General features: G+C 45.8%; 2 protein-coding genes and 1 non-coding gene across 5 annotated transcripts; 1 reads left to right on the top strand and 2 right to left on the bottom strand.

Moving 5' to 3' along the window:
• Positions 1-8,597: 8,597 nt before the first annotated feature.
• Positions 8,598-91,215, bottom strand: ASCC1 (activating signal cointegrator 1 complex subunit 1). 3 transcript variants are annotated; one of them, XM_038744011.1, is made up of 10 exons: positions 91,197-91,215; positions 79,610-79,756; positions 74,502-74,601; positions 71,726-71,823; positions 66,755-66,933; positions 53,377-53,513; positions 50,016-50,135; positions 42,126-42,250; positions 38,677-38,756; positions 9,966-10,082 (listed from the first exon to the last, which is right to left on the bottom strand). In XM_038744011.1, the coding sequence occupies exons 2-10, from the start codon at positions 79,719-79,721 to the stop codon at positions 9,966-9,968; spliced, it is 1,068 nt and encodes a 355-aa protein (XP_038599939.1). In that variant the 5' UTR covers positions 79,722-79,756; positions 91,197-91,215. The 3 variants fall into 3 exon arrangements, with proteins under 3 accessions (XP_038599940.1, XP_038599939.1, XP_038599938.1); XM_038744010.1 differs by lacking the exon at positions 91,197-91,215 and adding an exon at positions 85,740-85,844; XM_038744012.1 differs by lacking the exon at positions 91,197-91,215 and having other exon boundaries at positions 8,598-10,082; positions 79,610-79,721.
• On the bottom strand, positions 48,903-49,040 carry LOC119926292. The gene has a single exon (XR_005450180.1). It is a non-coding gene; the product is annotated as a small nucleolar RNA SNORA7 (small nucleolar RNA).
• On the top strand, positions 85,601-114,078 carry ANAPC16 (anaphase promoting complex subunit 16). The gene is made up of 4 exons (XM_038744013.1): positions 85,601-85,682; positions 97,303-97,461; positions 111,983-112,057; positions 113,285-114,078. The coding sequence occupies exons 2-4, from the start codon at positions 97,320-97,322 to the stop codon at positions 113,398-113,400; spliced, it is 333 nt and encodes a 110-aa protein (XP_038599941.1). The 5' UTR covers positions 85,601-85,682; positions 97,303-97,319; the 3' UTR covers positions 113,401-114,078.
• The last annotated feature ends 30,101 nt before the right edge of the window (positions 114,079-144,179 follow it).

Below are 144,179 nucleotides of genomic sequence, written 5' to 3' on the forward strand. Positions count from 1 at the left end.
ACAGGTTCTTCTGCCCTTCCTTTTCAGTTCCCCTATCTCCATTCACTTCAAACTCAGGAATCAAGAAGGGACCTAAAATAGGTTGGGGGTGGAGGGGCAGAACCCCACAGCTCTGACCTTTGGGGGACAGCTAGGCTCCCAGAGGATGTGTTGGAGGGCAGTGAATGAATCTAGCCAGGTAATTCCACTTGGATTCTAGACTGTGAGCCCATTGTTGGGTAGGGACTGTCTCCATATGTTGCGAACTTGTAATAATAATAATAATAATGATGGTGGTATTTGTTCAACGCTTACTATGTGTGAAGCACTGTTCTAAGCGCTGGGGAGGGGCTATAAAGTGATCAGATTGTCCCACTTGGGGCTCACAGTCTTAATCCCCATTTTACAGAGGAGGGAACTGAGGCACAGAGAAGTTAAGTGGCTTGCGCAAGTTCACACAGCTGACAACTGGCGGAGCTGGGATTCAAACCCATGACCTCTGACTCCCTAGCCCTCACTTTTTCCACTGAGCCATGCTGCTTCCAAGCGCTTAGTACAGTGCTCTGCACACAGTAAGCACTCAATAAATATGATTGAATGAATGAATGAATGAATGTGAGCTCCAGCCCCTGCTCTGCCCGTTCCAAGTACCAGGTGGAGATGGAAATGGAATTTGGTAAATTCTCAGCCCTGATTTAGAGGGCTGCCAGTCCTCTGGTTGGCTTTCACCCTGAGAATCCTTAAAGGAAAAGATCTCAGCTGGCCAGCACCTGCAAAGTTATCCTTTGCAGTTTGGAGAGGACAGCTTCCTCTGGTCTTGCACTAGGCCTTGAGTCCCTCCGCTGAGTCAATTTACTGTCCCGCTGATTTGCTTTGTTAGTCTTTTTCGAAAGAAAAATCACCCGGATTGGGAACAAAACAAAACAAAATAAACAAACAAGAAACTCCCACCACAACCCCCACCCCCACCCCCCATTTTTTTTTTACCCTCCTGCCGCTTTGGAAAGCTTACATCCAAGCTGGTGGAAAGCTACAGCCCAGTGTTATCCCATAATCAGAAGAGAATACAGACAGTGTTTACATTAAAAATCATCTGGAGAGGAAGCAGATAATCTGGCATATTGAACTCTCAGAACCTGAGCCCTCCATTACACATTGTGTGATCTTTAGAAAAAAAATTAAAAAAAAAAACAAATAATATGATCACGATCTTTGGAAAGAGGAAAAAATGCAGGTAGGGGGTTCCCACTGGTCCTGGAAGGAAGGGAGGGGAGCAACGGCAGGGAGGGAATTCAGGATGCTCACATCTCCTTTAAACCGAGAGAAAGCACTAGATCATTTCCAATCTTTCTTTCCTTTCCTTTATCCCTTTCTATTTCTAGGCCTGGACTGAGCGGTATTGCTGTATGGAGGGTCTTGGGCATGGCTGTTTTTAAAGTACAGCCTTCCTACCCCCGCTAAAACTGGCGGGGGAGCAAGCTGCTACCTCATTCCTTCCTGATAAGAGTGACTTTTCCACATGGATCTGGGCCACAGCAGTTATCCTATTTCCCAGAGGCTGTCCACTGCCCTCAATTCTGCGGGCTGAGCGTGCGGTAGATCCCCAAGGCTCGGCTCGGCCTGCCGTGTCGCATTGGCCCGGCCATTTCTAAGACGGGGAAAGGAGCTGCTGACAGGGGAGGGCATCCTGGCTTCTCTTCCCGCTGAACTGTGAGTGAAACCTCCAGAAATCCTGCCACCTTCCCCAGCATACAGAAGCAGGGGGCATTTAACCAGCGACAGACTTGCAAATTTTATAATATCATGGAGGCACTGGTCGTGACCGGATTCGGAAAGACCTGGGCGGCTGCTGCGGCCTTTTGTACTCTGAACTTTGCCTGTTAGGCTGCTTTTGTATTAGTCATTCAATCAGATTTAGTGAGCGTTTGCTGTGTGCAGAGCACTGTACTAAGCGCTTGGGAGAGTGCAATAGAACAATAAGCAGACACATTCCCTACCCACAATGAGCTTACAGTCTAGAGGGAGCTTACAGTCTACAGGACTGTAAAAGATGAAATTTATATCATTTCATCTAATGTTCATATCTTTAAATTATATGTTATAAATTATTTATTCCCCCCTCTAGACTGCAAGCTCATTTGGACAGGGAATGAGTCTGTATAATAATAATAATAATAATAATAATAATAATAATAATAGCATTTATTAATCGCTTACTATGTGCAATGCACTGTTCTAAGCACTGGGGGGGCCACAAGGTGATCAGGATGTCCCCTGGGGGGCTTATAGTCTTAATCCCCATTTTACAGATGAGGTAACTGAGGCAAAGAGAAGTTAAGTGACTTGCCCAAAGTCACACAGCTGACAATTGGTAGAGCAGGGATTTGAACCCATGACCACTGACTCCAAAGCCTGGGCTCTTTCCACTGAGCAACACTGCTTCTCTATTGCTATATATTATTGCTATATTATACTCTCCCAAGCACTTAGTACAGTGCTCTACACAAAGTAAGCACTCAATAAATACGATTGAATGCATGAATGAATAAATACAACTGACTGGCTGACTAAGGTCTGTCTCTCCCTCTGGACTGCAAGTTTGTTGTGGGCAGGGAATATGTCTGTTAATTATTATTATTATTATGGCATTTGTTAAGTGCTATGTGTTAATTCTGTTCTGTTGTACTCTCCCAACTGCTTAGTACAGTGCTCAGCACGTAGTAAGCACTCAATAAATACCACTGACTGATTGACTGACCGATCTATCCTGCTGTCTGCTGCCCAACCCCTCCCAGCCTTATTCTTAGATGGCGAACCCCCCAGAGAGACAGGAAGAGTGTCTCATTCTCTTTCCCTGCACTCAGGACAGTGCTTTGCAAATAGTAGGCTCTTAATAAATGATATTACTACTATGACTACTGTTCAGGTGAGGTTCAAGAGTAGGGGAGGCTAAAGAGGCAGCTCCCTGGGAAAGATGGCACAGGCTGGATACAGGCCTCAAAAGTCACAGCCTATAAGACATTGCCCACCTCCCTATCCATCTGCTTGAACAAGGCTCTTCCTTTGCAGTCTACTAACAGTGGTAGTCAGAAATAACAGGCAGGACCGCTATGGCAGTACTCAATCAATCAATTAATGGTATTCATTCATTCAATCGTATCTATTGAGCGCTTACTGTGTGCAGGCCATTGACTAAGCACTTGGGAGAGTACAAGAGTTGGAAGAAACATTCCCGGCCTACAGCGAGCTTACAGTCTAGAGAAAGCCGTATGGGAATGAAGCTCTCTTTCCCGGGCCAAATGGCACCTACTTCACCAACTGGTCACAAGCTCAGAGATAGTATTTTTAGAAAGAAAGCAAAAATGGAACTTGTTCCACCCACTCACTGGTAGACCCAAATCTTCAGGTCTGAGAATCAGGCTCTCTTGGGTGACGAGTGCTGGTTAGTGAGGGGCTTTTCCACGGCATAATAATGATAATAATAATGATGGTTGCACAGTTTCCTTTAAAAGTAAAAGTCAGCTTAACCAGATCATCCAAAACTGATTCTATTGCCTCAACCGCAAAGCAGTGCCCTGAGCGATTTCTCCAGGCAGGGTTCAGAGGTCAAGAGGTGTTGGCTACAGGGACTTTCAGGCGTCCCTTAGGGTGCTGGGAAACAGGATCGGTTTGCTGTCACTTGATATCCATGTAATCCTAAATCTGTTACACCCTGAAGCTGGTTTTCAAAATATTTATCAACATCAAAAAAGCATTTACTAAAATCCTTTGCTATCTGGCACGGTAACAAGTTCATTCACGGAGATCGCACCTGGCCCACTGGAAAACTTTCTGTCTCATCGGTTTTCCTCACTAGGGCGCTTAATCAGTCAAACGTGGTATTTATGGAGTGCCTACTAACTGCAAAGTTCTCGGGAGCTTTAAAGAAAAATAGAAAGCCCATTCCATGCCCTCAAGGAGTTCACCTCCCTACTTCAAGGAGACAAATAGTGTTTACAAATAGTGGGAGCCGAGGAAGAGCAGGGATTTAGCATGTAGTTACTAGTGTGAATATAGTAGTAGTATGAGCAGGTCATGATGAAAGAGGAATATTCAGTTATTTATTCAGCTCTTTACATAAATTCTGAGGATGGGAATAAAATACATGCTAAATGTGGCAGGTGCATTGAGGTCATCTTGGGGGTTTGCTAGTTCATCGGGGAAAGGAAGTAGAATTTTATAGGAGACAGTGTGGCTCAGTGAAAAGAGCTTATGCATCCAGGAGTTAGGAGTCCCAGCTCCGCTACTGATCGGTGATGACCTTGGGCAAGTCATATAACCTCTTTATGCCTCAGTTTCCTCAGCTGTGAAATGGGGATAAAATACCTGCTCTCCCTACTTTTAGATTATGAGACCCCATCAGCCAGGGATGTGCCTAATCTGATTATCTTGAAATTACCCAACTGCATGGCACATGGTGAGCACTTAAATACCATCATTTTGTTTTAGGAGCACTTTGAAGATGAGATCTGTGGGGTCTGTCAGATTTGGCTGGGAAGGAAGTTCCAGGCCAGGGAACAGCATAATAATGATAATAATAATGATGGTATTTGTTAAGCGCTTACTAGGTGTCAAGCACCATTCTAAGTGCTGGGTAGATGCAAGGTAATCAGGCTGTCTCATTTGGGGCTCACAGTTTTAATCCCCATTTTACAGATGAGGTAACTGAGGCACAGAGAAGTGAAGTGACTTGCCCGAGGTCACACAGCAAAGTGGCAGAGTCAGGATTGGAACCCACGACCTCTGAAGTGGGAGAATTGAGATCAAGACACAGAGATGATTTGGGAAGGAGTGAAGAGTGTGTGCTAGGGAGTAGTCAGTGAGGAAAACCAAAAGAAGCAGCTTGGCTCAGTGGAAAGAGCACGGGCTTTGGAGTCAGAGGTCATGGGTTCAAACCCTGGCTCTGCCAATTGTCAGCTGACTTCGGGCAAGTCACTTAACTTCTCTGTGCCTCAGTTACCTCATCTGTAAAATGGGGATTAAGACTGAGCCCCCTGTGGGACAACCTGATCACCTTGTAACCTCCCCAGCACTTAGAACAGTGCTTTGCACATAGTAAGTGCTTAATAAATGCCATTAAAAAAAATATGTAAGGGCTGGTGGAGAGACCTGAGGCTAATTGTGAGGAGTTTTTCCTCTAGACTAAAAACTCATTGTGGGCAGGCAATCTGTTGTATTGTTATATTGTACTCTCCCAAGTGCTTAGTACAGTGTTCTACACACAGTAAGCGCTCAGTAAATATGACTGATTGACACAGAGGGCAATGTGGCTTACTGGAAAGAGCCCGGGCTTGGGAGTCAGAGGTCATGGGTTCTAATCCCGGCTCTGCCACTTGTCAGCTGTGTGACTTTGGGCAAGTCACTTAACTTCTCTGTGCCTCAGTTACCTCATCTGTAAAATGGGGATTAAGGCTATGAGCCCCCCCATGGGACAATCTGATTACCTTGTAACCTCCCCAGTGCTTATAACAGTGCTTTGCACATAGTAAGCGCTTAATAAATGCCATTATTATTATTATTATTATTACTCTCTGGGCCTCAGTTACCTCATCTGTAAAATAGGGATTAAGTCTGTGAGCCCCACGTGGGACAACCTGATTACCTTGTATCTACCCCAGTGCTTAGAACAGTGCTTGGCACATAATAAGCGCTTAACAAATACCAACATTATTATTATTATCTTTCAGAGTGGAGAGAGGTGAGCCGAGTGACATTCCAGGGAAAGGGTCTGGGTCACAGGAGGGAAGCAGGGAAGAGCAGTGAAGAAGATGATTCAGATGGAATGCCCTCCCTCTGCCCATCCGCCAAGCTAGCTCTCTTCCTCCCTTCAAGGCCCTGCTGAGAGCTCACCTCCTCCAGGAGGCCTTCCCAGACTGAGCCCCTTCCTTCCTCGCCCCCTCGTCCCCCTCTCCATCCCCCCATCTTACCTCCTTCCCTTCCCCACAGCACCTGTATATATGTATATATGTTTGTACATATTTATTACTCTATTTATTTTATTTGTACCTATCTATTCTTTTTATTTTGTTAGTATGTTTGGTTTTGTTCTCTGTCTCCCCCTTTTAGACTGTGAGCCCACTGTTGGGTAGGGACTGTCTCTATGTGTTGCCAATTTGTACTTCCCAAGCGCTTAGTACAGTGCTCTGCACATAGTAAGCGCTCAATAAATACGATTGATGATGATGATGATTCAGTAACGTAACCATGATATAACAAGAGCTTGGACTTACATGGTAGCTGAGTCATCATGTATCCAGGGGGCACTCAATAAATAGCAACTGATGAGGAATTTCCCCCCCAAAACCCTTTGGCCAGTTGTCAATTTGGTCCTGCACAACTTTCCTCCTCTCCGGTGACAATCTGAACCCATCAGTGTGGTCACAAAAAACAGAGGAACAGCATAGCCTAACGGACCGAGCACTGGCATGGCAGTCACAATCAATCGATCAATCAATTGTATTTGAGCGCCACTGGCATGGCAGTCACAATCAATTGATCAATCAATTGTATTCGAGCGCTTACTGTGTGCAGAGCACTGTACTAAGCGCTTGGGAAGCACAAGTTGGCAACATATAGAGACAGTCCTTACTCAACAGTGGGCTCACAGTCTAAAAAGGACCTGGATTCTAATCTCAGCTCCACCACTTGTTGGCTGTTTGTCCTTGGGCAAGACATAACCTCTCCGTGCCTCAGTTACCTCATCTGTAAAATGGGGATTAAGACTGTGAGCCCCATGAGGGACATGAACTAGGTCTGACCTGATTAACTGGCACATAATAAATGCATAAATATCATAAAAAAAGTTGCAGGTTTGTTCAATAAATGGTATTTATTGAGCACTTACTATGTGCAGAGCACTGAACTAAGCACATGGGAGAGTACTAATAGGCACATTCCCTGGCCCCAGTGAGCTTATAGTCTAGAGATGAGCTTACTACATCCTAAAGACTAGCTTACAGTCTATATTTATTAAAGCTCCAAGACGATCCGAAGACAGCAAAATCAGTTTTCAGCTCTGGGGTTTCATTCACCCACATGGTGGCCGACAGTGAGCCCGAGTCCGAGGTGTTTGAGATCGTGGACTTCACCACCGCCTCCGAGTGGGAATGGTTTATTTCAAAAGTTGAAGACGTTTTGAATGACTGGAAACTAATTGGAAACTCACTGGGCATACCACTTGAGAAGGCCGTCAAGGAAAGGAGCCGGAGTTGGTGTTTGCATTGGTCCTTTATGTTTGTTTGAAGAATCCAAAGTAGAGGACGAACTTCCCATCTCTCACCATTTTGATGTTAGTGATGCCTGTCTACTTGTTTCATTTTGTTGTCTGTCTCCCCCTTCTAGACTGTGAGCCCGTTGTTGGGTAGGGATTGTCTCTATCTGTTGCCGAATTGTACTTTCCAAGCAATTAGTACAGTGCTCTGCACACAGTAAGCGCTCAATAAATACGATTGAATGAATGAATTCACCCATGTGTTTTCCCGAACTCATCGCTTGAATAAGTTACGCCCGAAAACAACGTTGCACTCTTCCCTTCTGCCGCTGCAGTTAAATTTCCTGAGCCAGGAAAGCTTCTTAAAGATTCTTGTGTACAAAGGGAAAATTTGTTTTCATGCTTCTACGAGGGAATTGCACACAATGACAAAAATTGCGTTTGGTAGTGCTCTGTTGGGATTTCAGCATTTAGGATCAAGTGCATTTTTCAAAGGACATAGGCAGGTTTTGATCGGTTGGTTTTAAGGCAGCAAGGTACTTATAGTTGCAGTCACTGTGGTTTTCCCTTCCTTGGGCCCTAATTTTTTATTTTTATTGTATTTGCTAAGCACATACTTTGTGCCGGGCACTATACTAAGCACGAGCTAATCAGGTTGGACACAGTTCATGTCTCACATGGGGATCACAGACTTAATCCCCATTGTACAGATTAGGTAACTGAGGCCCAGAGAATTTAAGTGACTTGCCCAAGGTCACACAGCCAGGATTAGAACCTAGGTCCTTCTCACTTCCAAGGCTGTGCTCATTCATCCATTCAATCATATTTATTGAGTACTTACTGTGTGCAAATTACTGTATTAAGTGCTTGGGAGAGTACAATAAAACAACAAACAGCACATTTCCGCCCATGTCAGGTCTAGCGGGGGAGGCCTAGTGCTCTAGCCAGTAGGCCACACTGCTTCCGTAATAGTGTGGCTCCTCTGAAATCTTAGAAGAATGAGGCTTTACTGGCTGTTCAGAAAGGGGTGTTAAGGGGACATGGGGAAATCAGCAGGAATAGTGGCAATTTACAATAGGAAACAGACTCAATTAAGGTGGACTCTCATCGCTACTGCTTCCTGTCATCTTGCTATCCAAGAGAATAAAGCCTAACTCTAAAGAAAAGGAGAAAGGCCACTGGAAGGTCCTTTATCTTTATCCTTTATCTGGTTTGGAAAAGCCAGCCCTCAGAAATATTCAATTTATGCAGGCTTTCTGCTAAGCCACTGCCACTGGGAGAGGACTGTTCCTAACAAAAGCACCCAGAAACAAAGCTAGCTATGACAAGGGTGTTTAGCATTGCAAAGGGAAATTCACACAGAAATACATTTCAGTTTTGGAAATGAATTTATTTGATCGAGATCTGAAGAACCACATCAGTAAACACATCTCTCAATGGTAAACACATTCTTCACATTGCAGGGGCCTTGTCAAACCAGGGGCAAAACTGAACTCACTGGAAGAGAGGCGAGGGAGGAAGGGAGAGAAGGAAGGAGAAAGAAAAAGAAAACACAGAAATACATGTGGTGTAACAAAACCCCAGTCACAAGTAGGCTTCTCTCTGCAGGGCTGAGGCAAGAAGGAAAACAAGTTGCAGAGCTGATTACCTCCCAGGAAATGGGACCTAATTTTGCTGATATCATCAACGCCTCCACTGCTGCCGCTGCCCAGAGAAGTAAATTCAAAGCGGCTCCATTAGTGGCATGGGTTTGGGCACACAGGGGAAGATGAAGATGTGACAAATGTATACTGAGGAAAGAAATGTAATCATTGAAGTTAACATATTCTAGTGGGAACAGTTATAAAAAACAAAACCTTTGACTTCAGAGAGTAACAGGAGGTCACAGATTAAAGTGGGAAGGATAGAATGAAAGAGAAAACCAGAGAGATGAAAATAACAGAACAGATAAGAAAAGCTAGGAGCACTAGAACAAAGCGGCTCTTATTCTGCAAAATGTAACTGGAAATGAGAAAGTGGGGTAGTAGCCAAGTTTTTAAACACATGGGCCCCTGAACCTCCAACATGTACTGCACTCTCCCAAGCATTTAGTACAGTGCTCTGCACACAGTAAATGCTCAATAAATACCACTGATGATGCTTTTTACCCCCAACATCTATTCAGAGACTATGAAGGTCAGCAACCTAAAGGAAGAGAACCACTGAGACATTTTGAAGGGAAAAGCAGGGTCTCCAATGGGAGCAAGTGTTTATTCTGGATAGGGAGGTGCAGCTACCTGAACTAGCCTCGCCGAACAGCAGAAAGGCATAATGGGTGGGTGGGGTTGGAGTGAAAAATGAATCCAAGTCTTGTCAAAGATGGGGTTTTGAAAAAGAGGTTCTCAATGCCGGGGTGAAAGGAGCCTTGTGGGGAAGGGTCAAAACACAGCAAAGAGGATTTCATGAGAGGGTTAGGAACATCAATTCAGATTAGGAAATTTGGGGAATTGGAAATCCTTGAGGGAAGTGTTAGATATATTGCTATCACAGGGCTTTAGAACTGAAGGCAGCATTTACGAGTGTTTGAGAAGCTAGGGCTAGAAGCACGAGTAGGATTAAGCCCTGGGAAGCACTCCAAAGTCCCAATATCCCAGCACTCCTGAAGGCCTTGGGTAAAGAAAGTGAGACAGTCCCCTCCCCAATCAGGCAATAGCGTCTTGGAAAACCAGGCACCATTCACAGGGTTTGGCAGGCCGCCTCAGGAGAAGTCAATTTGTCCAGAAGAAGCGTAGTAACCAGAGCTGTCTGTGGAGAACCTCTGAGAGATGTCAATTGAATTCAGCTGCAAGTCTGCAAAGGGGAAGTTCTCGAAGAGCTGAAAAGAGAGGAATCAGAGCCCTAAGTGAACTTGTTGGTGAACACTCAGAACAATTCTCAGGTGAAAGATTATACTGCAGAGCCCCTGGGGAAAACATCAAACAATCCCTAACAGTCTCTGCTGAACCCTCCCCTCTGATATTCTGTTCCCTGTCATTATTTACAGTTCATTCACTTTCTCCTGATAAATAAACACCCCACTCCCTAATCCTGACCTGATTCTACAAGCCCAGGATTGAAAAAAAGAGACCACGTTAACAGACCAAAAAAGCCAAGTCCTCTTCAAATTTCTAGTGCTTTTCCTCTTCCAGCTATCACCTGGGTGGCCCTAATTCTGACCCAGAAGGATGAGAAACTCAGTTCATTCTCGTTGACCCACTGACCTTGGTCCCATCTTAGGTTGGAAAGTTGGAAAAGATCCACTCACTTCACATCATTCACCAATCCAACCAATAGCTAGAAATGATTCTTGTTTCACTTCCATTTAATGTGGACTCAAGCTGGGTTCTAGTGGGTAAAAGACTCTATTGCCTTCCCTCCTTCATAAATGGTTTCAAATGATGGGGGTGGAAAAGAGGAAATGGAAGCCAGTCAATCAAGGAGGGTCACAGACGCTCGCTTCGCAGACCTCCCTCACTCCCAATGACATCAGAATTCATCACAGGAAAAGTCAAGCTCTCATCACAGGAAGAGTCAAGCTACGATGCTTGGAAAAGTAGCGTGTCAAAGTGTAAGTGCTCTTCTCGTTCCATTAAGTCACTGGAAATTGCTCTCCCTTAAATACCGGCCAGGCCTCCTGATAACTCTATTGCATTTTCCAATTGAGTTTACTCTTCCCACCCTTTTGTTAGATCAGGAACTGGAGCGGTGAAGGGTCTCCAACTCTGCAGAGTGGAGCTTCCCATTCTTATCTGTCAGCCCCTTATTGAATTTTCTACCTCTCTCTAGACATGGGCTCTAGCTACAGTCACTTTCCTTCTTCCTGCCTTTAATGGCCAAGAAAAGTGCCTGGGGTTCATTATAGGCTGACTTCATCAAACCCAGTAAATATTGATCCTTCCACATGACATCAACTTAACCCCAAAGATCTATTTAGAGGCTGGACTGCTGCATTGTCTTTACTTCCAAAAAGGTGTCCAGCTCTTGCCTGCATTGATTTAGCCAATTAACTTCTCCTGCTGGCTTTGGCAGCTTGTTTGAATCACATCAAACCCTTTGTGTAAAGAAATTCAGTCCGAAATGATTGTCCGCTAGAGCCCCGAAAAGCGTTTTAATTTGAAATGAAGGCCATGTCAAGTGACTCTGGGACTTGACGCCTTCCAGTTGCAGAAGCATAACCGGGCTTGGACGGATGACAAACGCACCCATTTACTTGCCAACATCAGACTAAGAGCCCTTGCTTTTTGGTTCATTGGCTTTGTGACAGTACAGTCGGCTCCCCTATAAGGCGGGGGTATAACTCGCATTAGAGGGCTCCCTCCTTGACCGACGCTCCTAGATGGTACACACCCGGTTTCCCCTGACAGCACGTCAGACCAAAAGCACTGTCATAGCTAGCGGGGACAAGTTACTGCTGCATCTTAGCCCTACCTTAGGAGGGGGCGGATTGCCAGAGGAATGAGGCTCTGCAGGATCTTTCAATACTCACCTCTTAAACCAGCACTGTTCCCACTGAATCTGTCTATACACATCATGTCTCTGCTCCATCATCAGCTTTCTACCTCCCAGTCCTTACTGAATCCGAATTTCGCCTCCAGCCATAATCTACCCACGAGGCACCTCGACAGACCACTCTTCAGTCTAACAACCTCACCCTGCAGATGCCTAAGTACAATGTATGCTGAAATTTTATTCCCCTGTCCTAATGAATAATTCCTCGCCATCCTTTGGGTAGAGGCCCCGTCAATCGCCGGTCAAGGGTTGCAATCTTTTGCTTAGTCATGCCCTACAGGTTGCATCTTTCAGTCTTTCTTCATCGGTTATTCCTTTTGCCGTCCCTCTTTTCTGAAGGCTCTCCTCTGCACGCTCTCTCCACGTTATTTTCACCTTACTGAGGCCGGTGTAGCTTCATTGGTGTCACCTATCAGACATTAATGAAACCGCAAGGCAGGTCCACCCAAAGAAAGGATACAGCTAGTCTAGCACCACAGAAATGATGCTTGGTAAGTAACACAGCTCCATGGGGTGGACACATAAGAAGGATGGATGATGAGATGCACAAACGGCTGCTAAGTAGTGAGCTAAACTGGGGAGAACCTAGGCGGGGGGGCTGGAAGGGAAGAGAAGGGCATAGGAATTGGAATTTCAAGTTATGTTGCAAATCTGAAGTTCTGAGGAACAAAAGAAACAAGTAAAGGTTGAGCAAAGATAACAGAGAGGCAGACATGTAAAGTCACAAACAGTGAAAGGTCCCAGGAGTCTCCTCTGGCCAAGAGTTTTGGACTTCCTGAGAGGATAAGGAGAAGGTACTAGGGTTTTCTCAAATTTTTCAAACCTCAGTTTCCTTCCCAACCTCCAGCTCCTGCTTTAAGTGATCTGTCTGTGTTCTTACTGCCAACATACTTGGCCTGAATTCTCATTCTCTGAAGCCTTCATGGTGGGCTTTTCTTTGGCCAGTAGTCACAGGCTACCTAATGACAATGGCCAACTACAATCGTGGAGTGGTTCTGGGATCCACCACATAGTGATTCCATTATAATAAGGCCCAGTATTATGGATGTAACCTTCTTAAAGAGCCGTGCCACCAAGGGAGAACACGTTTCCCATCCTCTTTAGCCACAGTGACAACTACCCTATATTAACTGAATTAATCATAATGCAAATGATAATATTCAGAGACGATGGATAACAAATGATAATCATAATGACAGTGGTACTTGTCAAGCACTGACTATGTGCCAAGCACTGTGCAAAGTGATGGGGGAAGATACAGTGCAAGTAGATCATATATAGTCCCCATTCCCCCTGAGGCTCAAAGTCTAAGAGAGGGAGAACAGGAATTAAATCCCCATTTTACAGATGAGGTATCTGAGGCCCACACAAGCTAAATGACTTGCCCCAAGTCACAAAGCAGACAGCCTGGGAGTCTGATAGAGGAACAGAAACAAATATAGAGATTGAAATAACAAAAGCCATTTATCCCAGTGACTGGGTTGGTTTTCCCGAGAAAAACATTTCAAGGACCTGGTGGTATATGTTGTTGGCCCCAAATCCAAAAGGTGGTACTTCTGGATTCCTGACCTAAAACCGGAGATTTATTTTTGAATTTCTCCTATTATAATTTACTTGGCCAATATATAAGTATTAATCTGATAAATAAAAATGGGCAATAATAACGGGCCCAGCTGCTGTAAAACCTTGCCCTTTTAAACCTTATCCTATCACCCCTACGACAAATGAGGGAAATAACCTATTGTCCACACTCATTATTTTTGCTTTCACCAGTATCCCTTGGATAAGGCTTGAGAAGTGGGTAGCTCTTGCTCCCTTGGCAGAAATTTAACTGGATTCTAGTAGGAAAATGAGTGCTTGTATTAAATGGAACCATTTGAATATGGCCTTTGATTGGGAGGAGAAAGAGGAAGAGTAGCAGCCCAAATTTCAGTGTTTAAAAAATGGTAAACCTTCTTCCTTTAACCTAGATTTAAGCTTTCAATCTGCAGTTTTAAACATGATGGGCAAAGCAGTCTGTTATTCCAAAAATAATAAATCAATCAAAAAAATGTACATGAAAAAGAATCCTGCCAAGATATTTAATTCACGGGGCTCTCCCCTCACTTTAATTGTTGTTTTCGAACAATCCCCTTGAGTGCACTGAAACCCAAAACCATTTTCTCTTTGAAAACATCCTTACTTCACCCACAAGGCTCTGCTGTTCTGGGAGCCCGAATTTTAACAAGCCAAACTGAAAAGGAAGACAACAAAGAAGAACTACACAAAACCTTGGAAATATCTGGCTGAGAATTTTTCTTTTAAAGTCAGATTGAATATTTCCAACCTGCCCAGAACGTCTATCAGCATGAAATGGGAAGATACGGAGCCAATTTAACAGCCAAATTAAACAGTTTGAGCAGTCAGCATCCACCCTTCTTTCCTAAGGCTAAATATCACGAGAGGCTTAAAAGTATTTAAGAAAATCAACTTTTTGCATCGGTGAGTAGGGCAGTACGAGAATGGAATAGCCAGGATGAACTGGGCTTCCTGAAAAGCGTCTAGTGGTCAGGACCAAGGAAGGTTTCCCCAGACAGAGGAAAACAGGGCAAAATCCGCTCTTTGCTGCTGCCTTTTTTTCTCCTTGACTTTTGCTTTTTGTTAATCTGCTGTCTACCGTGCCTAGTAGACGCAGGTTGTTTCCTGCTGGAGCTATTGATTTCTGGTAATGTAGCTGTACTCTCCGAGAGCAAACATGCTGCAAGATTTAAAGGACAGCTGCGGCCATTTCTTTTCCTACTGCCTTCATTTCAGATCCGCTCTCCTGACTGGCAGTTCCCTCCCTCCCCGGGCAGGCTGAGAGAGAAGCCATCAGAAGCCACAAGACTCAGCTCGTGACTAGGGTGTTGAAGAGGAAGCTCCGAAAGTCGGTCGAGGCGGGGCAGAAGAGTTTTTGGCCCGTGACCTACAAAACCTTAACTGCCAGCTCTCGGCAGCAGCGTGATCACACAAATTCCGTGGAGATTCCTGCTTGATTTTCACAGGAGGAGGGAGGGAGGGGAGAACCCATTCTCCTTTCCCCATCACAGTCACTGCCAAAGCAGTGGCACTTAGTCTTTCCCCAAAGACCACCCCCACGCAAGGAAATATACTTTTTAAGCTGCGGGTCTTCAGAGGAACTGCTGGCTCTCACTGGGGCCTTCAGGAAAAGAAATCCTCAGCTCTAGTGCCAGGAAAGTTTAGAGAATGGACTGAGATTCTCAACTGGAATCAATTGTAGGCCTAAAATACATTCCCGCCCCTTGCAATGTGCCAGGTGATTATGAAGAGTGAAGCTGCTAAGTTCGGAGAGAATAAGGAGACTCAACCTCCCTCTCTTCCCCCCACTAAAAAAAACATCCGTGGCAATTTGATTAATCCAAGCACCACACAGTAAAATCTTTTTAATGAGCCCCAAGAGATCCTGAATTTGCATCTTTTTAATCTGAATATTTGTAACACTTAAAAGGACTCCTCATGCTTAGGAACTTACACAAACTTTCTCTTTAAAGTCTTCTTCAAAACAAAGATTTTTTTTCGGGGGGGGGGTGGTTATGGTACTTGTTGAGCGTTGACTATGTGTCAGGCACTGTACTAAGCACTGGGGTTGACACCATCCATGTCCCACATGGGGCTCACAATCTTAATCCCCATTTTACAGATGAGATAACTGAGGCACAGAGAAGTGATTTCCCCGAGGTCACGTATCAGGCAACACGACAGACAAGTGGCAGAGCCGGGATTAGAATCCAAATCCTTCTGACACCCAGGCCTATGTTCTATCCACTAGGCAACCCTACTTAACTTCTCTTGATCTGGCTTGTTGGATGAGATCGGTGGTGTCAATTTTATAGGGCTCTGCCCCTCTCAATCAATGGTATTTATTGAGTGCCTACTGTGTGCAGAGCACTGTACTAAGCATGTGAGAGAGTACAATATAAAAGAGTTGGTAGATACGTTCCCCAACCCCAAGGAATTTACAGCACTTACGTATATATCCATAATTTATTTTAATGTCTGCTTCCCCCAACTCTAGACTGTAAGCTCCTGTGGGCAAGGAACATGTCTCCCAAGCGCTTGGTACAGTGCTCTGCATCCAGCAAGTGCTCAATAAATTCCACCAATTCATTTGCAATTGAGCTGGCCAAGATGGTTCATTCTCCAATAGGTCTGCCCCATACAGAACTGGGGAAAAGATGGAATCTTCTCCCCAAAAATACCTCTTGAAAAAAACACATCTTCCCCAGGCAAGTGCACCCATTAATGATCCACTTCCCCCAATCAAAATTGATTCCCTTTATTTTAAAACATGTAAGTGGACCTTTTGAGAACCAAAACCAAAAAAATGGGGATAAAGACTGTGAGGACAAGATGGGACATGGATTGTGTCCAACCTGATTAGCTTGCATCTACCTCAACACTTAGTACAGTATCTGGCACATAGTAAGCACGTAAATACTATTTAAAAAAGAAAAAAAACCCAGCCCCAAAATGTTTAATATTTGTTTTCCTCCAGCTTTTTAAATCTATGTATCCCAATTTTTTTCTGAAACATTAAATTCCCACAAAAACCACTCTGAGGGAGGTCAGTACTATTACCCCACTTTAAGGACAACAATGAAGATAATAGCACCACTTTGTACTTAATAATAATACTAACCACCTGCCTACCTCCCAGGGATGGTGAGGATGAGTGAGATAATGTCTGAAAAGTGCTTTGAGCTCTTCGGGAAGAGAGTTCTAGTACAAAGCCTTATTATGGTTAAATGACACCTTTCATCAAAGGATCTAAAAGTGCTTTACAAACCTCAGCTCATTAACCCCAGCAAAGACTCCCTGTAATATAAACAAGGGCTGAGTGTTATTATTCCAATTTAAAAGACCGGAAAACTGAGACACAGAGAGAGGGTAGGTCAACCTAACCTGATTCAGGATTCAGCCTCTAGCATTCCTGATTGTGTTCCTAGCCTTGGACCTGTTGTTCACATTGCTTTCTACATGCATGCATGTGTGAGTGTGTATGTCTGTATATATATATATATATACACACACATATATATATGTTGCCAATTTGTACTTCCCAAGCCCTTAGTACAGTGTTCTGCACATAGTAAGTGCTCAATAAATACGATTGATGATGAGATATATATATATATATATATATATATATATATATATATGTGTTTAGGGAAGCAGAATGGCCTAGTGCCTGGGAGTCAAAAGGACCTGGGTTCTAATCCCAGCTCTTTCCTTTGCCTGCTGAGTGACCTTGGGCAAGTCACTTCATTTCTCTGTGCCTCAGTTACCTCATCTGTCAAACGGTGATAAGAATGTGAGCCCCATGTGGGACAAAGACTGTGTCCAAACTGATTAACTTGCATCTACCCCAGCGCTTATAACAATGCTTGACACATAAAAAGTGCTTAACAAATACCATCATTATTATTATTATTACAGAGTTAAGTGAAAATGCATATGCATGCTAAACTATGAACACCGCCGTCCATAGCCCATAGCAACCAAACCTCCTTTGCCCATAGAATCAGAATGGCTAACCACTTTCCTAGTTGGGATGCAAAAATCAAGGACTCCAGGAGCTTCTCCAGATTCAAGCATATAGTTTTAATTCTATTTGTTCTGATTATTTTGACACCTGTCTACATGTTTTGTTTTGTTGTCTGTCTCCCCCTTCTAGACTGTGAGCCCGTTGTTGGATAGGGACCATCTCTATATGCTACTGCCTTATATCATCATCATCATCAATCATATTTATTGAGCTCTTACTATGTGCAGAGCACTGTACTAAGCGCTTGGGAAGTACAAATTGGCAACATATAGAGACAGTCCCTACCCAACAGTGGGCTCACAGTCTAAAACCAAACATACTAACAAAATAAAATAGAATAGATATGTATTTATACTTCCCAAGCGCTTAGTACAATGCTCTGCACACAGTAAGTGCTCAATAAATATGATTGAATGAATGAATGAATTCAAGCCCTCAAAATTCATAATGTAAAAAAAAACCCCCAGGGCCCACAGAGTGGGGTGGGATTTGGCCCTTGAATCCTATAATCTTAAATGTAGCAGGGAGAGTCCTGGGCTCTTGGAGTGAATTGGAAATCACCTTTCACATTGGAATCATGAATAACCTTGTACTTTAGGAGTACCCACATGGAGTCCCGAAACTCCAGATCATGGGAAGGAAAGGGTATGTGCCAAGCTACAATGCGGCTCCAAATCTCACCCCTCTAAATACCCTGTAGCTCTCTCTCTCGTCTTCATTCCTAGATCCCTTTGATGCCAACTTGTTTTGGGCTTAGAGGAAACTGGTAGAGGCTGTGAGGAATAATATTATAATTGTGGTATTTGTTAAGTGCTTACGAAGTGCCAGGCACCTTACTAAGTGCTGGGGTGGATACAAGCAAATCGGGTTGGACACAGTCCATATCCCACATGGGGCTCACAGTCTTAATCCCCCGTTTTTTAACAGGTGAGGTAACAGGCACAGAGAAGTGAAGTGACTTGCCCAAGGTCACACAGCAGACGGGAAGCAGGACCGGGATTAGAACTCAAGCCTGTGCTCTATCAATTGGCCACACTGCTTCTCTTGACCACTTGACCAGTGTGAACTAAGAATTCATCTATAAAATCCCTTGCTAGGGGTAGCCAGAGCGTTTAAATCATCCAGAGGACACCCATCGCTGTTTTGTTATCAGCCCACCAGTTTGGTTCTGTTAAGTGATAAAAAGTAGCAAGAAAAATGTCCGTTGGAAAGAACGCTATGAATTTGAAGGGCAAGACAAAGGTCTGATCTCAAAGGGAAAAAAAAAAACTAAACCACATAAAGTGGAAAAAACCAAAAAACTGTATCAGAGGAAAGGGGAAGAGATGAAAGGGATCTCCAAGGCTGGGTGGATTCACTGCTCTGGAGACTCTATCTGGGGACCAACAGTGAGGAGACCTTTTGTTTCCAAACCCTGGACAATCATCATCAACAATCGTATTTATTGAGTGCTTACTGTGTGCAGAGCACTGTACTAAGCGCTTGGGAAGTACAAGTTTGCAACATATAGAGACAGTCCCTACTCAACAGTGGGGGACAATAGCCAGTGACTGTGCCACAGAGGCTTTTGGCACACAGTTTGGCACAAAGCACCTGGCTGCCCAAAAGCAGGGAGAGGGAAAGGGAAAAGAGCCAGCTTGCTCCTCTCCCTGTCCCCAGCATGCTCAATGTTCTTGAAGCGTTCCATATTTTTTCTATTTATTCATTTATTTTACTTGTACCCATCTATTCTATTTATTTTATTTTGTTAGTAAGTTTGGTTTTGTTCTCTGTCTCCCCCTTCTAGACTGTGAGCCCACTGTTGGGTAGGGACCGTCTCTATATGTTGCCAGTCTGTACTTCCCAAGCGCTTAGTACAGTGCTCTGCACACAGTAAGTGCTCAATAAATATGATTGATTGATTGATTGATTGATTGAAAGGAAAGCAGTCTCAGAAGTCTGAGGGCAGCAGCAATTTCTCATCCAATCGGCCTGCTCCAAGCCTCCCCCCATCCCTCGGGGGAGAGTGGCTGCAGAATCTCTGCCTTCAAATAATCACCACTTTTTCAGGCAGAGGGGAAGAAGTGTTCTTCTCCCCTGACACCTGCCAGACAGGCACCAGGCAGGAGAACATTAACTGCTCAGGCTGGACAGAGAAAACAGCCGAAGAAGGAGGAATGGAAGGGGAGCAGAACCTCCTCCGTGTAATCGCTCAGGTTTGCATGCTCAGCTCTTTAACCCTGCTGATGTCAGGGTTATCAGGTTCAAAAACTTTGCTGCTGTGCCTACAGCGGAATGGCCCAGTGACCTTTTCTGCGGGAATTAAAGCTGTCAAACACAAATAGGAGGGCTGGCAGTTTTGCTGAGCCTCTCGATACTAAGAATGCCAAAGTGACTCCTGTCCCGGCAACGCCTTTTGATTTAAAAAACAGCAGCAAAGAGGACCGCGCGATCACCGGGTGAAAAACACATCCACAGTCCAGGCACAAGCAGCCATTCACACTGCTGTTTCCCTAACAGCATGTGGAATTAACATCTGAGCCAGTCTGCAGGGAGTTGGGTTTTCTGCAAAAATCCCCTCCCCAGAAAGCCCTGCCTGAGGGCATGTGTACTAGAGATCTGCCAGTACAAAACGGCCCCTTGTGAATCAGCCTCGCTGCTAGAAGAGACATAACAATATCATCAGCAACGACCAAGGAACCCAAAGGCCGATAACCCCTTTTGAAACCAGGGTTTCTGCCTGTAGCTGAAGTCCTACTGAAGAATAATGGTGGATAAAATCCGTGACCATTCATCTCTCTGCCCCACCTACTGCCTCTGCCTCAATTTTTTAATGGTATGTGTTAAATCCTTATTATGAGATAGGCATTGTGCTAAGAGCTGGGATATATACAAACAACAAAAGACTCTGTCCCACATGGGGCTCACGGTCATAATTCCCATTTTACAGATGAAGTAACTGAGGCAGAGAAATTGACTCACCCAAAGTCACACAGCAGGCAGGTGGTGGAGCCAACATTAGAACTCAGGTGTTTCTAACACCTATGCCTGGGCTCTATCCCCTAAGCCATGCCGCTTTCTAATTCAATTCCTCAGTTTCTCCCCCTTCCTACCTAATGCCTGTTTATTCATGCTAATGCCTGAGAGGAAGCCAGGAAAAAAAAAAAATGAACTGCTGCTCTTCGGCTGGATCATCCTTTGGATTTCTCTCTAAATAGCCGAACCACAGTGTGTGCAGGTGGCAAAGTTGCATTTTAGGAGGCTGGAGTTCACCCGGAAGGACTCCGTGACGAGACCGCCTGTGGTGACAGTGTAAATTCTAAATGGGAGCGAGGTGAACAACGGGGGTGGAAAGAGGAGGCTGGCAGCTCCTGCCATCTCCTCTCCAATTTTTCCTACCCAGGAGCAGCCACAAGAATAGAAACGGAAAAGCAGGCACAAGCTCAGGCCTGGTGTTGGCAACAGCACAACTCACAAGCTCTTGGAAGATGAGTTGCTTAATTGCCTACCAATTCCAACTGCCTACATCACTCTTTCCTTCTCCTTACCATATTAATTGAGTGCTTACTATGTGCACAGCACTGTACTAAGCGCTTGGAAAGTACAATTCAGCAACAAGTAGAGACAATCCCAGCCCACACCGGGCTCACGGTCTAGAAGGGGGAGACACACATCAAAACAAGTAAACAGGCATCAATAGCATCAATATAAATGAAAAAAATTATAGATATATTCACATCATTAATATAAATAGATTTCTAAATATGTACCTATATACACACGTGCTGTGGGGTGGAGAGGGGATAGGGGAGAAGAAGGTGATAGGGAGGGGAGGAGGAGCAGAGGAAAAGAGGTGTTCAGTCTGGGAAGGCCTCCTGGAGGAGGTGAGCGCTAAGTAGGGCTTTGAGAAGCAGCGTGGCTCAGTGGAAAAGAGCCTGGGCTTTGGAGTCAGAGGTCGTGGGTTCAAATCCCGGCTCCGCCACTTGTCAGCTGGGTGACTTTGGGCAAGTCACTTCACTTCTCTGTGCCTCAGTTACCTCATCTGGAAAATGGGGATTAAAACTGTGAGCCCCCCGTGGGACAACCTGGTCACCTTGTAACCTCCCCAGCGCTTAGAACAGTGCTTTGCACATAGTAAGCGCTTATCAAAATACCATCAAAAAAAAGGGGGAAAGTGAGCTAGTTTGGTGGATGTGAAGAAGGAGGGCATTCCGGGACAGAGGAAAGAGGTGGGCCAGGGGTCGACGGTGGAACAGGCGAGAACGAGTGTTGGGTAGGGACTGTCTCTATGTGTTGCCAACTTGTACTTCCCAAGCGCTTAGTACAGTGCTTTGCACACAGTAAGTGCTCAATAAATACGATTGATTGATTGATTGATGAAGTTACCAGAGGAGCAGATTGTGTGGGCTGGGCTGCAGAAAGAGAAAAGGGAGGTGAAGTAGGAGGGGGCGAGGTGATGGAAAGCTTTGAAGCCAATAGTGAGGAGCATTTATTTGATAAGGAGGTTGATTGGCAACCACTGGAGATTTTTAAGGAGAGGGGTAACATGCCCAGAACATTTCTGTAGAAAGATAATCTGGGCAGCAGAGTGAAGTATAGACTGAACTGGGGAGAGACAGGAGGTTGGGAGATCAGAAAGGAGATCACTTGCTGGGGATACTCCCTTAGAGCACTGGAGATAGGTTGCTCCCCACTGCCTCAGTCAATCATATTTATTGAGTACTTACTATGTGCACAGCACTGTACTAAGTTCTTGGGAGAGTCCAATATAACAATTAACATACACATTCTCTGCCTACAATGATCTTACAATCTAGAGGAGGAGACAGACATTAAAATAAATAAATTACAGCCCAGTCCCCTGATTTTGACAGCTATGATGAAGGCTCTGAAGGCTAAGCTGGTCTTGCAGTTCCAGATTTCACTCCTCAGGAGCCTCAGGACAAGATCATGGTATGAAGTTTTTTCAGCAACCGCCCCCTTCCAGTCCAGCCAAGTTCCTCTACACAGGCCACATGAATAATAACGTGAAGCTAATTCAGAAAGGAAAGAATAAGGGCTGTTTATCTTTAAATATGGAAAGCCTGCTTTAAAAGCAACATACACTGCTCCCCCAGCCTGGCTCCTACACAGGAGATAAATCACACCCACTTTTCCCTTTGTGATTCTCCTTCCCCGGACCCTAACGTTCTGATTTCCAGAGAGGGGCCAGCTGGGTGGGATGGAGGCAAACGGAGGGAGGAATGCCAGAAAAAATGGACAGCCTTTAAGTCTTGAAAAATTATGGGTGCAATGGCCTATTTCAATTCCACTTTGCAATTCTCCAGGGATTGGGGGAGGGCTATTCCAATTTAAAGGCCTGGTGTTGGGGGGAAGGGAGAGTGTCTACTACAGTCACTTATTCTAGACCACACTGCTTCATTACAAGCTTTGGAGAGGATCTAATAACGAATTAGGAAATGTCCTTCCCACAACACATGCAGTCTAGATAGAATGAAATGCGGTCTTGGAAAATGGTTTGGTGCACATGCATGGGTTTTCCAAAATGCAAAGTTTTTCAAGAATGGAACCCTCATGATAGACAAGAACTGTATTTGAAAAAAAAAACTGCTGGAATGGAGGGCTTACATCACAGACCTGAGACAACTTTTGAATCGAAATCTTGGTTCTGACAAACTTAATCTCACTTTGACATTGGGATAGTACTACTGACCACCTAGGTCAACCCCGGGTTCCTTTCAGCCTTAGGATAACACAGAAGAGAGGAGGGGTCTAGTTCTGAAAATCTCAATTTATTCCTTTACTGAGCACCACAGGGCACTGTACTGGACTCTTAGGAGAGTACAACAGAAATAAAAAGGCAGAGTTCCTGCTCTTAAGGATCTAACAGATAAGACCAGTAGAAAAACCGTATATACATACAGTAGTAGCAGGAGGGGAAAAAAAAAACCAGCTGGCAACAGCAAGAATATTGAAAAAACAAATAAATGGAGTAAATAAATCAAGATATTCATGAGTGGAGAGGGCATTATGGTAGAGACTGGCTTGAAAAACTTCCTTTTCCCTTCCCTTCCTAGGGAAGAGTACAAGACTGAACCAGAAACATTTAGGAACGTGATCTGATAACGGCTACCCAAATCCCAGCCCAAAAAGAGGCTGTTTCCCAAGGCTCCAACCGAGTCCCTGCCAATTCACCTGGGTACCAACCGATACCCACTTGTGGGTCAGTTCTGTGGAGAAGAGGTAGCTGACTCTGATATCAATAAGGAAGAGCACATTGAGGCCTAACTGGAGATGTTGAGGCTCCAATCTAAATTAATTTGTGATCTGGGTCAAAAATAGGTGCTGAGCTCTAAGGGATAGATGACAAAATGGTAAATAACTACTTCAATAAAGAAATAAAACAGAATCATCCGGGAGAGTTTTGGGGTTTTTTTGGTGGTATTTGTTAAACACTTACTTTGTGCCAAGCACTGTTTTAAGTGCTGGGGTAGATACAAGGTAATCAGGTCATCCCACATGGAGCTCACAGTTTTAATTCCCATTTTACAAATGAAGTAGCACTGGGCGTGGCTCAGTGGAAAGAGCCCGGACTTTGGAGTCAGAGGTCATGGGTTCAAATCCCAGCTCCACCAATTGTCAGCTGTGTCATATTGGTCAAGTCACTGAACTTCTCTGTGCCTCAGTTACCTCAACTGTAAAATGGGGATTAAGACCGTGAGTCCCACGTGGGACAACCTGATCACCTTGTAAGCTCCCCAGCGCTTAGAACAGTGCTTTGCACATAGTAAGCGCTTAATAAATGCCATTAAAAAAAAAGTGAGGCACAGAGAAGTTAACTGACTTACCCAAAGTCACACAGCTGATAAGTGGCAGAGTAAGGATTAGAGCCCACGACCTCTGACTTCCAAGCCCGGGCTCTTTCCACTAAGCCACGCTGCTTCTCATATAGTTCACTAAGGCCAAGTGGTGACAGGAACAACCAGAGGCTGGCACCGCTTAGTCGGGCAGATCCTGGCAGGAGCCGGGCAGATTCTGGGAGATTTATTCATCCAGCAGGTAGAAAGCATAATAGAATGTGAACCCAGAAATAGGTGTGCAATTCCAAAGGGGATGACAGAGCCATAATGGATTACTAGGGGAGGGTTAGGATCAGAGAAGGGAAAAGTGAGGAGTTTTGGAAGGTCTGTGAAGGCTGTCCAGGAGGTCAACCATTACACAGTCCTGAGGCCGCTGCTGGAAACAGAATCCTGTGGGCCGCACTAGATTTGTATTAATAGTAAAATTATTATAATTATGGTCCCGAGAAAGGCACTCCCAGGACCTGAAAGGGACTTCGTTCTCTTGCCAAGGCTGCCCCTCTGAAGGGCAGTGGGTTCTAATCCCGGCTGTGTGATCTTGGGCAGGTCACTTCACTTCTCTGTGCCTCGATTACCTCATCTGTAAAATGGGGATTGAGACTGTGAGCCCCACATGGGACAGGGACTGTGTCCTACCCAATTTGCTTGTATCCACCCCAGTGCTTGGAACAGTGCCTGGCACATAGTAAGTGCTTAACAAATACCATAATTATTATTATTACTATTATCATCTTACTATGTGCCAAGCATATTCACTCATTCAATTGCATTTATTGAGCGCTTACCGTGTGCAGAGCACTGTACTACACGTTTAGGAAGTACAAATTGGCAACATATAGAGACGGTTCCTACCCAACAACGGGCTCACAGTCTAGGGATTATTCTCCCAAATAAGCATAAATTAAGCAGTGGGGTAGACACAAGTTAATCAGGTCCGACACAGTCCCTATCCCACATGAGGCTCATTGTCTAACTAGGAGGGAGAACAGGGGTTGAATCCCAGTGGCAAAAGAACGGACTTGGAAGTCAGAGGACGTGGGTTCTAATCCCAGTTCTGCCACTTGTCTGCTGTGTGACCTTGGCAAGCCACTTAACTTCTCTGTGCCTCAATTACCTCATCCGTAAAAAGGGGATTAAGACTGTGAGTCCTACGTAGAACAACCTGATTACCTTGTATCTACCCCAGCGCTTAAAACAGTACTCGGCACACAGTCAGTGCTTAACAAATATTATTATTATTTTACAGATGAGGCAACTGAGGCCCAGAGAAGTCTAGTGACTTGCCCAAGGTCACTCAGCTGACAAGTGGCAGAGCCGGGATTACAACCCAGGTCATCTGAACTCCCAGGCTCATGCTCTTTCCATCAAACCACAGTGTTTCCCGGTAATGTGAGCCCACTGTTGGGTAGGGACTGTCTCTATATGTTGCCAACTTGTACTTCCCAAGCGCTCAGTACAGTGCTCTGCACACAGTAAGCGCTCAATAAATACGATTGATGATGATGATGACGTTCTCCCAGTAAATTCCCCCACACACAACCCGACCAAGGGAGGTTAGATTAGGTTTGGGTAGAGCAACCACATAACGAGAGTCTGAATGGACTGAGCTTAGTCCGTCCATTCATTCATTCAATCATATTGAGTGCTTACTGTGTGCAAAGCACTGTACTAAGCACTTGGGAAGTACAAGTTGGCAACATATAGTGACGGTCCCTACCCAACAGTGGGCTCACAGTCTAGAAGAGTGGGCTCACAGTCTAGAAGTGCGAGCCTGTTGTTGGGTAGGGACTGTCTCTATCTGTTGCCAAACTGTACCTTCCAAGCGCTTAGTACAGTGCTCTGCACACAGTAAGCGCTCAATCAATAAGACTGAATGAATGAATGAATTCTCCTTTCCCGATTAATGATCATGGGGACTGCCCTCTAGACTATAAGCTTGTTGTGGATGGGGAACGTGTCCACCAACTCCGTTATAATGTACACTCCCAAGTACTCAGAGTGCTCTGTGCACACTAAGTGCTCAGTAAACACAATTGGCTGATTGCCCAGCTCAGATTGTTCATCCTTTCTCTCCCCCTCAATCCACCGTACATTCTCTTTATTCCTGAGAAAACAAACAGCTTCTAACAGTTTATTTCCTGCAGTCTCTCAGTGGTTCTTAAAGGGCTCAGCATGGTGACCCTCATACATATTTTATCTCTGATGCAACAAAGCATTCCGGGCCTTTGGCAAAAAGTCCAGCATCCCAGGACCTCATGAGGGACTGCAATTTTTCCTGATCACCATGTCCCCTTTTCTGTGCTAATTGTAGCATTAGCCCCAGTTACCTACAAGTTCAGTGGACTTTATTTTTAGGTCAATCATTTTTATTAAGACGCTTTGTAATAAGGCACAAATGAAATTAGTAAAAATCACTGTTTGTGTCTCAAGTTAATTAGTGCAAACCACAGTGGAGTACAAAATTAGATGTAAATGTTTTCTGAAATAAAAGCAAATTAAATGTAAATTCCACCTCATTATTATCCAAATCAGTTTTGTCTTGCGTTGCGAAGTAATAAACCTGCAATCAGTTTTAATTGAAAAATGAACTTCACTTATTAAAAGCAGATTGTGAGTGGGAGCTTCAGGTAAATTTTTAGGGACTCTAAATAAGCCCTGACAAAATTCAATGAAATAAACATTTGCCAGGTTTTGTTTTTTTTTTGAAAAAAGGCAGGAAACAAGTACCTGTCACAAATTACATGAGTTCTGCTGTTTCTTCTAACCGAATACTTACTCCATGGATAAGGGCAGCTTTTATTAAATACCACCCTCAGTGCTAAATGCTTTACGAGTATCTACACATTAAATGGCATATTAGATGCTGCATAAATTGAGGAAAACAGCCCCCCATCCCTGTCCTTTAGGAGCTGTCACTCTAAAATAATGAACAAAAACATAAACCCTCAAAATAACAACTGCTAAAAGATCTGGAAATATGAGTGCATGAGTCAGGCCATTACTAGGTCAGACTCACATTGCACCCAGCCTGGGGCTCTGACGATGATGCTGTTAAGTGCTAATTATGTGCCAAGCACGGTACTAAATGATGGGGTAGATACAAGATCATCAGGTCAGACACAGCCCCCGCCCCTCAGAGGGCTCACAGTCTAAGGGGAAGGGAAAGCAGGTACTGAACCCCCATTTTACAGATGAGAAAATGGAGGCACGGAGAAGTTAAATGACTTGCCCGAGGTCACTCAGCAGGCACGTGTCAAAGCTGAAATTAGAACCCAGGTCCTCTAATTCCCAGGTCCTTGATCTCTCCGCAGTGACAACTGCACTCTTGGAGGAGTAGACAACCTCCTGGACGTCATCTTCCTGTGAAGAGTGGCCCATCTTACACCCCAAACTTGTCTTCCAGTAACTAATCATGGACTTCTTATCCATGAGGCATCACCACTAAAGAAAATGATAGGATTTTCAGACAGCATCTGGTTTAGTCTTTTCTCCATGCATAATGAACATCACTTTAGGCCAGCCTGGATACAGATGAATCCCAGTCCCGTTGATCTTCAGGGAAGGGAATATATCTTCTAGTGCTTAACACCTCAGGAAGTTCTTCCTTATGTCTGAGAGTTAGCCACACTTTTCCCAACCAAGAAACAATTCAGAATGTGTGGAGGTCAGGAGGAAAAAGCCCTCACTGGAGTAGATTGGATGGACAAAAACGCCATTGGACTCCTAGGTACTATCAAGATGCTGTGAACCCGCTGTTGGGTAGGGACCATCTCTATATGTTGCCAACATGTACTTCCCAAGTGCTTAGTACCGTGCTCTGCACACAGAAAGCGCTCAATAAATATGATTGAATGGATAGAAAACTAAACAAAAGGTGTCATTTTTTCCCTACGCAGCCAGTGGAAACATGCCCCTGAAACAGTGAATGCAATTTAGGTTGCTGTACCTTAGGCAGGGACAAAATAAAGTGTTTCAATTTGGAAAGGCAAAGGCTAAGAGTAAATATAGCTGAAGTGCATAAAATTATGATGGGAAGGGGTAGAGGAAACAATTAAAATTCCACAACCCCAAAATATAAGGGGTAGGAGTGAAAGGGGGTAAGGAAGTGGATGGGGAGAGAAGCTCAGAACAAACCAGTGGGAACAATTCTTTACCTAGCGGGCAACGATAATGTGGAATTCATTCCTACAGGAAGTTGTTCAACAGAAAATACCAACAATTTCAAAAGGAATTTAGATAAATTAATGGATAAGTAGTCCAAAATAAGCACACAAAAGTTAGGGGTGAAGGAAAAAGCTAGAGACGTTGAGTGGTTAGAGAAGTAGCGTGGCTCAGTGGAAAGAGTGCGGGCTTGGGAGTCAGAGGTCATGGGTTCGAATCCCACCTCCCCCACGTCTGCTACGTGACCTTGGGCAAGTCACTTCACTTCTCTGTGCCTCAGTTCCCTCATCTGTAAAATGGGGATTAAGACTGTGAGCCCCACATGGGACAACCTCATCTCCTTGTGTTCCCCCCAGCGCTTAGAACAGTGCTTTGCACATAGTAAGCGCTTAACAAATACCAACATTATTATTATTATTAAACAGTCAAATGAATATCGAGAAGGGCAACCCACTCAAGAGTTTCTCCGAGCATTCTGTTAACCCGTCGGAGACAGAATTCTGGGTTAGATTGATCACTGGTCTGACCAAGTAGTGGCCCCGCTTGTAGCCTCATGTTTGTTTTTTTCCACATATGGTGAAAATGAACACCTCAAAGAACTGCCAACACTTAAGCCCCTGTTGTCTTTTCACGGTCGGCTTCCTCTTTTTCTTTTTCCTAAATGTCATTTGTTAAGCACTTACCATGAGTCAAGAACTGTTCTCAGAACTGGGGTAGATACAATCAATCAGGATGAACACCACCCTGGTTGCACATGAAGCTCACAATCAAAGTGAGCCCCAGTAAGGGCACTTAAGTGGTGAGAGCCTATTCTTCTCGCAAGCCTGCACAATTTCTCTCCTTTCAATCCTGGATGAATGACTTATTAAAAATAAAATCACCCCATAAAAGAAGATGGAAACTGGCTGCTGCTCACCACAATTAACTTAGCTATGCAAAAGCAAAAAAAGATGCACAGTATCCTCTTGGCTTCTGATCAACTCTCTGATAAGGACGGCCCACATTGTTATAAAATAAACCCAGCAAGGTCACATAAGACCTAACCAGAAATTAATCCTTCATCTTACTCCGGTGAATCAAATTTCTCCAGTGTGATGTCTTAACAATCGACCTCTTTTTTACTTAAAAATAAAAGTGTTTCGCCAAGGAAAGAAGCACACTTGTCCAAAGCCGTGATAGTCAGAAGTCGGGGGCTTAATGTCCGGTTCTGCCAACGACTCTGTGGGTAACCATTGAGCTAGTCATAACCTGGCTCTACTTCGTGTTTTTCCCCTCTTTAACATAAGAATAATAGCCTTCCTACCTCATAAGGTGTTGTGAACAATAATGAGAGCATTGCTATGACATATTTTGAAAGTGTAGATAAGACCTACCCCCACAGCACATAGGTATATAATTTATCTATTTATGTTAATGTCTGTCTTCCCCTCTAGACTGTGAGCTTGTTGTGGGCAGGGAATGTGTCTGACATTATACTGTAATAATAATGATGGCGTTTGTTAAGTGAGTGCTTAGTACAGTGCTTTGTACACAGCAAGTGCTCAATAAATATGATTTTTACTATTATTAATAATAAAGTATCACTATGCCTAATTCAAATAACATTATATCATTATTTTTACTACTAATATAGGGTTAACAGAGTCAAGACACTGTAGGGGATTCCTCCTAGGTGAGGTTACAATTTACCGTTAAAAAAAAGTCTCAGAGTGGGAAAATGGAGCACCACTCACGTTGGTGAGAACGTGACTTCTTTCTGAGCTCAATTTCTTCTGATTTATTTTAAGTATTTTTAATGTAAGCAGGAACCCTCAATGGTTGACACGCAATAAGAGGCTTCAGATAGAGGTGCTTTTTGAGATGCGAATGGAAAGAACAGTTACAGCTCATTTAACTATGTTTTCAATTTTGAAAACATGAAAGATTCCTAAAATTGCTTCTGATGAGGGCATTCCTTTGTGTTAAAGCCCCTTTCTTTGGCTGCTCTCATTTCCTCGTTATTACAAATCCCTTAATCTAAAGGTAGCAAGAGATAGTGCAGGGGGTCAAATGTGCCCCCTGACAACTGGTTCTACCTGGCCCCCCAAAAGTAAAAATCTACAGACTAATCATCATTGCACATGAAAATGGTTGGATCAGGTTTGGCAGCTTGTCTATAAGTATAAATTTGTGAGGGTGACATGGAAAATTGTTTATGCAATAGATAGCATGTTGAATAGGTACTATGACCACGGAAGATTTTATGTGGGTAGTCCTCTAAAGTTTCCTGTAGTTGCACTTGCAGCAGCAATAAAGGCATCTATAGAGCAGGCTCGGAGTGAATCACACCTTAAGTGCTTGAGAAAAACAAGCAAGCGATGCATTCCCTGCCCATAGGGAACTTACATTCCCTATATAAGTGAATGGGGGTAGGGCAGACAGATATATTTACGAATGGAGAAAACCAAATAAACACCAAAGTGGCCCAAATGATCACCCACCCCATCTTATTTCCAATGTTCTTGCTTCCTAGCAGAAATTAAATTCAAATTAACTAGTCACAGCTGCTGACTGTGCATTGTCCCTGATTCAGCAGGTCCCCTTAAAACCACTCTGAACAAAACCAATGAAATGGAAATGGTTTTAAAGAGGACACTCTCTAGTTATCTTTCTTTGATCTTGTAGGGGCTGAGGGGGCTAAAAATGAACACAAAATTGCAACTAGTTCCATGGAAGCACTCTTCGCATGAAAACGTTTCATACACTGTAAAAAAGAAGAGACCGTTCGGGGTGTGCATCCATGTCCTCAAACACCAGCGAGCAGCGCAATCTGCGGAATATTACCGGCCTTCATTTTGGGCAGGGAACGTGTCTTCTAATTCTTTTGTATTGTACCCTCCCAAATGCTTAATACAGTGCTCTGCACATAGTAAGGTCTCAAAATATGGTTGACTGATTCCTTCTAAATCTCATTCTGAATACCACAATTGCACCATTCAAAGAATGATCAAAATGAAGGTGGAAGAAAGACCTCCGGTACGCCACCCTACCAAGGAGAGAGTTATTTCTAACCCTTAGCATGTATTTTCCAGAACTCTTTTAAATGCCTCAAGCAGTGGGGTTTCTACCACTATCTCTGATTGCCGCATCTATTCTACTTGATGTTCCTTCCCAAATATATCACTTTACATTTATTTATGCAAAATCACCTCACCCAGGGAGTGCGATCCAGGTCTCTAATTTCCCTCTGTCACCCTGCAGTTGGAGCTGGGCTCCTGTGCATTGATGTTATCCTTCTGTTCAATTTGCTCCAAGTGCCAAGCCAGAATACAGATCCTTTTGCCCTCTGAAGCATTAGAAAGGCCCCCGAACTGATTGTCGTTAAAAATACTTTCCTCCCCAGAAGCTGCTCATTAGCGATCAGTCTGCTACTATCTGATGAAGCAACAACTGCTTTACAGTCCCCTTTATCTCAGCAGGATATTCCCAACTGCAAGTTTATCACAGTCTAAGGGAAATACAAACATGCCCAGTTCACTGCCTTGTCCTTGCTAGTCTGTGCGGAAAGTCTCTTAAAGGTGACAATCTCATTCATTTGGCAATGCCTAAACCAACTAATTTGCCTTTCTACTGCTTGCCATCAAAGGCCTCTAACTATTTATGATGTTATTTTTAATTAGCTGCTAGAGAGAAAGTTAGGGGTGGAGAGGGAATGGTTAGGAATGTTAGATGATTGCCCTCCTGGATAGCCATCCTCAGAGTTAGGGACAGAATCCCTCCATGCTCTTCCAAACATCCTGGTACAACTAACAGAGGTGGAATATTGCACTGGAGAAGCCTTGGTTTTAATTCGAGAAAGGCATTTTTCAGGCTTGAAAATAAAGGATGAATAATAAAAAGGAATAAACATGGCCTTTATTAAGCACTTACTCTGTGCTGTGCACTGGGCTCAGCTCTGGGATACATACATGATAAGATCATGCTACGTTCCTGTTGGAAATGGGGTTCAAAGCCTGATAGGGAGAGCATGTATCTTATCCCCCTTTTAAAGGTGAGGAAACTGAGTCCGATAGCACTGAAGTGACTTGCTCAAGGTCACCCAGCAGGCCAGTGGCCGAGCTATTGTTAGGACCCATGTCTCCATGTCGTACCCCTCTCCATCCCCCCCCATCTTAACTCCTTCCCTTCCACACAGCACCTGTATATATGTATATATGTTTGTACATATTTATTACTCTATTTATTTATTTATTTTACTTGTACCTATCTATTCTATTTATTTTATTTTGTTAGTATGTTTGGTTTTGTTCTCTGTCTCCCCCTTTTAGACTGTGAGCCCACTGTTGGGTAGGGACTGTCTCTATACGTTGCCAACTTGTACTTCCCAAGCGCTTAGTACAGTGCTCTGCACACAGTAAGTGCTCAATAAATACGATTGATGATGATGATGTCTCCTAACTCCCAATCCCATACTCTTCCCACTAAGCCAACCTGCCTCCCTAAGCAATGTTACCTTGGTTTCTGTTTTTTCCTAATTCTTCTTTCCAAAAACAGGTTCTTTCCCTAGTGGCTGCTTTATAGGGAAGCAGCATGGCCAAGTGGACCAAAGGACCTGTGTTCTAAACCAGCTCTAGTGCTTGCTTGCTATGTGACCTTGGGCAAATCACTTAGGTCCTCTGTGCTTCAGTCCCCCCCACCTGCACAACGGAGATTCAACACCTGTTCTCCTTCCTACTTAGACTGTGAGCCCTACATGGGACCTGATTATTTTATACCTACCCTGGTACTTAGTACAGCACTTGACACATAGTAAGTGCTTAAATACCACAATTATTAATATTATATCCCAGTACTTAGTACAGTGCTTCAAACGTAGTAAGTGCTTAACAAATATCACAATTATTATTATTAACATTATTTTAAAGCTCTCCCCTGATTTCCCAATAGAGTCCCTATTTATTTTACTTGTGCATATTTATTCTATTTATTTTATTTTGTTAATATGTTTTGTTTTGTTCTCTGTCTCCCCCTTCTAGACTGTGAGCCCGCTGTTGGGTAGGACCTGTCTCTATATGTTGCCAACTTGTACTTCCCAAGCGCTTAGTACAGTGCTCTGCACACAGTAAGTGCTCAATACGATTGATGATGATGATGATATTTTAAATGCTCTCTTCCCTGAGAGAAGTTACAAGAGTTATTCCAGGCTCAAAACTCATGCTTAGAATGGACTCAGGCCTGAGTGGGATACACCCCTTCTTTCCTGTTTTGGGCTTCCTCAAACCAACTCCTGGAACTTCCTAAAGACTCAGGCCTGGTCAGTGATTACCTGGGGCAGAATTTGTCTCATCTTTGTGGACTACAATCCCCAGGGGTGCCTGAACTCCGGCTGGACTGCGGAGCCTGCACAAGATTGCTCTTGTGTACTCAATCATATTTATTGAGCACTAACTGTTTGCAGAGCACTGTACTAAGAGCTTGGGAGAATACGACAATAAAGAGACACATTTCCTGTCCACAATGAGCTTACAATCCAGAGGGGGAGACAGACATTAATATAAATAAATTACAGATATGTACTTAAGTGCCGCAGAGGGGAGTGGGAGAAGAGGAAAGGAGGGCTTGTACATATCTATTCTATTTACTTTATTTTGTTAGTATGTTTGGTTTTGTTCTCTGTCTCCCCCTTTTAGGCTGTGAGCCCACTGCTGGGTAGGAACTGTCTCTATATGTTGCCAACTTGTACTTCCCAAGCGCTTAGTACAGTGCTCTGCACACAGTAAGCGCTCAATAAATATGACTGATTGATTGATCGAGGGCTTAGTCAGGGAAGGCTTCTTGGAGGAGATATGCCTTATTCCAGTGCACTACTTTAGTCCCACATTCTATATCTTTTTCCCGCCTTCCCCAGTGAGAAGACAAATTGGACTTTGTCTGTCCCAACCAATACACGGACATCAGTTTCAACTCCAACTCGGCTCGGCTTTGAAATTTCAGCCCAAACAGGGTCCTAAGCATGTGATACATGCCACCGAAGTGAACCTAGAGAGACTGATCTAGAACCAGCCAAGTCTCTACTGGAGGCAAGGAAGCTCTGGTTTCTTTCTAGTCATTATATTTCCTCCAAGGACAGAATAATGAATTTCTTCCATGTTGACTACATAAGATTGTTAATACTGTACCTCTTTGCCTTCCAAAACCTGTTCCCCAGATTGTTGTCCTGAAAGGACATTTATAGGGTGAGTACACTTAGGCAGAGGATTGTTGTTCTCTTTACTCTGCGGATGGTTCTCCAGAAAGCAAACACGTCTCTGGTGCAAATTCTATTTTTGCACTAAATCTGCAGAGGAAAGAACTCCTACTAGGTACATGCCTATATTACTGAAGACACTGCTAGCTAGGCAAGACCAGAGGTTTTTAGAGTCATATCCTCCCACTATTTCCTCCCTCAGATGTCAATCTGATAAGATTCCCATGCAACACCCCACAGGAAACTTATCTAGTCTTTATGACCCAAATTCAAAGCTTTTCAGCTCTTCTCTGCTCAAATGGGACAAAAACTTACTGACCATAAACACCATGGTGAAAGCATGGGCCTGGAAATCAGAAGGACCTCGGTTCTAATCCTGCCTCTGCAACTTGTCTGCTGTGTGACCATGGGCAAGTTACTTAACTTCTCTGTGCCTCAGTTACCTCATCTGTAAAACGGGATTAAGACCGTGAGCCCCATGTGGGACAGGGATTGTGTCCAACTGCTTACTTTGTATCTACCCCAGTGCATAAGACAGTGTCTGGCACATATAGCAAGTGCTTAACAAAAATTATATTTCAAAAAATAATCTCAGAATCCACCTGTTTGTTTTTTAACAGCATTATCAGTTTGGCCTGGGCAGACACATGGTTAGTTCTGAGACTGTCAGAGGGACAAAAAGTGCTCTTTATTCTGAAATGAGTGACCATATCTGGCTCCACACCGTGACCTGGAAGGTTTGCAGTGTCATCCCTTTATTTCAAAGGCTGGAGGGGTGTAAGGCTGGAACAGTGCCATGCTAATTTCCTAGGGTCTCCCTAGAGAAGCAGCATGGCTCAGTGGAGAAGAGCACGGGCTTTGGAGTCAGAGGTCATGGGTTCAAACCCCGGCTCTGCCAATTGTCAGTTGTGTGACTTTGGGCACGTCACTTAACTTCTCTGTGCCTCAGTTGCCTCATCTGTAAAATGGGGATTGAGACTGTGAGCCCCATGTGGGACAACCTGATCACCTTGTGACCTCCCCAGCGCTTAGAACAGTGCTTTGCACATAGTAAGCCCTTAATAAATGCCATCATTATTATTACCCGCTCAGGTAGCCTCCTGACTAAGGCAGCTTCCCCAACTTGCTTTGGCTTCTTCCTCTCCCTGGAACTCAGCTCTCTCCCATTTCTGGACCCACTCAGGTATGGCAGGGAGAAGAATTCTGCTTAAACAGAATTCAGATCTTCAAGGGCGGGGGGCCAGCTTGCTCAAGCCAGGGAAGTGCGGGGCTTGATTCCTCCTGGCACCTCGGGCATAAATGCTAAATGCCCCCACACCCTCTCATTTCACCTCTATGGTGCCTACGGCCCCTCTAATTATTATTAATGATAATAATGGTATTTGTTAAGCAGTTACTATGTGCCAGGCACTGTACTAAGCTCTGGGACAGATACAAGCAAATGGGGTTGGACACAGTCCCTGTCCCACATAGGTTTCACAGTCTTATTCCCCATTTTACAGTAACTGAGGCACAGAGAAGTGAAGTGACTTGCCTAAGGTCGTACAGCAGACAAGTGGCGGAGCTGGGATTAGAACCCACTACCTTCTGACTCCCAAGCCTGTATCCACTAAGCCAGGCTGCTTCTCTAGTTCTAGTTCTCCATGACTTCCCACCATATCCACATATTCCCTCCTCTTCATGGCACACAGGCAAAGGCAGATTGATAAATCAGCACCAGAAAGGAGGTGGTGCATGCAGAGTCCCAGGGCACCCACCTGCAGCAGACATGGGGCACGGGTAGTCCCCTGGCTTACCTCTTCCCGCCTCTCCTGCTGCCATTACAGTAAGCGCTCAATAAATACGATTGATGATTACGCCAATTTGTCCACTTCCAATGGGGTGGTTGCGATCTTGAAATGCTTTCTTCAGAAGGAAAGACCTGTGCGCCCTAGGCCTTAGCAAAAACTTTAGAGACCCCCCAATCTTAAGGGGGATCTTTCATATCCAAGCTTTCTTCAGCAGGGTAATTCAGCTCCCTCGTTGACTTTATGACATTTTGACCTGGAACCCAAATTCCCAACAGAGACCTGGAAACGCAGCCCAGCCTAGTGGATAGAGACCGGATCTGGGAGTCAGAAGGACCTGGGATCTGAACCCAGCTCCGCCACGTCTGTGTGACCTTGGGCGAGTCACTCCACTTCTCTGCGCCTCAGTTACCTCATCTGTAAAATGGGGATTAAGACTGTGAGCCCCATGTGGGACAGGGACTGGGTCCAACCTGATAAGCTTATATCTACCCCAGGGATAAGAACAGTGCTTGATACATGGTAAGCACTTAAATACTGCCATCATTATTATTATTAAAGCCGAATCACAGAAGACTAAGGGTATTAATGCAGGCCTCCCATACCAACACTTTAGGGAGCTACGCTCGTTTCCCCAACTCCTGTGAACCAACAGACCACACATTAATTGAGAAACTGATTTTCCAGAGACAGGGCAAAGAAAAGGCTGGCACTTTCCCACTCACCACTGTCATATCACCTCACAACACCTTGCAAGATGGCTCACCTCCCTTACCGGGCCCAACCTTTGAGCTGAATTTCCTGCCACTCCCTTCTGCAGTCTGATTTCCCTACTTGCCCCTGTCTTCCTTAATCCAAACAGTAACAAAAGCTAATTAGTGAGAATTTGCCATAAATGTCAAGGAGGGGAGGAAGACAAGAGGAAGAGGAAGGTTAGGAGAAAGGGGAGGAAGAAAAACACGCAATGATCCCTTCCAGCTGGGACGGATGAGTCTGGACAAAACAGCATCAAGGCCTTCAGCTACGTGAACGGGATAGCCAGCACAAAGCCACTTTGCAAGAGGAGAAATTCCTCAGAGAGCAAAGGACAGCTACTTCTTAGAAAAAAGGGGAAGGCACCACAGGGGACCAGAACACATGCCTGGGTGGATGGCTGGCACTGCCAGGCTGGGCTCTCTGGTAGGAATGCCTGCAGCTGCTGAGCATTGTGTCATTAATTAGCATCAGTGGTATTGCTCTGGGCACAAGAAAACTGCCAAGTGACTTGGTTACAGAATAGAGGGGATGGAGAAAGAGAGGATCTGGTAGTTGTCCACAGATTCTCTACCTCCCAAAGGGCGAGTGGCTCTTTGGCTACAAAAGCAGAATTAAAGGATGTTTAAAAGTGCCGATATTTGAGGACTGCAAACTGAAGAATGAGAGATGTTTGGGCTAATTTTGAATAATAATAACAGTATTTGTTGAACGCTTACTATGTGCCAAGCGCTAGGGTGCATACAAGCAAATCGGGTTGGACACAGTCCCCGTCCCACGGGGGGGCTCACGGTCTCAATCCCCATTACTGAGGCCCAGAGAAGTGAAGTGACTTGCCCAAGGTAAGAGCAGACATTAGAACCCATGAACTTCTGACGCCCAGGCCCGTGCTCTCTCCATTATGCCATGTTGCTGCCCTAGGATTTCCAAGGTGGAAGATGGAGATCTGATAATCCATGTGACCAAGAGAGGGAACAGCTCCTCCCTTGACCAGCCTGCAGGGTATGGACTGCAATTCGGAAGAGCTTCTTCTCCTGGAATTGTGCCGGAGATTTTAGTGCACTGAAAAAGCAAAGGCTCCAGAATAGCAGCTGCTTGGCACTCTAATCCAGGACTGTTCTGGAGCAGAAATGCAACAACACTCAATTAGGAAGCTTGGCTTTATGCATATGGAGATAATACACTGGGGAAACTACACTCGTAAAACTCAAACACAATCCTTTAAATAAGAGGCTAGGAAAAAAAATAAATTATTTATAAATATTATAAATAATAATAAATAATAAATAAATAATAATAATAAGTAAAAATCACCTTGCTCTAAAGGAGCCACATGGAGGGAACTATCATTACCGATCCATCCATCACCCACTTTGGATACATGGGAGGTCCCACAGCATTTAACACAGCCCAATTCATCCACCTTGAAGTTAAAAGGTTTTTCCATCATTAATGCCCTGATTAGGTGACAGGTAAGACACCCAACCTTGAGTCAGGGGGCAGCTACCCCTTCACCAGCAATTTGGGGTCCTGCCCAGGGAGGTTCAGAGTCAACCCTCTGCCATACTGACCTTTAGTATGTTTCTGCCGTCAAACGATTCTCTCTCCTTCAGGCCAGGTTTAGTTGCAAGGAAGGGGCTCTTCTCTTCAGCTGGAAATAATACATTGGGAACATCAGATGAGGCCCGTGTTATCTGATTGTCCCCACCTGGTTTTACATCCAATCTGTGAGAATATCTCCACCCACCCTTAAAGAGGCCTTCTCGGTAGCCTCATACTTTATCTTAAACACTACCACTAAGATTACTTGGGATTTATTGGGGACTGGATAAAATATATCCTCAGAGGGTTTTCAACAGAAAGGGAGAACTTGATAAGAAAGGGAAGCTAAGTCAAATTCCAGGGCCTGTCAGGGCAAGAACTCCCTGCAGGAGGGGCCTGCCAAGATCTTCCTAAACCTCAGCCCTTGTTTAAATTATTTTATTAGGTCACTTAGGAAAGTGCAAGAAACTTGACGCCAGCTATAAAACCAAGCTCTTCTGCAAACTCCGGCTAAATTGGGGAGCCTGAGTTTCCCCAGCTGTAAAGTAAAATCCCACTTAACAATAACAATTATAATAATAATGATTGTGGTATTTGTTAAGTGCTTACTATAGGCCAGGCACTGTACTGAGCACTGGGGTAGATATAAGCAAATGGGAGGAAAACTTGGCTTCAGATCCACAACGTGGGGTGGGGGTAAGAATTCACGGGACTCTATTAGTGACATTTGTATAGTGCTTACTATATGCCAGCCTCTGTACTAAGCACTGGGGTAGATACAAAGTAATTGGGATGAGTACAATCCCTATCACACATAGGGCTCACAGCTTTCAACCCCATTTTACAGATAATAACAACGATGGTATTTGTTAAGCGCTTACTATGTGCAAAGCACTGTTCTAAGCACTGGGGAGGTTACAAGGTGATCAGGTTGTCCCATGGGGGCTCACAGTCTTAATCCCCATTTTACAGATGAGGGAACTGAGGCACAGAGAAGTGAAGTGACTTGCCTGAGGTCACGGAGCAGACGGGTGCCGAATCTGGGATTAGAACCCACGTCCTCTGACTCTCAAGCCCATGCCTTTTCCACTAGGTCATGCTGCTTCTCTAACTCAAGGTCCAAACCTTCCTGGTTCACAGATTTTTCCTTCCCAATCTACTCTTCACCCAGGATGTGCACAGGGAGGAAAATCAAAGCCAATAAGGGCAGCTACTAATATACCTGATTATGAGGAGCAGTATGACTTAGAGAAAAGAGAAGTTTCTGGGAGTCAGAGGACCTAGGTTTCAACCCCAGCTAGGCTATGTACCTGATGTGTGACCTTGGGTAAGTCAATTAATCAATCAATTAATGGTATTTATTGAGTGCTTACTATGTTCAGAACACTCTACTAACTGCTTGGGAGAATACAACACCATCCTTCCTCTTTCACAAGCCCATAACATTGACTTTATCCTTGATTCTTCTCTGTCATTCAACCCACCACTAAATCCTGTCAGTCCCACCTTCAAAATTCAGCTAAAATCTACCCTTTCCTCTCCATCCAAACTGCTACCATGTTAATACAATCATTCCTTCATTCAGTTGTACTTATTAAGCGTTTACTGTGTGCAAAGCACTGTATTACGCACCTGGGAGAGCACAATATAACTACGGACACTTTCCCTGCCCAGAATGAGGGCCTGGAATGCCCTCCCTCCACACACCCGCCAAGCTCTCTCTCTTCCTCCCTTCAAAGCCCTACTGAGAGCTCACCTCCTCCAGGAGGCCTTCCCAGGCTGAGCCCCCTTTTCCCCCTCCTCCTCCCCATCCCCCCCACCTCCTTCCCCTCCCCACAGCCCCTGTATATATGTTTGTACAGATTTATTACTCTATTTTACTTGTACATATTCACTATTCTATGTATTTTGTTACTGATGTGCCTCTAGCTTTATTTCTATTTGTTCTGACGACTTGACACCTGTCCACATGTTTTGTTCCGTTGTCTGTCTCCCCCTTCTAGACTGTGAGCCCGCTGTTGGGTAGGGACCGTCTCTATATGTTGCCAACTTGTCCTTCCCAAGCGCTTAATACAGTGCTCTGCACACAGTAAGCACTCAATAAATATGATTGAATGAATGAATGAACGAGCTTCAACCTGGATCACTGCATCAGCCTCCTTGCTGACCTCCCAGCCTCCTGTCTCTCCCCACTCCAGTCCGTACTTCACTCTGCTGCCCAGATCATTTTTCTACGAAAATGTTCAGGACATATCACCCCACTCCTCAAAAAACTCCAATGGTTGCCCATCCACCCCTGCATCAAACAAAAACTCCTCAAACCATTGGAAAGCAACTCTACCACCTTGTCCCCTCCTACCTCACTTCATTTCTCTCCTTCTACAACTCAGCCCGCACACTTCACTCCTCTAGTACTAACCTTCTCACTTTGCCTCGATCTCACCTAGCTCACTGCAGACCCCTAGCCCACGTCCTGCCTCTGGCCTGAAATGCCCTTCCTCCTCAAATCTGATAGACAATTACTGTCCCTTCCTTCAAAGCCTTACTGAAGGCCCATCTCCTCCAAGAGGCCTTCCCAGTCTAAGCTTCCTTCTTCCTTCTGCGTCACTCTGACTTGCTCCCTTTGCTCTTCCCCCCTCCCAACCCCAGAGCACTTATGTACGTATCTGTCATTTATTTATTTGTAGTGATGCCTGTCTCCCCCCATCTAGGCCGTAAGCTCATTGTGGGCAGGGACTGTGTCGGTTTATTGTTGTATTGTACTCTCCCAAGCACTTAGTACATTACTCCGAACACAGTAAGCACTCAATAATTATGACAATGAATGAAGGTATGAACGAATGAACAGAATTAGCAGACACAAGAACAAAGGCTTTTGACCTAGGACGCTGCCATGGAGACTGGCTTCCTATGCCTCAGCTACCTCAACTCTATAATGAGGTTTCAATACCTGTTCTCCTTCCTACTTAGATTGTAAGCCCTGTGTAGAACAGGGGCTGTGACTGACTCAATTATCTAGTATCTTCTCCAGTGCTTAGAACAATGCTTGACACAGAGTAAGTGCTCAGCAAATACTACAATTATTATCGTATAAGTGTTTATACCTCGTCTTGTCTTATGTCGTCGAGTCGTTTCCAACCCATAGCAACACCACAGACACAACGTCCCGCTCTCCATTTGCAATCGTTCTGGTAGTGTATCCACACAGTTTTATTGGTAAAAATACACACAATATAAACTAATCTGGAAAATTGACTACTTGCACGTATGGTAGAAAAAGTGGAACCAGAATTCCACTCCTCCCTGACACCTCTCCATCCATTTCCTGGGCCCATTCAGTGAGATATTAGGCCTAAGAAAAAAAAATCCACAAGCACCAACAAAACCTGAGATGCTAGGTTTTCCTGGTACCACAGTGACTTCAACACGACCACTCCTGCTGACCTAAAGTTGCATCATGATTCTTAGGGGAACGTACCACTGGGGTCTTTCCTGAAGAGCGTGTTCATGATAGTAGCGTGGAGTTTCACCTTATCCCATTCCTTCAGCATCAGCCCTGAGGCCACAAACCGTTCCACCAGTTGGTCAGCTATCAGCTGCAGCCTGGAAAAGTCAAGAAACAGAAAATGTGTGGGAGAAATCACCACGGAGAGAAAATTCAGGCGGTCCCAAATCACAGGGAAAACTTCGACTTTGCTGGCTCCTAAACACTCTAAGAATCTGTGCTGGTGGGAATTAGACATTGGCTCTGGCCCTTCAAGGGGCTAATCAATCTACGAATAAAGTGGGGAGAGGGGACTGGTGACAGACACATAAGGAGAAATGACACAATAATGTGGCCTAGTGGAAAGAGTACAGGCCTGGGGAGTCAGAGGACCTGGATTCTAATACCGGCTCTGCCACCAGCCTGCTGTGTGACCTAGGACAAGTCCCTTAACTTCTCTGGATCTTGATTTTTCTCATCTGTGAAATGGGGAATAAATACCTCTCCTCCCTTCTACTTAGACTCTGAGCTCTAGGTGGGCCCACTGTTCTTTTAGACTGTGAGCCCTCTGTTGGGTAGGGACTGTCTCTATATGTTGCCAATTTGTACTTCCCAAGCGCTTAGTACAGTGCTCTGCACATAGTAAAAGCTCAATAAATACGATTGATGATGATGATGATGATGATGACAGGGACTGTGTCTGACCTAATTAACTTGTATCTGGCCCAGTGCTTGGCACCTAGTAAGTGCTTAACAAAAGGGGAAGCAGTGTGGTCCAGTGGATAGAGCACAGGGTTGGGAGTCAGAAGGACCCGAGTTCTAATCCTGGCAGTGCCACTTGTCTGTTGTGTGATCTTGGGTAAGTCTCTTAACTTCTCTGTTACCTCAGCTGTAAAACAGGGATTGTGAGCCCCATGTGGGCCATGGACAGTGTCCAAATTGATTAGCTTGTATCTACCCCAGTGCTTAGAGCAGTGCCTGGTACATAGTAAGTGCTTAACAAATACCACTAAAAAAAAGAAAGTGCCTGGCAATCGTAAACACTTTACAAATACCATTAAAAAACCCAAATACTACAATGATTATTATTTTTATTAAAACAACCTAAGACTAGGACAAATACATGAAGAAAAAACAAAAAAGCAGTAGGGGCACTGTCACTAGAACAGGAGAGGTTCACCCGTTTCTAGACTGTGAGCCCGTTGTTGGGTAGGGATTGTCTCTATTGGTTGCTAAAATGTACTTTCCAAGCGCTTAGTACAGCACTCTGCAAGTAGTTAAGCGCTCAATAAATACGACTGAATGAATGAATTATATTTATTGAGCACTTACTACGTGCAGAGCATTGTACTAAGCACTTGAAAGTACAACAGAATTAGCAGAGCCGTTCCCTGCCCATAATGAGCTCACGGTCTAGAGGGGGAGACAGACATTAACAGCTCAGAGCCCCAAAGTGACCGCCTCCACTGCGGCTGGCACCGTGACCTCGCTATCATTCACTATTTTGTGGAGGCCTCGTGCTGCCTCTCCTTCTGTCCTTCCCGCCCCACTGTTGCAAATCAGAATGGGATCAAACTCCCAGGACAACACAGAGGGGCCCAATCCAGGTTACGGATGAGGTGGTGAGGCAGCCTGGGGGCTGGGGACCTGAGGGGGCTTCTGACTTTCCTACCACAATTGTGTAGTGTTGCCAGGAAATCTAACATTAATACTCAATTCATCCACTTCAAACAAAGCTACTGTGAAACCAACACTCACTGCTAAAGCTCTAGAATGTACGCTTGTTGTGGGCAGGAAATGCATCTGTTTATTGCTATACTTTACCCTCCCAAGTGCTTATTCCGTGCTCTGCACACAGTAAGCGCTCAATAAAAATGAATGAATGAATGAATGAGCATCCAGACAAACATTCCGATCTCCAAGCAAAGGTATACATTTAAAACAAATGATTGGGTATTGGATCAGGAAGTTGGAAACTTAATTGGACTGCTTCTCCTTTAATGAAACTTCAAAACATTCTACGGCATCAGAACTACCAATCATCATCATCATCATCATCAATCGTATTTATTGAGCGCTTACTATGTGCAGAGCACTGTACTAAGCGCTTGGGAAGTACAAATTGGTAACATATAGAGACAGTCCCTACCCAACAGTGGGCTCACAGTCTAAAAGGGGGAGACAGAGAACAAAACCAAACATACTAACAAAATAAAATAAATAGAATAGATATGTACAAGTAAAATAAATAAATAGCGTAATAAATATGGACATACATATATACAGGTGTTGTGGGGAAGGGAAGGAGGTAAGATGGGGGGGGATGGAGAGGGGGGCGAGGGGGAGAGGAAGGAAGGGGCTCAGTCTGGGAAGGCCTCCTGGAGGAGGTGAGCTCAATGACTTCTAAAGATTTGGGCCTTTTCCAAATTCCGAATGACAAAATGATTTACGCCTAAATTCAACTATATGCCTGTCGGCTCTCATTACTATCACAGCAGGGCACTTGTTTGGTTAAATAAAGCTGTCCATTTTGTCTGTTTTGCCCACTTTGCTCTGGGCTCCAGAGAAGAGGTGATCAGGAGACTTACAGAGAAGGGGATGAGAAGCTACTGAAGAGGTGAGGAGCCAAGTGGATTCTCCCTCAGCAAGTGTGTCTTTGTTTTCCATTTTTATTCTATTCCTTCTCAAAAACCCAGTATTTAAAGAGTTTCTTTTTTCTTTCTTTGGGATAGAGTCAGTGATGAGGACAGAAGGGAAAGGGAAATAGCATTGCTAGGAGAGATGCAAGTCAGTTAAGCTGTTTATTAGTTTCCCTGGATGATGAACCCCAGCCTCCTACCGCGACTGTCACAAAATCTCTGTCATTTACAAATCTTTAAACAGGAAGGCTAAAGGGTTTATGGAGGCCGGTAGTGGGAAATTAAAGGGCGTAGTCACCCTTAAAGCTCATGCCCTTTCATTAATGCCAAGCACTGAGAGCGAAGCAGGCAACCAGCCTTTATAGAGAAGCGGCGTGGCTCAGCGGAAAGAGCCCAGGCTTGGGAGTCAGAGATCGTTGGTTCTAATCCCGGCTCTGCCACTTGTCTGCTGTGTGACCTTAGGCAAGCCACTTAGCTTCTCTGTGCCTCAGTTCCCTCATCTGTAAAATGGGGATTAAGACTGTGTGCCCCACGTGGGACAATCTGATTACCTTGCATCCCCCCGCCCCCAGCACTTAGAACAGTGCTTGGCACATAGTAAGCGCTTAACAAATGCCATCGTTATTATTGTAGGTCTTTGCTTTCTTTACCTGAAAACTCCTGCCAGCTCCACAACATCGCCGTCGACCCCCGGCCCACGTCACCCCCCTGGCCTGGAATGCCCTCCCTCTGCCCATCCACCAAACTAGCTCTCTTCCTCCCTTCAAGGCCCTACTGAGAGCTCACCTCCTCCAGGAGGCCTTCCCAGACTGAGCCCCCTCCTTCTTCTCCCACCTTACCTCCTTCCCTACCCCACAGCACCTGTATATATGTATATATGTTTGTACATATTTATTACTCTATTTATTTATTTTACTTGTACATATCTATTCTATTTATTTTTTTTGTTAATATGTTTTGTTCTCTGTCTCCCTCTTCTAGACTGTGAGCCCACTGTTGGGTAGGGACCGTCTCTAGATGTTGCCAACTTGTAATTCCCAAGCGCTTGGTACAGTGCTCTGCACGTAGTAAGCGCTCAATAAATACGATTGATTGATTGAATGACTGATCCAGAGGCCCCTCGCCCCAAGGGTTCTAGCCATAAAGCCATTCACCCATAAACCCAAACAGTTTGGGGGATCCAATCTGAAGGAGAAGCAGCGTGGCTCAGTGGAAAGAGCCCGGGCTTTGGAGTCAGAGGTCAGGGGTTCAAATCCCAGCTCCGCCAGTTGTCAGCTGTGTGACTTTGGGCAAGTTGCTTTACTTCTCTGTGCCTCAGTTACCCCATCTGTAAAATGGGGATTAAGACTGTGAGCCCCCCGTGGGACAACCTGATCACCTTGTAACCTCCCCAGCGCTTAGAACAGTGCTTTGCACATAGTAAGCGCTTAATAAATGCCATCATCATCATCATTATTATTATTATCCCCTCCCTGAGACCTCTCCCAGCGGGGTTTCCCCTTTCATCCATGCTCCAGGAGGGGGCGCCATCAACCACCCCTTCTCATTCAGGGCCAGGCAGATGGAGAAATCCCAAATCAATCAATCAATCATATTTATTGAGCGCTTACTGTGTGCAGAGCACTGTACTAAGCGCTTGGGAAGTACAAGTTGGCAACATCTAGAGACAGTTCCTACCCAACAGTGGGCTCACAGTCTAAAAGGGGGAGACAGAGAACAAAACCAAACATACTAACAAAATAAAATAAATAGAATAGATATGTACAAGTAAAATAAATAAATAAATAGAGTAATAAATATGTACAAACATACATACTTATATACAGGTGCTGTGGGGAAGGGAAGGAGGTAAGATGAGGGACCATCTTTTAGGGACCATCCTTTAGGGACCACCTAAAGGACCATCCATTCATTCATTCATTCATTCATTCAATCGTATTTATTGAGCACTTACTGTGTGCAGAGCACTGTACTAAGCGCTTGAGTCTTATAGAGACCCAACATAGAGAGACGGTCCCTACCCAACAATGGGACCAGAGAAGGGTTGGACCGTCGATGCTCAGCGGATCGATTAAAAGCTGCTACGGGCATACCGCCTGCACACGGCTTTTTCCCGGACCACACGGTAAGTACGGTAATAGAGCCAGAGCCTGGGAGTAAGAAGGGTTCTAATCCCTGCTCCAGCACTTGTCTGCTGCATGACCTTGGGCAAGTCACTTCACTGGGCCTCAGTTACCTCATCTGTAAAATGGGAACTGAGATTGTGAGCCCCATGTGGGACAGGGACTGTGTCCAACCCGCTATCCTTGTATCCACCCCGGTGCTTAGTACAGTTCCCGGCACATAGTCAGCGCTTAACGAACACCATAATAATTGTTGTTATTATTACAGTCTGCAGGGCAACTGCCATGGGGTTTTTGGCGCTTAATTTTCTAGCTTTCCATCACATGAGTCTTAAAATGAGTGATAAAAATGAAAGGAATATTACAGTTGACATAGAACAAATGAATGGAAAATAGCCCAAGTGAAAAGGATGCTTAATTACACTATGGAGATAATGAAGTCAATGGCTTTATTAATTATAACAATAAGATGAAGCTTATTTTGGCTTCATGAAGCAGGGCCAGAGGAGCAGAGAGAATGGCTCACGCTCCTTGTTTACAAAACGGGCACATTTCAGGGCTTTCATTTTAATTTTAAGTTTCCACCAAGTTTAATAAGTGCCCACTGAGTCAGTTACCCGGAACTAGACTCTAGGGGCCAATGAAGGAGAAAACAAGCATTTTCCCTAATCCCTTTCCCTTCTTTCACCCTTGTTCTTGGATTAGTACACCTTATTCTCCCCACCCTCAGCTCCACAGCACTCATGTGCATATCCAAAATGTATTTATTTATATTAATGTCTGCCTCCCCCTCTAGACTGGGAGCTCTTTCTGGGCAGGGAACAAGCCTACCAACTCTATTATATTGTACTCTCCAAAGCGCTTGGTGCAGTGCTCAGCACCTAGTAAGCACTCAACAGATATGATTGGTTGATATGCCCCCAAAGAGATTAAAGTCTAAAAGGCATTAATGAAAATATGGATCAAACTAAGACACAATCATTAGCAATACAGGCACAGAACGTATAAGCTCAATAGTATCATGTACAAAATATACAAAGATAACAAAGGAGAAGCCAGGCAATCAGGAATTAATAGAGCACAGTGTCATGTCAAGCAAGAGAGTTGGGGAGATGGGCCAGAATGTAGTTTGTATTTAGTGATGTGTTTCCGAGAAACCTTGGGAGCCATGCTATTCAATATTTTTGTTGATGACTTACTAACCCTGGTGACAATAAATTACGGCCACTGCACATGTGTTGCCCTAGAAATGCTAGATTCCCTTGCAGACCGACTGAGGGTCAGTGGCCACTCACTAACCCGAAAGTCAAGATTGAGCCACAACCATCCTGATCTATCTATAATGCTCATCAATCAATCACTCAATCAATGGTATTTACTAAGCACTTGGGACAGTACATTACTCAAGGGAATTACACCTAATGGATAAAACCACAGGCCTGAAAGTCATAGGACCTGGGTTCTTATCCCAGCTCCACCACATGCCTGCTGTGTGACCTTGGGCAAGTCACAATTTCATTGGGCCTCAGTTTCTTCAATTGTAAAATGGGGATTCAACACCCATTCTTCCTCCTACCTGGATTGTGAGCCCCATGTGAGACAGGGACTATATCTATCCAGCCTTATTAGTTTGGATCTACCCCAGCTCTGCAAAGTACTTGGCACATAGTAAGCGCTTAACAAATACCATAAAAAAATAGAGTTGATAGACACTGTCCAGCCCACAAGGAGCTTACAGACGAGAGGGGCTGTCTCACTATCATCCCCTACCTAAAACCATTCTGATGATGTCTTGCCTTATGCTGTCGAATCATCCCCGATCCATAGCACACCATGGGCACACCTCTCGCAGAACGCCCCACCTCCAACTGCGTATGGTTGTGCATCCATAGAGTTCTCTTGGTAAAAATACAAAAGTGGTTTACCATTACCCCCTTCCGCGCAGTAAAGTTGAGTTTCTGCCCTCGACTCTCTCCCATGCCGCTGCTGCCCAGCACAGGGGAGATTTGACTTGTGACAGATTGTCTTCCACTTGCTAGCCAGTGGCCAAGCTAGGAATGGAATGGGTAAGCCTCTGCTCAACTCTCCCTCCCGTAGTCGAGACTGGTAGAGTACTGGAAACTCTCCAGGTGAGACCCTGAGATCTTACCTCTCAATGCTAGTACTTGTTTCATTCCTTTGTCTCTGGCATTTTTATTGCTTTCCAGCCCACTGTTGGGTAGGGACTGTCTCTATATGTTGCGAATCTGTACCTCCCAAGCGCTTAGTACAGTGCTCTGCACATAGTAAGCGCTCAATAAATACGATTGATGATGATGATGATGATTGGGAAGTAATAATGATAATAATGTTGGTTATATTTGTTAAGCACTTACTACGTGCCAGGCACAGTTCTAAGGGCTGGGGGAGATACAAGGTAATCAAGTTGTCCCACGTGGGGCTCACAGTCTTCATCCCCATTTTACAGATGAGGTAACTGTATATATGTATATATGTTTGTACATATTTATTACTCAATTTATTTATTTATTTTACTTGCACATATCTATTCCATTTATTTTGTTAGTATGTTTGGTTTTGTTCTCTGTCTCCCCCTCTTAGACTGTGAGCCCACTGTTGGGTAGGGACTGTCTCTATATGTTGCCAACTTGCACTTCCCAAGCGCTTAGTACAGTGCTCTGCACACAGTAAGCGCTCAATAAATATGATTGATTGATTGAGGCCCGGAGAAGTGAGGTGGTGTGCCCAAGGTCACACGGCAGACAAGTGGCAGAGTCCGGATTAGAACCCGCGTCCTCTGGCTCCCAAGCCCGGGCTCTTTCCACCAAGTCACGCTGCTTCTCAGTGCTTGGGAAAGTAACAGAAGCCCAAGACACATTCTCTTCCCACAGAGAGGGGGATAAAAACATAACAATACTTCACTATTAGACCGTAAACCTCTCAAGGCGGGGATTGTACTTTGCCCTTGTCTAACTTTAGTCTTCCCCACAGGGCCTTCAATAAATTTAGTTCATTGATTGGTTAAAAATGGACTTCAGGAAGTGGGGGTCAGTTTGTGCTGGGTTCAACTTGCATTTGGAGAAGGGTAATGTACCAATAGAGGGGACATTCTGGTCACTCACCTGTTCGAGCCATCCGTCATGTGTACTTTGGCGTAAAGGATATCGACCATGCTGGGGTCGTCATTCATATATTCTACCCCTGCCATCTTTACCGGGAGAGCTTTGCCTCCAGCAATCTGGCTTCAAAGAGAAAAGAGAGGGAATCATTAGGCTAAGAGGGTTGTCCTTTCTCCAAGCAGGGGTCAGTGCTCCCCATAACAGAAGTGGCTGCATAAAAGGCCTATCAAGTCTGCAATCTTCTCTGCATACAGGAGAAGCCGAGCACTGACTTGCATTATTAATTGTAGGCCGGATGCTAATCCACTCATGCAGAGATCATGTTGTCTCCTCCCTCCGGTCTTTTTCCTCTTTATGCAGAGGAGTAGAAAATCCTCTTCCAAAAAATGGGCCAAGCTGCCTTCTGACCAGGATTACCAAAACTAGCTGCTATTTCTCCCAGCAAGGTCCCTCCAGCTTCCTCCAGCTCCCTGCATTAGCAGTCTGCATTGAGCCCATTCCTCATGCCCCCCTCTAGACTGAAAGCTCACTGCGGGCAGGGAATGTGTCTGTTCACTGTTGTATTGTACTCTTCCAAGCGCTTAGTACAGTGCTCTGCACACAGTAAGTACTCAATAAATACGACAATGAATGAACAATGGAACTGCCAGACAGCAGTGCTCTGGGGACCCAAGCCCCTCTCAAGACTATCATCATCATCATCAATCGTATTTATTGAGCGCTTACTATGTGCAGAGCACTGTACTAAGCGCTTGGGAAGTACAAATTGGCAATATATAGAGACAGTCCCTACTCAACAGTGGGCTCACAGTCTAAAAGGGGGAGGGAAAAGACTACCCTCCAACCCCAGCCATGCTGGGATGGAGAGGCAGCTCAGAGGCCGATACAGCAAGAGATGGAAGGGTCTTGAAGAAAGTAAAGAGTAGAGGGAGACCCCGGGGCCCTCCTCCGATTCAGTGATGCTAGGAGGTAAAGATGGCTATGGGTAGGCGATGACTGCTTTCTTTGTTTCAGGTCATCGCATCCTCCTGATTTACTTCTCCCAGGAAAAGGTGAGCCAACAGGGGCCTATTTTGAACATTGGAGTTCACCACCCAGCATGAATTATTCATCCTGAACCAGGAACTACACAGCCTTCAGCCCATGCTCTGAAACACAAGGTCACGGTACAAACTGGCCTCAATCTTTAAATGCATAAACTATTTCCATATCCAAACCCTCTCCCCCAAACCCCTTCCTTCAGAACACCCAACTTTTTCAGTGTTTTGCTTTTGAAAAATCAAAACAGCCATATTTTCCAAAAGCCTCTCCCACCCCCCAAAAAAGAAAAATCCCAAGAAAGTTAAGTCAAATTAGAAAGATACAATGAAGATTTTGATTTTTAATTTCTGGTGCTTTCCAGGCTAAGTGTCAATTTGGGAACTTGATATTATTTCCTGTGGCTTTGTCTAGGAAACTCCCCAGTTCACCGACCACAGTACCCTGAATTCAAAAGATGAGGGGCCGAAGTTTCAGAAGCAAGACGGAGGAAAGGGGAGAAATATACCCTTCAATTGGGCAGAGATCATTAGGAGATTAGAAAATGATTTGATCTCAACACTAAATTCCCCCATTGGTGCAAAACAGCTGATACAGGAAATCAATCCTTATGCCTAATTTGTTCCTCAAATTTATGTCCAGATGCAAATATTGCAGACTTAAATAGCTGTAATTAATTGTACTCATTGCAATATTAATTTCAAATCACAGATGACATTTAAAACCAATCAAAAGCAAAAAGAACGCTGGAGATCCTTTTGAATTGAATGCAACTGCAGGCTGTTTGGAGGGCAACTATTTGCCATTTCAAAAATCACTGCTGAGCTGAAACAGCAACAGCAGCTGTTTTCAATGTGTCACATCAGAGGGTCTTAGAAACAATTAACTCTGATCATGACTCTCCAAGTGCCCCAACCCTGGCATTTTTAAAGCCCTGGCCTTTGGTCACGCAGACTGAGCTGGCATGGCTAGAGTCTTTCTTGCCACTCTGAAAACTGCAGAAAGAGTCTTTGGCAATTGAAAAGGGCCTCACTGATCTGGAAAATAGAAAAACTTATTTTTCCAAATAAAATATCCGATCAGCCTATATATCTTTCAGAGCTGGATTTTTCCCGATAGCAGAAACAGAGCAAGCCTTAAAAGGAAATGGCTCTGCTTTTTAAATGGAAACCTAAGAAATGTACATACCCGCACTGTAGTCGGTATATAGTTGGTAACTACTAGAGTGAATGGGCTCAGCTGTTCTGAACAAAGTTTGCAGAAAACAATTTTCCCCATTAAAAGAACCGCTCTAAAAGAAAGTCCTCATGCTGAAGGCCCCAAAGAGAATGAAGGCATGGAGGGGAAAAAAAAATCTGAAGGATCTTACTAAGGAAGCCATTATTCAAGTACAAGCAAAAACTGACATCACGTTACAGAGCTGCACACATTACATAACCAAAGAAATTTAAACACAACCTCCACCCTGTTCAATCCAAAACAATAACCCATTTATTACGACAAGCTCCAGTCCCAGGGGTGTGGAACAAAGAAATCACAAGAGAAACAGCAAGTATTTGGGTCAGTGTTTTCAAGTCTCTCTTACTCTTTATCTGTTTACCCCCTACTAAAACTAAAGCGTGGAAGTTACTTTGGGAGGGAAAGCCACTGTACCAAGTTTACAGCTGCGTTATAAACTCCTGCACCGGGACACTTCAAGGGGAGGAATGACAGCAGTGTTTCCTGTCTTCAGAGTCAAATTGGATGGCTTGTCCTGCTCCTCTGTCTTGAACTGCCTCTCACTAGACAATTTCTGTCCCTTCAAAGGCAGAAGGAAACTCCACCTGATACAGTCACGTTGGCAAGGATTTGAAATGAGCGAGTGCTATTTGCTATTCTCTGGGATGAGTGAAGAACAGAAAAGAAAACTTTTGGTGGGAATTATTGCTGGACTGCTAAAGCCACCCACGGAAACCACTTTGGAGATTGACAGTTGCACTGTCAAAGCAAAATCTATAGATTCGGCACACTTGTGAGCTTGTTGTGGGCAAGGAATGTGTCTGTTTATTGTTACATTGTCCTCTCTCAAGAGGTTAGTACAGTGTTTTGCACACTATAAGCCCTCGCTAATTATGACCGAATGAATTGCTAAGAACATTAAATTCCACAACTTTCAAAAAGAGCACACCATTTAAAATCCATTTTGGACACCTTCATGAGGCAATTCCGAGTGCTCCGGATGAGGGGACCACTGTCGTGTTCCAGATACCGTGCTACTTGGGTCTCAAAATGGGTTTGGGGTTCTGAAAGATGACCAGCCCTCTCTCCGTGTACTGGGATTACTCACTTGATAAACTCTTCTTTGCACTGCTGTAGTAGGTCTTGTGCCCGCTGAATCTCCTGTTCATTCAAGAGCACTAGGGTCCCGATGGTCAGGTGAAGTTTCTCCGGATTCTGGAAGAGGCAACTGTTGACCCCACGATCCTATTGCAAAGAGAAGGGAAGAAGACCAGTCTTTTTTGAAAATCAACTGGCCTAAAGACAGAGTCGTGTGCACTGAGAAGTACAATGCAATGCCGAACAACTGGAGCTTCTAAAACTTCATTCCTAACCAGCTTCGGTTGACCCCATGACCCAAATTCTCGATGTGCGTTGGCCTGGCAGAAAGAGCACGGCTCCGGGAGTCAAAGGACCTGGGTTCCAATCCCAGCTCTGTCACTTATCTGCTGTGTGACTGTGGGCAAGTCATTTCACTACTCTGGGCCTCAGTTACCTCATCTGTAAAAAAAAACCGTGGGACACAAGACACATGGGACACAGACTGTGTCCAACCTGATTAGCTTATATCTACCCCAGCAGTTAGTGAAGTGTCTGGCACATAGTTAGTGCTTAACAAATACCATTTAAAAAAAAGTTCCCATATTGTTTTCAGAAAATACATCTTTTGGGGAGTGGAAGAGGAACTAAGCAGAACTACCTAGAACTTACAGACATGGACTTTCTATTGAAGACTGCCTTTCGGAAAAGTGTTTTCTGTGCAGCAACTTGGAACCTAGATTCTCTGGTACCATAAATGCTTCCTATTCATTCATCTTCATTCCGACACTCCATGGCTTTCCTCATGTTCACAGCCCTCCTAAAATCACACCTCCTCCAGCAAGCCTTCCCAGATTAATCCCCATCTCTCAAATTACATCAACCCCGCAGCCACCTCAAGCCCTCCTTCTGCACTATTGTACAAATGAACAATCAGCTGTACAGTTAATAATTTCTTCTGATTACATCCTTTAGAAGGATTTTTAGGTTTGTCTTCTGTTAGAATATAAATCTGTTGTGGGCAGGGAATTCTTCTCTAGTACTTTCCCCAATGCTCAAGTCACTATATTGCACCCAGTGGGTGTTCCAAAAATACTATTAAATTAAAATAGTAATAGTATTTGAGCATCAACTGTGTGAAGAGTTCTGCACTAGGTTTCTAGGAGAGTACACACAAAAAAAAGAAAGGCAGTCCCAGCCCTCAAAGAGCTTACTATCTCATGGGGGAAACAAGCAGACAAAAGGAGAAGCAGAAGGAAAGAACACATAAAAGTCCCGGCTCTGCCAACTGTCAGCTGTGTGACTTTGGGCAACTCACTTAACTTCTCTGTGCCTCAGTTACCTCATCTGTAAAATGGGGATTAAAACTGTGAGCCCCCCGTGGGACAACCTGATCACCCTGTAACCTCCCCAGCGCTTAGAACAGTGCTTTGCACATAGTAAGTGCTTACCAAATACATTATTATTATTATTATTATAAAACTAGTAACAGCAAAAGAAAAAAAAATAACCTCTCCCAAGTGTTCTGCACACAATAAGTGTTCAACATATACCACCGATTGATTGATGGAGCATTTTAAAACCAAAGGTTCGGGAGCTTCTGTTGATGAAAAAGAAAAATGAGTAGCCTTGGAGATTTCCAACTGAGCCAGGTAATGTGATCTGAATAAAGTTTTAGGAAGATGATCAGGGTAGCAGAGTGCACCAGAGAGGGGAGAAGATGAGACAGGTGGTAGAGTGGTTTAGGTGGGAGGAGTGATAAGACGCTGAACCCGAGCGGTGGCCATAGTGTTGAGACGAAGGGGAAGATACCGGAAATCTTGTGGTGGGGAAAATCAGCAGGATTTAGAAACCGACTGAACATGAGAAGTTAAAAATCGGAGAGGAGTCAACAATGACACCAAGATCTAGGAGCTTCTGGGAGAGGGAGAAGGACGGGGAAGCAGCGTGGCTCAGTGGAAAGAGTACGGGCTTTGGAGTCAGAGGTCAGGGGTTCAAATCCTGGCTCTGCCAATTGTCAGCTGGGTGACTTTGGGCAAGTCACTTAACTTCTCTGTGCCTCAGTTACCTCATCTGTAAAATGGGGATTAAGACTGTGAGCCCCCCGTGGGACAACCTGATCACCTTATAATAATAATGATGATGGCATTTATTAAGTGCTTACTATGTGCAAAGCACTGTTCTAAGCACTGGGGAGGTTACAAGGTGATGAGGTTGTCCCAAGGGGGGGCTCACAGTCTTAATCCCCATTTTACAGATGAGGCAACTGAGGCACAGAAAAGTTAAGTGACTTGCCCAAAGTCACACAGCTGACAATTGGCGGAGCTGGGATTTGAACCCTTGACCTCTGACTCCAAAGCCCGGGCTCTTTCCACTGGGCCACGCTGCTTCTCTAACCTCCCCAGCGCTTAGAACAGTGCTTTGCACATAGTAAGCGCTTAATAAATGCCATAAAAAAGCGCTTACTAGGACTGCTTTTCCGGTTGACAGTGCAGTTGGAATCAGGAAGGGTGACCAGCCACCAGAAAAGAAACCAGGACGTCATTACAGCTTGAGGTGTTTTTTTTTTTTTTCTTAAGGTTCTTTCATCTGGGAATTTCAGAGACTTTCACAGACAGTAATTATGAGTCACACTGCCCCCTACGTGGTAGATAGGACCTGCTTTATTGTACCCATTTTGCAGATGAGAAAATTAAGGAAAGTTTAGTCCCGTGTTGAAAGCCACATGGTGGCAAAGCTGGGAATAGATCTCTGAGTTAAGTTCTTTTCCCATGGCCTTACCCCTAGACTTGAGGCTCTAATCAGCAAATCCTAAAGATTAAAATTTGTACTCAGTCTACCACAATAGCTTTCATGATAGACTCCCTGCCTCTAACCTCTCTCCTCTCTAATCTACCTAATCTATTTTAAACACCCAGAATGGAGAATGCTTCCTAAAGGAGTGTTCTGGCCCTGTGCATCCCAATAATTAGTTGCCCACCCTTTTAAACACCTCCAAACTCACCTCCTCACCCTCCATCACCCACCTCACTCCCCTACCACTAAGACATCTATCTCACCTGTCCCCCTTCTTTACAACCCCTCCCTCCTTCAAAAACTTGCTCCTTTTGCTTTTCCTCCCTCCCAGCCCCACAGTACTTATGTACGTATCTGTAACTTTATTTATTTGTATTGATGCCTGTCTCCCCCCCTTCTTGGCTATAAACTCATTGTGGGCACGGAATGTCACTGTTTGTTGTTGTACTGCACTTTCCCAAGCACTTAGTACAGTGCCCTGCACACAATCAGCACTCAATAAATTTGATTGCTTGAACGAATGAACTACAATGTTCACTCATTTAATAGTATTTGACTGCCCATGTGCAGTGTACTGTATTAGGTACTGGAGAAAAAAAATAATACATTAATGGGATTTAGACACAGTCCCTGGCCCCTAAGGGGTTCAAATCTAGAATAAATCTTACCCCCTCTTACACGAAGGCCTCCAACTGCTCCAGTGATCTTTATCTCTGAAAATTGTTTTTATGGATAAAGCATATTTATGTTTATGCAGTTGTCCTGCCTGCGAGATAGTAAATTCCTTCTAGGCAGAGATTCCCTAAGTTCTCTCTAGCCAAGGATCATGTCACAGCATCAAACATAGTGCTAAGCAGACAGTGGGCATTCAAATATTAGTGTTGAAAACTTATAAATCTAGAGAAACAGAGTGGCCTGGTGGAAAGATCACAAGTCTGGGAGTCAGAGGGCCTGGATTCTATTACTGGCTTTGCCAATTACCTGCTGTTTGACCTGGGGCAAATCACAACTTCTCTGGGCCTCAGTTTCCCACCTATATAATGGGAATTTAATACCATTTCCCCCACCTAAGACTCTCAGCCCCATATGGAAAAGGGACTGTCCAACCTGATTATTCACTCATTCAATCGTATTTATTGAGCACTTACTGGGTGCAAAGCACTGTACTAAGCTCCTGAGAGAGTATAATACAACAGACACATGCACTGCCCACAACAAGCTCACAGTCTAGAGATTATCTTGTATCTACCTCATCAGTGAAGTAGAAGTTATAATATTTATTAAGCGCTTACTGTGTGCAGGGCTTTGCACGTGTACTGTTTATGCAAACACCTGTCTGTGTGTAGAGAGATGGATATTGTTATCTTAGATATTTTTCTCTGTGCTTTAATGAAAGTTTAGCTATTTTTACATCTGTCTGCAAGGCCCACCGACTCGTTGAAATCATTAGGACCAGGCCATTATTGAGGTGTGGCTTCATATGAAACCCTCTTTAATTGGTCACTCTGTTGGAAAGCGGTGCCAATGCAAGATTCAGCTTCGTTCTTTGAACACTTCATGCCAGTCTGAATAATTCCAGAGCCACCTGACCAGATGGACCGGCCGCAGGAAGTCAGAGATGACTCTTTCCCAGCCAAAGGATGGGTGGCAGTGATTAAAAAAAGAAAAAGAAATAAAAAGTTATCTTCCCAACTGGAAAAAAAGAAGAGTTACTTCAAAAACCAGAAGCGCAAAAGTAAATTTACAATAACAACTCCAAATACCAAGAGTTATTTTCCTAGGAGGATCCTGCCTAAATTTAATTTCAATTCAAACAGGATAGGGAGGAGAAGGAAGGTGTGGGGAGGAAAAGAGGGGGCAGGGGAAGAAGGGGGGGTTTGGGGAGGAGAGAGTCAAAGGATCACGAGGAGGGAGATGAGGAAAGGGAGTCTACAAGGACCAGAAAGGCTGAAGGCAGCTGGGAAGGGACTGGAAAGTCTGAAAACTACCGGGAACAAAGCAAGTCAACTCAAAACAAAAAATGGATCCAGATAAACGCATAGAGGAAAAAGAGGAGAAAGAAGTGAAGGCCTCTACAAATTATTTGTTGCAACTAGTACACTCTGAAACCTTGAGCTTTGGAAACTCACCAATCTAGACAAATTTGGCTCACAGCCAAGCAAAACAGAACTCAGCTATACAAAAGCACAGACGGGAGAGGAAAACGACTGAAGTTCAGAACAAGGAACAGACTGAAAACTGACAGACTGAAAACTGACAGACGAAGAGAAAGGAAGCTACACAAACTCGTGCCTTTCAGGAAATTCTTAGTCACAAAAATCAAATTTCGTCTTCAAATATAGCAGGTAATTTCAAGAACCTAGGTGATTTTAGCTACAGTAGAAGCTAAGTTTTATCTTGCTTTCCACTGCCATGCTACAGGCTGAATTTTCTGTATTTAAATATGGAGTCGCTGATCCTGGGTGATTCTTTCCTAAATAAATCTCCAGAGCAACTAGGAATACATCCTATTCACTCCCATGAGGCTGTTAGTTACAGAGAGTAAAGACCAATTTTAATTTATTTTCTCAGGGGGCTCAATCATGCTGAGCCTTTCTCCATAGCATTGGGACAGTTTGCGCCAAAACCCCTCACCCTTGCATCTTGAGGTTTGGTCAGGACTCACTCCAGAATGGGAAAGCATCAACCAGGATCACTGGACTGTTGCCATTCTGGAAAGAATCAATGTGGAGAGTCGAGAGGGATTTTCAATTCCAGGCCAATCGAGAATTTTTAACCTTTTTTTTTTTGTGTGCAGGGAGTAGGGGTAATCAACTTGGAAAGAAGAGAAAGTCAAACAAGAGCTTCTTCTAAACACCAGGTGCTAAGCCTGAAATAAGCCTGAGTTGGAGAGATGCATCCCAACTATGATAAAATACTACATCAGCCACGTCCTAACTTCCCAATCCCGATGATGCAGGCTGATGTCACCTTTCGTGTCCATCCCTCCAGCTTTTGACTGACCATTGGCACTCCTCCCATTACTAATGAACTTCACTGATTTCGTTTTTAATGAGACATTCAGGACTCTGCAGGGGCATTACCACTGCTCCCCTCCCATGCCCCCACTTCAGCACAAGCAGTTATGCTCCAAGCCAATCCATTCTTACAAGTCTCCCTTTCCTGCTGCAATTTGGGAAAGCCGGTATTTAGCTGCCTGCTCAGTGATCCATAAGGGAAAAGGACATTCCCACACTAAAACTAGATCGTATTTCCCTTCTTTCCTATGACCAAAGCCCCTGCTTCCCAAATATGCCACCTTCTCAGCTATATCAGAACTGAGCATATTATCTGTTACTGATTTTCTCCCCATGGTAATCGTTCAACAGATACGATTGAATGAATGAATGAATGATTTAGGTAGCCACTTGAATTTTTTTATATCCTTTGTGCTTTCCACATTGGGATATTCAGGGATCACCTCTCAGTGCCTCTTCTGCCCGTCACCTGACTCTGGATGAAAACAGACACTACACCCAGAAGAACCCGTGTGATTCCCTAAATCTTTCTCTGCCACCAACCCAAACATCCAAATCCTTGGGCTACTGCAGGGATCCCTAAGGGAGGTCACAGAGGGGTCCTGCTCTCGACCATTCCCTTCCCATCCAGGATGCTCCTCTTGGGGTGGTTCTAGTGGTCACTGGAAGGATGATTCTGAAATCATTCCGCAACCCCTGAGATGAGGTTCAGCCTGGACTTGATCTGAACAGTGGAATATACAGGGGAGGGGAGGAGAAAGGGCAGAAAGGAAAGTAGTATGATTAACCAAGGTTGGAGGGGTGGGTGGATAACAGGTTCATTCATTCAATTGTATTTATTGAGTGCTTACTGTCTGCGGACGCATTCCCTGCCCATAATGAGCTTACAGTCTTGAGGGATAATAGTAACTGTGATATTTTTTAAGTACTTACTATGTGCCAGGCATTGAACTAAGCGCGGGGTAGATACAAGCAAATGGGGTTGGACACAGTCCCTGTTCTGCAAGGGGCTCACAGTTTTAATCCTCATTTTACAGATCAGGCAACTGAGGCCCAGAGAACTGAAGTGACTTGCCCAAGGCCACACAGCAGACGAGTGGCAGAGTCAGGATTAGAACCCATAACCTTCTGACTCCCAGGCTCGTGCGCTATCTACTAAACCAAGTTGAGATCGAGGTGGTTAAAGGTCCTCCCTTGCTCCTGAAAAGTCCACTGTTGGCCAGTGAAAACTGGATCAGAGTCTGGCACTCCAATAATTGTGGTATTTAATAATAATAATTGTGGTATTTGTTATGTGCTCATTATGTGCCAACTGTTATATTAAGCGCTGAGGTAGATACAAGGTCATCAGGTTGGACAGAGTCCCTATCCCACATGGATATCCCAGTCTAAATAGGAAGGGGAACAGTTAATGAAACCCCTTTTTACAGATGTGGAAACTGAGGCCCAGAGAAGTAGAGTGACCTGCCCAAGGTCACACAGCTGGCAAGAGGTGGAACCCAGGTCCGGGCTCTTGGACTAGCCCCTACTGCAGGCCTTATTATATCAAGGAGTGGGAAATCTCTGTTATATTAATAATAATAATGGTACTTGTTAAGCGCTTACTATGTGCCAAGCACTGTTCTGATACAAGGTAATCAGCTTGTCCCATGTGGGGTTCACAGTCTTTATCCCCATTTTACAGATGAGGTAAGGGAGGCACAGGGAAGTTAAGTGACATGCCCAAAGTCACACAGCTGATAAGTGGTGGAGCCGGAATTAGAACCCACAACCTCTGACTCCGAAGCCTGTGCTCTTTCCACTAAGCCACGCTGTTCTATCGCCCAGAGACTACCGACAAGCCCAAACAGAGGCTGAATAGAGCATTCCTTATTTTCATCCCCTTCTTTGCCCCAACCTCATTCCTCCTGCTACTGCCTGTTCTTCCTGAATGTCATTCATACCCTAAGGCCAGGAGAGTCAAATTTCTGCAGTTGAAATACTCTTGCACAATTGCCCTCCGAGAGAACTGCCTCTACCCATTCTCCGTTGCTTGCCAAGGACGGGACTGGGGGCCAAAGAGACCCACCGCTCCTTCCCGCTTAGCTCCCCACAGGTGAGAGTTAAAGTCCTTGGAAAATGCATCTTTATCTCTTGGTGCAATGCACCAATTCTCTAACCATACCTTCCGCCACTGCTGCTTTCCAGCCCCAATTCGGGCAGCAGATGATCATAAGCTTAACTGGTCCCATCAAAGTATTTCTCCCATCCAAGGACAAATGGACGATCTTGGAGCTGACACAGCACCCCGGACAGCCAACGGGGCTCTCCCGTTCCCGGTTTTAATGCAATCGAGTCCTCCGACTCCCTTCCGAACCGGGAAAAATCTTAAGTTGCTGGTTCTTGCTTTTCCCCAACCCCCGTCCTGCAGTGCAGAAGCGGAGTTTGGTGGTCAGAGACATTAGCTGTGCCCCTGTTAGGGAGCAGCATATTGCTGCGGGGACAGAGACCCACATGGTTTCTCTAACTACAGCCTATTCAGGTTCTCTGGGCAGCATGAGAAATCCCCTGTTGCTTTAGACATATCTATAATCTTTCTGAATGCTCCACCACGCACTATTTGGAATTACTGCTTTTCATTACTGATCTGCTTTCTACCAGACCGCGCTGAGAGATAAAGTGGAATTATAGTGGCATTCTTGGCTACAGAATGACCTAGAGACATATAGGGATGCAACATACTTTTTGAACTAACTGGCGGTGTTCTAATGCTAGAGATGGAGGAGAAGAAAAATAAAGGCAGTACATCTTCAGATCACACGCAGTTGAAAAATCACCCTACAGATGTCTGAGAGTGACTAAATCCTTCATTAAACAGAGACGCTTGGGGAGGTGGAGCTCGATGATAACGATAATGGCTGTAGTCGAACTAAATTTCAAACAACACCAACAGGAGCCAAGGAGCTTGACTTCAAAAAGGGTGATACAGAAATGGAAATAAAACAAAACTTACACCCACTGAGGGGCAGACGGGGCAGAAAACGCTAACTATAAAGGTCAAGAGGCCTCGCTTTTTCAAAGAAAATGGGTGGAGGAGGGAGAACACATTTTTAAAGCTTAGCATATTTCAATTTCACCACTTGCACTTTGGTCAGCCATAGTCAAAAGAACATATGGAATTAGAGGTTCATTGTTAGATAACAGGAGACCCCAAAGTGATCACAATGAAAACCTTATGTTGCAGTAAGGCTGGTGCTCTCCATAGCTCCAAGGGCACTTGGCAGACCAACTCAGGACTACACAGAGGAGTATGAAGCGACTGAGTCATCCCTTTGCAAGCCAACGTTGGGCTAGGACAGGAAGCTGAGAACAGAACCTGGTCCAAATGAAACAGGCCAGGGTGGAGCCCTTCATTAAGAGAAAAATCCCAAACTGGAATCAAACCCATAACTTCCCTCGGGTCTTTCCTGGCCGTGACTTCTGAATGGCAACTGCCCAAAGTGTGGGAATGGGTGGGGAAGAAGGCAGGGAAGGAATACCTCTGGGCCAAATAGGCAAGAGCTAAACCCATTATTCTTTCCAGAAAGAGCTTTGGACAGGTCCTAAACCTCCTCTTTGAGAAATATGATGGCTCAATAGCTCCTTTTATCATCCCGCCCTCCACTGAAAGTGTGTGTGCTTCTCTGTGCTTGGATAATCAGATTTGCCAGAATTCAGTGGCATGTCTCCTTCCAGCGACACTGCAGCACACAAGGCAGGAGCAAACCAAAGGGGTTGTAAGTTTGTTGGCCCGGTTAGGAACTGAAATTGGTTTTGTGGAAAGGGAAGAGCCAATACTGGTAAGTGGAAAATGTCAATCTTCTGAAAGGGGAAGTCACCAGAAATAACCCAAAAAAGGGAAAAGCGGTGGCTCAGGGAGGAATATGACTTCGCCACTGAGATTTGGTTTTGCTGTCAGGCCACTGGTGACCGAGAGACAAAGCTCATTCATGTCTAGACAGGGCCACATATGAAATGAGTTATGATTTCAGAGTCATTTCATTCCCACTGGTCCAATCCTTACATTACAATCGTGGACAGGAAGAATTTTACATGCGTGATCCCTACAAACCTAGGATTTTATAACCTGGCTTGACTTGGGCATCACCCTCCTAACCGACCAGCCGGCCTCTACTCTGAACCTCTACTCTTTCCCCTCCCCAACCAAACTTCACCCCACGGCCCAGAGTATTTTCCTAAAACTTCTTTCTCCACACTTCTCCCCACTTAGAAATTTCCATTGGTTACGAGCTCCTGTCCCTATCAAGAAGAAACTCCTGACTCACTGGCTTTATGGCACTCAGTCAGCTCTCCCCCTCCTATGTACTCACCCTCTTCTCCAACTACACTCCAGATCACCTACTACATGCCTTTCAAGCCAACCTACTCACTGTGCCTCGTTCTTATCTCTCCCACCACTGACCTTTCGCTCAACTCTCCATTCCGCCTGGAATTCCCTCCCTGTTCACATCTGGCAGACCACCACTCTCCCCATCTTTAAAGTCTGTCTGGAATTACATCCCCTTCAGGAAGCCTTCCAAGATTAACTTTTCATCTCCCCCTGCTTCCAATTTAGAATTTCCTTGCCACCCCAGCACTTGAGTCTCACGGCCCAACTCCAGCCCTCCATAGCACTTTTGTACTCTATTACTTTCTCCTAATTCTAATTTATTTTACCATCTGTCTCTCCTGATTATAAGATTCTTGAAACCAGAGATCTTATCTACTTCTCTACTATACTCTCCCAAGTGCTTAGTAAAAGTGGTCTGCCCACCACAGACGCTGAATAAACATTACTGTTTGCAGCGTGACCTAGTGAACAGAGCACAGCCCCGGGAGTCAGAAGGACCTGGGTTCTAATTCCGACTCTGCCACTTGTCTGCTTTGTTCTCTTGAGCAAGTCACATAACTTCTTAGTGTCTCAGTTACCTCATCTATAAAATGGGGATTAAGACTGGGAACCCCATGTGGGACAGGGACTGAATCCAACCTGATTTGCTTGTATCCACTCCAGTGCTTAGTACAGTGCCCGGCACACAGTAAGCACTTAACAAATGCCATTTCAAGCCATTTTACAAATACTGTATTAAGAGACCATGAAAAACCCACAGGGTTGGACATGAGACCTGGACATTTCAAGGATTTTTTTTTATCCCTTACATCCTATTTTCTGTCACTCAAAACCAGTGCTAAACACCCTGCTGACGCTCTAGACATCTTCCCAGAGCTCAAGGACTGAAGGGGCCCAAATTTGCTTCCCTCTCAGGTAAAGAATATGGTGCCTTCAACTCTACATTTTCTAAAAATCTGTGAAAGTGTTAACAGAAGGCAAATGGCTCTTTATGCAGGTCCTCTTTCCCCGTGTTTCTTAAAACCTTCACACCTGATTTACAGGGAGGGAGGGAACACTGTCAGAATGGAACCAGAGGAAAGTATTTCTGAGTGATTAATGCTGGTGTGACGTTTTGGCCTGCCAACTCATTTCTGGCTGAGCTTTAAAGTCATCATTCACATTTGCTCACTATCAGTCCACTTCAGAAGTGAAAAAAGCAGAAGCACGATAATTTCAGCCCGCTTCATGCATACCAGTTACTTATAATATGCTCAACAAAATACAAGGTCAGAAGTTCTGTACTGAATGCTTACTGTAAAAAATTTTAATCTTCACTCTGTCTTTTAATCACTCAGTGTCCTCCTGAGCCCCATGGAAACAAAAACTATCAGCAGTGGGTATTTTTTTTAATTCTCCATTCTAAAAGTCTCCATTGTAACTTACAGTCCTAACAGAGCTGATTGTAATTCTTATGTGACAGATTTGAGGGATTTCTTTTTTGGGGGGTAAGCACACTCAATTGTGGATGTTGGCTTCATTAAAGTCACACTGTGACACTGGTAAATGGACAACCAGATAAAGAAACTCTTGACTTTCCATTACAGTCAGCCAATTCACATGAGACCATTTCCCACGGTGCTTTCCTTCTTGCTTATCCAGCTGATTCCCTAGTGATTACCCACCTTAAAGCCGTATTAAGGTCACATCTCCTCAAAGAGGCATTCCCCAGTTAAGCCCTCTTTTCCCTGGCTCCCTCTCCCTTCTGTGTCATCTCTTAGAACAGTGCTTTGCACAAAGTAAGAGCTTAAATACCATCATTATTATTATCTCTACGCTTGGATCTGTTATCTTTGGGCTTTAGAAATCTGCCCCACCCTCAACCCCGCAGCAGTTACGCACATATCTATAAATTACACACTATAAATTATTTATTTGGATTAATGGCCATCTCCCCCTCTAGACTGTGAGCTCATTGTGGGCAGGAATGTGTCTGTTTCTTGTTATGTAACAGCACTTAGCACTTAGGCAGCAGCATGGGGTAGTAGATAGAGCAAGAGCCTGAAATTCAGAAGGTCGTAGGTTCTAAACCTGGTACTACCACTTGCCAGCTGTGTGACCTCAGGAAAGTCACTTCACTTCTCTGTGCCTCAGTTACCTCATCTGTAAAATGGGATTGAGACTGCGAGCCCCATGTGGGACAGGGACTGTGTCCGACCCGATTTGCTTGCATCCATCCCACCACTTAGTACAGTGCCTGGCACATAGTAAGCGTTTAACAAATACCACAATAATAATAATAATAGTACAATGCTTTGCACACAGAAGGTGCTCAAAAAATACGATTGAATGAGTACTCTCCCAAGTGCTTAGTACAGTTCTATGCACATAGTAAGCACTCAATAAATATCAGTGATTGAGACTGCTGCACAGACCCACGCAACCATTTTTCACCTCTCTGTCTGGAGAGTTTCCTAACAAGGTGGTCAGGCTGGTCATAGCTACTCAAAAGCCCATCGAAACTTTCACCAGCCACAACATTTCTGATGACCCTGCCCAAGGTTAGCAACGACAATCCACACCCCAACGGCTCCTGCTGTTCTCACCAAAGCCAGGTTAGCCTGCTCTGGCACCAACCGTCAAAACTCTTCGAGAGATGTTTCAATGCACATTCCCAAGAGAACCTAACGAGATATAGAAAGGAAAAGCCGAACTCAACTCCATTTCTTTTAGCCCCTGTGACTCACACTAATATGGATGGAGGAGGAAGATTGAAGACTGATCTAACTGCTTTCAGCCACTCAGAAAGCAAGATTTCTAAATTCACCTCTGGCTGCACTTGCTACTTTCTGCTTCATTAACTTGCCCTCTACATAAATCCAGAACCTTCCCTGTAACTGTAATCCCTCAAATGTTCAGAGCAACCCGTTGTTGGGTAGGAACCGTCTCTATAAGTTGCCTACTTGTACTTCCCAAGCACTGAGTACAGTGCTCTGCACATAGTAAGTGCTCAATAAATACGACTGAATGAATGAATGAAAATCATCCCAGGACCTCTCTGTGCTGAAGCACAGAAAACTAACCTTAAATTACCTAATCTGGATCGTCCGTAACCTTTCCACTCTTCCCAGTCTGCTCTCTAGCTGTAGAGTTCTCATCCTGCCGGTATATCCCCCCATCCTTAGGGGTGGGAAAAGCCCTTCTGACGTTTCTGACCTTAACAGTTTCTCAAGAGCATTGCTGCTTACCTTGGAGCAGCTCTCCAGGACCTTTTCCTGGAACTCCAAGAACCCTTTCTGGACCACGGCTTGGTTGAGGGGGAAGGAGAGAAAGTGGGTGAAGGGCTGCTTTCTGCGGAAACTCTCCATCAGCACGTCGATCCGAGTTCGGGCTGAAATGACGCCAGCACGTTGTTGTCCTGTTATTACTGTGGGCAACAAGCAATGGGTTAAACTAGCAGCAAACAGGTTTCATTAACAACCTGAAACAGGGCTCATTCTGAAAATAGAAGCCTGGTGGCACCTTACTAAGGGGATCTCACAGCACTTATATATATATATATATATATACCTGCAATTCATTTATTTACATTAATGTCTGTCTCTCCCCCTCTAGACTGTATGCTTATTGTAGGGTAGGGAATCTGTCTGTTTATTGTTGTTTTGTATTCTCCCAAGCATTTAGTACATTTAGTACTATTAGTACATTTACATTTAAAATTAGTATTTAATTTACATTTAATTTACATTTAAAATGTAAATTTAGTACATTTACATTTAGTAAGCGCTTAGTACAGTGCTCTGCACACAGTAAGCGCTCAATAAATACGATGGATTGATAGTACAGTGCTCTGCACACAGTAAGTGCTCAATAAATATGATTGAATGAACGAATCTCAAGGGTGGAAACGAATTCATGGATTCTCTCCAAAATTACTCCCACACTTCCTAACTTGGAGAAGCAGCTTGGCTTAGTGGAAATCAATCAATCAATCAATCGTATTTATTGAGCGCTTACTGTGTGCAGAGCACTGGACTAAGGGCTTGGGAAGTGCAAGTCGGCAACACATAGAGACAGTCCCTACCTGACAGCGGGCTCGCAGTCTAGAAGGGGGGGACAGAGAACAAAACCAAACATACTAACAAAATAAAATAAATAGAATAGATATGTACAAGTAAGATAAATAGAGTAATAAATATGTACAAGCATATATACATATATACAGGTGGACAGAGCACAGGCATGGGAGTCAGAAGTCGAGGGTTCTAATCCCGGCTGTGCCACTTGTCAGCTGTGTGACCTTGGGCAAGTCACTTAATTTCTCTGTGCCTCAGTTACCTCATCTGTTAAATGGGGATGAAGCCCGTAAGCCCCATGTGGGACAACCAGCACTTAAAACAGTGCTTGGCACATAGTAAGTGCCTAACAAACACCAACATTATTATTATTGTTAACTTGGGAATTGGGGCAGCAACAGTGAAGTGGGATAACTGCACACTCATTCATTCCGGGTAGAGTGAATGTGAAAGCATCATCTCAAGAATAAACACTGTGATGGGTCCACTGAAATGTTCTGAGAGGCATTAAATCTACAGGCTTACCTCTAGACTGCTTGTCCTCTAGACTATCAGCTCATTGTGGGCAGGGAGTGTATCTACCAACTCTGTTATATTGTACTCTACCGAATGCTAAGTACAATGCTCCGCACACAATGAGCACTCAATAAATCAATCAAATACTAAGCACTTACTATGTGCAGAACACAGTACTAAGCCCTTGGGAGAATAAATACCACTGATTGAATGATTGATTCATGCTCAGGTAGAGAAGTCCCTGGCCAAGGGTTTATGGGAGAAGGAGAGACGTATTTATGCAGTGTCATAAAAGAACACTTAATAATTAAAAAGGTAAAGGCTCAAGGAAAAAAAAAGGCAGGAACAGAGCGGAAAAATGTATCTCTCTCAATTTATCTGGGTTTTTTTTCAATCTTTCATTTCTCTCTCTTCCTCATGTCTCCCATGACAACAGTGAAGAATATTCTCTTAAACTATTAAAGATAAACTGGCATATGTCACATCTGGGATTTTTAAACTGAGACTGGACCAAACTCTAATGAAAAGAGAAACCCTGATCTGGCTATGCCAAACTGGATGACTGGCCAGGTCTTTTTCAACTCGAGTTTGAATGAACCCAAATCTAGGAAAGGCAAGAGGAGGCTGAGTAAATGACAGAGGGCAACACGCAAATGAAATTGCAGTTTTTATGTCATCTCACTTCAGTTTGCTTTAACTAATTAATATGCTCTCTCTATTGCAGCCTGTTTCCTTGCAAAATGGCTTATTTTCCTACTCCTTGATTTCATTCTCTCCCTCTTTCTTTTAACAATCAGTCACAACTGGCTTTTCACTTGATCGCATTCATGTTTTCCTGACACGGAACCAGGACGGGCCACTGTACAAGCTACGAATCAATCAATCAATCAATCGTATTTATTGAGTGCTTACTGTGTGCAGAGCACTGTACTAAGCGCTTGGGAAGTACAAGTTGGCAACATATAGAGAAGGTCTCTACCCAACAGTGGGCTCACAGTCTAGAAGGGGGAGACAGACAACAAAACAAAACATATTAACAAAATAAAATAAATAGGATATGTACAAGTAAAATAAATAGAGTAATAAATATGTACAAACATATATATATATATATATATATATACAGGTGCTGTGGGGAAGGGAAGGAGGTAAAGTGGGGGTTATGGAGAGGGGGAGGAGGAGGGGAGAACGCCAATGTCTTAAAAGTGGCATTTTAGTAGTTATGGTTTTAAAAAGGCAAAAGAAAACAACAAAATAACTTCAACAGTCATCAAAATTGTCATGTGCTGGCTGTGGTGTCTGACCAGAGGAAAAAATATCAAGTTGCCTGCAACTTAACTATCAAAGTTTTGCTCTTACACTGTACCAGATGGGACAGCTCCCATAAAAACTCTACAACTAAAACGTCTGGCTCCAAGGACTTTCTCTAGCTTCACTGTGGGGATTTTTCCCTTTATTTCTAAAGCGCCCTTCACTCAGAGCTGTTTGGAAACAATACAGTCCTTTTCCTCATGATCTCCGTGATCCTCAGGGACCGACTTGCAAGCTTACCTTGCTAGGTGAACTGGCTCACCTTGTTGAAATTGTTATTATGACATTTTCCCATCTGCTCCCTAGCCTAGAGAAACTGGAAAAATGCCCGTGGAAAGAACTACACTCCATTTGCAAGCAATGGGAGTCACTGGTTCCTTCTAGTTCAACAGCTCACACCCACATCATGCTATTATCTAGGCCCATAACAAGAATCTCTACAAAAGTGCTGGGATCACTGGGGCTTGGTGAAAATGTAGCATGGGAAAAATGTACAGTCCTCTAGATGGAAAGCTTGTCCTCTAGACTGAACAAGGCCCTGCTGAGAGCTCACCTCCTCCAGGAGGCCTTCCCAGACTTCCCAGACTGAGCCCCATCCTTCCTCTCCCCCTCGTCCCCCTCTCCATCCCCCCATCTTACCTCCTTCCCTTCCCCACAGCACCTGTATATATGTGTTCTCTCTGATCTCCCATCCTCGTGTATCTCTCCACTTCAATCCATACTTCATGCTGCTGCCCGGATTATCTTTGTCCAGAAACGCTCTGGGCATATTACTCCCCTCCTCAAAAATCTCCAGTGGCTACCAATCAATCTGCGCATCAGGCAGAAACTCCTCACCCTGGGCTTCCAGGCTGTCCATCCCCTCGCCCCCTCCTACCTCACCTCCCTTCTCTCCTTCTACTGCCCAGCCCGCACCCTCCGCTCCTCCATCGCTAATCTCCTCACTGTACCTCGTTCTCACCTGTCCCGCCGTCGACCCCCGGCCCACGTCATCGCCCGGGCCTGGAATGCTCTCCCTCTGCCCCTCCTCCAAGCTAGCTCTCTTCCTCCCTTCAAGGCCCTGCTGAGAGCTCACCTCCTCCAGGAGGCCTTCCCAGATTGAGCCCCTTCCTTCCTCTCCCCCTCGTCCCCCTCTCCATCCCCCCATCTTACCTCCTTCCCTTCCCCACAGCACCTGTATATATGGATATATGGTTGTACATATTTATTACTCTATTTATTTATTTATTTATTTTACTTGTACATTTCTATCCTATTTATTTTATTTTGTTGGTATGTTTGGTTCTGTTCTCTGTCTCCCCCCTTTTAGACTGTGAGCCCACTGTTGGGTAGGGACTGTCTCTATGTGTTGCCAACTTGTACTTCCCAAGAGCTTAGTACAGTGCTCTGCACATAGTAAGCGCTCAATAAATACGATTGATTGATTGATTGATGTATATATGGTTGCACATATTTATTACTCTATTTATTTATTTATTTATTTTACTTGTACATTTCTATCCTATTTATTTTATTTTGTTGGTATGTTTGGTTTTGTTCTCTGTCTCCCCCTTTTAGACTGTGAGCCCACTGTTGGGTAGGGACTGTCTATATGTGTTGCCAATTTGTACTTCCCAAGCGCTTAGTACAGTGCTCTGCACATAGTAAGCGCTCAATAAATACGATTGATTGATTGATTGATTGACTGAACGCTCACTGTGGCCAGGGAACGTGTTTACCATCTCTGTTGTACTGTACTCTCCCGAGTGCTTAGCACAGTGCTCTGCATGCAGGAAGCATTCAATAAATACCATTGATTGACTGATGTATAGCACACAAACACGGTAAACTGCAGACCCTGAACTAGACCCTGAGAAGCAGCGTGGCTCAGTGGAAAGAGCACGGGCTTTGGAGTCAGAGGTCAGGGGTTCAAATCCCGGCTCTGCCTATTGTCAGCTGTGTGACTTTGGGCAAGTCACTTAACTTCCCTGTGCCTCAGTTATCTCATCTGTAAAATGGGGATTAAGACTGTGAGTCCCACGGGGGACAACCTGAGCACCTAAACAGTGCTTTGCACATAGTAAGCGCTTAATAAATGCCATTATTATTAGTAGTAATAGTCATTTTTTTATTATTGCGATGGTAATTTCTTGGAGATAATGAAACAGAATATTTTAAGAGCACAGCCTCTGTATCCTTCAGTTGGGTATATGTTGCTTTCACTTATATACCTCCAGCAGAGGATTCTCTATTAATGCACAGAGACAACTGACATTAAGGCTAACAGAAAGTCCCTATCCAACATCAAAGGAAATTAAACAAGACACTAAACCTCACCAATTTCTCCCTCCACTCCAGGCTTGGGAATGCTGATGGAAGTTCGGGTTTCCATTTCCAGTCTCTTCTTGGTTTCTCCTTTCTTCCCAATGATATACCTGCCAAAATATGAAATTCTCAATAGCGCCTGGCTCGAAGGTCCTTTGAAAGATCTTAAATTCAAAACTTGAAGGAATTTAAAAGACAAACTAACCACTCTGACCAGATTTTTATTTAGAAATTCAATAAACTCTCTCACTCACCCAGGATCCCAAAGAATTGGACAGGTGAGGAATGTAAAAAAAAGTCAAGGAGCCACGGTTTGAGAGAGGAAAGAACATATTTTCCAGTGAGACGTGGAGACAGGAAGCTAGAAGGGTATCCGCAAGGGGATTATTTATTAAAACCACTCAAAAAGTAGTAAATGGTATTGCCTGCGGGTCCAGTGGCATGAAAAATAGCAAATTTTAGAGGAAAGAGCACAGGCCTAGGAGTCAGGGAACCCGGAGTCTAAGCCCAGATCCAACATTTAGCTGCTCTGTGACTTTGGGCACACCACTTAACTTCTCTGTGCCTCAATTCCCTCATCTGCAAAATGGAGATGTAATACCTGTTCTTCCTCCTAGTTAGGCTGTAATCCCCATGTGGGACCTCATTATCTTGTATCTACCCCAGCGTTCAGTGCAGTGTTTGGCATGTGGTAAGCACTTAATAATAATAATTGCGGAATTTATTATTATGGCCATACCTGTTCACATAAGGTTAGCTGCAGTCTGCAAGTGAGGAGCAGGAAGACCAAAGACGAGAGCAAGACAGAGGAGGGAGGCACATCATTCATAATTTAAAATGTGACACCAACGCAACCACAGGATAAAGTAAGAGATGGCAGAGAGACAGAGATGAGAGAAGAAAGGAAGATGGAGCGAGAGAGCAAATAATGCCCAAGTTACTAACACCAGAGGCCAGTGAGAACAAACTGAGGAGAAAACTACAAAAGGTAGATTGGTATCTGCTACTGCTCCTACTGACCAAAAGAAAATTATCCTACTGTTCAGAAAAACCTCAGGGGCCTGATCTTGTCTAGCTCTATAGATTTTAATTAACACTTTGAATTGTACTTATGAGATGGACTGTAAGTTCATTGTGACCAGGGAACCTGTCTATCAAATCTGTTATATGGTGTTCTCTCAAGCACTTAGTACAGTGCCCCAGACAGAGTAAGCGTTCAAAAAATAGGGCTGATTCATCCAACATAAAGCCCCAGTGTAATGGACTGCACACTTCTGTGACAATGTCATACACAAGAAGGCTTCATAAAGGGGCCTAAGAATAATAATAATAATTGTACTTGTTAAGCGCTTACTATGTGCCGAGCACTGTTCTAAGCACTGGGGTAGATACAAGTTAATCAGAGTCCCTGTCCCCCATAGGGCTCACACTCTTAATCCCCATTTTACAGATAAGGTAACTGAGGCTCAGAGAAGTTAAGTGACTTGCCAAAGGTCACCCAGCAGACACGTGGCAGAGCCGGGATTAGAACCCAAGTCCTTCTGACTCCCAGGCGGCCCATGCTGACCCCCTGGCCCGTGCCCTATCCACTGAGCCATGCTGCTTCTCCTAGGAGGAAGCCATTTATATAAAGATCATCATCATCATCAATTGTATTTATTGAGCGCTTACTATGTGCAGAGCACTGTACTAAGTGCTTGGGAAGTACAAATTGGCAACATATAGAGACAGTCCCTACCCAACATTGGGCTCACAGTCTAAAAGGGGGAGACAGAGAACAAAACCAAACATACTAACAAAATAAAATAAATAGAATAGATATGTACAAGTTAATAAATAAATAAATAAATAAATAAATAAATAAATAAATAGAGTAATAAATATGTTCAAACATATATACATATATATAGGTGCTGTGGGGAAGGGAAGGAGGTAAGATGGGGGCGATGGAGAGGGGGACGAGGGGGAGAGGAAGGAAGGGGCTCAATCTGGGAAGGCCTCCTGGAGGAGGTGAGCTCTCAGCAGGGCCTTGAAGGGAGGACAAGAGCAAGCTTGGCGGATGGGCAGAGGGAGGGAATTCCAGGCCCGGGGGATGACGTGGGCCGGGGGTCGACGGCGGGACAGGCAAGAACGAGGTACGGTGAGGAGATTAGCGGCGAAGGAGCGGAGGGTGCGGGCTGGGCTGGAGAAGGAGAGAAGGGAGGTGAGGTAGGAGGGGGCAAGGTGATGGACAGCCTTGAAGCCCAGGGTGAGGAGTTTCTGCCTGATGCGCAGATTGATTGGTAGCCACTGGAGATTTTTGAGGAGGGGAGTGATATGCCCAGAGCGTTTCTGGACGAAGATAATCCGGGCAGCAGCATGAAGTATGGATTGAAGAGGAGAGAGACACGAGGATGGGAGATCAGAGAGAAGGCTGATGCAGTAGTCCAGACGGGATAGGATGAGAGCTTGAATGAGCAGGGTAGCAGTTGGGATGGAGAGGAAAGGGCGGATCTTGGCAATGTTACGGAGCTGAGACCAGCAGGTTTTGGTGACAGCTTGGATGTGAGGGGTGAATGAGAGAGCGGAGATCCCGAGAAAGAACCCCGAGAAAGAACTCTGGCCAACTGGGGATTTGGGATACGTTAATATTTCCGAGGGCTTCGGGATCCTTGGGCGACACTCTGACAAGCCGTTGGCATTGGTCCACTCAATGGGAGAGCTGGAAGGAACAGAGCTAAGTAACATTTCCACTCTCTGCTGGAAATCCGGCAATAGCAATTCCCCAGAAATCGGTCCGTGAACTCACTTGAAGAGAGCGCTGGGGACCTCGACGGCACACCGGAAACCTCGGTCTGTTTGTTCCACCACATAATGGTCACAAGGCTCATCTATACACTCCACGGCACCTGCGAGGAGAAAACCAAATCTCCTCTCAGAGACAGAGCCTCTCTCTGACCCACCGTCTCCTCGCTCATCAAACTCCTCTCAGTTAAAAGAAAGCACCACCTGTCTCCTCCTGATTCAGCGAACGGCTTTTAATTTTTACCTTCCGATCTGCTCTAGAAGCAGAAAAAGGGTTACTTCCTAATCATCCAGGCTTGGAGCCCACAGAAAGCAGAAGGTTCTACTCACTAAGAATTCTTTTTGTCCTGATACGGAAAGGCAAAATTTAGCCCAGTGAAATGGGGACTTGGTTGGTAAACCTCACTGTTTCTATAAAGCCATCCCAATATTGGACTGGTGGCTCAGAAAGGGGAGCCCCAGCTTTAGTTCCTTCAAGGAGTGATGGATAAATTGAAATTCTCCAACAGGAGCACTTAACCCACTCAATTAATTCTTGACTTTTCAGTCAAAGCAAGAGTTGAGCTGGGGTACTGTGAGGCTTCAGGTGGGGTGAATAAAGGGTACAAATGCAAGTGTAAGGATAATGCAGAAGGGAGCAGGAATAAGGAAATTGAGGGAATCAATCAGTGGTATTTTTATGGTGCACTCATTTTGTGAAGAGTACCGTAATAAGAACTCAGAAGAGTACAATACTGTTGGTAGGCACCATCTCTGGTCTCAAGGAGTTTACAGTCTAGCAGGTGATGCAGGCGTGGGGAAGAAGGGAACTTGGATAGCCCAAAAGCAATTCACTTGACTTGAATAGAACAACAACAATAATAATAATAAACAATTACAGTATTTATTAAGCGCTTACTATGCGCCAAGCACTGTTCTAAGCGCTGGGGTAGGTACAAAGTAATCAGGTTGTCCCACGTGGGGCTCACAGTCTTAATCCCCATTTTACGGACGAGGGAACTGAGGCACGGAGAAGCTAAGTGGCTTGCCCAAGGTCACACGGCAGACAAGTGGCAGAGCCGGAATTAGAAATTACATCCTCTGACTCCCAAGCCTGTGCTCTATTATTTCCACAGTAATTGCGGTATTTGTTAAATGCTTATGTGTCATGCATTGTGCTAAGTATTGGAGCAGTGTGGTCTAGTGGAAAGACAATAATAATAATGATAATTATGGAACTGATTAAGTGTTTACTATGTTCCAAGCACTGTTCTAAGCACTGGAGTAGATATAACAATCCGTTTGGACACAGTCCCTGTTCCACATGGGGCTCACACTCCTAATCCCCATTTTACAGATGAGGTAACAGGCCCAGAGAAGTGAAGTGACTTGCCCAAGGTCACATGACAGACAAGTGGCGGAGCTGGGACTAGAACCCAGGTCCTCCTGACTCCCAGGCATGTGCTCTATCCATTAATCCACGCTGCTGCAGGGCTGGACAGCAGAGGACCTGGGGTTTAATCCTGGCTCTGCCACTTGTCTGCTGTGTGACCTTGGAAAAGTCACCTCACTTCTCTGTGGCTCAGTTACTTCATGGGGATTAAGACTGTGAACCTTATGTGGGACAGGGACTTTGATCAATCTGATTAACTTGTATCTATCTTGTATCTAAGCGCTATTAAGTGCTTAGTACAGTGCTCTGCACACAGTAAGCGCTCAATAAATACGATTGATGATGACGATGATCTATCCCAGCGCTTAGTACAATGCCTAGCACATAGTAAACACTTAAATACTAATAATCAGTCAATCAATCAATCGTATTTATTGAGCGCTTACTGTGTGCAGAGCACTGTACTAAGCGCTTGGGAAGTACAAGCTGGCGACATATAGAGACAGTCCCTACCCAACAGTGGGCTCACAGTCTAAAAGGGGGGGGGAGACAGAGAACAAAACCAAACATACTAACAAAATAAAATAAATAGAATAGATATGTACAAGTAAAATAAATAAACAGAGTAATAAATATGTACAAACATGGCTGCTGTGTGCTTGGCTAAATCAGGTAACATCCCTGGCCTCAGTTTCCTCATCTGTTAAATGGGGACTAAATACTGTCCTCCCTCCCTCTTAGACTGTGGACCCTAGGTGGGCCTAGGGTCACACTCAATACTGATCGACTTAAGTGCTCATAGGCTCACTGTTATCCACTCTTCATCCACACTGACTACAAGCACAAAATTCACTATATGGAACAGGGCAACCCTATCTATCAGACATTTTGCACACGAGGGGCCTGTAAATGTCAAAATCCATCAATCCCAGCGTGAAGGCTTCCCCATTAGCAGTTTGTCTGCAACTGCATCACACTGACTGTGCGATGTAAGCATTCCCAACAGCTACCGGCTGACAGCGGGAGCGGACAGGGCCAGGGTTCAATAGAAAATCACCTATAAGTGCCCTAGATGGATGCTAAGTGGTTTCATCCAAACTTGTGGATTTATGACCTGGCAAATAGTCCTTTTGGAACACTGCCAATCTGATTATCTTATATCTACTTCAGGGTCTATAACGCAGGGCATGGCACATAGTAAATGCTTAAGAAGACACACCATTATTACTTCCCATACCATCCAGAGAGGCCAACTTTACATTTTGAGTGGGGGAACAAGGGGGAGCGAAGAGGAGACAGGCTTCAAAGAGCTAACGGGCCAGAAAGTCATCACGTTGCATCTTTTCAGTCCTAACTGGAAGCTTTCAGGTCTTGTCATCGATCCGGGATGAGTGAGTGCAGGAGTTAAGGTCAAAAAGCTAGCGAACGTACGCTTATGACTCAATCCTAGCATCCCAGCAGTGGCATGGTCTGGATCAGACACTTCTTAATTCTCTAATTACATTTGATTTTCCAAGGAACTATCAGATTGAGAAGTAACATGGGCTAGTGCAAAGATCTTGAACCGTGTTCCTATTATGTGACCCTGAGCAGGTCACTTAACTTCTATATGCCTCAGTTTCCTCATCTCCAGGAGGCCTTCCCAGACTGAGCCCCTTCCTTCCTCTCCCCCTCGTCCCCCTCTCCATCCCCCCACATCTTACCTCCTTCCCTTCCCCACAGCACCTGTATATATGTATATATGTTTGTACATATTTATTACTCCATTTATTTTACTTGTACATATCTATTCTATTTATTTTATTTTGTTAGTATGTTTGGTTTTGTTCTCTGTCTCCCCCTTTTAGACTGTGAGCCCACTGTTGGGTAGGGACTGTCTCTATATGTTGCCAACTTGTACTTCCCAAGCGCTTAGTACAGTGCTCTGCACACAGTAAGCGCTCAATAAATACGATTGATTGACTGATTGATTGATTGATCTGCAAAATGGAGATTCAATGCCTGTTCTCCCTCCTACATAGACTGTGAGCAACAAGTGGCACCTGATTATCTTCTATCTACCCCAGTGCTTAGTACAGTGCTTGGTACATAGTAAGCACTTCATAAATACCACAATTCTTATTACTATTATTACCTGATTTTTGATGGATAATAGAAGCTGAGCTATACTTTTCTAAAAAAAAAAAAACGACCAGGAAACTACTGCCTACAACACAGCGTTCCTTTACAAGAATAAAATTGGAAGGGTAATCTAGACTGTGTCCAACCCAATTTGCTTGTATCCATCCCAGAGATTAGTACAGTGCCTGGCAAATAGTAAGTGCTTAACAAATACCATAATTAGTCTAATCACTAGTGCATAGCACTGGGTTGCTTTACTCAGTTTCAATTACTCCCTTACTATGGATTTCCTTTATATCCAGATCTCCCTTCCCATAATTAGCATTTTCAGGTTCCACCAGCTAGAACTGGAAAACTTTCTGCCACTCCTCCCATGAAAGGCACTACTGTATTTAAATTAAAAGTTTAGTAATAAAGCTCTTTGCAAATAACCACAGCAGGACAGAGTTTGAGATTAAACAGTAAACACAAATATTTACCTAATCTTCCATTTCCAAGGCTGAGCCCCCTTTTTCCTCTCCTCCTTCCCATTCCCCCTCCACCTCCTTCCCCTCTCCACAGCAGCAGCAAACATATATGTTTGTACAGATTTATTACTGTATTTTACTTGTACATATTTACTATTCTATTTTGTTAATGATGTGCACATAGCTTTAATTCTATTTGTTCTGACGACTTGACACCTGTCCACGGGTTTTGTTTTGTTCTCTGTCTCCCCCTTCTAGACTGTGAGCCCGTTGCTGGGTAGGGACTGTCTATATTCTGCCAACTTGTATTTCCCAAACGCTTAGTACAGTGCTCTGCACACAGTAAACGCTCAATAAATACGATTGAATGAATGAATGATTTAGCATCAATTTAGCATGTACTTAATCTAACATTTCCTGGCAAGCACTGCATGGTCATTTTCAGAGTGTTAAACCTTCTGGCCTAATTGTTGACAGCTTAAAATTGGCCTCTTTTGCCCCCCAACACCTGCCACACCCACCTCAATTTCAACAGAAATATAATTTTTAACCAGAATTTGAAACCCAAGAAAAGTCATGACACTTGCACACAGAGGATCCTACCATTAGCCCTTAGAGTACATAAGGGTTGCTGTGTGCTGCGTGCTGAATTCTGAACACGATTACATTTATATTGGAGAAGCACCATGGCTTAATGGAAATAGCACGGGCTTGAGAGTCAGATGACGTGGGCCTTGGGCAAGTCACTTAACGTCTCCGTGCCTCAGTTATCTCATCTGTAAAATGGGGATTAAGCCTGTGAGGCCAACAAGGGACAACTTGATTACCCTGTATCTAACCCAATGCTTAAAACAGTGCTTGGCACATAGTAAGCACTTAACAAGTACCATCATCATCATCACCATAAGTACGATTAGACTAGACTGTAAGCTTGTTATGGGCAGGGAATATGTCTGTTTATTGTTGCATTGTACTCTCCCAAATGCTTAGTACAATGCTCTACACACAGTAAGCGCTCAGTAAATACGACTGAATGAATGAAAGTAAGCACTCAATAAATACAATTGAATGAATGAATGAAAGTACGACTGTGGTGCCCATCAACTCCAAACCATAGTGCTCCCACAAAAATATGTTCTCATACAGCATTACCTGCATAGAAATCTTCATCCTCCTCTTCCTGGTGATTGGTCTGCTCTAGGATGAGGTTTTTCCTGTAAATTCGTCCTTCAATTGTTATAAGCTGTGGGCGTAAGACTTCCATGGTACTGTTTGCCCAAAGACTCTGCTGGCAAAATCCTAAAAATATATATATGTATATTTTCAGAAAATTCATATATCCAGGCTCTGGTCTCTGCTCCTCTGGCCACTGAATAGGTCGGCCGAAGCTATTATCAATTTAAACACCTCAACTGCCTGCTGATACAAAGGGGACGCTGATAATAATGAATAAACACCAGCATTACTCTGGCAAGTTACTCTCATTCTCCCTTTCCTCCTTTTCCCAGATTCCTCGGATTTGTAGCCTGCTCTGAATGTACATACTCAAATGTGACCTAATTTCCAGCGTAGCTGAGAAATGCCAAGTTTTACTACCTACTTACTCCCTCCACGCCTATTAAACCAGAAGTGACCAGTTCTCACTACTTAGTTAATAATAAAGAGGTGAAAAAATATCAGTTCCAAGAGTCCAGCTTGGGCTGGAGCCTGTCTGCAGGACCCAACCTCATTGATTGGACAACCAAAGCAGCACAGATTCTCCTTTTTTAGCAGATGCTTGGGGTATGTATAGCTTTTTGCAAACTGAGCATAGTAAGCGCTCAATAAATACCATTGATAGATTCAGATAGCTCAGAACTGCTAAATATTTCCAAAATTTTCCATCACCCAACCATAAAAAAGCCCCAGCCTCTGGAAGAATTTGACGCAAAGTGTCAGATCTAGCAGGTCAAAATGTTATCGACAACAATTCTCTTCGGCTTCTCAAACACTCCCTACCCACACCTGGGCTGCCCTCCACAGCGCTCACTCCCTGACGATTTTCGAATCGGTTTCACAAGCTTCCAGGTCCATCGCCTTCAGGGGCCACCATATAATAATATCACTAAAATCTGCCCTTTCCTCTCCCTCTGAACTTCTACCACATTAATACAATGACTCATCCTATCCTGCCTGGATAACTGCGTCAGACTCCTTGCTGACCTCCCAGCCTCCTGTCTCACTTTTCTACAGAAACGTTCAGGACATAACACCCTGGTCCTCAAAAAACTCCAGTAGTTGCCCATCCACCTCTGCATCAAACAAAAACTCCTCACAATTGGCTTTAAAGCACTCCACCATCTTGCCCCCTCCTACCTCACTACTCTCCTACTAGCGCTTAGAAAAGTGCTCCGCACATAGTAAGCGCTTAATCAATCGATCAATCGTATTTATTGAGCATTTACTGTGTGCAGAGCACTGTACTAAGCGCTTGGGAAGTACAAGTTGGCAACATATGGAGACAGTCCCTACCCAACAGTGGTCTCACAGTCTAAAAGGGGGAACAAATGCCATCATTATTATTATTACAACCCAATCCGAGCACTTCGCTCCGCTAATGCTAACCTTCTCCCTGGGCCTCCATCTCGTCTATCTCGCCGCCGACCCCTCGCCCACGTCCTGCCTCTGGCCTGGAACACCTTCCCTCCTCAAATCTGACACTGACTCTCCCTTGCTTCAAAGCTTTATTGAAGGCACGTCTCCTCCAAGAGGCCTTCCCAGTCTAAGAGCCCCCTTTCCTCTTCTTCCACCGGCTTCTGCATTGCCCTGACTTGCTCCCTTTGTTCTTCCCCCCTCCCAGCCCCATGGCACTTCTGTATATATCTGTAATTTATTTATTTCTATTGACGTCTGTTTCTAACGCCTGTAACCCATTGTGGGCTGGGAATGTGTTTATCGTTGTACTGTACTCTCCCAAGCGCTTAGTACAGTGTTCTGCACACAGTAAGCACTCAATAAATACGACTGAATGAATGAATGTGGTTAAGAAAGAGGCTGGGAGCTGCAACAGCCAGGACAGGGCACAGTCTATGAGACAAAGGAGGGGAGGGAGAAAAGAAAGCAAGGGAAGAAGAGGACAGGGTAGAACTGGGAGTAGCGGGACCAGAGGCCATGACTGACTCCCAACGCCAATCGGCCTTTCTTTCCCCTTCCTCTCTAGGTCAAGGCGCAGCCTGTCAAATCCCAAAAGTTGGATCCCTCTCCCCACATCCTCAGACACAGATTAACACAAGTCTCATTTCCCTCCAGTTAAGAGAAATTCTATCCTAGTCTTCGCCCAGCAGCTTGTGCCCGAAGCCAAGAATTCACCAGGAATTTCATGGAAGCCAGGCAATAAGAAATGACTCTAGGAAGGCGGATTAGGTGGGTCAGCAAGAAGAGGGTAAGGAAAGGACCTCTCTGTCAATGCTCGACCAAAGCCCGAGGTCATCAGAACCCAAGCTAGGCAGCATCACCAATTTTACTAAGCACCTACTGGGTAATAGGTGCTTTTAGAATACACAGCAAGACAGGTCTAATCTTGACAAGCTGACACCGAACTGGTGACGAGGGAGAACTGCTCCCAGATGGGATGCGGGGAGCCCAATCTCACACCCCACTGGCCTCAGAATAGGCTCTACTAAAGACTAAGGGCAAAGCGGCGGGGTAGGGGTAGGGGGGCAATGGAGTCATCCTGGTCAGGAAAAAAAAAAAAAAAAGAGGATGACAGACCAGACATGGGCACCCTATTCATTCATTCAGTCGTAATAATAATTATCCCCATTTTACAGATGAGGCAACTGAGGCACAGAGAAGTTCAGTGACTTGTCCCGTGGGACAACTTGATCACCTTGTATCCCCTCCCAGCGCTCAGAACAGTGCTCTGTACATAGTAAGCGCTTAAAAATGCCATCATTATTATTATTAAAATGGGGGTGAAGACTGTGAGCCCCCCATGGGCCGACCTGATCACCTTGTAACCTCCCCAGCGCTTAGAACAGTGCTTTGCACGTAGTAAGCGCTTAATAAATGCCATCATTATTATTATTCTCTGGGCCTCAGTTACCTCATCTGTAAAATGGGGATTAAGACTGTGAGCACCACGTGGGACAACCTGATCCCGTTCCCGAGAGGCCCTCCGGCCCGCCATCGCACCGCGTGGCCCCCGCTGCTCCCGGAAGGCTCCTCTCCTCCGAGCGCCGCCATAGACGCCCCCCAACTTAAGCAACCTTCCTTCTAGTGCCCCCCAACCCCCCTTCCCGGTCCAGTCCTGACTGACTCCCCCCACCACCACCCCGGGAAAAAGGCCCTTGTTATCACCAAGTTCCATCTTACCTCCTTCCCTCCCCCACAGCACCTGCATATATGTATATATGTTTGTACATATTTATTACTCTACTTTTATTTATTTTATTGGTACATATCTATTCTATTTATTTTATTTTGTTAGTACGTTTGGTTTTGTTCTCTGTCTCCCCCTTTTAGACCGTGAGCCCACTGTTGGGTAGGGACTGTCTCTAGATGTTGCCAATTTGTACTTCCCAAGTGCTTAGTACAGGGCTCTGCACATAGTAAGCGCTCAATAAATATGATTGATGATGATGATGATGATTAACGACAACCTCATTCGCACCTGCTCGGCACTCCTGTCCCGCCATCGACCCCCGGCCCACGTCATCATCAATCGTATTTCATCAATCGTATTTATTGAGCGCTTACTATGTGCAGAGCACTGTCCTCCCCCGGGCCTGGAATGCCCTCCCTCTGCCCACCCGCCAAGCTAGCTCTCTTCCTCCCTTCAAGGCCCTGCTGAGAGCTCACCTCCTCCAGGAGGCCTTCCCAGACTGAGCCCCCTCCTTCCTCTCTCCCTCCTCCCCCTCTCCATCCCATCTTACCTCCTTCCCTTCCCCACTGCACCTGCATATATGTACATATGTTTGTACATATTACTCTATTTATTTTACTTGTACCTATCTATTCTATTTTATTTTGTTAGTATGTTTGGTTTTGTTCTCTGTATCCCCCTTCTAGACTGTGAGCCCACTGTTGGGTAGGGACTGTCTCTGTATGTTGCCAGCTTGTACTTCCCAAGCGCTTAGTACAGTGCTCTGCACACAGTGAGCGCTCAATAAATACGATTGATTGATTGATCACCTTGTATCCCCCCCAGCGCTTAGAACAGTGCTCTGCACATAGTAAGCACTTAAAAAATACCATTATTATTATTATTATTATTATTAAAATGGGGATGAAGACTGTGAGCCCCCCGTGGGACAACCTGATCACCCTGTAACCTCCCCAGTGCTTAGGACAGTGCTTTGCACATAGTAAAAGCTTAATAAATGCCTTCATTATTATTATTATTATAATTGTTATTCTCTGGGCCTGTTACCTCATCTGTAAAATGGGGATAAAGACTGTGAGCCCCACATAGGACTTGATTACCTGTATCTCCACAACACTTAGAACAGTGCTCTGCACATAGTAAGTGCTTAAAAAATGCCATCATTATTATTACCATTATTAAAATGGGGATGAAGACTGTGAGCCCCCCATGCGACAACCTGATCACCTTGTGACCTCCCCAGCGCTTGGAACAGTGCTTTGCACATAGTAAGCGCGTAATAAATGCCATCATCATTATTATTATTCTCTGGGCCTCGGTTCCCTCATCTGTAAAATGGGGATTAAGACTGTGAGCCCCACGTGGGACAACTTGATCACCTTGTATCCCCCCAGCGCTTAGAACAGTGCTCTGCACATAGTAAGCGCTTAAAAAATGCCATTATTATTATTATTAAAATGGGGAAGAAGACTGTGAGCACTTCGTAACCTCCCCAGCGCCTAGAACAGTTCTTTGCACATAGTAAACGCTTAATAAATGCCATCATTATTGTTATTATCATTATTAATTTCTGGGCCTCAGTGACCTCATCTGTAAAACGGGGATGAAGACTGTGAGCTCCCCGTGGGCCAACCTGATCACCTTGTAACCTCCCCAGCGCTTACAACAGTGCTTTGCACATAGTAAGCACTTAATAAATGCCATCATCATTATTATTATTATTCTCTGGGCCTCAGTGACCTCATCTGTAAAATGGGAAGACTGTGAGCCTCCCGTGGAACAACCTGATCACCTCGTAACCTCCCCAGCGCTTACAACGGTGCTTTGCAGATAGTAAGCGCTTAATAAATGCCATCATCATCATTATTATTATTCTCTGGGCCTCAGTGACCTCACCTGTAAAACGGGAAGACTGTGAGCCCCCCGTGGAACAACCTGATCACCTCGTAACCTCCCCAGCGCTTAGAACAGTGCTTTGCACATAGTAAGCGCTTAATAAATGCCATCATCATTATTATTATTCTCTGGGCCTCAGTGACCTCATCTGTAAAACGGGGATGAAGACTGTGAGCCCCCCGTGGGCCAACCTGATCACCGTGTAACCTCCCCAGCGCTTAGAACAGTGCTTTGCACATAGTAAGCGCTTAATAAATGCCATCGTCATTATTATTATTCTCTGGGCCTCAGTGACCTCATCTGTAAAATGGGGATGAAGACTGTGAGCCCCCCGTGGGCCAACCTGATCACCTCGTAACCTCCCCAGCGCTTAGAACAGTGCTTTGCACATAGTAAGCGCTTCATAAATGCCATCATTATTATTATTCTCTGTGCCTCAGTTCCCTCATCTGTAAAATGGGGATGAAGACTGTGAACCCCCCGTGGGACAACCTGATCACCTTGCAACCTCCCCAGCGCTTAGAACAGTGCTTTGCACATAGTAAGCGCTTAATAAATGCCATCATCATTATTATTATTATTCTCAGGGCCTCAGTGACCTCATCTGTAAAATGGGGATGAAGACTGTGAGCCCCCCGTGGGACAACCTGATCACCTCGTAACCTCCCCAGCGCTTAGAACAGTGCTTTGCACATAGTAAGCTCTTAATAAATGCCATCAAAAAAAGCGCTTAACAAATAGCCACCAAAAAGAAAAAAAAAAGCAGAGGAAGGCCGGCGCCCGAACCGCCTGAGGAAAAAACGGGATTACCCAGCAGCCCCCGCGCGTGCGCGCGCTCCCCCGGCTCTCCCGCCCCGCGCGCGCGCGCGCGCGGGTCCTCGGGGCGTGCGCATGCGCAGTCCGGCGCCGGGGAGGAGGCGCCCTAGCGAGCCCCGCCGCGGCCAGGGGACGTGCGCCGCCGTCGAGGTGAGGGACCCGGTCACGGGAGGCGAATGGCGGGGGCCGCGGGAAGGGCTCCCTTACTCGGGCCTCAGAGGCGGAGGGCCGAAGGGCCCGGCCGGAACGGGGTGGCCCCAGCAGCGGCCGGACACCGAGAGGGAGAGACGGGGCTGGGTCTCCTCAGGCCGCGCCGGCCCTCGGCGCGCATGCGCGGCGGCACTACGGCGCCTGACGGAGGCACGAGGGGTTCTCAGACCGTGCCGGCCCTCGGCGCGCATGCGCGGCGGCGAGGGGGCGGGACACACACACACACACACAGAGGGTTCTCAGGCGCCTGCGCGCGCGAGAGAGACACTCGGTCTCCTCAGGCCGTGCAGACCTTCGGCGCGCATGCGCGGCCGCGCTACGGCGCCTACGCGCGCGGGAGACACATACACACACACACACACACACGGAGTTCTCTTCAGGCGCCTGCGCGCGAGCGAGAGAGGCGTACGGGGGTCTCGGGCCGGCCCTCAGCGCGCATGCGCAGCGGCGCTACGGCGTATGCGCGTGCGGAAGACACACACACACACACACGGTTCTCCTCAGGCGCCTGCGCGCGCGCGAGAGACGTACGGGGGTCTCAGGCCGGGCCGGCCCTCAGCGCGCGTGCGCAGTGGCGCATGCGCGTGCGGGAGGCGCACACACACACACGCGCGCGCACGCGTTCTCCTCAGGCGCCTGCGCGCGCGCGAGAAAAGTGCGGGGGGGTCTCAGGCCGCGCCGACCGCGCATGCGCGCGCGAAAGACACACACACACACACACACGCGCGCGCGCGCGCGCGCGTGCGTCTCCTCAGGCCGCTACGGCGCTTGCGCGCGCGAAAGAGAGAAACGGGGGTCTCTAGCCGCGCCGGCCCTCGGCGCGCATGCGCGGCGGCGCTATGGCGCCTGCGCGCGCGGGAGAGAACGAGAGAGAGGGGCACACACACACACAAACACAAACACACACACATACGGGGTTTTCCTCAGGCGCCTGCGCGCGCGAAAGAGAGACGCGCATGGGGGGTCTCTTCTACCCGCGCCGCCGCTTCGGCGCATGCGCGAGAGGCTTGGCCTGTCAATTTCCTGATCCCCGAGCTGAGCGTTTCGGCGTAAAAATAATAATGATGGTATTTGTTCAGCGCTTACTATGTGCAAAGCACTGTTCTAAGCGCTGGGGAGGTTACAGGGTGATCAGGTTGTCCCACGGGGGGCTCACGGTTTTAATCCCCATTTGACAGATGAGGGAACTGAGGCCCAGAGAAGTGAAGTGACTTGCCCAGAGTCACACAGCTGTTGGTGATGATGATGGTATTTGTTAAGCGCTTACTATGTGCAAAGCACTGTTCTAAGCGCTGGGGAGGTTACAGGGTGATCAGGTTATCCCACGGGGGGCTCACAGTCTTCATCCCCATTTTGCACATGAGGTAACTGAGGCCCAGAGAAGTGAAGTGACTTGCCCAGAGTCACACAGCTGCTGTTGATGATGGTATTTGTTAAGCGCTTACTATGTGCAAAGCACTGTTCTAAGCGCCGGGGAGGTTACAGGGTGATCAGGTTGACCCACGGGGGGCTCACAGTTTTCATCCCCATTTTACAGATGAGGGAACTGAGGCCCAGAGAAGTGAAGTGACTTTGCCCAGAGTCACACAGCTGGCAGTTGGCAGAGGAGGGATTTCATTTATTCATTCAATCGTATTGAGCGCTTCCTGTGTGCAGAGCACTGTCCTAAGCGCTTGGGAAGTACAAGTCGGCAACATCTAGAGACGGTCCCTACCCAACAGCGGGCTCACAGTCTAGAAGGGGGAGACAGACAACAAAACATATTAACAAAATAAAATAAATAAATATGTACAAGTAAAACAGAGTAATAAATACATACAAACATATATACATATTTGTATTTGAACCCATGACCTCTGACTCCAAAGCCCATGCTCTTTCCACTGAGCCACGCTGCTTCTCAGCAGGGCATAGCCCTGCCCTCTTTATAATAATAGTAATAGTAATAATGGCATTTGTTAAGCGCTTACTATGTGCAAAGCACTGTTAGTACAGTGCTCTGCACACAGTAAGTGCTCAATAAATACGATTGAATGAATGAATGAAAAGAAGAGGAAGGCCAGCGCCTTCCTGGGGATACAGGGGATACAAGGTGATCAGATCACCTGTCTGCATGTTTTGTTTATGTTTGCTTTTGTCCTCTGTCTCCCCCTTTCTAGATTGTGAGCCCGTTGTTGGGTAGGGACCGTCTCTATATGTTGCCGACTTGTACTTCCCAAGCGCTTAGTACAGTGCTCAACACAGTAAGCGCTCAATAAGACTGTGAGCCCGTTGTTGGGTAGGGACCATCTCTATATGTTGCCGACTTGTACTTCCCAAACACTTAGTACAGTGCTCTCCACACAGTGAGGGCTCAATAAGACTGTGAGCCCATTGTTGGGTAGGGACCATCTCTATGTGTTGCTGACTTGTACTTCCCAAGCGCTTAGTACAGAGCTGTGCACACAGTAAGCGCTCAGTAAGACTGTGAGCCCTCCTTCTAGACTGTGAGCCCGTTGTTGGGTAGGGACCATCTCTATATGTTGCCAACTTGTACTTTCCAAGTGCTTAGTACAGTGCTCTGCACACAGTAAACCCTCAATAAATACGATTAAATGAATACCATTGAATGAATGAATGAAAAGTTGTCCCATGTGGGGCTCACAGTCCTAATCCCCATTTTACAAATGTAACTGAGGCTCAGAGAAGTGAAGTGACTTGCCCAAGGTCACACAACAGACATGTGGTGGTGTTGGGATGAGAACCCACGACCTCTGACCCCCAAGCCTGGGTTCTTTACACTGAGCCACGCTGCTTCTCTCTTCAGTTCATTCATGCAGTCGTATTTATTGAGCGCTTACTGTGTGCAGAGCACTGGACTAAGCGCTTGGGAAGGACAAGTCGGCAACAGATAGAGACGGTCCCGACCCAACAACGGGCTCACAGTCTAGAAGGGGGAGATAGACAGCAAAACAAAACATGGAGACAGGTGTCAAAATCGTCGGAATAAATGGAATTATAGCAATATGCACGTCATTAACAAAATAAATAGAATAGTAAATATGTACAAGTAAAATAAATAGAGTAAAATATGTATAAATATATACAAGTGCTGTGGGGAGGGAAAGAAGGTAGGGCGGTGGGGTGGGGAGGAGGGGAAAAGAGGGGCTCAGTCTGGGAAGGCCTCAACTCAATTCAGTCGTATTGATTGAGCGCTGACTGTGTGCAGAGCACTGGACTAAGCTTGGAAAGTACAGTTCGGCAATAGAGACAATTCATTCAATCGTATTGATTGAGCACCTACTGTGTGCAGAGCACTGTACTAAGCGCTTGGGAGGTACAAGGCAACATACAGGGATGTTCCCTAACCAACAACAGGCTCACAGTCTAGAAGGGAAAGACAGACAACAAAACAATGACCCTGGACAAGTCACTTAGTAATAATAATGATGGTATTTGTGAAGCACTTACTATGTGCCAAGCACTGTTCTAAGCACTGGGGTAGATACAAGTTTGTGAGGTTGTCCTCCATGGGGCTCAGAGTCTTAATCCCCATTTTACAGTTGAGGTAACGGAGGCACAGAGAAGTTGTGACTTGCCCAAAGTCACACAGCTGATAAGTGGCAGAGTTGGGATTAGAACCCATGACCACTGGCTCCCAAGCCCATGACCTTTCCATTAAGCCCTGCTGTGCCTCAGTTCCCTTATCCGCAAAATGGGATCAAGACTGTGAGCTCCATCTGGGACCGGGACGGTGTCCAACCTAATTATCCTATATCTACCCCCTTGCCTAGAATAGCGCCTGGCACATAGTAAGTGCTTCACAAATACCATTATCATTGCGGTCTAGTAGATAGAGTACAGGGCTGGGAGTCAGAAGGACCTGGGTTCTAATCCCGATTCTGCCACGTGACTGCTGTATGAACTTGGACAAGTCACTTAACTTCTCTGGGCCTCGGATTTCACCTCACCTGTAAAATGGGGTTTCATCATCATCATCATCATCAATCGTATTTATTGAGCGCTTACTGTGTGCAGAGCACTGTACTAAACGCTCGGAAAGTACAAATTGGCAACATATAGAGACAGTCCCTACCCAACAGCGGGCTCACAGTCTAAAAGATTCAGATTGTGAACCCCGTGTGAGTCAGGTACCGTGTCCAACCTGATAAGCATGTATCTACTCCAGCGCTTACAGCAGTGCTTGACACATAGTAAGCGCTTAACAAACACCATTATTATTTAAATTAAGCCCCAAATGGACCCTGGGGAATCCTAGATAGACTAGGGCCCGGAAATCAGAAAGTCTAGGTTCTAATTACACCTACAAGTGGCCTTTGTCAGATCACTTCTTTGTACTGCAGTTTCCTGAAACTGGCCATCCCAGCTGGTACTAATACTGTGCCCCGTCTTTTTTTCTAGCATCTGGCGCTTAGTTTAGTGCCTGGCAGGTAGTAAGTGCTTAATAAATAGTATTATTGTTTACCCAAATTGAGAGAGAATCTTTAGTTACAGACGAAATGGACTTCTTCAGCAACAGTCGCTATTAATGCTTGTAAAACGTGCACCCCATCGCAGTACAATATCTTCTACGCAGCGGCAGAAGCGTACGGAAAATGCATTAGTCAGGGAACTTTGAAGTTCCGTCACAGTGCAGTTTCCCTTCTGTGAATATGGGAAAGTACATCAATCCCTTTCCCATCACACAAGCAAATACAAAGCGTGGAAGTGCCCAGAGGAAAGGTGTCATAAAAATTCAGGGTATCGGGCGGACCCAGCTAACGAATAAGAACCGGAAAATCATTTATGTTTTCAGCCGTGGAAGTCGGTTGATCTTCACCGGCTCCAAATCGCCCAGAAAGCCGTGCCATTAGCAAACAGGTTCTAAGTAGCATCTCAGTTGACGCTTCGGATCTAATACGCGGGCCTATAAAGGAGTACTTTTCGAGAGTCGCCTAATTCAACCTGGCTTCTTTGTGATAAATTCCTCGTCATTTTTCTAAAGCATGCCCCACTCCTCAAAAAGCTTCCAGTGGTTACCAGGTCCTTCGTAGGAGGCAGCCGTTAGCTAGCTATGAGGGAAGCGGCGGAGCCTAATGGATAAAGCACGGTCCCGGGAGGCCGAAGGACCTGGGTTCTAATCCCGGCTCTGCCAGTTGTCTGCTGTGTGACCTTGGGCAACTCGCTTCACTTCTCTGGGCCTCATCTGGCGCTTAGAACAGTGCTTTGCACATAGTAAGCGCTTAACAAATGCCATTATTATTATCTATAAGATGGGGAATAAGACTGTGAGCCCCATGTGGGACAGGGACTGGTTAGCTTGTATCTCACCCCGGTGCTTGACGCATAGTAAGCGCTTAACAAATAGTATTATTATTATGTCACTCAATCACCCTTCTCCCTCCTTCTCAGCACCCTCTTTTCCCAATAAACTCCAGCTCACACTCTTTGCCCCCCTCAAGCCAGCCTACTTACTGTGCCTCTTTGACCCCTTCCCTCTTGTCGTGTTTTCGTCCCTCTTTTTGGTATCAAATACCAGGCACCGTACTGAGCGCTGTGGTAGAAGATACAAGATAACGAGGTGGGACACAGTCCGTGTCCCACATGGGGCTCACAGTCTTAGTCCCCAATTTACAGATGGGATCATGCTCTGCACACAGGAAGCGCTCAATAAATGCGATTGAATGAATGAATAACTGAGTCCCAGAGAATTTAAGTGATCGTCCTAAGGTCACACGGCAGTCAAGTGGGTGGAGACAGGATTAGAAATTAAGCGACTTGGCCGTGGTCACACAGGAGACAAGTGGTGGAGCTGGGATTAGAACCGAGGTCATCCGACTCCCAGGCTTTACCCACTAGGCCACACTGCTTCTCCATTTGTTAAACACTAGGCCATTCTGCTGCATAAAAGTATATATATATATATATGTATATATGTATGTATTCTGCTGTATCAATCAATCAATCAATCGTATTTATTGAGCGCTTACTATGTGCAGAGCACTGGACTAAGCGCTTGGGAAGTACAAATTGGCAACACATAGAGACAGTCCCTGCCCAACAGTGGGCTCACAGTCTAAAAAGTGGGCTCACAGTCTGCTGTACATATGTATATATGTTTGTACATATTTATTACTCTATTTATTTTACTTGTACATATCTAATCTATTTTATTTTGTTAGTATGTTTGGTTTTGTTCTCTGTCTCCCCCTTTTAGACTGTGAGCCCACTGTTGGGTAGGGACCGTCTCTAGGTGTTGCCAACTTGTACTTCCCAAGCGCTTAGTCCAGTGCTCTGCACACAGTAAGCACTCAATAAATACGATTGATGATGATGATGATGTTCCTTGTTCACGCTTTTCCCCATCCGGGAGCTCTCCTCTTCAAATCAGGAGGCCTTCCACGATTAATTGCTTATCTTCTCCCAAATTGCCACTTGAGCCCTTAGTCATTCACAGTTTCCCGCAGCACTTAGGGACCTGTCCTTCCTTATGTTAGCTAATACTTAAGCGCTGACTTAATTATGTATCCCTGTTATTGTGATGTCATTTATCTACCAGCCTGGGGTAGTCACAAAATTATCCAGCTAAATCCCACATTTTAGCCTATCCTTATTCTACAGAGGAGAGAACAGAGGCACAGGAAGGTTAAGTGACTTACCCAGAGTCACACAGCAAGTCAGTGGAATTGCTGGTTGTAGAACACAGGCCTCCCGTCTCCCAATCTCATGCTTGGGCCTGTCTCTTCTGGTAATGTGTAAGATCCTTGAATGCTTAATAGAGTGCTCTGTACTCCGTAGATACTCAATACATATTTTTGATTGATTTCTAGTGGAAGAAGCATTGGCCTGGGCATCAGAGGACCTGGGTTCTCTGGCTATACCAATTGGTTGCTATGTGACCTTGGGCAACTCAACTGTAAAATGGGGATTCGATACCTGTTCTCTCTCCTACTTAGTCTGCGAGCCCCATGTGGGACAGGGACTGTGTCCAACCTGATTAATCTGTAGTAATAATAATAATAATGATGGCATTTATTAAGCGCTTACTATGCACAAAGCACTGTTCTAAGCGCTGGGGAGGTTACAAGGTGATCAGGTTGTCCCACGGGGGGCTCACAGTCTTCATCCCCGTTTTACAGAGGAGGGAACTGAGGCACAGGGAAGTTAAGTGACTTGCCCAGAGTCACACAGCTGTTGATGATGATGATGGTATTTGCTAAGCGCTTATTATGTGCAAAGCACTGTTCGAAGCACTGGGGAGGTTACAGGGTGATCAGGTTGTCCCACGGGGGGGCTCACAGTTTTAATCCCCATTTTACAGATGAGGGAACTGAGGCCCGGAGAAGTGAACTGTATATATGAACCTGTATATATGTTTGTACATATTTATTACTCTATTTATTTATTTATTTATTTTACTTGTACATATCTATTCTATTTATTTTATTTTGTTAGTATGTTTGGTTTTGTTCTCTGTCTCCCCCTTTTAGACTGTGAGCCCAATGTTGGGTAGGGACTGTCTCTAGATGTTGCCAATTTGTACTTCCCAAGCGCTTAGTACAGTGCTCCGCACATAGTAAGCGCTCAATAAATGCGATTGATGATGATGATGATGAACTGACTTTGCCCAGAGTCGCACAGCTAACAGTTGGCAGAGCCGGGATTTGAACCCATGACCTCTGACTCCAAAGCCCGGGCTCTTTCCACTGAGCCACGCTGCTTCTCAGCACGGCCTTCCCTGTACCTGTACCTTCCCCAGTGCTTAGAACAGTGCTTAACACACAGTCAATTGTATTTATTGAGCACTTACTATGTGCAGAGCATCATCACCATCAATCGTATTTATTGAGCGCTTACTATGTGCAGAGCACTGTACTAAGCGCTTGGGAAGTACAAGTTGGCAACGTATAGAGACAGTCCCTACCCAGCAGTGGGCTCACAGTCTAAAAGGGGGATGTTCGATGTTCAGTGACTTGTCCAAGGTGACACGGCAGGCAAAAGGAGGAGCCGGGATCCGAACCCTGGTCTCCCAACTCCCGGACCCACCCCCGGCCACTGGGCCACGCCGCTCCCGCCCTCTCCTTCGGTACCCGTCGCCGGCCCCCTTTCCCACCTTAACGATAAGCGGGGAGGCCCGTGGGGGAGCACTGTACTGAACGCTTGGGAGAGTACACTATAGCAATATAACAGACACATTCCTTGCCCACAATACAGTCGAGAGGGGGAGACACATAAATATAAATAAGTAAAATTAGAGATACGTACAGAAGTGCTGTGGTGATAGGATGGGAGATGCATAAAGGGAGCAAGTCAGGGCAGTGCAGAAGGAGTGGAAGAAAAGGAAAAGAGGGCTTAATCAGAGAAGGCCTCTTGGAGGAGGTGTGCCTTCAATAAGGCTTTGAAGCGGGGGGAGAGTAATCGTCTGTCAGATATGAGGAGGGACTGCATTCCAGAGGACATGGGTGAGAGGTCGACGGCGAGTTAGACAAGATCGAAGTATTGTGAGAAGGTTGGCGTTAGAGGAGCCAAGTATGGACTGTGTTGTAGTAGGAGAGTAGCAAGGTGAGTTGGAGGGGATAGGTGATGGAGTGTTTTGAAGCCGATGGTAAAGTCTGTTTAATGCAGAGGTGGAGGCTCTCGAGTGGGGAAACACGTCCTGAATGTTTTTTAGATAAATGATCCGGACAGCAGAGTATGAACTGGAGCTGGGAGAGACGGGAGGTCAGCAAGGAGGCTGATGCAGCAGTGGCAGCAGTTTGGATGGAGAGGAAAAAGCTGATTTTAGTAACGTTGTGAAGGTCAAACCAGGATTTAATGATAGATTCAATATGTGGGTTGAATCAATCAATCGTATTGAGCGCTTACTGTGTGCAGAGCACTGCACTAAGCGCTTGGGAAGTCCAAGTTGGCAACATATAGAGACAGTCCCTACCCATCAGTGGGCTCACAGTCTAAAAATGAGAGGAGCTGAGGGTAACGCCAAGGTTGTAGACCTGTAAGACCGGAAGGATGGTGGTGCCGTCGACAGTGATGGCAAAGTCGGGGGAGGACAGAGTTTGGGCGGGAAGATAAGGAGTTCCGGTGTAGACGTGTTAAGTTTGAAGTGTCAGGCGGGACACTTGTCTTGAAGGCAGGAGGAAACGTGAGACTGCAGAGAAGGAGAGAGATCAGGGCTGGAGATGTCGATTTGGGAATCGCCTTCATAGAGGTGGTAGTTGAAGTCAAGTGAGCATCATCATCATCATCATCAATCGTATTTATTGAGCGCTTACTGTGTGCAGAGCACTGTACTAAGCGCTTGGGAAGTACAAATTGGCAACATATAGAGGCAGTCCCTACCCAACAGTGGGCTCACAGTCTAAAAGGGGGAGACAGAGAACAAAACCAAACATACTAACAAAATAAAATAAATAGAATAGATATGTACAAGTAAAATAAATAGAGTAAAAAATATGTACAAACATATATACACACATACAGGAGCAGATGTATTCTCCAAGAGAGTGAGTGTAGATGGAGGGCTAGAAGGGGACCCAGAACTGAACTTCGAAGGACTCCCTCAGTTGGGGGGTGGGAGACAGAGGAGGAGCCTGAGAGTGAGCGGCTAGAGAGATAGGAAGAGAACCCGGAGAGGACGGTATCAGTGAAGCCGACGTTGGATAATGTTTCCAGGAGAAGGGATTGGTCGACAATGTCCTAGGAAGCTGGGAGGTCGAGGGAGGATTAGGGTAGAAAGAACAGAGGCCGTTGGACTTGGCAAGAAGGAGAACATCTGTGACCTTTGAGGGGGCGGTTTCTGTGGAGCGAAGTGGTATTTCAATATTTCTCACATAGCTAAACTTGAAACCAAGCTCTGCCTCTTTAATGGCCTAAAAAATGTCATCGCAAACTCTGAGCGGAATTTAAGAACACTCTTGATGCGTTGTTTGCAAAACAGCCCTCAGTCCTGCCCTTCAGTGAGCTACCTGCCCCTTTAAATGATGCTTAATCGGAATCTGTTGCGAACCTTTTCCAGAACCAGCTCCGTCCCCAAAGCCAATTGTATTTGTTAAAAGCTTGTGTTTCAGAGAGAACTTTTTGTTCAGGGTCATTCAGATGGAGGTCTCTTCCCTGGCCAAAAAAAAAAATTGAGGCTGTTTATATGAGAGTATCGAATAGCATCCAGTTCACAAAAGGCTGTTCCTTCATCGTCATTAGGACGCTGCATTTTTCAAGAGCCAGAACACCACGGGCCGGCAAAATCCAAGGCCTCTTCTTTGAACGCTCCATCTTCCAGGAGTTGATGACTTTTTTCTTTTTTCTTTTTTTTTTTTTGTTTTCATTTTTATAATTTTAGATTGGGACGCCCCCAGGTGAGGAGCTTGGGACCTGTCGTTGCAATGAAGTGTGTGCAAACCTGTCAGATGAAACATATGATAGAGTATGATTCCTGTGTGGTTCCCGTGATATGGGAGTGAGTGAGCCCAGGCAGACATTTGGTAGACAGCGGCTTTCCTTAGAAAGCTATATAAGTACATTTTTGGCGTGAATGCCTTCTTCTTTCGGTAGACAGCAGCTTTCCTTAGAAAGCTACATAAGTACAATTTTTGGCGTGAATGCCTTCTTCATTTGGTAGACAGCAGCTTTCCTTAGAAAGCTACATTAAGTACATTTTTGGCGTGAATGCCTTCTTCACAGAAAAGTTGTTCATTGAGGCTTAATTGTTGGTTTAGCCCCACAGTTAAGCAACCAGATTGCTCCAGTGACATTACCATTTTTTATTTACCATTATTTATTTATTTATTTATTTTACTTGTACATATCTATTCTATTTATTTTATTTTGTTAGTATGTTTGGTTTTGTTCTCTGTCTCCCCTTTTATACTGTTGAGCCCACTGTTGGGTAGGGACTGTCTCTATATATTGCCAGTTTGTACTCCCCAAGCGCCTGGTACAGTGCTCTGCACATAGTAAGCGCTCAATAAATACGATTGATGACGATGATGATGATGACCGCAATACCTGTAAAAGCGCCTCTGTTGCCGTTACTGAGCCTCACTCGACTGGGCAAAGGAAGCCAGCTCTAACTAAATCGGAGGAGCAGTGTGGTCTAATGGAAAGAGCACGGACCCACCCCAGTTCTTACACTTGCATGCCGTGTGATCTTGTGCGAGATACGTACCGTCCCTGGATCTCCGTTTCTTCTCTGTAAAATAGGAATAAAATACCTGTTTGCCCTTAGACTGGAAGTCCCGTGTGGGACGGGGACCGTCTCCGACCTGCTTGTCATCATCAGTGGTATTGAGCACTTACTTTGTGCCCCGCACTGTATCAATCAATCAGTCGTATTTATTGAGCGCTTACTGTGTGCAGAGCACTGTACTAAGCGCTTGGGAAGTACTAGTTGGCAACATATAGAGACAGTCCCTACCCAACAGTGGGCTCACAGTCTACGTGCTTGGGCGAATATACTAATATCTTGCATCTACCTTGGGGTTTAGTTACTGTTTTCACTTCCAGGCTGAGGCTTACGATCCTGGACTGTGAGGGCATCCCCTAGATAGCTTCCCAACTGTTGTTTGTCTCTCTCTTTTGCATTCAGATTCAACTAGAGAGGAAATGGCTGCTTCTTCATCCTCCTCCTCAGCAGGAGGGGTCAGCGGAAGTTCCGTCACGGGGTCCGGCTTCAGCGTCTCAGACCTTGCCCCTCCTCGGAAAGCCCTCTTCACCTACCCGAAAGGAGCTGGAGAAATGTTAGAAGGTAACCGTGCAGGAGCACGCTTTGTTGGAGGGGGGAGTGGGGCTCAAACCGGCCACCGCACCGGTCCATTTTCCAGAATCTCCTCGGGGGCGGAGATGGGTACGGACAGCACTAGGCTACCTCTGAGTTCGGTCTCGGCCTTCAGATCTCTTATCGGTTGGGTTGGTGTGAAAAACCATGTTTCCGGGGGCCCTCTTTGAGATAAGAAAAATGAAACCCTGTAGAAAGGAAAGTCCCGTAGGTGCTGGACAAGGAAGCAGGGAGCTGAGTCCAGAATTCACTCACTTTGATCCACGTCGTTGGAGACTGTGGAAGAGAATCCCTTTGTCTCGAGGTCTGGTTCAATAGCGGTTGCAAAAGTGTCCGGACAAGGTCCCGGCAGCGACTTTTCACGGCTGGACCGATCCAAGAGAGGGGGTGGGTGCCGGGGAAAAGCCTAAGGGGCCCCTATTCCCGTGATCCCCCAAAGCAGCCAGCCTTCTGCAGGTCGCAGGCACCCACCCCAATCCGTCTGCTAAGAAGTGTGGGCATAGATGCAGAGTGGATCGAGCACAGACCCGGGAGTCGGAAGGACTTGCGTTCGAATCCTTGCTCCGCTACGGTCTGCCGTTTGACCTTGAGCAAGTCACTTCGCTTCTCTGGGCCTCAGTTACCTCATCTGTAAAGTGCAGATTACCGGGAGCCCCACGTGAAGCAGCGTGGCTTAGTGGCAAGAGCACGGGCTTAGGAGTCGGAAGACGTGGGTTCTGATCCTGGCTCCGTCACTTGTCTGCTGTGTGACCTTATGCTAGCCGCTTGACTGCTCTGTGCCTCTGTTACCTCATTTGTAAAATGGGGATTAAAGCTGTGAGCCTCACGTGGGACAACCTGATTACTCTGTATCTACCGCAGCGCTTAGAACAGTGCTTGGCACATAGTAAGCACTCAACAAATACCATCATTATTAGAGAAGCAGCGTGGCTTAGTGGAAAGAGGACGGGCTTGGGAGTCAGAGGTCATGGGTTCAAATCCCGGCTCTGCCAGTTATCAGCTGTGTGACTTTGGGCAAGTCACTTAACTTCTCTGGGCCTCAGTTACTTCATCTGTAAAATGGGGGTGAAGACTGTGAGCTCCACTTGGGACAATCTGATCACCTTGTATCCTCCCCAGCGCTTTGAACAGTGCTTTGCACATTGTAAGTGCTTAACAAATACCAACATTATTATTATTATTATTATGTGATTAGCGTACATCTACCCCAGTCCTTAGTACAGTACCTGGTACTGTAAGCGCTTAACAAATACCATAAAAAGCCATCTTATTTCCAAACAATCTGATTTTTCACCTGCTTCTTAGAACTTCTAGCATTCCTATATTCCATGCCTTATTTGAGGATTTCTTTCTGCTTTTGTAATGTGGAAAGCCGAGTCAAATTTGGATCTCAGGAAATTGCCTTCTGTTTTGTTTTACCATTCCTTTATATTAAGGAGTGAAAAATTTCTCAGGTTGCACCTAGTGAACGGAGGGGTCATTTGTGAAAGTTGTGGGGAGTGAAATGTCGAGTTTCTTCTGAAGTTGGTGGTGGGTGGTTAGTCGTATTTATTGAGCGCCTGTTTTGTGCAGAGCACTATACTAAGCTCTTGAGCAAGTGCAATATAATAATAAACAGACATTCCCTGTCCACAGCGAGCTTACAGTCTAAGGGTTGGTGGTAGCAGCTGATCCTGAAACGTGTAACCTCTCTCTCTAGACGTGCTGGTAGTGATGAAGGAGATGTGAGGTTCTGCTTTACAATTTCATTTCAAGTTGTTCGATAATGGAGTGCACGTAGGTTAGGGTCTCTTGGTGTGGTTAAAGGTCTATTTTTGAATTATCCAGTGAGCTCCATAGCTGAAGCCCACCCCACTGCCTATTAAGACCTCTTGCTGGGAGGTATTCCGGCCACAGTTATCTGGAAAATCGTTTAATCGTGCCACTTGCCTCAACGGAGAAGCAGGGTCACCTGGAGGAAAGAACATAGTCCAGGGAGTCTAAGGAACTGGGTTATCATCTTGGCTTCTTAACTTTTCTGCTGTGTGTCCTTGGGCAAGTCACGTAACTTCACTGTGCCTTAGTTACCTCCTCTGTAAATAGGGATTCAGTCCCCCTCGGTCTGACTTAGCCCGTGAGACTTACGTGGGGCAGGGACCGTGTCCGGCCTGATTGTCTTGTATCTGCCCCAGCGCTTAGAACAATGCTCGATACATAGTAAGCTCTTAACAAATATCAAATCAATCAATCAATCATATTTATTGAGCGCTTACTATGTGCAGAACACTGTACTAAGCGCTTGGGAAGTACAAATTGGCAGCATATAGAGACAGTCCCTACCCAACATTGGGCTCAAAAGGGGGAGACAGAGAAAAAAAAAAAACCATACTAACAAAATAAAATAAATAGAATAGATATGTACAAGTAAAATAAATAAATAAATAGAGTAATAAATATGTACAAATATATATACATATATACAGGTGCTGTGGGGAAGGGAAGGAGGTAAGATGGGGGGGGATGGAGAGGGGGACGAGGGGGAGAGGAAGGAAATAAAAAAAAAGCGTAGACATCACGACACCAGGCTGCGTTCTGCTGTGCACCATGGTAGGGGAGGGATGAAGCCGCCTTGAGGTTTTCATTTATTCATTCGTTCATTCATTCATTCATTCAGTTGTATTTATTGAGTGCTTACTGTGTGCACTGTACTAAGCGCTTGGGAAGTCCAAGTTGGCAACACAGAGAGACGGTCCCTACCCAACGGCGGGCTCACAGTCTAGAAGGGGGAGACAGACAACAAAACATACTAACAAAATAAAATAAATAGAATAGTAAATATGTACAAGTAAAATAGAGTGGGGAGGGTAAAGAGGTAAGGGGGGTGGGGATGGGGAGGGAAAACAGTGGTAGAAACTAGGCTTCCTGGGAGCTTTCCCAATGTCTCTCCCATCCCCCAGGGAATGACACTGTTCCTAGGCAGTGCCTCCCACCCCAAAATGTTTTCTCCCAGAGCCGGACCTAGGTTTAAAGAGGAAAGACTAGCCTGGCCCCTGGCTCTTCTCTAAAGGGTAACAGGAGGTGGGAGATAATGGCCTTTTTTTTAAAATGGTATTTATTAAGCACTTATTAGGTGCCAGGTACTATACTAAGTGCAGGGGTAGATTCAAAATAATCGGGTAGGACACAGTCCGTGTCCCATATGAGGCTCACCATCTCATTCATTCATTCAGTCATACTTATTGAGGGCTTACTGTGTGCAAAGCACTGTACCAAGTGCTTGGGAGAGGACAGTATAACAACAAGTTTAGGACATTGGGGTTGTTGGATTGTGGCTTTTGTGACTGTTGGAATCTAAACAATCCTTCCAGGGTGGTGAGGAGCAGGAAGCTTGTCCTTTAACCACAATGGTCTCTAACTTCTAATCAAGCAATCCTGTTTATTGAGCGCTTACGGTGTGCAGAACACTGTACCCAGTTCTTGGGAAAGTACAATATAACAGAGCTGGTAGACATGCTCCCTGACCACATGGAACTTACAGTCTAGAGAGGGAGGCAGGCATTAATAGGAATTCATTCAGTCGTATTTATTGAGCGTTTACTGTGTGCAGAGCACTGTACTAAGCACTTGGGAACTACAAGTTGGCAACATGTAGAGATGGTCCCTACCCATCAGTGGGCTCCCAGTCTAGAAATAAATAAATTACGGCTGTGTACCTAAGTGGCGTGAGGCTGAGGGAGGGGTTAATAAAGAGGGCAAATCCAACCTCAAGGGTGACGGGAGCGTGTGCGGTCCTGTGGTGTTTATTCTTGTCCCTGGCTTTTTACCGTGTTTTTCTGTTTTTCACTGTCAGCTGTTTCCCTTTGTCTGTGCCAACCTTCCTCCCCACTGCCCCCTCCTCAATCAATCAATGGTATTTATCATCATCAATCGTACTTATTGAGCGCTTACTATGTGCAGAGCACTGTACTAAGCGCTTGGGAAGTACAAATTGGCAACATATAGAGACAGTCAGTGGGCTCACAGTCTAAAAGGTGCTTACTGCATGTAGAGCACTGTACTAAGCGCTTGGGAGAATACAATAGGGATGTTAGAGGCAGTCCCTGCCTTCTAGGTTGTAAGGCTGCTGAGGACAGGGACTGCGGCTGTAATTGTTATATTATAATCTCTCCCAAGCACTTAGTACAGTGCTCAGCACACAGTAAGACCTGAATAAGTACGGTTGACTGAGTGAGTGCCCCAGGGGGGCTAGCAGTCTAGTGACCGATTCTTCGCTTGTGAGCCCCTTGAAGGCTAGGGCCACTGTCTAATTCTCATCCTTGTATCTTTCCTAGCATGGCCTAATGGAAAAAGCATAGGCCAGAGAGCCGTAGGACCCGGATTCTAATCCTGGTTCTGCAGTGTGTCTGCCGTGTGACCTTGGGCAAGTCACTTAACTTCTGTGCCTCAGTTACCTCATCTGTAAAATGGGGACTCAGTCCCACTCCCTCCTCCTTAGACTGTGAGCCCCCTGAGGGACAGGGACTGCGTCCAACCTGATTAACTTCAATAATCATCATCATCATCATCATCATCAATCGTATTTATTGAGCGCTTACTATGTGCAGAGCACTGTACTAAGCGCTTGGGAAGTACAAATGGGCAACATATAGAGACAGTCCCTACCCAACAGTGGGCTCACAGTCTAAAAGGGAATTATTATTATTATTATTATTATGGTATTTGTTAAGCGCTTACTATGTGCAAAGCACTGTTCTAAGCGCTGGAGGGGATACAAGGTGATCCAGTTTTCCCACATGGGGCTCACAGTTTTAATCCCCGTTTTACAGATGAGGGAACTGAGGCACAGAGCAGTTAAGTGACTTGCCCAGAGTCACACAGCTGACAGTTGGTGGAGCCGGGATTTGAGCCCATGACCGTCTCTATATGTTGCCAACTTGTACTTCCCAAGTGCTTAGTACAGTGCTCTGCACACAGTAAGCGCTCAATAAATACGATTGATGGTGATGATGATGATGACCTCTGACTCCAAAGCCTGGGCTCTTTCCACTGAGCCATGATGCTTCAGCACTTAGAACAGTGCTTGGCACATAGCGCTTAACTAGCACTGTAGTTATTATTATTATTACTCTTATTCCCTTCCATAGTACAGTGTCTACAGTAATTAGAGTTAGATAAATGGATCTTACCTCCTTCCCTTCCCCACAGCACCTGTATCTATGTATATATGTTTGTACATATTTTTTACTCTATTTATTTATTTATTTTATTTGTACATATCTATTCTATTTATTTTATTTTGTTAGTATGTTTGGTTATGTTCTCTGTCTCCCCCTTTTAGACTGTGAGCCCACTGTTGGGTAGGGACTGTCTCTCTATGTTGCCAATTTGTACTTCCCAAGCGCTTAGTCCAGTGCTCTGCACATAGTAAGCGCTCAATAAATACGATTGATGATGATGATGATGATGGAAACTACGTGCCTCAAAACAGACTCTCAAAGTGAATTGAAAACTTAGAGGCACTTCAATTTAAGGTTGCCTAACAGCGCTCACATAAACAGAAGAGACTATATTCATGATTAGGAAAGGGGCCGAATAAACTTGGCAGCATTGCATTTCAGTTCTGCAAAGAACTTTAATTCATTAGTTACGTAGTTCTATAGCCTTGAAGCGATTATCAGCATCCCAGTATTTATTGAGTGCTCACAGTTTGTACCCGGTGTTACATTGGGCTTTGGGGGAAATACATGATGAATGTAAGATGTCATCTGTGCTTCATTTACTTGGGTGCCGCTCCGGGTAGGGTGGGGAAGAAACATTATCTGAGCTGAATGTGAACATATTAATGTTTTGATAAATTAGTTATCCATCAGCTTTTCTCCCAGCCCATTCCACTCCGTGGGAAAGACTGCCGTCGTATTTCGCCTAGGATAAATGTGTTTCGTTCCAAAATCTCAATCAATCGATTGTATTTATTGAGCCCTTACCGTGTGCAGGGTAATAATAAAAATGGTATTTGTTGAGCACTTCCTGTGTGCCGGGCACTGTTCTAAGCGCTGCACCGGCAAATCAGGTCCCTGTCTCACTCTGGGCTCACAGTCTCAATCCCCATTTTACGGATGAGGTAACTGAGGCTTAGAGAAGTGAAGTGACTTGCCCAAGGTCACACAGCCGAAGAGTGGCAGAACAGAGCCATGGCTTTCTGACGCCCGGGCCCTTGCTCTGTACCGTACTAAGCGCTTGGGAGAGTACAGTATAATTGAATTGGTAGACTCTCAAGGCAGATTAGGCCCTGATACATTTCTGCTGTTTGCAGAGTGTGGAGAATTCATCATCATCATCATCATCAATCGTATTTATTGAGCGCTTACTGTGTGCAGAGCACTGTACTAAGCGCTTGGGAAGTACAAGTGGGCAACATATAGAGACAGTCCCTACCCGACAGTGGGCTCACAGTCTAAAATTCCCTTACTTTGCTACAAAATTTCATTAAAAAAGCTGGAGGATGTTAGTGGACCATGACCTATTTAGAGGCCTGCTGTTAGAGGTAATCCACAGATGATTAGCTTCTCACCGTGTTTGGCAGATGAAGGGTGTTTAGGGGAAGCAGCGTGGCTCAGTGGAAAGAGCCCGGGCTTTGGAGTCAGAGGTCATGGGTTCAAATCCCGGCTCCACCACATGTCTGTGTGTGACCTCGGGCAAGTCACTTCACTTCTCTGAGCCTCAGTTACCTCCTCTGTAAAATGGGGTTGAAGACTGTGAGCCCCCCCGTGGGACAACCTGATCACCTTGTATCCACCCCAGCGCTTAGAACAGTGCTTTGCACATAGTAAGCGCTTAATAAATGCCATCATTATTATTATTAATAGACAGGCACCCCTAATTGGGGGTTGGTAAGGATGGTAACTCGGAAGCATCTTCCTGTTGTGCTTAAAGAGCAAAGCGTAATAAACATCCCGGCGAAGTGATTATAGGCTTCGTCTGATAACCGCGGTGACAAATCCGTATTTTTTGCAACATCCCCAAAAAATTGTCGGAGCAGAATAGATTAGGTTTTGCCTGCCCGAAGCTGAAGATGGTTTAGTCAGTGTGCCCTGTTTGGAAATAGCTCCGATTCCTAGAAGCCATTTTGAAATCCCGGCAGTGTTCACTCAGCTCTTTGTCCTCCTGAAACATAAAAGTTAAGTCTCCGCAGTGAACCGCAGAAATGTGCCGTCGTGACCGCATCTTCTCTCTGTCCCCTGACAAAAGAGCTCTTGTCTGGCAGCTTACAGTCCATGGTATTTATTGAGCGATTATTGTGCGCTGAGCACTGTACTAAGCACTGGTACAGCAGAATTAGCAGGCACGCTCCCGGCCCATAATGAGCATACGGTACAAATAAAAAACCTCAAGTGCTCCCAGGGTCTTTACCTGCGTTATTTCTCCCTTTCCCTATCAGGCTAGGGATATCCAGCCCAAGATAACTCAGGTTTGTGACACTGTGGGACAAGAAAGGTGTTTTAATTGCAGGCGCTGTAGAAATTTAAGTGGTTCGTTATCATCTAATTTCCGGTGGTCGGCGCTAGGTTTTAAATGAATCTCTTAGCACTCCTCTTGTCTGAAGAGGCTATGATTTTCCATTTGTGTAATTTACTGATTTTTTTTTTTTCCCATTGCTAATTTTCTTTGCCCCTTCACGGGAAAGATGATGTATCACCATTGGGTGTGCTAGAAAAGATTTGCTTACGGTTTCTAAATGCGAGATGATAAACTCCAGACTGGCTCCTCTCCGGCAAAATCTCAAGCGTAAAATCAGCACAAATATCGCATTCGATTTGAGGAAGCTAGGTAGCAGTGGACTCCACGGTTAGTGTGTATATCATCAAGCATCATCATCAATCGTATTTATTGAGCGCTTGCTGTGTGCAGAGCACTGTACTAAGCGCTTGGGAAGTACAAATTGGCAACATATAGAGACAGTCCCTATCCAACAGTGGGCTCACAGTCTAAAAGGGGGAGACAAAACCAAACATACTAACAGAATAAAATAAATAGAAGAGATATGTACAAGTAAAATAAATAAATAAATAGAGTAATAAATATGTACAAACATATATACATATATACAGGTGCTGTGGGGAAGGGAAGGAGGTAAGATGGGGGGATGGAGAGGGGGACGAGGGGGAGAGGAAGGAAGGTGTGTGTGTGTGTGTGTGTGTGTGTGTGTGTGTGTGTGTGTACACATGTATTTGCATTTCTTAAGTACCTCCAATGTGCCAGATATTGTATGTGAGCCCACTGTTGGGTAGGGACCGTCTCTATATGTTGCTAACTTGTACTTCCCAAGCGCTTAGTACAGTGCTCTGCACACAGTAAGCGCTCAATAAATGCTGTTGAATGAATGAATGAATATTGTACTTAGCGCTGATCAGGTTGGACAAAGTTCATGTCCCACCCAGGGCTCCTAGTCTTAATCCCCATTTTATAGATGAGGGAACTAAGGCACAGAGAAGTGAAGTGACTTGCCCAGGGTCACTCAGAAGACAAGTGGCAGAGCTGGGATTAGAACCCAGGTAGTAGTAATAATGGCATTTATTAAGGGCTTGCTATGTGCAAAGCACTGTTCTAAGCGCTGGGGAGGTTACAAGGTGATCAGGTTGTCCCACGGGGGGGCTCACAGTCTTAATTCCCATTTTACAGATGAGGCAACTGAGGCACAGAGAAGTTAAGTGACTTGCCCAAAGTCACACAGCTGACAATTGGTGGAGCCGGGACTTGAACCCATGGCCTCTGACTCCCAAGCCTGTGCTCTTTCCACTGATGTGGTATTTGCTAGGCACTCACTATGTGCCAGGCACTGTACTAAGCAGTAGGGAAGATAGAATATAATTGGGTTGAACACAGACCACCACCCACATAGGGCTCACAGTCTCGATCCCCACTTTACAGATGAGGGAACTGAATCAATCAATCAGTCAATCAATCGTATTTATTGAGCGCTTACTGTGTGCAGAGCACTGTACTAAGCGCTTGGGAAGTCCAAGTTGGCAACATAGAGAGACGGTCCCCACCCAACAGTGGGCTCACAGTCTAGAAGGGGGAGACAGAGAACAAAACAAAGCATGTTAACATAATAAAATAAATAGAATAGATATGTACAAGTAAAATAAATCAATAAATAGAGTAATAAATACGTACAAACATATATACATATATACAGGTGCTGTGTGAAGGCACAGAGAAGTTAAGTGACTTGCCCAAAGTCACCCAGCTGACAATTGGCGGAGCTGGGATTTGAACCCATGGCCTCTGACTCCAAAGCCGGGCTCTTTCCACTGAGCCACGCAGCTTACTACTACTACTACTAATTTATTCTATTTTGTTAATATGTTTTGTTTTGTTCTCTGTTTCCCCCTTCTAGACTGTGAGCCCGCTGCTGGGTAGGGACCGTCTCTATATGTTGCCAACGTGTACTTCCCAAGCGCTTAGTACAGTGCTGTGCACACAGTAAGTGCTCAATAAATACGACTGAATGAATGAATGGGGAAGGGAAGGAGGTAAGGTGGGTGGGGGGGTGGAGAGGGGGAGGAGGGGGAGAGGAAGGAGGGGGCTCAGTCTGGGAAGGCCTCCTGGAGGAGGTGAGCTCTCAGTAGGGCCTTGAAGGGAGGAGAAGTATAGAGAAGTTAAATGCCATGTTCATAGCTATACAGCAGACAAATGGCAGAGCCAAGTTTAGAACCCATGCCATGTCCTTTGACTGCCAGGCTCGTGTTCTATCCACTAGGCTACACTCCTCCAAATTGCAGATCAGACCATTTTTTTTGATCCCTGGGGGTGAAAGGTGGCACTGATAGTTTTCATGCTCCTTTTAAAAGGATTATTTTAAATCCTTTCACTTTGAAAGTCCTCCTCAGGCAAGCAGAATAAATGCCTTTCCTGCGGCATTGCCTCCTGGTAGGCTGGATTATTAAGTGTAAATGGGTGAGCTTCTGTGCCCTCTCTGGGCAGGGATCGGTCCTTGCCGTTGGTATCTCCCTATTAAACCGAGGGGGGAGATCAGTACCCTGGGTCAAGTCCTCTGGGGGCCGGCTCCCTAAATCACGACGCTCAGCTCTTTCCCCAAATACAATTTTGCCCAGAGATATAATTGGGCCATTTAAACAAGGGCATGTGTAGGGTAATGAATGCTGGAATATCGCTTACCCCGAGAGGCTATCGTACAGTACAGCCTGAGTGTTAAATATTCACAGCTATGCATCCGTGATGTGGTGTGGACGGTTATTTCCCTCCCTTAGATTGGGCATTTCCACATTTCCCAGAGGCTCTTTTCTCTCTGAAAAGAAAATACCTGTCAAAACGTCCGTCAGGGTCGCGGGAGCGTGTGACACGGACCCTAGTTGGGGTAGCCAGATAAGACCCAAGTTTTGGGAACCGGCCCGGGAGTCTTGACGTCTTTTATGTGCGCGTGATTGACCGGCACCGTTTTGGACCCCCTCCCCCTCCCCACAGGCTCTCGGGGATCCCAAGGCGGACAGCTGAGAGCAGGGTCAGAGGAGGAGGGCACCCTGGGTCACAGCTGCCCATCAGATAATAATAAGAATGATGGCATTTATTGAGCGCTTACTATGTGCAAAGCACTGTTCTGAGTGCTGGGGAGGTTGCAAGGTGATCAGGTTGTCCCACGGGGGGCTCACGATCTTAATCCCCATTTTACAGGTGAGGTAACTGAGGCCCAGAGAAGTGAAGTCTTACCTCCATCTTACCTCCTTCCCTTCCCCACAGCACCTGTATATATGTTTGTACATATTTATTACTCTATTTATTTATTTTACTTGTACATATCTATCCTATTTATTTTATTTTGTTAGTATGTTTGGGTTTTTTTTTTTTCTCTCTGTCTCCCCCTTTTAGACTGTGAGCCCAATGTTGGGTAGGGACTGTCTCTATATGTTGCCAATTTGTACTTCCCAAGCGCTTAGTACAGTGCTCTGCACATAGTAAGTGCTCAATAAATATGATTGATTGATTGATTGAAGTGACTTGCCCAAAGTCACACAGCTGACAATTGGCGGAGCCGGGATTCGAACCCATGAACTCTGACTCCAAAACCCAGGATCTTTCCACTGAGCCACGCTGCTTCCCTCAGTCCTTTCGAAACACGGGGGAGTTTTCTCAACCTGCCATTCGGTGTGCCCCTTGCCAACCCAGCCATTGGTTTGATTATCCTTTTGGGGGTTTCAACTTGCCCTGCCCTAAGGAAGTCCCCCAAAAACTAGCAAAGGGGTGATAGAAGTGGGACAGTGTTCCCAGTTTCAGTGGTTAACTCTCACACCCTGCTGGTTGTGAGCACTTTAGATCCAAGCGCTTAGTACAGCGCTCTGCACACGGTTAAGCGCTCGGGAAATGCGATTGAAAGAATACAACCAACAAAATAAGGAGAAAGTCCGGTTGTGGGTCGAGTGGATAGCTTGTGGGCGAGAGACTGGTTTCCGTTTGCTGCACAAAAACGGCTTTTCCTTTCACATTTCGTGTACCCTCTGCAGTGTGTTTTGTCCCCTCCCTCTGGGAAACTGGTTTTGTTTTTGTGGTGTCTGTTAACTGCTTACTACGTGCCAAGCACTGTACGAAGCTCCGGGGCAGATATAATCCATTAATCAATCAATCAATCAATCAATCAATCGTATTTATTGAGCGCTTACTGTGTGCAGAGCACTGGACTAAGCGCTTGGGAAGTCCAAGTTGGCAACATATAAAGACAGTCCCTACCCAACAGCGGGCTCACAGTCTAAAAGGGGGAGACAGAGAACAAAACCAAACATACTAACAAAATAAAATAAATAGAATAGGTATGTACAGGCAAAATAAATAAATACATAAATAGAGTAATAAATATGTACAAACATATATACAGGTGCAAAGCACTGTTCTAAGCGCTGGGGAGGTTACAAGGTGATCAAGTTGTCCCACGGGGGGCCCCCAGGCTTCATCCCCATTTTCCAGATGAGGTCACTGAGGCACAGAGAAGTGAGGTGACTTGCCCAAAGTCACACAGCCGACAAGTGGCGGAGCCGGGATTCGTACCCATGACCTCTGACTCCAAAGCCCGGGCTCTTTCCACTGAGCCACGCAGCTTTAGATGGTACTACAATCAGTGCTTGAAAGAGTACGATTCAAAAGAGTAGGTAGATACATTCCCTGCTCCCAACGAGCTTAAAATCTACAGGAAGTTCTTTTAAGCAGTCTGCAAATCCACCCAATCAATAAATCATACATATTTATCAGATATAATCAATTAATCAATCAATCAATCGTATTTATTGAGCACTTACTGTGTGCAGAGCACTGGACTAAGCGCTTGGGAAGTACAAGTCGGCAACATATAGAGACAGTCCCTACCCAACAGTGGGCTCACAGTCTAAAAGGGGGAGACAGAGAACAAAACCAAACATACTAACAAAATAAAATAAATAGAATAGATATGTACAGGTAAAATAAATAAATAAATAAATAAATAGAGTAATAAATATGTACAAAAATATATACATATATATAGCTGTGTATATATGTGTATGTCTGTATATATATATATACATACATATATATGTGTATATATCATCAATCGTATTTATTGAGCGCTTACTATGTGCAGAGCACTGTACTAAGCACTTGGGAAGTACAAATTGGCAACATATAGAGACAGTCCCTACCCAACAGTGGGCTCACAGTCTAAAATGTATATTATACATATGTATATATGAATATATATGTATATTATATATGTATATATACATAAGACAAACAGGGTGGAGACAGTCCGTCTCACACAGGGGTCAGAATCTTAATCCCCGTTTTACAGACGAGGTAACCGAGGCATGGAGAAGGGAAAGGACTTTCCCAAGGCTATACAGCGGGGAAGTGGTGGAGCTGGGATTGGAATCCAGCTCCAGGTTAGAGGGAGTTCAACTTGATTAGCTTGCGTCTACCTCAGCGCTTAGAACAGCGCTTGACGTAGTAAGCGTTTAATAAATACTATTATCATTATTATTGTTAACCCAGGTTCTCCGACTCCCACACCCGTGGCCTTTCCACTGGGCCACGCTGCTTTTCACCCTCTGTTGCGGAGTCAACCCGACAGAGCAGTCAGGCATTTATAGTCTTGCCCTTGCGATTTTCGAAAGGATCCGCGTTAAGCGCAACCCAGCATCAAGCCCGAACGAACGGGCCCTGCCCCTTTGTTGAATAAAACCCGGCTGACCGAGCGCGGCCTGGAATCGATCGGTGAGTTTTTTTCTCTCCGGCTAACGCGAGGCATCTGTATCTCGCCGCCTCCATTCCCCCAGGGGCTCCGCAGTAAGACACCTGCCCCGGGTGGTTTCTGCTTTCCGTTTTGGAGTCATATTCCCCTTCGCGTTTGGGGCCGAGTTCTTCCGCAGTTACCCCTAACAGGCAGCGAGTAACACATGCTCAGGGCCGTTTCGCAATCGCCGACCAAATGTCGTCGCTTGGCAGAATCGATTTCAGCGGTGACTTCAGGGGTGATTCAGTCCCCCGCCTGTGTGCCGGTTCTTGGCACTGACATGGAGCTGAATCCTGACATTGCACCACTCCCTTATCGCCATCCAAACTGCCGTGTTTTGGCCCACTTTGGGAACCAAGGTTGCAATTTGCGTTGAAAGGATAAAAATTTCCCAACGCAGTGTTTTGCGGTCGTGGGAATGATGTCATTTGTCATCTCCGAGATCAACGGCGGCAGTTTTTCAGCTGAACCCTGGGAATCGAGCTTGACATGGCACCTTCGTGCCCTAGGTAGCCCGAGAGCCTTTGCGAAGCAATGAGTTAATTCGTGGCTACTCAGGGGTCGCGGGACGGATTTGGAAGGTATCCTTCCGTACCCTAGACATTAGTCGAGATGCAGGGTAAAACAGCAGAAAGAACTTACTTTACAAAAGGGAGCTACAGGCCGGTGTGTTGATTATGTCTTAACCAAACTCTGGACGGTGATGTGGCCAGTCAGAGAAGCAGTCCTTGTGGGGAGAGTCCAACGCCCCGAAAGGGAGCGGGCACTGGGCACCTGACAATCCAACCCGCTCTGTAATTAAAGCTCACCATTGGCCACAAATGGGAAAGTGTTTAAAAAGTATAACTTGGAGAGGGGACAGGTGGTAGCTGGGGAATCTGTTAAGCTCTTACTATGTGCCGAGCACTGTACTTGCGCTGGAGTAGAGATACGAGATGATCAGATTCCTTGGGGCTCGCAGTCTGAGTGGCATTGCACCCCCATTTTGCAGATGAGGGCCCCAGAGAAGTTGAGTGGCTTCCCCGAGGTCCCATAGCGGGGAAGTGGCAGAGCCAGGATTAGAACCCAGGTCCTCCCGACTTTCAGGCCTGTGTTCTTCCCTCTAGGCCGTGTTGCGCTGACTGCATTCTGCAGGTGAATGCAAAACCCAGAGAAGGATCGGCAGCATTTACTCAGTTTATCAAAAGCCATAAAACGCTTAGGCTAGGCTCAAACCTTTTTCTTTTCTGTTTACAGATGGCTCAGAGAGGTTCCTGTGTGAATCAGTTTTCAGCTATCAAGTGGCATCCACACTGAAGCAGGTGAAGCACGGTAAGCACTTGAATGCCTTGGCCCTGGCTCACTGGTCCTAGGCCCGTGTGCCCTTGTTAGGGTATATTTGAAGCGCTTGCTACGTGCCGGGCACTATACTGAGCACTGGGGTAGAAGCAGGCATGATGGGGGGGATTTCTTAAGAAAGCACCCGTTAAGAACCGAGGTGTTCCCCAAATGGAGATTTAAATCATAACAGGAGGGTGAGGAAATGAGGCTTTTGTATCAGGTCTGTGCTGTGGGAAGGAAGTGATCAGTGGCGAGGCTTTGAATTTCAAAGACAAAGCATGGAACTATCTTGCTTCTTTACAGTTCTTCCTCCCCTTCAACCCATTCCCACAGTCCTCTCTCGGTGGTGAGGCCCTTGGGATATTTAATTGCCATTCTCATCCACAGATTTTTATTGCGCGCCTGCCAAGGTGATGATTTCAGGAATGGCATTGGATCGGTCTGGGCTCTACCACCCGTGAGGTCATTCATGACCCCATTTTTTTTGACCTCCACTGACTGTCAGGATCGTGGTAGCATTTTTCAGTGTGTGAGCTTTCCCCGGTGGACTTTTTCCTTACAGATTTTGAGATAAGCAGTGATTGTGGAGGGAATGAAACTCCTTTTGCCTTTGATGTTAGGGCTTTTATAGCCTTTGAGCATTGCAGCTTCTAGGGGAGAATTGGACGTTTTCATCTTTTCCTTGATAAGCCCAAAAAGTAGCCGTCTGCAGAGAATCCCTGTCACTGAGCCTGTCTTTGGGGGTGCTTCAAAGGGGCAAAGAGAGAGAGAGAGAGTTAGAGAGAGAGTTTTTCCTGAGGGTTAGCAGGCCTGTGATTGCAGATGAGCAGTAAGTACAGTAGCCATCTAGGCCTTGTAACTCTTAGAAGGCTGATGAAATCAGGAGTCTTCAAAGTGACCAAGAAGGAGGCGAACATTGCTTCTCGCCACGGCATTTTACCTGTATGGGATCTGCCGCAGTGCTTAGCACGGTGCCCGGTGTGTAAATCAGTGCGAAACAAATAACACCTGTGGCAGAGTGAAGTTCAGCAAAAATCCATCCGGGTTTCCTTTTCATAAACCTGCCCTACCGATAGGATCGAGGGGCAGAGTTTAAAGCCTTCTTTTAATGACTGGGGCTTCGAGGGAACCGCCTGTTGCAAAGCATCTTTTCATTTTATGGATCCTGCATCTCAGCGATGATTAAAGGTCGCATCTCCCCTGCTTGACTTCTTCCAGATCAGCAGGTCGCTCGGATGGAAAAGCTAGCCGGGTTGGTGGAAGAGCTGGAGGCTGACGAATGGCGGTACAAACCGATCGAGCAGCTGCTGGGGTTCACGCCCTCGTCGGGTTAATGGGGCTGACGGGCCTGGCTGACTCTGGTGCGTTGAACTGAGGACCCAGCCGGAAAGGAGCCCGCCTCGCCTGGCCTCCAGTCTCCGAGGAACCTCAGACGTGTCGTGAAATCCTTTGTTTTCCACATCCAAACTGTGCAATTTGCTTCATTTCCTAGAAGCAGCAGCCTGGGGGGGATGTCGGAGCTGGGTCACCTTGCAGCAGCCATTTTATAAGAGTCCGAGGATAGTCAGATTACAGGAGGAAAGCCGTTTTGAGGAATTGGGATGTTTGGGTACCGATAAGCCCGTGGGATTTTTAGGAGACATTTGCCCCCGCTAGCAGTAGGTGCTAAAAGTGGCTAATTTGAAACCTGGGAACCTCCGCCCGGTAAATCAAGGTCAGCGTGCATAGGCATGAGATATAAAAGCTCCTGCCCTGACCAGTTTCACTTTGAAGTTGCATATGATGAAGATCAGGAGATGCAAATGAAGATCGGGGACATGCAAATGTTAACTTTTTTTCTCTGGCTCTGCTGAGCGCAGCTTTTCTCAGGGCCATTGACCACATACAGAGTGCTGGGGAAAGGATGTCCACTCCCAAAGTAGGGAGACCCTTTTGTGCCCAGAAACCTGACCTCGCCCTCCGGGATTAACTCAAACCGTTGTACAGCAAAATAAATCCTTTCAACGACTTCAGATTGGTTTCCTTTATCCTTCTGAGGTCTTGGGGATCTGGGGGCTGGGCTGTGGGTTAAATGGGCTTTGTCAGCAACAAGAAACCTGAAAACCCTGCTCATAAGCAAATGGTAGCGTGTTTCACTTTCCAGTTCCCGCCTGAGACCCGGAATGGGTTAAAGAGCTCAGCTGGCCTGCTCTGCTGTCCGTCTTGGGATCCTTTCTGCAGAGTTACGGGGAGGTTGGGAGGGTGCAGGCGGGGCTGGGCAGAGAAGCTGCCAGTTTACACGCCAAAATTTTCATTCGTCGATCCTGTTTCTGCCATACGCCTGATGCGCGAGTCCTGGAATCATAAATATGAATGACCCCCACCGGGCATCGGTGTTTATCTCTACAGAGAGGGCCATCACCCAGAGAGGGGGAGTTGGCAGGGGAATGGGACTTTCTCTAGCGCTTTTATGTAGGGAAAGTGACGTCTCGGGCAACTGCCTCTGTAAGAAAGTCTGCAGGGAAAAAAAATTAGCCAGAAGCCCCTTTCTCTTGACAAACCATGCCCCAGAAAGTCTTAGCCTCCCAGAGCTGGTCAGGGGTCCCTGTGGGACCCAAGGGCTCTACAAGTGTTATCTGCTAGTTCATCATCATCACCGTCGTATTTATTGAGCGCTTACTGTGTGCAGAGCACTGTACTAAGCGCTTGGGAAGTACAAATTGGCAACATATAGAGACAGTCCCTGCCCAACAGTGGGCTCACAGTCTAAAAGGGGTGGTGGCCGAGGACAAGGAGAGGGAAGGAGGCCTGTGGCCACTGTGAGTCCTACCTAGGAGACCTTGGGGGTAGGACAGTTGTCCTCTGACGCCTCGGCCCACACCGCCCTACCCGCTAGCCCGAGCAGGAGCACGGGGAATTCCAGGACATAAGCCCCCCTGTTTCTGTTTTCATGTTTCTTTCCCCCGAAATAAATAACTAGTGTATTTAGGGAGCCATTTGGTTGGCAGGTTGCAGTTTATAGCATCCAAGTGCTAACCATTCATGAGGGAGAAAATTTTCCTAATAGCTCTGCCTCCGGGGACCCTGAAAAGCCAGGGTGCCTCAATTTTCCATTCACTGACACAAACATAAATGGCAACTTGGAAGTCCCGGACTACCATTTGCAAGGACATCCCCTCCTCTTTTGGTGTCGTTAGCATAATCATTTGCATACAGCTGCATGTTATGCATCAGTCTGTGTGCCCTGCTGCTATTAGGTTTCTTTTTCTCCCCCATGAAGGAAATAAGCTTCTGAAGGTGCTGAGTTCTCTGGTGGCCCCAAGCAACAGGATGAAAATCCCTGATGTAGAGAATTCCCGAGAAGGCCTGTTGGTCTCCCAGGATGGCCTTACACACACCCTGGCTCATCAAAGGGTGGGGAGCGTAATTTATGCAAACCACCTGGTGGGTAGGAAATATGACTGAGCATTGACAGATTCCCTTTTTAAAGGGGAAGGCGGACCTGATTCTGGAGAGATTGCAGAAGGGAACTTCCCTTCTGGGAAGTGAGCCAGGAAGCCAGGATGGGAAATGGCCAGAAACAATCAAATTTTTAATACAGGGACCCTGCTGAGCACTGGGTTTTTTTTCCCTAATTATTCCCACATCTTCTTGGTGCCGTCAGCCTGAGTAGCTTCCCTCTCTCTTCTCCCTGCTTTTTTTCTCAGAAGGAATGTTATTTTCACCCACACAATTCCTTTCACAGGGAGACAACAATAACAATGTTGGCATTTGTTAAGCGCTTACTATGTGCAAAGCACTGTTCTAAGTGCTGGGGGGGATACAAAGTGATCAGGTTGTCCCATGTGGGGTTCAAAGTCATCATCGTCATCATCAATCGTATTTATTGAGCGCTTACTGTGTGCAGAGCACTGTACTAAGCGCTTGGGAAGTACAAATTGGCAACATATAGAGACAGTCCCTACCCAACAGTGGGCTCACAGTCTAGAAGGGGGAGACAGAGAACAAAACCAAACATACTAACAAAATGAAATAAATAGAATAGATATGTACAAATAAATAAATAAATAAATAGAGTAAAAAAAATATGTACAAACATATATACATATATACAGGTGCTGTGGGGAAGGGAGGGAGGTAAGATGGGGGGATGGAGAGGGGGACGAGGTCTTAATCCCCATTTTACAGATGAGGTAACTGAGGCTCAGAGAAGTTAAGTGACTTGCCCAAGGTCACACAGCAGACATGCGGAGTCGGGATTCGAACCCATGACCTCTGACTCCAAAGCCCGTGCTCGTTCCACTGAGCCACGCTGCTTTTTGACTTTGGTGGACCTAGGCTAATTTGTTCAGCAGCAGCAGCAGCAGGTGCAGCACTATACTGGGAGCCTCCTTTGTGCAGAGCACTGTAGTGGCCACCTACTGTGCAGAATGCCTGCTCTGTGCAGAGCTAGGTGTTTGGGAACATGCAGAGGTTGGTCTTACCCTCAGGGAATTTACAATCTAATGATGATTCTAGACTGTGAGCCCACTGTTGGGTAGGGACTGTCTCTATATGTTGCCAACTTGTACTTCCCAAGTGCTTAGTACAGTGCTCTGCACACAGTAAGCACTCAATAAATATGATTGATGATGATGATGATGATGGAGTCTCCCGGTTATTACTGTGAAGGAGCTTTTCCTCCAGCCTTCCTCAAGTCACAAAGACTTCGGGACTGAGAAGTCCTGAGAAGTGAAGGAATCGATTATGGTCCTAGTGGTTTGTTGAAGGAGGCCGATGGCCTCGTGGCTACATCATCATCAATCGTATTTATTGAGCGCTTACTGTGTGCAGAGCACTGTACTAAGCGCTTGGGAAGTACAAATTGGCAACATCTAGAGACAGTCCCTACCCAACAGTGGGCTCACAGTCTAAAAGGGGGAGACAGAGAGCAAAACCAAACATACTAACAAAATAAAATAAATAGAATAGATATGTACAAGTAAAATAGAGTAATAAATATGTACAAACATATATACATATATACAGGTGCTGTGGGGAAGGGAAGGAGGTAAGATGGGGGGGATGGAGAGGCTACAGCACAGGTCTGGGACTCAGAAGGATTTGGGTTCTAATCCCGGCTCCACCACTTATCTGCGGTGTGACCTTGGGCTAGTCACTTTGCTTCTCTGTGTCTCAATTACCTCATCTGTAAAATGGGGACTAAGATTGTGAGCTCCGTGTGGTACATGGACTGAGTCCAACCTGATTAGCTTGTCTCTACCCCAGTGCTTAGCACAGTGCCACATAGTAAGTGCTTAACAAATGCCATTTAAAAAATGCAGTTAAGCTAGTAATGGAGGTTATCTGGAACACTCTACAAAGTTTAATTCTATCTGTCAGAGGTTCCTTCTCTCACATAAACACACACAAAGACTGTACATAATACTAATGATGGAATTTGTTAAGTACTTACTATGTGCCAAGCACTGTTCTAAGCACTGGGGGGATACAAGGTAATCAGGTTGTCCCACGTGGGGCTCACAGTCTTCATCCCCATTTTACAGATGAGGGAACTGAGGCCCAGAGAAGTTAAGTGACTTGCCGGAAGTCATTCAGCTGACAAGTGGCGGAGCTGGGATTAGAATTAGAACCCATGACCTCTGACTCCCAAGCCTGTGCTCTTTCCACTGAACCATGCTGCTTCTACATCCAGCCAGAGCCAGGTTTGAAGGGGTAGGAAGGTTCATTGGGAAAAAAAAAAAAAAAGAATGCTGTTTGAGGACTTAAGAATTACAATTCAGTACAGAATTTACAAATCACTCGAACCGAAAAGGAAAAGCTACCTACCTCCAAAGTGGGATGCTCTGCCTTCTGACTCCAACCAGGAGTCAAAGATAGTCCCCATCACATGCCCACTGAACTTAACATGACATTTATTTATATTAATAAATATAAAAATAAATATGTGTAATTTACTTTGATCTCTGTCTCAATTTACATTCATTCATTCATTTAATCGTATTTATTGAGCGCTTACTGTGTGTAGAGCACTGTACTAAGCACTTGGGAAGTACAAGTTGGCAACCTACAGAAACGGTCCCTACCCAACAGCGGGCTCACAGTCTAGAAGGGGGAGACAGACAACAAAACAAAACATATTAACAAAATAAAATAAACAGAATAAATATGTGCAAATAAAATAGAGTAATAAATACGTACAAACATATATACATATTTGCAGGTGGTGTGGGGAGGGGAAGGAGGTATGGTGGGGGGATGGGGAGAGACAGAGACATTAATCTCTGTCTCCCCTCTAGGTTGTAAGCTTGTTGTGTGCAGGGAACGTGTCTGTCATCAATCAATCAATCGTATTTATTGAGCGCTTACTGTGTGCAGAGCACTGTACTAAGCACTTGGGAAGTACAAGTTGGCAACCTACAGAGACGGTCCCTACCCAACAGCGGGCTCACAGTCTAGAAGGGGGAGACAGACAACAAAACAAAACATATTAACAAAATAAATAGAATAAATATGTACAAATCAAATAGAGTAATAAATACGTACAAACGTATATACATATTTACAGGTGGTGTGGGGAGGGGAAGGAGGTAAGGTGGGGGGATGGGGAGAGACAGAGACATTAATCTCTGTCTCCCCTCTAGGTTGTAAGCTTGTTGTGTGCAGGGAACGTGTCTTTCATCAATCAATCAATCAATCGTATTTATTGAGCACTTACTGTGTGCAGAGCACCGTACTAAGCGCTTGGGAAGTACAAGTTGGCAACATATAGAGACATATTGTACTCTCCCAAGCACTTAATACAGTGCTCTGCACACAGTAAGCGCTCAATAAATAGAATTGACTGGTGGACTGACTGACTGATTGATTGACATTCGGTCCTTAGGGAAACAGGAAAGTTTGGCAGCTCCTTCCTTCCTTCAAAAAGACAGCTGACCTAGCCTGGGTCTGCCCTGTAGCCACTGCCACTAAACTGGCAATTCCTCTTGCAAAAAGTAAATGCCTTCTTCCCCTTCCTCTTTCCCCTCCTTCTCCCTCCCCTCTTCCCTTCTCTTTCCCTCTCTTTCCCTTCTCTCACCCCTCACTCACTTCCTCTCTCCCTCCCTCTCCATATTTTCCCCACCACACTCGACTCCCTCCCGCAAAGCTCAGCCCATGGAATGGGGATGATGGGGAGAAGGGGTGTTAACCCCTTAGAGAAGCAGCACGGTGAAGTGGCTAGACCACAGGCCTAGGAGTCAGAAGGTCCTGGGTTCTAATCCCGGCTCCACCACTTGTCTGCTGCGTGACCTTGGGCAAGTCACTTCATTTCTCCGGGCCTCAGTTCCCTCATCTGTAAAAAAATGGGGTTTAATCAATCAGTCAATCAATCGTATTTATTGAGCACCTACTGTGTGCAGAGCACTGTACTAAGCGCTTGGCCACATATAGAGACGGTCCCTACCCGACAGTGGGCTCACAGTCTAGAAGACAATAATAATGATGGCATTTATTAAGCGCTTACTATGTGCAAAGCACTGTTCTGAGCACTGGGGAGGTTACAAGGTGTTCAGGTTGTCCCACAGGGGGCTCACGGTCTTAATCCCCATTTTCCAGATGAGGTAACTGAGGCCCAGAGAAATGAAGTGACTTGCCCAAAGTCACACAGCGGACAATTGGCGGAGCCGGGATTTGAACCCATGACCTCTGACTCCAAAGCCTGGGCTCTTTCCACTGAGCCATGGCTGCTTCTCCAAGAATGTGAACCCAAAGTGGAACAGGGACTGTGTCCAACTCGATTTGCTGGTATTCACCCCAGTGCCTAGTACAGTGCCTGGCACATAATAAGCGCTTAACAAGTACCATGATTATTATTGTTATTATTATTAGAGAAGCAGTGTGGCTCAGTGGAAAGAGCCCGGGCTTTGGAGTCAGTGGTCATGGGTTCAAATCCCGGTTCCGCCATTGTCAGCTGTGTGACTTCGGGCAAGTCACTTAACTTCTCTGGGCCTCAGTTACCTCATCTGGAAAATGGAGATTGACTGTGAGCCCCCCGTGGGACAACCTGATCACCTTGTGACCTCCCTAGCGCTTAGAACGGTGTTTTGCACATAGTAAGCGCTTAATAAATGCCATCATCATTATTATTATTATCTCCAAGTGACGGGCATAGTCGTGCGGTATGACTTCCCAAGAAATATTACAAAAGTCATAGACGCCAGACCCAGGCAGGTAGAGTATAGCTCAGCTAAAGTCCCCTGCTCTTCTGGCTAGGATTGGTTGTCCTGTACACTCACCCCATTTCAGGCCCAGAGAGACGATGGGCCGCGACAAGCTTGGTAACCAGTGCCACCACATAGCTGAGTGTGTGCAAATCAATCAATCAATCGTATTTATTGAGCGCTTACTATGTGCAGAGCACTGTACTAAGTGCTTGGGAAGTACAAGTCGGCAACACATAGAGACGGTCCCTACCCAACAGCGGGCTCACAGTCTAGAAGGGGGAGACAGAGAACAAAACCAAACATACTAACAAAATAAAATACATAGAATAGATATGTACAAGTAAGATAAATAAATAGAGTAATAAATATGTACAAACATATATACATATATACAGGTGCTGTGGGGAAGGGAAGGAGGTAAGAAGGGGCGGATGGAGAGGGGGATGAGGGGGAGAGGAAGGAAGGGGCTCAGGTGAGCTCTCAGTAGGGCCTTGAAGGGAGGCAGAGAGCCACTTCCAATCCGAGAGCGCTTTTGTATGTATCTTTAAATTATATATTTTTTCAGATTAATATCTGTCTCCCCCTCTAGACCATAAGCCCGTTAAGGGCAAGGAAAGTTTCTGCTAATTCTGTTGTACTGGACTCTCCCAAGCGCTTCATACAGTGCTCTGCACATAGTAAGTTCTCAATAAATACAGTTGCTTGATTGAAAGCAAGATGCGGTGGGTTTTGCCACCGAATAAATTGCTATCTGAAGAGAACCGAAGCACCGCACCCTTCCGCCCCATCTCCCACGGTACCTTGCAAAGAACCTCCTGGGTCAACTAATAACCACTAACCCACGGTAACAATAATGTCGGTATTTGTTAAGCACTTACTATGTGCCAAGCACTGTTCTAAGCACTGGGGTAGATACGAGGTAATCAGGCTGTCCCACGTGGGGCTCACAGTCTTAATCCCCATTTTACAGATGAGGGAACCGAGGCCCAGAGAAGTGAAGTGACTTGCCCAAAGTCACACAGCTGACATGTGAGGGAGCTGGGACTAGAACCCATGACCCCTGACTCCCAAGCCCTTGCCCTTCCCACAAAACCAGTGGAAAAGAGCCCAGGCTTTGGAGTCGGAGGTCATGGGTTCAAATCCCGGCTCTGGCACTTGTCAGCTGTGTGACTCTGGGCAAGTCACTTAACTCCTCTGTGCCTCAGTTACTTCATCTGTAAAATGGGGGTGAAGACTGTGAGCCCCACGTGGGACAACCTGATCACCTTGTAACCTCCCCAGCGCTTGGAACGGTGCTTTGCACATAGTAAGCGCTTAATAAATGCCATCATTATTATTATTAAAACCAAGCTGCTTCTAACATTAACATATGGCTTTGCTCAATGTCAAACTAAAAGCTAGTTACTCTTGACAAACTCTTGAAGACTCGCGGGTCATCAGATGCAGAGGAAATGCTGGAGAAGTCACCATTTTCACACCAGCCACAGGTATTTTTTTTTCTTCAGAGTATTTGTTAAGCACTTACTACGTGCCAGGGCAGATAGTGACCACGACTGAGTTATGCACCATCCGAATTCCACCCTCCTGGCTTCCTTAACTACAATGGGTCAAATTGAGCCCCACATTTTCAAACCATGCAGAGCTCAAAGGCTAGAGCATGTGGGTGATGGCAGAAGAGCCAAGGAAGTTGGGAGAGGGTTGGCATTTGGGGGGTGGACGGGGGAGAGCTGTAAGGGGCATCAATAGCAATCAGAAGGGCAACGTAGGGCTCAGGAGCCTTTCTTCAAATGGATATGAAAGGCAGCCTGGGAAGTAACGCTTTGAAATTCCCAAGTAAAAGGAGTCCTATAAATCCCACTTATAAGCATACGGATTAATTTTAAGTGACTAGGTCCTTCAATAAAGAGGTGGAAAGGCCATCACTGTGAATTACCCTCCTTATTTATAGCCTGCCATACTGCAATTAGCGTGTTTCCCCAGCCCTGAATTTATTAGGTTTCTCACACTCTTTTCACTTTAGTTTCACTTTTTGCCATTGTTTGGACTCCCTTTTGCTGCGGCCCTCTGGCTCTGCCTGCTTGGCCCCAGGTGAATGTCCTGGCCCATCTTCATTTTGCAATCTGTTACGAGCGTTTGCTCAGCAAGAAGGACACGGTGTATCCTTTTGAAGATATCACGCAAGGAGCGGCAGAGCCGGGCTTTGAGAGCCTTATTCTTTGCAGCCAGCAAAACGAGAAGGCTGAAAACAGCTCAGCACAGCACATGGTTGTTTGTGGCATGCCCCAAACCACACGTGGGTTTATAGGCGATGGGAGAGGAAGTGAAAAGTTCACCTTGTCCTGCCAGCGTAGCTGTGCTTTTTTCTTTCAATAAAAATAGACGCTGTTCCCGGGTTCTTGGAAATAAAACCGGGAGCCCGATCACCGTGGTATCCGAGTCCATCTTTGGCTCCTGGCCCTGGGCGGCTCCGGGCCTGCGGTGATTTCTGCATTCCAGGGAAGGATGCGGCCGGCGGGGGCTTGGGGGGGACACAATCCAGACCAAGGCTCTCTCTGAGGGCCTGAAACCCCCGCCTCCAGTCCCTGGCTGGGCTTTGTAGTCAAAAGTTTCCTTCACAAAAGGCTGAATCAGGAAACTGTGGGGAACGGAAACAGTCTCAGTCTGGGACGGGAGGCCAGCGGAGCCCAGGCGTGGCCTGCTCCCATCGTTTCCCTTCGGTCTGGCGGGGGAGGGAGTCTGGGGGTCCGGGGAGACTAAGGAAATGGGGGGCTCAAGGGCCTGGGGGGCGGGGGGCACGCTGCAGGTTACAGGATGGAAAAGGCGGGTGGGTCGGGGAGCAGGGCCCGAGGTTAGGAAGAATAAAAGGCTGAGGCCGGAGCACACCCAACAAAGCCCAGCGTTCAGATCTCGCTTCTTTGGGGTTTCCTGTGGGGAAAAACATTGTGTTCTGGCTGAACTCTTTTGATTTTGCACCAGCCTCGCTCCGCCTCCGGGTCTTAGTGCTGCTCAGAGCAGCCCCGAGCTGCTCCGGTGTACGCACAGCCCACAGGCCATGGGTAGGGCAGAGCCCATCAGTCCCATCCAGTGTCATGCCCGTAGTACCCGCTCAATAAGTACCTTTGGTTGATGGACTGATTGATTTAATTGATCGATTAATGGAGACAGGCGGAGCCCAGCTCATTCAATCAGTCAATCATATTTATTCATTCAATCAATCATATTTATTTAGTACTTACGGTGTGCGGAGCACTGTACTAAGCGCTTGGGAGAGTACAATGCAACAGTAAACATATTCCCTGCCTGAAAGGAGCTTACAGTCTGGGAGGTGGGGGGAGAACAGACACTAATACAAATAAATACATTACAGATGTGTACCTAAGTGCTGTGGGACTGGGAGGGGGGCTGAACAAAGGGAGAAAGTCAGGGTGACACAGAAGGGAGTGGGAGAAGAGGAAAGTGGGGATTAGTCGGGAAAGGCTTATTCCCTGCCTGAAAGGAGCTTACAGTCTGGGAGGTGGGGGGAGAACGGACATTAATACAAATAAATACATTACAGATGTGTACCCAAGTGCTGTGGGACTGGGAGGGGGGCTGAGCAAAGGGAGAAAGTCAGGGTGACACGGAAGGGAGCGGGAGAAGAGGAAAGTGGGGATTAGTCGGAAAAGGCCTCTTGGAGGAGATGGGCCTTCAATAAGGATTTTAAGGGGGGGAGAGTAATTGTCAGATTGGAGGAGGGAGGGGGTTCCAGGCCAGAGGCAGGACGTGGGCGAGGGGTCGGTGGCGAGATAGACGAGATTGAGGCACAGTGAGAAGGTTAGTATTAGAGGAGAGAAGTGTGCGGGCTCAGTAGTAGCAGGAGAGTAGCGAGGTGAGGTGGGAGGGGGCAAGGTGATCTAGGGTTTTAAAGTCAATGGTGAGAAGGTATTGAGAGTTTATTGTGTGCAGAGCATCATCATCATCATCATCATCAATCGTATTTATTGAGCGCTTACTGTGTGCAGAGCACTGTACTAAGCGCTTGGGAAGTACAAGTTGGCCACGTATAGAGACAGTCCCTACCCAACAGTGGGCTCACAGTCTAAAAGGGGGAGACAGAGAACAAAACCAAACATATTAACAAAATAAAATAAATAGAATAGATATGTACAAGTGAAATAAATAAATAAATAAATAGAGTAACAAATATGTACAAACATATATACATATATACAGGTGATGTGGGGAAGGGAAGGTGGTAAGATGGGGGGATGGAGAGGGGGACGAGGGGGAGAGGAAGGAAGGGGCTCAGTCTGGGAAGGCCTCCTGGAGGAGGTGAGCTCTCAGCAGGGCCTTGAAGGGAGGAAGAGAGCTAGCTTGGCGGAGGGGCAGAGGGAGCAGGGCATTCCAGGCCCGGGGGAGGACGTGGGCCGGGGGTCGATGGCGGGACAGGCCAGAACGAGGGACGGTGAGGAGATTAGCAGCAGAGGTGTGGGCTGGGCTGTAGAAGGAGAGAAGGGAGGTGAGGTAGGAGGGGGCGAGGGGATGGACAGCCTGGAAGCCCAGGGTGAGGAGTTTCTGCCTGATGCGCTATACTAAGAGCTTGGAACGTGGCTTAGTGGAAAAAGCACAGGCTTGGGAGTCAGAGGTCATGCGTTCTAACCCCCGCTCTGCCACTTATCAGCTGTGTGACTTTGGGCAAGTCACTTCACTTCTCTGGGCCTCAGTTGCCTCATCTGGAAAATGAGGATTAAGCCTGTGAGCCCCTACGTGGGACAACCTGATCACCTTGTACCTATACCAGCGCTTAGGACGGTGCTTGGCACTTAACAAATACCACCATTAGTATTAGTACAATATAGTGCTTGGCACCTAGTAAGTGCTTAAGAAATGCCATCATTACTATAAACAGATACATTCTCTGCCCGGAGGAGCGTAACCCAAAGAGGTGTTGGGGCAGGAGAGAGGGGCTGCAAGTTGGGAACAAGTGTGTGGAGGAGGCTGAAGAAGGACGGGGGATCAGGAGAGCCCAAGTGATGGTGTTATGGCTTCTCCCAGGGCTCCATAATAATAATGATGGTATTTGTTTAGCGCTTACTATGTGCCAAGCACTGCTCTAACCGCCGGGGTAGTTATAAGGTAATCCGGTTGTCCCACGTGGGGCTCACAGGCTTAATCGCCATTTTACAGATGAGGTAACCGAGGCACAGAGAAGTGAAATGACTTGCCCAAAGTCACACAGCTGACAAGTAGCAGAGCCGGGATTAGAACCCACGACCTCTGACTCCCAAGCCAGCGCTCTTTCCACTGAGCCACGCAGCTTCTCTCCGCTAAGCCACACGGCTCCGTGATTTCTAAAGTTCATTCGTTCATTCAATCGTATTTATTGAGCGCTTACTGTGTGCAGAGCACTGTACTAAGTGCTTGGGAAGTACAAATCGGCAACATCTAGAGACGGTCCCCACTCAACAACGGGCTCACAGTCTAGAAGGGGGAGTCAGACAACAAGCGGCATGGCTCAGTGGAAAGAGCATGGGCTTTGGAGTCAGAGGTCATGGGTTCAAATCCCGACGCTGCTCATTGTCAGCTGTGTGACCTGGTCTTCCTAGTCTTAAATCGCCCAGAAGGAGAGCTGACTGGCAACCTGAACTTTCGACTCTGTCCTCTTCTGAAATCTGCTGCCTAATTCCCTGCCCCGCTGATCGGAAAGCTTTCCTAACTCTTGATGCTGGAGTTAATTAATCAATGGCACTGAGCACTCACTGTCTGTAGAGCGTTTTACTGAGCCCTTGTGAGGGTACAATAGAATTGGTAGATGTGATTCCTGCCCACAAGGAGCTTACAGACTGACGGGGAGACAGATATTCAAATAAATAAGAGAAGCAGCATGGCTCAGTGGAAAGAGCCTGGGCTTTGGAGTCAGAGGTCATGGGTTCAAATCCCCACTCCGCCAGTTGTCGGCTGTGTGACTTTGGGCAAGTCACTTAACTTCTCTGTGCCTCAGTTACCTCATCTGTAAAATGGGGATTGAGACTGTGAGCCCCATGTGGGACAACCTGATCACCTTGTAACTTCCCAGCGCTTAGAACAGTGCTTTACACATAGTAAGCGCTTAATAAATGCCATTATTATTAAATAACAGATGGATATGTACATCAGTGCCGTACATAGGTAGGATAGAGGAGGGATGAATATCAGAGTGTTTAGGGAATACTTAGGGAATCCCCTTCCCTTTTGCATTCACCTGGAACCATCCCCTGTGGACATTTGGTATTTGCCCTCCCCTTAGTCCCACAGCATTTAGGCACATATCTATAAATAGTTCATTTATATTAATGCCTGTCTCCCCCTCTAGACTGTAAGCTCACCATGAGCAAGGAACCTGTCTACCAACTCTGTTGCATTCTACTCTCCCAAGCGTTCATTCATTCATTCATTCATTCATTCATTCAATCGTATTTATTGAGCGCTTACTGTGTGCAGAGCACTGGACTAAGCGCTTGGGAAGTACAAGTTGGCAACATATAGAGACGGTCCCTACCCAACAGCAGGCTCACAGTCTAGAAGGGGGAGACAGACAACAAAACAAAACATATTAACAAGATAAAATAAATAGAACAAATATTTACAAGTAAAATAAATAGGGTAATAAATATGTACAAACGTACATGCATGTTCTAAGAGCTGGGGTAGGTACAGGTTAATCAGGTTGTCCCACAGTCGTAATCCCCATTTTACAGATGAGGCCACTGAGGCACAGAGAAGTGAAGTGAATTGCCCGATCAGTCAATCATATTTATTGAGCCCTTACTGTGTGCAGAGCACTGTACTAAGCGCTTGGGAAGTACAAGTTGGCAACATATAGAGACGGTCCCTACCCATCATCATCATCATCATCAATCGTATTTATTGAGCGCTTACTATGTGCAGAGCACTGTACTAAGCGCTTGGGAAGTACAAGTTGGCAACATATAGAGACGGTCCCTACCCAACAGTGGGCTCACAGTCTAGTACAAGTCACACAGCTGATAATTGGCGGAGCCAGGATTAGAACCCATGACCTTCTGACTCCCAGAACCAGGTTCTGTCCACTTTCAGTACAGTGCACACAGTAAGTACTGAATAAATACCACTGATTGATTGTACAGACCCAAGGGCTTAGGCGACTGAGATAGCAGGGCTTAGACAGGGAAGTGGGGGCTTATGCAGGGAAGGCTTCAGGGTGGAGAAATGATTTTAGCAGGGCTTTGAAAATGGGGAGAGTTATTGTCTGTTGCAACTCTTTTTTAGAAACTACTGCCCTGGGATATCGAGGTTTCACTGGTATTTGTTAACCATTTACCAAGTACCAAGCATTGCACTAAGCACTCGGATTTAAGACAATCAGATCAGACATGATCCCTGTCCCACACGGGGATCATAGTCTAAGTAGAAGGGAGAAGAGATAGTGAATCCCCATTTAACAGGCAAGGAAACTGAGGCACAGATAATGATAATAATAATGATAGCATTTATTAAGCGCTTACTATGTGCAAAGCACTGTTCTAAGCGCTGGGGGAGATACAAGGTGATCAGATTGTCCCACGGGGGGCTCACAGTCTTCATCCCCATTTTACAGATGAGGAACTGAGGCCCAGAGAAGTTAAGCGACTTGCCCAAAGTCACACAGCGGACAAGTGGCGGAGCCGGGATTTGAACCCATGACCTCTGACTCCAAAGCCTGGGCTGTTTCCATTGAGCCAGAGATCATTTAAGTGGCTTACCCAAGGTTATGTGGCACGTAAATGGTACATGTGGGTTTAGAACCCAGATCCTCTGACTCCCAGTGTCATGTATTTTCCCCTAGGCCACACTGAGCATAATACCTCAGAGAAGCAGCGTGGCTCAGTGGAAAGAGCCCAGGCCTTGGAGTCAGAGGTCATGGGTTCAAATTCTGGCTCCGCCAACTGTCAGCTGTGTGACTTTGGGCAAGTCACTTAACTTCTCTGGGCCTCAGTTCCCTCGTCTGTAAAATGGGGATGAAGACTGTGAGCCCTCCGAGGAACAACCTGATCGCCTTGTAACCTCCCCAGCGCTTAGAACAGTGCTTGGCACATAGTAAGTGCTTAATAAATGCTGTAATTATTATTATTACCTATGAGTGCCACATTAACTTCCATCTATAATAATAATGGTGGCATTTCACATTTCACATTTCACAGTCTTTTAGACTGTGAGCCCACTGTTGGGTAGGGACTGTCTCTATATGTTGCCAATTTGTACTTCCCAAGCGCTTAGTACAGTGCTCTGCACATAGTAAGCACTCAATAAATGCGATTGATGATGATGATGATGATTTCTTAAGCACTTACTAAGTGCCAAACACTGTGCTAAGTGCTTGGAGAAGATATAGCAGTAGGAGAGAAAACAGGTATTGAATCCCCATTTTACAGATGAGGAAACTGAGGCACTGAGAACTCAAGTGACTTGCCCAAAAAGTCACACAACAAGCAAGCGGCAGAACCAGGATTAGAATACAGGACCCTGACTCCCGGGCCTGATGTTCTTTCAATTAGACCACACAGTCACACATAATAGGATGGCCAGACATTTAGTTTTAGACTGGCTTTTAATCTGCTAATCTCCTTTCCAGCTCCTAAACAGTACCAGAAGCTTTTATTTCTGATTTTTAATGTTTTTGACACTGAATTTCTCCAAGTTCTACCTCTCAGATGATTCACCGAATACCATATGGACCTGAGAGGGGGACACGGAGGCTGCTGCGAGTTAGAGTTAGGGGTTCAGGGTCTGGAACCCCTCTAGTTTTGCAAGAAATCCACATACTTCCACAAAATGGCACTCACTATGGCATCACGTTATCAATCAATCAATCAATCGTATTTATTGAGCGCTTACTGTGTGCAGAGCACTGGACTAAGCGCTTGGGAAGTACAAGTTGGCAACATCTAGAGACAGTCCCTACCCAACAGTGGGCTCACAGTCTAAAAGGGGGAGACGGAGAACAAAACCAAACATACTAACAAAATAAAATAAATAGAATAGATATGTATAAGTAAAATAAATAGAGTAATAAATATGGACAAACATATATACATATATACAGGTGCTGTGGGGAAGGGAAGGAGGTAAGATGGGGGGGATGGAGAGGGGGACGAAGGGGAGAGGAAGGAAGGGGCTCAGTCTGGGAAGGCCTCCTGGAGGAGGTGAGCTCTCATTTATGCCGTTGTAATGCTTGTAATTCTCCTCCTCTTGCCACTGGCTCCCTAGAACTCAGGTTTCTGAGACTGTTCCTTGCTGTGCTCCCAGGAAATGCGCAGACACCAGGGAGCTAGAGGTGGGAGGAACAGAAACATCAACAAAACTTCTTACTTAGTCTGGGTGCAGCTACTGCACCCAGGGATGCAGGGAAGCAGCATGGCTCAGTGGAAAGAGCTCGGGCTTTGGAGTCAGAGGTCGTGGGTTCAAAGCCCGGCTCCACCGATTGTCAGCTGCGTGACTCTGGGCAAGTCACTTAACTTCTCTGGGCCTCAGTTACCTCATCTGTAAAATGGGGATTAAAAATGGTGAGCCCCCCGTGGGACAACCTGTTCACCTTGTAACCTCCCCACGCTTAGAACAGTGCTTTGCATATAGTAAACACTTAATAAATGCCGTCATTACTACTATTATTATTACTTGGCTTCTTGCTGGGGTCCTCTGAGTTCTTGCCAATGCCAATCCGCCAAGCTAGCTCTCTTCCTCCCTTCAAGGTCCTACTGAGAGCTCACCTCCTCCAGGAGGCCTTCCCAGACTGAGCCTCTTCCTTCCTCTCCCCCTCGTCCCCCTCTCCATCCCCTCATCTTACCTCCTTCCCTTTCCCACAGCACCTGTATATATGTATATGTTTGTACATATTTATTACTCTATTTATTTATTTATTTTACTTGTACATATCTATTCTATTTATTTTATTTTGTTAGTATGTTTGGTTTTGTTCTCTGTCACCCCCTTTTAGACTGTGAGCCCACTGTTGGGTAGGGACTGTCTCTATATGTTGCCAACTTGTACTTTCCAAGCGCTTAGTACAGTGCTCCGCACACAGTAAGTGCTCAATAAATACGATTGATTGATTGCCAAGGCAAAAAGCCCTACAAGAAGCAGCCCAGCAGCAGGAATAATACCAGACGGATGATACTTTCTAGGAGCACTTAAAACCCCATGCTGAAAACCTCCGGAGCTCTATTATTCTCCTTTTTCCAGATCTTAGAAGCCCTGTGTTCACGTGCCCAATTACTTCCTTTTTTCAGGAAGTAGGCACAGATTTCTACCCATGACATTGTTCTGAATATAAGAGGATTTGCTGGCAAGTTGCCCTTCACCTGATAGATTCCATTCTCAAGGGTCAAAACCCACAAATTGATTCTAAACATAAATCAGTGGGGTGAAAAAAAATGGTTAAGGAATAGTTTCAGGTGTGTGCTTTTTCCATTTCCCTACCTCCTTGAATATAATTATTCAGAATCAATTTGTATTTATGTGTGTGTATATGGAGGGATTAAGGGGTGGGGAGGATTAAGGGGGGGAAAAGGGAGAGAGAGGAAGAGAAGGGAGGAGGGGGAGATAGAGAGAGGGTGTGTCCTGGTGTGGGTCGGTGGATAATTTGGGTAGAAGCACCGAGATTTATTAATAATAATAATAATGATGGCATTTATTAAGCACTCACTATGTGCAAAGCAATCAATCAATCGTATTTATTGAGGGCTTACTTTGTGCAGAGTGCTGTACTAAGCACTTGGGAAGTTCAAGCCGGAATGGGTTCAAATCCCAGCTCTGCCGATTGTCAGCAGCTGTGTGACTTTGGGCAAGTCACTTCACTTCTCTGCACCTCAGTTCCCTCATCTGTAAAATGGGAATTAAGACTGTGAGCCCCCCGTGGGGCAACCTGATCACCTTGTATCCCCCCAGCGCTTAGAACAGTGCTTTGCACATAGTAAGCGCTTAACAAATACCATCATTATTATGATTATATAGAGACAGTCCCTACCCACCAGTGGGCTCACAGTCTAGAAGGGGGTGACCGAGAACAAAACCAAACATACTAACAAAATAAATTAAATAGAATAGAATAGAATAGATATGTACACTATTTAGAAAGCACTGCACATAGTAAGCACTCAATAAATACGATTGATGATAAATGCTGAGGAGTTTACAAGGTGATCAGGGTGTCCCACGTGGGGCTCGCAGTCTTAATCCCCGTTTTACAGATAACGTAACTGAGGCACAGAGAAGTTAAGTGCCTTGCCCGAAGTCACACAGCTGACAAGTTATTAATCCAAATGCACCTCCTTCTGGGGAGGGACTCAGCATCTGGGCGGCAGGTGGTCACCCTCAGCTTGGGCCGGGGCGGGGAGACCCTCCCATGGAATACCACAGACGCTTAGAGGAAGTGCTTAGGAGATAACATGCCGGTTTCTTGGAATTCCCAGAACAGTCCTTCATGTTTGACCCTTTTCTGGCCCTTACACAGGCTCGTCGGAGCCAAGCCCGTCCCTCCAGCTGAACATTTTCCTCCTTCCAGGGTGGAGTATTATTTTAGCTTCCTACAGACTGCGGTGTCAGCGGGGCGAGCCCCACTAGGATGTTGGGCCTGCTGGAAAGAACGAACGGTGCCCCGGACACCCAGCGCATCCAGCGAGCCAGCCCCCATCCCATTCGTTCATTCATTTTTCAATTGTATTTATTAACCGCTTACTGTGCGCAGAGCACTGTACTAAGCGTTTGGGAAAGAACGATACAACGATAAACAGTGACAGTCAGGAGCTGCAAGATCAGTTCAGGGCCAGCCGGGGCACGGAGCGTGCCTGCGCAGGTCCGAGAGGTGGCTTCCATTTAAGCCACAGTTTGGGTGATAATAATAATTGCGGTATGTGTTAAGTGCTTACTGCATGTCGGGCACGGAGGTAGATCATCATCATCATCAATCGTATTTATTGAGCGCTTACTGTGTGCAGAGCACTGTACTAAGCGCTTAGCACTGTACTAAGATAGATAGTAAGGTAGATACAAGATGATCTTGTTGGACGCAGTCCATGTCCCACATAGGACTCACAGTCTTAATCCCCATTTTGCAGGCGTGGGAACTGAGGCACGGAGAGATAAAGTGACTAGCCCAAGGAGATGCTGCAGGCAAGAAATGGAAGTGGGATTATTCATTCACGCATTCAATCGTATTTACTGAGCGCTTACTGTGTGCAGAGCACTGTACTAAGCGCTTAGCACTGTACTAAGATAGACAGTAAGGTAGATACAAGATGATCTTGTTGGACGAAGTCCATGTCCCACATAGGATCACAGTCTTAATCCCCATTTTGCAGGCATGGGAACTGAGGCACGGAGAGATAAAGTGACTAGCCCAAGGAGATGCTGCAGGCAAGAAATGGAAGTGGGATTATTCATTCATGCATTCAATCGTATTTATTGAGCGCTTACTGTGTGCAGAGCAGCGTACTAAGCGCTTGGGAAGTACAAGTCGGCAACATATACAGACGGTCCCTACCCAACAACGGGCTCACAGTCTAGAAGGGGGAGACAGACAACAAAACAAAACAGGCCGTCTGATTTCCGGGCCCGAGTGCTTTCCAGTAGTAATTGTGGTAATATTTGTTATGCACTTACTGTGTTCCAGGAACTGTACTAAGCGCGGGGTGGATAAAAGCAAATCAGGTTGGATACAGTCCCTGTCCCACATTGGGCTCACTGTCTTAATCCCCATTTTAGAGATGAGGGAACTGAGGTCCAGGGAAGGGAAGTGACTTGCCCAAGGTCACCCAACAGGCAGGCAGTGGAACTGGGATTAAAACTCAGGCTGGAGCTTTCTCCAATAGGCCACGGTGTTTGGCGGATGGTGTTTAGACTGTGACCCCCTTTTAGACTGTGAGCCCACTGTTGGGTAGGGACTGTCTCTATATGTTGCCAATTTGTACTTCCCAAGCGCTTAGTACAGTGCTCTGCACATAGTAAGCGCTCAATAAATACGATTGATGATGATGATGATGGTGTAGTGGCTTGCACACGGGGCTGGATGTCAGAAGGTCATGGGTTCTAATCCCAGCTCTGCCTCTTGATAATAATAATGGCATTTGTTAAGCGCTTACTATGTGCGAAGCACTGTTCCAAGCGCTGGGGGAGATACAAGGCGATCAGGTTGTCCCACGTGGGGCTCACAGTCTTAACTCCCATTTTACAGATGAGGTACCTGAGGCCCAGAGAAGTTAAATGACCTGCCCAAAGTCACCCAGCTGACAAGTGGCGGAGCTGGGATTAGAACCCATGACCTCTGGCTCCCAAGCCCGGGCTCTTTCCACTGAGCCACGCTGCTTCTCTTGTCACTTGTCTGCCGTGTGACCTTGGGCAAGTTGCTTCACTTCTCTGTCCCGCCGTCGACCCCCGGCCCATGTCATCCCCCTGGCCTGGAATGCCCTCCCTCCGCCCATCCGCCAAGCTAGCTCTCTTCCTCCCTTCAAGGCCCTACTGAGAGCTCACCTCCTCCAGGAGGCCTTCCCACACTGAGCCCCCTCCTTCTTCTCCCCCTCATCCCCCTCTCCATCCCCCGTCTTACCTCCTTCCCTTCCCCACAGCATCTGTATATATGTACATATGTTTGCACATATTTATTACTCTATTTATTTATTTTACTTGTACATATCTATTCTATTTATTTTATTTTGTTAATATGTTTGGTTTTGTTCTCTGTCTCCCCCTTCTAGACTGTGAGCCCGCTGTTGGGTAGGGACTGTCTCTATAATGTTGCCAACTTGTACTTCCCAAGCGCCTAGTCCAGTGCTCTGCACACAGTAAGCGCTCAATAAATACGATTGATTGATTGATTGACTGATTCTCTGGGCCTCAGTTACCTCATCTGTAAAATGGGGATTGAGACTATGAGCCCCATGTAGGACGGGGATTGTGTCCAGCCTGATTTACTTGCGTCCACCCCACGCTTAGCACAGTGCTTGGCACCTGGTAAATCATCATCGATTGTATTTATTGAGCGCTTACTGTGTGCAGAGCACTGTACTACGCGCTTGGGAAGTACAAATTGGCAACATATAGAGACAGTCCCTACCCAACAGTGGGCTCACAGTCTAAAATGCTTAACAAATACCGCAGTTATTATTATTCTCTGTGTCTCAGTTACTCCATCTGTGAAACAGGGATTGAGACTGCGAGTCCCACGCAGGACAGGGGCTGTGTCCAACCTGACTTGCTTGTTTCCACCCGAGTGCTTAGTACAGTGGCTGGCACATAGTGAGCACTTAACAGATGCCATGAGAAGGTCTTGGCCCCGAACTCTGGGCCAGCAGCGCTTTAACTGCCTCTGCCTGTTTGTTTGTCTGCTGCTTGCTGTTGCTGCTTGTCTGAGAACAAGCTGTTCCCAAACCGAGCCAGGATCCTGCCCGACCGGCCGGACGGTCCTAGAGACCCCCAGACACCTCCCCATCCCATGAGGCCTAACCCTCATTCATCCATCCATCCATCCGTTCATTCAGTTGTATTTATTGAGCGCTTACTAATACCAATAATAATAATGATGACGGCATTTGTTAAGCGCTTGCTGTGTGCCGAGCACTGTCCTAAACTCCGGGTTAGATACGACGTTATCAGATTGTCCCACGTGGGGCTCGCCGTCTTAATCCCCATTTTACAGACGAGGTAACTGAGGCCCAGAGAAGTGAAATGGCGTGCCCAAGGTCACACAGCATTCATTCCTCCTCCTCCTCATCATCATCAATCGTATTTATTGAGCGCTTACTATGTGCAGAGCACTGTACTAAGCGCTTGGGAAGTACAAATTGGCAACATATAGAGACGGTCCCCACCCAACAGTGGGCTCACAGTCTAAAAGGGGGAGACAGAGAACGATTCGTTCAATCGTATTTATTGAGCGCTGACTGCGTGCAGAGCACTGGACTAAGCGCTTGGGAAGTACAAGTTGGCAACCTGTAGAGACGGGCCCTACCCAACAGCGGGCTCACAGTCTAGAAGGAGAAGACAGACAACAAAACAAAACATATTAACCAAATAAAATAAATAGAATAAATTTGTACAAATAAAATAAATAAATACATAGAGTAATAAATACGTACAAACATAGAGAAGCAGTGTGGCTCAGTGGAAAGAGCACGGGCTTTGGAGTCAGAGGTCATGGGTTCAAATTCCGGCTCTGCCAACTGTCAGCTGTGTGACTTTGGGCAAGTCACTTAACTTCTCTGTGCCTCAGTTGCCTCATCTGTAAAATGGGGATTAAGACTGTGAGCCCCCTGTGGGACAACCTGATCACCTTGTAACCTCCCCAGTGCTTAGAACAGTGCTTTGCACGTAGTAAGCACTTAATAAATGCCATTATTATTATTATTATTATTATTATTATTATTATTATTATATATACATATATACAGCAGGCAAGTGGTGGAGCCTGGATTAGAACTCACGACCTCTGACTCCCAAGCCCAGACTCTTTCCACTAAGCCACGCTGCTTCTCAATAGTTTATGCCTACAAACTATCTGAACACGGAAGATAGTTTGTTAGGGCACAGGACTACAGAATTCCTTGCATGACCACAGTGACAACAGAGTGAATTGTCAAGCATAAGAGAGAAGATTTTTAAAAATAATAACAATTTTGATAGTTGTACAGGAAGTACCATGGCAGAGTTGTTAGAGTACAGGCCTGAGAGTCAGAAAGTTATGGGTTCGAATCCCGTCTCTGCCACTTGTCTGCTGTGTGACCTTGGGCAAGTTGCTTTACTTTTCTAGGCCTCAGTACCCTCATCTGTAAAATGGGGATCGAGACTGTGAGCCCCACATGGAACAGGGACAGTGTCTAACCTGATTAGCTCTTTTCTGCCCCAGCGTGTAGTACAGTGCCCAGCACATAGTAAGCGCTTAACAAATGCCATAATTATTATTATTATTTTCAATATCTCTTCCCGTACCAATTCAGCGCTGGTGCCAGACCTGACATCCTGTGCCCAGCGAAGCATGGCAGGCGAAGCATGGAGAATCTGCTGCTTCTCTTCTCTTCTCTCCATGCTGCTTCTGACACTTCATCATCATCAATCGTATTTATTGAGCGCTTACTTGTCAGCTGTGTGACTTTGGGCAAGTCAATTCACTTCTCTGGGCCTCACTGACCTCCTCTGGAAAATGGGGATGAAGATTGTGAGCCCCACGTGGGACAACCTGATTAGCTTGTATCTACCCCAGCGCTTAGAACAGTGCTTGGAACATAGTAAGCGCTTAACAAATGCCGTCATCATCGGGAGAGAGCAAAAGAGTTGATGAAACACATTCCCTGCCCACAAGGAGTTCTAATCCTGGCTCTGCCACGTGTCTGCTGTGTGACCTTGGGCAAGTCACTTAACTTCTCTGGGCCTCGGTTACCTCATCTGTAAAATGGGGGTGAAGACTGTGAGTGCCATTTCAGGCCAGAGGCAGGACGTGGTCCAGGGATATTAATGATGTGCATATAGCTATAATTCTATTTGTTCTGACGATTTTGACACCTGTCTCCATGTTTTGTTTCATTGTCTGTCTCCCCTTCTAGACTGTGAGCCCGTTGTTGGGTAGGGACCGTCTCTATCTGTTGCCAACTTGGACTTCCCAAGCGCTTAGTACACTGCTCTGCACACAGTAAGCGCTCAATAAATACCATTGAATGAATGAATGAGTGAATCAGCCGGAGTCAATCTGGCCCCTTGAGAACTGTGAATGCCAGGACCAACTCCACCATCCCTTACACACATCACACGCAGGCGCACACACCACACGCACGCACACACACCACACGCATGCATACACACACACACACACACACAGAGACACTCGCTCGGGGCCTGGAAGACATTATCAAAGAAAACTCCATCAGCTCTGGGGGGGACCACGGAGGCCGTTAATACTTTCCTCAGGATGCAGATACTCGCCGTCATCAGTTGCGGCTCCCTTAGTGTGGAGACGGCCTGGGGAACACTCTGTGGGCTGGTGTAAACATTTATCCAGGCACGTAGGTTATTTGAGCCTCCCTGGGAAACTGAATTAGAACCGGATTGCGCCTGGAATTGGGGAAACAATAAAACTGCGGAACAATATCGAAAAAGAGAACGGGTTTGTAGGAGAACCTTGGAAATAGCATCCCTTCCGGTTCCCTCCTATCAATCAATCAATCGTATTTATTGAGCGCTTACTGTGTGCAGAGCACTGGACTAAGCGCTGGGGAAGTACAAATTGGCAACATATAGTGACAGTCCCTACCCAACAGTGGGCTCACAGTCTAAAAGGGGCAGACAAAACCAAACATATTAACCAAATAAAATAAATAGAATAGATATGTACAAGTAAAATAAATAAATAAATAGAGTAACAAATATGTACAAGCATATATACATATATACAGGTATCCATTTAATAATAATAGTGGTATTTATTAGGCACTTGCTACTTGCCAAGCACAGTATTAAGCTCTAGGGTAGACCCAAAATAATCAGGAATGACCTAGTCTCTGTTTCCCGTGGGGCTCACAGTCTAAGGGGGAAGGAGAACGGGTAATTAATCTCCACTTTACAGATGAGGAAACTGAGGCGCAGAGCCACTTTAACAGCTTACCCAATGTCATACAGCAGGCAGTGCTTGGCACAGAGTCAGCACTTAACGAGTCCCATAATTATTATTATTATTATTAGGCAAGGGGCAGAGTCAGGCCCATGCTCGTCTCACTGGGTCATGCCCTATTCCCATCTGGGCTGGACAAAGTGAAGAGAGAGAGGCGGCTGATTGAATTTTCCTCCCGCCTGGGTGGATTCCCCAGGAAAGGTGGGCAGGCGGGATCTTGGCAGACACTTTTAGACTGAGATAAAGGACGGCCTGCCTGCTTGGGGCTCGGGGAGCCCATCATTTAGTTTTATTTTTATTTATTCATTTATTTATTTTACTTGTACATTTCTATCCTACTTATTTTATTTTGTTGGTATGTTTGGTTCTGTTCTCTGTCTCCCCCTTTTAGACTGTGAGCCCACTGTTGGGTAGGGACTGTCTCTATGTGATGCCAATTTGTACTTCCCAAGCGCTTAGTACAGTGCTCTGCACATAGTAAGCGCTCAATAAATACAATTGATTGATTGATTGATTAGTTTTGGCTAGTGAAGGCTAGCCGAGACTAGTCCTCGAGACTGTAAGCTCCACGAGGGCAGGGAATGTGCCCGTTTATCGTTATACCGTACTCTCCCACGCACTTAGTACAGTGTTCTGCACACTGTAAGCGCTCAGTAAATACGACCGAATGAATCAAGAACTGCTCCTCATGCTCCCCGAATCACCCCTGCCCGACACTGGATTGCGTGGGTAAGTGTCTGAGGTTGGTGATTCACACAACCCGGCACACTGAGAAGCAGCAGGGCCTAGTGGGTGGAGCACGGGCCTGCGAGTCAGAAGGTCGTGGGTTCTAATCCTACCTCCACTGTAACTTTGGGCAAGTCCCTTCACTTCCGTGTGCCTCGGTTTCCTCATCTGTAAAATGGGGATTGAGACTGGGAGCCCCATGTGGGACGGGGACTGTGTCCAACCCGATCTGCTTGTATCCACGCCAGCGCTTAGTACAGTGCTTGGCACATAGTAAGCGCTTAACAAATGCCACTGTTATTATTATTCACCCTGAATGGAGTTTTGTGCACTGTCTTGTCAAAGCAGCTCCCTCTCCCCGCAGCGGCTCTGGAGAGAGGCCCTTTACTGTGGCTCAGTGGCAAAAGCCCGGGCTTGGGTGTCAGAGGTCATGGGTTCTAATCCCGGCTCCACCACATCACTTCTCTGTGCCTCAGTTACTTCATCTGTAAACTGGGGATGAAGACTGTGAGCCCTCTGTGGGACCGTGACTGTGTCCAACTCGATTTCATTCATTCATTCATTCACATTTATTGAGCGCTTACAGTGTGCAGAGCACTGTACTAAGCGCTTGGGAAGTCCAAGTTGGTAACATATAGAGACGGTCCCTACCCAACAGTGGGCTCACAGTCTAGAAGGGGGAGACAGAGAACAAAACAAAACATATTAACAAACTAAAATAATTAGAATCAATATGTACAAATAAAATAGAGTAATAAATATGTACAAACTGCTTGTATCCCTCCCTCCCCACCCTCAGCGCTTAGTACAGCAGCTTAGAGAAGCAGCATGGCTCAGTGGAAAGAGCCCGGGCTTTGGAGTCAGTGGTCATGGGTTCATATTCCGACTCTTCCTCTTGTCAGCTGTGTGACTTTGGGCAAGTCACTTAACTGTGCCTCAGTTCCCTCATCTATAAAATGGGGATTAAGACTGTGAGCCCCACGTGGGCCAACCTTGATTACCTTGTATCCCCCCAGCGCTTGGCACGTAGTAAGAGCGTAACAAATACCAGCGTGGCTCAGTGGAAAAGAGCCCGGGCTTTGGAGTCAGAGGTCATGGGTTCAAATCCTGGCTCCGCCTCTTGTCAGCTGTGTGACTTTGGGCAAGTCACTTCACTTCTCTGGGCCTCAGTTCCCTCATCTGTAAAATGGGGATGAAGACTGTGAGCCCCCAACCTGATCACCTTGTAACCTCCCCAGTGCTTAGAACAGTGCTTTGCACATAGTAAGCGCTTAATCAATCAATCAATCAATCATATTTATTGAGCGCTTACTATGTGCAGAGCACTGGACTAAGCGTTTGGGAAGTACAAATTGGCAACGTATAGAGACAGTCCCTACCCAACATTGGGCTCACAGTCTAAAAGGGGGAGACAGAGAAAAAAAAAAAACAAAACCAAACATACTAACAAAATAAAATAAATAGAATAGATATGTACAAGTAAAATAAATAAATAAATAGAGTAATAAATATGTACAAACATATATACATATATACAGGCGCTGTGGGGAAGGGAAGGAGGTAAGCTGGGGGGGATGGAGAGGGGTACGAGGGGGAGAGGAAGGAAGGGGCTCAGTCTGGGAAGGCCTCCTGGAGGAGGTGAGCTCTCAGCAGGGCCTTGAAGGGAGGAAGAGAGCTAGCTTAATAAATGTCATTAAAAAAAATACCAACATGATTATTATTATTATTCCTCCTCGCCCTCTGTGCTCTGAGGGGCTTAAGGTGTTGGCTGCAGTGGGCCCCCTCCCTTGTACCCCTCATGCCCCATCTCAGTTAAAGGAGCAGGCAGTGTCCTGCCCTTCCCCCTTGCCATGCAGCTCTCTTGGCAGGCTAAAAGGCTGAGCTCAGCAACTCTTGGGCTCAACTTCCCCTCTCGGACACCAGCAGAGAGTGAAGTCTGTTCCCTCCCCTTCCCCTCACTCCCAGGGCCACGTTCCCTAGGTCACGTTTCAACTCCCGGGGGTCTGGGTCAAAATGCCCATCATTATTTGCCCCTCCCAGGTGGTGCTTCCTGTCATTCATTCATTCCATCGCATTTATTGAACATTTACTGAGTGCAGAGCACTGTACCAAGGGCCTGGGAGAGTACAGAACAACAATAAACAGGACACATTCCCTGCCCACAAGCTTGCACTCTACAGTGGGGGAATATAAATAATTACAGATGTGTACATAAGCGCTGTAGGGCTGGGAGAGGGGAATGAAGAAAGGGCACAAGTCCAGGCGATGCAGAAGGGAGTGGGAGAAGAGGAAAGGGGGGCTTAGTCAGGGAAGGTCTCTTGGAGGAGATGTGCCTTCAATAATAATAATAATGATAATAATGATGGCATTTATTAAGCACTTACTATGAGCAGAAAGAGGGGCTTAGTCAGGGAAGGCCTCTTGGAGGAGATGTGCCTTCAATAATAATAATAGTGATAATAATGATGGCATTTGTTAAGCACTTACTATGTGCAGAAAGGGGGGCTTAGTCAGGGAAGGTCTCTTGGAGGAGATGTGCCTTCAATAATAATAATAATGATGGCATTTGTTAAGCGTTTACTATGCACAGAGCACTGTTCTAAGCGCTGGGGGTGGATACAAGGTGATCAAGTTGTCCCCCATGGGGCTCACAGTCTTAATCCCCATTTTACAGATGAGGTAACTGAGGCTCAGAGAAGTTAAGTGACCTGCCCAAGGTCACGCAGCAGACATGCGGTGGAGCCGGCATTCGAACCCATGACCTCTGACTCCAAAGCCCGGGCTCTTCTCCACTGAGCCACGCTGCTCCTCTAACAAATAAGGCAGGTGTCTGAGGGATTTGAGGAGTAGAGAGATGAGGTAGGGGGGCAAGGTGATTAAGGGCTTTAAAGCCCCCTGTCATTTCAGGGTCTTGGACCGCAGGGCCCACCTGCCCGGCTCAAGGGTCTGGAGGTCTCCCGCCCCCGCCCCGGTCAGTGCAGACCCCGGTCTGGGCCCAGTCTCCCCCAGGAACTGAGTTCAAGGCGCCCAATTCCCAACAGGTGCCCGGCTGCTTTGGGATCTTTTTATTATTATGGTATTTATTAAGCGCTTACTATGTGCCAAGCATTGTTCTAAGCACTGGGGTAGATAATCAGGTTGAACGCAGTCCCTGTCCCACATGGGGCTCAGAATCTTAACCCCCATTTTACAGATGAGGTAACTGAGGCACAGAGAAATGAAACGACTTGCCCCAGGTCCCACAGCAGACAAGTGGCAGAGGCAGGATTAGAACCCAGGATCTTCTGATTCCCTGTGCCCAATCCACTAGGCCATGCTGCTTCCCCTTGGCAATCCTGGCATCTGCCCTCACCGCTGACCACCTCCCACCGCCCCCAAGCCTCCTCCCATTTTTCCTCCCTTCCAAACCGCCAAACGGGAGTCAGGCTATTGCCCACGGACTGGCTTCCATGAAGTCAGTTTGAGATCACCAGGAGGAGCAGCATGGCTCAGTGGAAAGAGCCCGGGCTTTGGAGTCAGAGCTCATGGGTTCGAATCCCGGCTCCGCCGCATGTCTGCTGGGTGACCTTGGGCAAGTCACTTGACTTCTCCGAGCCTCAGTTACCTCATCTGTAAAATGAGGATTAAGACGGTGAGCCCCGCGTGGGACAACTTGATCCCATTGTATCCCCCCAGCGCTTAGAGTAGTGCTTTGCACATAGTAAGCGCTTAACAAATGCCATCATTATTATTATTTAGTCCTTTTAGACTGTGAGCCCAGTGTCCTTTTAGACTGTGAGCCCAATGTTGGGTAGGGACTGTCTCTATATGTTGCCAATTTGTACTTCCCAAGCGCTTAGTACGGTGCTCTGCACATAGTAAGCGCTCAATTAATATGATTGATTGATTGATTATTATTATTATATTATTCTGGGACCACCTGGGGCTCCTGGAAAGCACTGTTGGGCACCCCGGCAGGTTTGGGTGAGGGCCAATCTGGGGGAACAGAGGGGGTCTGCTGCCCTGCCTAACAGAGGGTTGGAGACAGGCCCCTGTGGGCTAGATTCCGGCAGAAACCAGATCCAGCAGGAGAAAGTCTCTTTCCTGTGTAAACAACTCTGAGGTGCTGCACTGCCACTCCTCTTTTCTGTAGACAGATTCCCTCCCACTTCTGCCCTGGATGTTGCTGCCTCCAGCCTGGGGGAAGAAATGGGAGCCGGGAGAGAGGCGTGAGGGCCTTGACTTTTGACTTTTTCCCCCCCCTTAAGTCGAATGAAAGGAAGGGGCTTTGGGAAAGGGGCAGTCTTTCCAGAACAGGTTCGGCTTCTCCTGCCAGCCGGGAAACTCTGCAAAAACCCATGAGTCAAGCGGATTGACCAACGGAGGAATCACAAAGAGATGGAGCTGTGGCTGTCTTGGATCTGTGATGAGAAGCAGATGTCAGGCTGCTTCGGATGCCCCGTTTAAAGTACCCCTGTGCTCGGGTGATTGAGGAGGGAATAACTAAGAGACGGAATAATAAGAATAATAATTGGGGTATGGAATTTGTTAAGCGCTGTCAAGCACTGTACTAAGCACCTTAGGGAGTAGATACAAGAAAAGCAGGTCAGACACAGTTCCTGTCCCACATGGGGCTCCCAGGCGAAGTAAGAGGGAGAACTTATTGTGTACAGGGAACGTGTCTGTTTACTGTTTCTAGACTGTGAGCCTGTTGTTGAGTAGGGACCGTCTCTATATGTTGCCAACTTGTACTTCCCAAGCGCTTAGTACAGTGTTCTGCACACAGTAAGCGCTCAATAAATAATGAGCCCTTTCCTTCCTCTCCCCCCGTCCCCCTCTCCATCCCCCATCTTACCTCCTTCCCTTCCCCACAGCACCTGTATATATGTATATATGTTTGTACATATTTATTACTCTATTTATTTATTTATTTATTTTACTTGTACATAGCTATTCTATTTATTTTATTTTGCTAGTATGTTTGGTTTTGTTCTCTGTCTCCCCCTTTTAGACTGTGAGCCCACTGTTGGGTAGGGACTGTCTCTATGTGTTGCCAACTTGTACTTCCCAAGCGCTTAGTCCAGTGCTCTGCACACAGTAAGCGCTCAATAAATACGATTGATGATGAATTAATACAATTGAATGAATGAATGTTATATTGTACTCTCTCAAGTGCTTAGTACAGTGCTCTGCATACAGTAAGCACTCAATAAATACAATTGAATGAATGAATGTTATATTGTACTCTCTCAAGTGCTTAGTACAGTGCTCTGCACACAGTAAGCACTCAATAAATACAATTGAATGAATGAATGAACAGGTATTTAATCCCCATTTTTACAGATGAGGAAACTGAGGCACAGAGAAGCCAAGGCCCCACAGCAGGCAACTAGTTGTGCAGGGATTAGAACCCAGGTCCCCTGACTCCCAAGCCCATGGCCTTTCCACTAGACCACGCTGCTAGTGAGGGGATGGGAGGGTGAGGGGCCGGAGAGAGAACGAGGCAAAGGAGACTCACGCACCTTTTCAGAATCCACCAGGCCTAAGACGAAGGATCCCAATCCTACCCCATCTACCTCCCGTATCCCGATCCCGCTTG

The sequence above is a fragment of the Tachyglossus aculeatus genome, chromosome 3, assembly GCF_015852505.1.
Source record: "Tachyglossus aculeatus isolate mTacAcu1 chromosome 3, mTacAcu1.pri, whole genome shotgun sequence".
Classification (NCBI taxonomy): Eukaryota; Metazoa; Chordata; class Mammalia; order Monotremata; family Tachyglossidae; genus Tachyglossus; species Tachyglossus aculeatus.

Coding starts and splice junctions, on each gene's coding strand:
- ASCC1 (XM_038744012.1), bottom strand. CDS start 79,721: ATGGAAGTCTTACGCCCACAGCTTATAACAATTGAAGGACGAATTTAC. Junction 53,514..66,754: donor TCCTGGAGAGCTGCTCCAAG/GTAAGCAGCAAT, acceptor TCTTTGCAATAG/GATCGTGGGGTCAACAGTTG. Junction 10,083..38,676: donor ACGGCAGAAACATACTAAAG/GTCAGTATGGCA, acceptor CTCTCTTTTCAG/CTCTTCGAGAACTTCCCCTT.
- ANAPC16 (XM_038744013.1), top strand. CDS start 97,320: ATGGCTGCTTCTTCATCCTCCTCCTCAGCAGGAGGGGTCAGCGGAAGT. Junction 97,462..111,982: donor AGCTGGAGAAATGTTAGAAG/GTAACCGTGCAG, acceptor TTCTGTTTACAG/ATGGCTCAGAGAGGTTCCTG. Junction 112,058..113,284: donor ACTGAAGCAGGTGAAGCACG/GTAAGCACTTGA, acceptor GACTTCTTCCAG/ATCAGCAGGTCGCTCGGATG.